Source organism: Atractosteus spatula, chromosome 2 (genome assembly GCF_055471065.1).
Source record: "Atractosteus spatula isolate fAtrSpa1 chromosome 2, fAtrSpa1.hap1, whole genome shotgun sequence".
Lineage (NCBI taxonomy): Eukaryota > Metazoa > Chordata > Actinopteri > Semionotiformes > Lepisosteidae > Atractosteus > Atractosteus spatula.
In genome coordinates, this window is record NC_142707.1 from 78139586 (window position 1) to 78283764 (window position 144179).

Here is a 144179-nt window from a genome sequence, read left to right on the forward strand (position 1 = left end):
TGCATTTGAATGAGTTTCAAGCATGCTTGGGTACTCGTGTGATCTGAGTGACTCAGTTTTGGAATACAACTGTCGCGTGGTGCATCACGACCTCAAGGCACCCCGGAGTTTCTGAAAAAAAATTTTCTGCAATTTTCACGAAACCACGTTTCATCAACTTGAATTGGGCTAAAAACCCATCATTGAAAATAAATATTCTCTGAGTAGTGTGGAAATACTGATCCTTACCCTGCCTGGGTTGTCCACTGAGCATTTCCGCGAGCTCTACCTGAAGTTCTCTGGGCATGGGATTTTGACATGTTCCCCAAACTAAAGGGAATGAGTGGGAAACAATCAAGACAACAGATAGAAGCACTTGCATTTGAATGAGTTTCAAGCATGCTTGGGTACTCGTGTGATCTGAGTGACTCAGTTTTGGAATACAACTGTCGCGTGGTGCACCGCGACCTCCAGGCACCCCGGAGTTTCTGAAAAAAAATTTTCTGCGATTTTCACGAAACCACTTTTCTTCAACTTGAATTGGGCTAAAAATCCATCCCTGAAAATAAAAATTCTCTGAGTAGTGTGTAAATGCTGATCCTTACCCTGCCTGGGTTGTCCACTGAGCATTTCCCCGAACTCTACCTGAAGTTCTCTGGGCATGGTATTTTGACATGTTCCCCAAACCAAAAGGAATGAGTGGGAAACAATCAAGACAACAGATAGAAGCACTTACATTTGAATGAGTTTCAAGCATGCTTGGGTACTCGTGTGATCTGAGAGACTCAGTTTTGGAATACAACTGTCGCGTGGTGCACCGCGACCTCCAGGCACCCCGGAGTTTCTGAAAAAAAAAATTCTGCGATTTTCACGAAACCACTTTTCTTCAACTTGAATTGGGCTAAAAATCCATCCCTGAAAATAAAAATTCTCTGAGTAGTGTGTAAATGCTGATCCTTACCCTGCCTGGGTTGTCCACTGAGCATTTCCCCGAACTCTACCTGAAGTTCTCTGGGCATGGGATTTTGACATGTTCCCCAAGCCAAAAGGAATGAGTGGGAAACAATCAAGAAAAGAGATAGAGGCACTTGCATTTGAATGAGTTTCAAGCATGCTTGGGTACTCATGTGATCTGAGTGACTCAGTTTTGAAATACAACTGTCGCGTGGTGCATCACGACCTCAATTCACCCCGGAGTTTCTGAAAAAAAATTTTCTGCAATTTTCACGAAACCACTTTTCATCAACTTGAATTGGGCTAAAAATCCATCCCTGAAAATAAATATTCTCTGAGTAGTGTGGAAATGCTGATCCTTACCCTACCTGGGGAGTCCACTGAGCATTTCCGCGAACTCTACTTGAAGTTCTCTGGGCATGGGATTTTGACATGTTACCCAAACCAAAAGGAATGAGTGGGAAACAGTCAAGAAAAGAGATAGAGGCACTTGCATTTGAATGAGTTTCAAGCATGCTTGGGTACTCGTGTGATCTGAGTGACTCAGTTTTCGAATACAACTGTCGCGTGGTGCACCACGACCTCCAGGCACCCCGGAGTTTCTGAAAAAAAATCTTCTGCTATTTTCACGAAACCACTTTTCTTCAACTTAAATTGGACTAAAAATCCATCACTGAAAATAAAAATTCTCTGAGTAGTTTGGAAATACTGATCCTTACCCTGCCTGGGTTGTCCACTGAGCATTTCCGCGAGCTCTACCTTAAGTTCTCTGGGCATGGGATTTTGACATGTTCCCCAAACTAAAAGGAATGAGTGGGAAACAATCAAGACAACAGATAGAAGCACTTGCATTTGAATGAGTTTCATGCATGCTTGGGTACTCGTGTGATCTGAGTGACTCAGTTTTGGAATACAACTGTCGCGTGGTGCACCGCGACCTCCAGGCACCCCGGAGTTACTGAAAAAAAATTTTCTGCGATTTTCACGAAACCACTTTTCTTCAACTTGAATTGGGCTAAAAATCCATTTCTGAAAATAAAAATTCTCTGAGTAGTGTGTAAATGCTGATCCTTACCCTGCCTGGGTTGTCCACAGAGCATTTCCCCGAACTCTACCTGAAGTTCTCTGGGCATGGTATTTTGACATGTTCCCCAAACCAAAAGGAATGAGTGGGAAACAATCAAGAAAAGAGATAGAGACACTTGCATTTGAATGAGTTTCAAGCATGCTTGGGTACTCGTGTGATCTGAATGACTCAGTTTTCAAATACAACTGTCGCGTGGTGCATCACGACCTCAAGGCACCCCGGAGTTTCTCAAAAAAAATTTTCTGCAATTTTCACGAAACCACTTTTCATCAACTTGAATTGGGCTAAAAATCCATCACTGAAAATAAAAATTCTCTGAGTAGTGTGGAAATGCTGATCCTTACCCTACCTGGGGTGTCCACTGAGCATTTCCTCGAACTCTACTTGAAGTTCTCTGTGCATGGGATTTTGACATGTTACCCAAACCAAAAGGAATGAGTGGGAAACAATCAAGACAACAGATAGAAGCACTTGCATTTGAATGAGTTTCAAGCATACTTGGGTACTCGTGTGATCTGAGTGACTCAGTTTTGGAATACAACTGTCGCGTGGTGCACCGCGACCTCCAGGCACCCCGGAGTTTCTGAAAAAAAATTTTCTGCAATTTTCACAAAACCACTTTTCATCAACTTGAATTGGGCTAAAAATCCATCCCTGAAAATAAATATTCTCTGAGTAGTGTGGAAATGCTGATCCTTACCCTACCTGGGGTGTCCACTGAGCATTTCCGCGAACTCTACTTGAAGTTCTCTGGGCATGGGATTTTGACATGTTACCCAAACCAAAAGGAATGAGTGGGAAACAATCAAGACAACAGACAGAAGCACTTGCATTTGAATGAGTTTCAAGCATGCTTGAGTAGTCGTGTGATCTGAGTGACTCAGTTTTCGAATACATCTGTCGCGTGATGCACCGCGACCTCCAGGCACCCCGGAGTTTCTGAAAAAAAATTTTCTGCGATTTTCACGAAACCACTTTTCTTCAACTTGAATTGGGCTAAAAATCCATCACTGAAAATAAAAATTCTCTGAGTAGTGTGGAAATAGTGATCCTTACCCTGCCTGGGTTGTCCACTGAGCATTTCCGCGAGCTCTACCTGAAGTTCTCTGGGCATGGGATATTGACATATTCCCCAAACCAAAAGGAATGAGTGGGAAACAATCAAGACAACAGATAGAAGCACTTGCATTTGAATGAGTTTCAAGCATGCTTGGGTACTCGTGTGATCTGAGTGACTCAGTTTTCGAATACAACTGTCGCGTGGTGCATCGCGACCTCCAGACACCCCGGAGTTTCTGAAAAAAAATTTTCTGCGATTTTCACGAAACCACTTTTCTTCAACTTGAATTGGGCTAAAAATCCATCCCTGAAAATAAAAATTCTCTGAGTAGTGTGTAAATGCTGATCCTTACCCTGCCTGGGTTGTCCACTGAGCATTTCCCCGAACTCTACCTGAAGTTCTCTGGGCATGGGATTTTGACATGTTCTCCAAACCAAAAGGAATGAGTGGGAAACAATCAAGACAACAGATAGAAGCACTTGCATTTGAATGAGTTTCAAGCATACTTGGGTACTCGTGTGATCTGAGTGACTCAGTTTTGGAATACAACTGTCGCGTGGTGCACCGCGACCTCCAGGCACCCCGGAGTTTCTGAAAAAAAATTTTCTGCAATTTTCACAAAACCACTTTTCATCAACTTGAATTGGGCTAAAAATCCATCCCTGAAAATAAATATTCTCTGAGTAGTGTGGAAATAGTGATCCTTACCCTGCCTGGGTTGTCCACTGAGCATTTCCGCGAGCTCTACCTGAAGTTCTCTGGGCATGGGATTTTGACATGTTCCCCAAACCAAAAGGAATGAGTGGGAAACAATCAAGACAACAGACAGAAGCACTTGCATTTGAATGAGTTTCAAGCATGCTTGGGTACTCGTGTGATCTGAGTGACTCAGTTTTCGAATACAACTGTCGCGTGGTGCATCGCGACCTCCAGGCACCCCGGAGTTTCTGAAAAAAAATTTTCTGCGATTTTCACGAAACCACTTTTCTTCAACTTGAATTGGGCTAAAAATCCATCCCTGAAAATAAAAATTCTCTGAGTAGTGTGTAAATGCTGATGCTTACCCTGCCTGGGTTGTCCACTGAGCATTTCCCCGAACTCTACCTGAAGTTCTCTGGGCATGGGATTTTGAGACGTTACCCAAACCAAAAGGAATGAGTGGGAAACAATCAAGACAACAGATAGAAGCACTTGCATTTGAATGAGTTTCAAGCATGCTTGGGTACTCGTGTGATCTGAGTGACTCAGTTTTCGAATACAACTGTCGCGTGGTGCACTGCGACCTCCAGGCACCCCGGAGTTTCTGAAAAAAAGTTTTCTGCGATTTTCACGAAACCACTTTTCTTCAACTTGAATTGGGCTAAAAATCCATCCCTGAAAATAAAAATTCTCTGAGTAGTGTGTAAATGCTGATCCTTACCCTGCCTGGGTTGTCCACTGAGCATTTCCCCGAACTCTACCTGAAGTTCTCTGGGCATGGGATTTTGACGTGTTCCCCTAACCAAAAGGAATGAGTGGGAAACAATCAAGACAACAGATAGATGCACTTGCATTTGAATGAGTTTCAAGCATGCTTGGGTACTCGTGTGATCTGAGTGACTCAGTTTTGGAATACAACTGTCGCGTGGTGCACCGCGACCTCCAGGCACCCCGGAGTTTCTGAAAAAAAATTTTCTGCGATTTTCACGAAACCACTTTTCTTCAACTTGAATTGGGCTAAAAATCCATCACTGAAAATAAAAATTCTCTGAGTAGTGTGGAAATACTGATCCTTACCCAGCCTGGGTTGTCCACTGAGCATTTCCCCGAACTCTACCTGAAGTTCTCTGGGCATGGGATTTTGACATGTTCCCCAAACCTAAAGGAATGAGTGGGAAACAATCAAGAAAAGAGATAGAGGCACTTGCATTTGAATGAGTTTCAAGCATGCCTGGGTACTCGTGTGATCTGAGTGACTCAGTTTTGGAATACAACTGTCGCGTGGTGCACCGCGACCTCCAGGCACCCCGGAGTTTCTGAAAAAAAATTTTCTGCAATTTTCACAAAACCACATTTCTTCAACTTGAATTGGGCTAAAAATCCATCACTGAAAATAAAAATTCTCTGAGTAGTGTGGAAATAGTGATCCTAACCCTGCCTGGGTTGTCCAATGAGCATTTCCGCGAGCTCTACCTGAAGTTCTCTGGGCATGGGATTTTGACATGTTCCCCAAACCAAAAGGAATGAGTGGGAAACAATCAAGAAAAGAGATAGAGGCACTTGCATTTGAATGAGTTTCAAGCATGCTTGGGTACTCGTGTGATCTGAGTGACTCAGTTTTGGAATACAACTGTCGCGTGGTGCATCACGACCTCAAGGCACCCCGGAGTTTCTGAAAAAAAATTTTCTGCAATTTTCACGAAACCACGTTTCATCAACTTGAATTGGGCTAAAAACCCATCATTGAAAATAAATATTCTCTGAGTAGTGTGGAAATACTGATCCTTACCCTGCCTGGGTTGTCCACTGAGCATTTCCGCGAGCTCTACCTGAAGTTCTCTGGGCATGGGATTTTGACATGTTCCCCAAACTAAAGGGAATGAGTGGGAAACAATCAAGACAACAGATAGAAGCACTTGCATTTGAATGAGTTTCAAGCATGCTTGGGTACTCGTGTGATCTGAGTGACTCAGTTTTGGAATACAACTGTCGCGTGGTGCACCGCGACCTCCAGGCACCCCGGAGTTTCTGAAAAAAAATTTTCTGCGATTTTCACGAAACCACTTTTCTTCAACTTGAATTGGGCTAAAAATCCATCCCTGAAAATAAAAATTCTCTGAGTAGTGTGTAAATGCTGATCCTTACCCTGCCTGGGTTGTCCACTGAGCATTTCCCCGAACTCTACCTGAAGTTCTCTGGGCATGGTATTTTGACATGTTCCCCAAACCAAAAGGAATGAGTGGGAAACAATCAAGACAACAGATAGAAGCACTTACATTTGAATGAGTTTCAAGCATGCTTGGGTACTCGTGTGATCTGAGAGACTCAGTTTTGGAATACAACTGTCGCGTGGTGCACCGCGACCTCCAGGCACCCCGGAGTTTCTGAAAAAAAAAATTCTGCGATTTTCACGAAACCACTTTTCTTCAACTTGAATTGGGCTAAAAATCCATCCCTGAAAATAAAAATTCTCTGAGTAGTGTGTAAATGCTGATCCTTACCCTGCCTGGGTTGTCCACTGAGCATTTCCCCGAACTCTACCTGAAGTTCTCTGGGCATGGGATTTTGACATGTTCCCCAAGCCAAAAGGAATGAGTGGGAAACAATCAAGAAAAGAGATAGAGGCACTTGCATTTGAATGAGTTTCAAGCATGCTTGGGTACTCATGTGATCTGAGTGACTCAGTTTTGAAATACAACTGTCGCGTGGTGCATCACGACCTCAATTCACCCCGGAGTTTCTGAAAAAAAATTTTCTGCAATTTTCACGAAACCACTTTTCATCAACTTGAATTGGGCTAAAAATCCATCCCTGAAAATAAATATTCTCTGAGTAGTGTGGAAATGCTGATCCTTACCCTACCTGGGGAGTCCACTGAGCATTTCCGCGAACTCTACTTGAAGTTCTCTGGGCATGGGATTTTGACATGTTACCCAAACCAAAAGGAATGAGTGGGAAACAGTCAAGAAAAGAGATAGAGGCACTTGCATTTGAATGAGTTTCAAGCATGCTTGGGTACTCGTGTGATCTGAGTGACTCAGTTTTCGAATACAACTGTCGCGTGGTGCACCACGACCTCCAGGCACCCCGGAGTTTCTGAAAAAAAATCTTCTGCTATTTTCACGAAACCACTTTTCTTCAACTTAAATTGGACTAAAAATCCATCACTGAAAATAAAAATTCTCTGAGTAGTTTGGAAATACTGATCCTTACCCTGCCTGGGTTGTCCACTGAGCATTTCCGCGAGCTCTACCTTAAGTTCTCTGGGCATGGGATTTTGACATGTTCCCCAAACTAAAAGGAATGAGTGGGAAACAATCAAGACAACAGATAGAAGCACTTGCATTTGAATGAGTTTCATGCATGCTTGGGTACTCGTGTGATCTGAGTGACTCAGTTTTGGAATACAACTGTCGCGTGGTGCACCGCGACCTCCAGGCACCCCGGAGTTACTGAAAAAAAATTTTCTGCGATTTTCACGAAACCACTTTTCTTCAACTTGAATTGGGCTAAAAATCCATTTCTGAAAATAAAAATTCTCTGAGTAGTGTGTAAATGCTGATCCTTACCCTGCCTGGGTTGTCCACAGAGCATTTCCCCGAACTCTACCTGAAGTTCTCTGGGCATGGTATTTTGACATGTTCCCCAAACCAAAAGGAATGAGTGGGAAACAATCAAGAAAAGAGATAGAGACACTTGCATTTGAATGAGTTTCAAGCATGCTTGGGTACTCGTGTGATCTGAATGACTCAGTTTTCAAATACAACTGTCGCGTGGTGCATCACGACCTCAAGGCACCCCGGAGTTTCTCAAAAAAAATTTTCTGCAATTTTCACGAAACCACTTTTCATCAACTTGAATTGGGCTAAAAATCCATCACTGAAAATAAAAATTCTCTGAGTAGTGTGGAAATGCTGATCCTTACCCTACCTGGGGTGTCCACTGAGCATTTCCTCGAACTCTACTTGAAGTTCTCTGTGCATGGGATTTTGACATGTTACCCAAACCAAAAGGAATGAGTGGGAAACAATCAAGACAACAGATAGAAGCACTTGCATTTGAATGAGTTTCAAGCATACTTGGGTACTCGTGTGATCTGAGTGACTCAGTTTTGGAATACAACTGTCGCGTGGTGCACCGCGACCTCCAGGCACCCCGGAGTTTCTGAAAAAAAATTTTCTGCAATTTTCACAAAACCACTTTTCATCAACTTGAATTGGGCTAAAAATCCATCCCTGAAAATAAATATTCTCTGAGTAGTGTGGAAATGCTGATCCTTACCCTACCTGGGGTGTCCACTGAGCATTTCCGCGAACTCTACTTGAAGTTCTCTGGGCATGGGATTTTGACATGTTACCCAAACCAAAAGGAATGAGTGGGAAACAATCAAGACAACAGACAGAAGCACTTGCATTTGAATGAGTTTCAAGCATGCTTGAGTAGTCGTGTGATCTGAGTGACTCAGTTTTCGAATACATCTGTCGCGTGATGCACCGCGACCTCCAGGCACCCCGGAGTTTCTGAAAAAAAATTTTCTGCGATTTTCACGAAACCACTTTTCTTCAACTTGAATTGGGCTAAAAATCCATCACTGAAAATAAAAATTCTCTGAGTAGTGTGGAAATAGTGATCCTTACCCTGCCTGGGTTGTCCACTGAGCATTTCCGCGAGCTCTACCTGAAGTTCTCTGGGCATGGGATATTGACATATTCCCCAAACCAAAAGGAATGAGTGGGAAACAATCAAGACAACAGATAGAAGCACTTGCATTTGAATGAGTTTCAAGCATGCTTGGGTACTCGTGTGATCTGAGTGACTCAGTTTTCGAATACAACTGTCGCGTGGTGCATCGCGACCTCCAGACACCCCGGAGTTTCTGAAAAAAAATTTTCTGCGATTTTCACGAAACCACTTTTCTTCAACTTGAATTGGGCTAAAAATCCATCCCTGAAAATAAAAATTCTCTGAGTAGTGTGTAAATGCTGATCCTTACCCTGCCTGGGTTGTCCACTGAGCATTTCCCCGAACTCTACCTGAAGTTCTCTGGGCATGGGATTTTGACATGTTCTCCAAACCAAAAGGAATGAGTGGGAAACAATCAAGACAACAGATAGAAGCACTTGCATTTGAATGAGTTTCAAGCATACTTGGGTACTCGTGTGATCTGAGTGACTCAGTTTTGGAATACAACTGTCGCGTGGTGCACCGCGACCTCCAGGCACCCCGGAGTTTCTGAAAAAAAATTTTCTGCAATTTTCACAAAACCACTTTTCATCAACTTGAATTGGGCTAAAAATCCATCCCTGAAAATAAATATTCTCTGAGTAGTGTGGAAATAGTGATCCTTACCCTGCCTGGGTTGTCCACTGAGCATTTCCGCGAGCTCTACCTGAAGTTCTCTGGGCATGGGATTTTGACATGTTCCCCAAACCAAAAGGAATGAGTGGGAAACAATCAAGACAACAGACAGAAGCACTTGCATTTGAATGAGTTTCAAGCATGCTTGGGTACTCGTGTGATCTGAGTGACTCAGTTTTCGAATACAACTGTCGCGTGGTGCATCGCGACCTCCAGGCACCCCGGAGTTTCTGAAAAAAAATTTTCTGCGATTTTCACGAAACCACTTTTCTTCAACTTGAATTGGGCTAAAAATCCATCCCTGAAAATAAAAATTCTCTGAGTAGTGTGTAAATGCTGATGCTTACCCTGCCTGGGTTGTCCACTGAGCATTTCCCCGAACTCTACCTGAAGTTCTCTGGGCATGGGATTTTGAGACGTTACCCAAACCAAAAGGAATGAGTGGGAAACAATCAAGACAACAGATAGAAGCACTTGCATTTGAATGAGTTTCAAGCATGCTTGGGTACTCGTGTGATCTGAGTGACTCAGTTTTCGAATACAACTGTCGCGTGGTGCACTGCGACCTCCAGGCACCCCGGAGTTTCTGAAAAAAAGTTTTCTGCGATTTTCACGAAACCACTTTTCTTCAACTTGAATTGGGCTAAAAATCCATCCCTGAAAATAAAAATTCTCTGAGTAGTGTGTAAATGCTGATCCTTACCCTGCCTGGGTTGTCCACTGAGCATTTCCCCGAACTCTACCTGAAGTTCTCTGGGCATGGGATTTTGACGTGTTCCCCTAACCAAAAGGAATGAGTGGGAAACAATCAAGACAACAGATAGATGCACTTGCATTTGAATGAGTTTCAAGCATGCTTGGGTACTCGTGTGATCTGAGTGACTCAGTTTTGGAATACAACTGTCGCGTGGTGCACCGCGACCTCCAGGCACCCCGGAGTTTCTGAAAAAAAATTTTCTGCGATTTTCACGAAACCACTTTTCTTCAACTTGAATTGGGCTAAAAATCCATCACTGAAAATAAAAATTCTCTGAGTAGTGTGGAAATACTGATCCTTACCCAGCCTGGGTTGTCCACTGAGCATTTCCCCGAACTCTACCTGAAGTTCTCTGGGCATGGGATTTTGACATGTTCCCCAAACCTAAAGGAATGAGTGGGAAACAATCAAGAAAAGAGATAGAGGCACTTGCATTTGAATGAGTTTCAAGCATGCCTGGGTACTCGTGTGATCTGAGTGACTCAGTTTTGGAATACAACTGTCGCGTGGTGCACCGCGACCTCCAGGCACCCCGGAGTTTCTGAAAAAAAATTTTCTGCAATTTTCACAAAACCACATTTCTTCAACTTGAATTGGGCTAAAAATCCATCACTGAAAATAAAAATTCTCTGAGTAGTGTGGAAATAGTGATCCTAACCCTGCCTGGGTTGTCCAATGAGCATTTCCGCGAGCTCTACCTGAAGTTCTCTGGGCATGGGATTTTGACATGTTCCCCAAACCAAAAGGAATGAGTGGGAAACAATCAAGACAACAGATAGAAGCATTTGCATTTGAATGAGTTTCAAGCATGCTTGGGTACTCGTGTGATCTGAGTGACTCAGTTTTCGAATACAACTGTCGCGTGGTGAATCGCGACCTCCAGGCACCCCGGAGTTTCTGAAAAAAAATTTTCTGCGATTTTCACGAAACCACTTTTCTTCAACTTGAATTGGGCTAAAAATCCATCCCTGAAAATAAAAATTCTCTGAGTAGTGTGTAAATGCTGATCCTTACCCTGCCTGGGTTGTCCACTGAGCATTTCCCCGAACTCTACCTGAAGTTCTCTGGGCATGGGATTTTGAGATGTTACCCAAACCAAAAGGAATGAGTGGGAAACAATCAAGACAACAGATAGAAGCACTTGCATTTGAATGAGTTTCAAGCATGCTTGGGTACTCGTGTGATCTGAGTGACTCAGTTTTCGAATACAACTGTCGCGTGGTGCACCGCGACCTCCAGGCACCCCGGAGTTTCTGAAAAAAAGTTTTCTGCGATTTTCACGAAACCACTTTTCTTCAACTTGAATTGGGCTAAAAATCCATCACTGAAAATAAAAATTCTCTGAGTAGTGTGGAAATACTGATCCTTACCCTGCCTGGGTTGTCCACTGAGCATTTCCGCGATCTCTACCTGAAGTTCTCTGGGCATGGGATTTTGACATGTTACCCAAACCAAAAGGAATGAGTGGGAAACAATCAAGACAACAGATAGAAGCACTTGCATTTGAATGAGTTTCAAGCATGCTTGGGTACTCGTGTGATCTGAGTGACTCAGTTTTCGAATACAACTGTCGCGTGGTGCACCACGACCTCCAGGCACCCCGGAGTTTCTGAAAAAAAATCTTCTGCTATTTTCACGAAACCACTTTTCTTCAACTTAAATTGGACTAAAAATCCATCACTGAAAATAAAAATTCTCTGAGTAGTTTGGAAATACTGATCCTTACCCTGCCTGGGTTGTCCACTGAGCATTTCCGCGAGCTCTACCTTAAGTTCTCTGGGCATGGGATTTTGACATGTTCCCCAAACTAAAAGGAATGAGTGGGAAACAATCAAGACAACAGATAGAAGCACTTGCATTTGAATGAGTTTCATGCATGCTTGGGTACTCGTGTGATCTGAGTGACTCAGTTTTGGAATACAACTGTCGCGTGGTGCACCGCGACCTCCAGGCACCCCGGAGTTACTGAAAAAAAATTTTCTGCGATTTTCACGAAACCACTTTTCTTCAACTTGAATTGGGCTAAAAATCCATTTCTGAAAATAAAAATTCTCTGAGTAGTGTGTAAATGCTGATCCTTACCCTGCCTGGGTTGTCCACAGAGCATTTCCCCGAACTCTACCTGAAGTTCTCTGGGCATGGTATTTTGACATGTTCCCCAAACCAAAAGGAATGAGTGGGAAACAATCAAGAAAAGAGATAGAGACACTTGCATTTGAATGAGTTTCAAGCATGCTTGGGTACTCGTGTGATCTGAATGACTCAGTTTTCAAATACAACTGTCGCGTGGTGCATCACGACCTCAAGGCACCCCGGAGTTTCTCAAAAAAAATTTTCTGCAATTTTCACGAAACCACTTTTCATCAACTTGAATTGGGCTAAAAATCCATCCCTGAAAATAAAAATTCTCTGAGTAGTGTGGAAATGCTGATCCTTACCCTACCTGGGGTGTCCACTGAGCATTTCCTCGAACTCTACTTGAAGTTCTCTGTGCATGGGATTTTGACATGTTACCCAAACCAAAAGGAATGAGTGGGAAACAATCAAGACAACAGATAGAAGCACTTGCATTTGAATGAGTTTCAAGCATACTTGGGTACTCGTGTGATCTGAGTGACTCAGTTTTGGAATACAACTGTCGCGTGGTGCACCGCGACCTCCAGGCACCCCGGAGTTTCTGAAAAAAAATTTTCTGCAATTTTCACAAAACCACTTTTCATCAACTTGAATTGGGCTAAAAATCCATCCCTGAAAATAAATATTCTCTGAGTAGTGTGGAAATGCTGATCCTTACCCTACCTGGGGTGTCCACTGAGCATTTCCGCGAACTCTACTTGAAGTTCTCTGGGCATGGGATTTTGACATGTTACCCAAACCAAAAGGAATGAGTGGGAAACAATCAAGACAACAGACAGAAGCACTTGCATTTGAATGAGTTTCAAGCATGCTTGAGTAGTCGTGTGATCTGAGTGACTCAGTTTTCGAATACATCTGTCGCGTGATGCACCGCGACCTCCAGGCACCCCGGAGTTTCTGAAAAAAAATTTTCTGCGATTTTCACGAAACCACTTTTCTTCAACTTGAATTGGGCTAAAAATCCATCACTGAAAATAAAAATTCTCTGAGTAGTGTGGAAATAGTGATCCTTACCCTGCCTGGGTTGTCCACTGAGCATTTCCGCGAGCTCTACCTGAAGTTCTCTGGGCATGGGATATTGACATATTCCCCAAACCAAAAGGAATGAGTGGGAAACAATCAAGACAACAGATAGAAGCACTTGCATTTGAATGAGTTTCAAGCATGCTTGGGTACTCGTGTGATCTGAGTGACTCAGTTTTCGAATACAACTGTCGCGTGGTGCATCGCGACCTCCAGACACCCCGGAGTTTCTGAAAAAAAATTTTCTGCGATTTTCACGAAACCACTTTTCTTCAACTTGAATTGGGCTAAAAATCCATCCCTGAAAATAAAAATTCTCTGAGTAGTGTGTAAATGCTGATCCTTACCCTGCCTGGGTTGTCCACTGAGCATTTCCCCGAACTCTACCTGAAGTTCTCTGGGCATGGGATTTTGACATGTTCTCCAAACCAAAAGGAATGAGTGGGAAACAATCAAGACAACAGATAGAAGCACTTGCATTTGAATGAGTTTCAAGCATACTTGGGTACTCGTGTGATCTGAGTGACTCAGTTTTGGAATACAACTGTCGCGTGGTGCACCGCGACCTCCAGGCACCCCGGAGTTTCTGAAAAAAAATTTTCTGCAATTTTCACAAAACCACTTTTCATCAACTTGAATTGGGCTAAAAATCCATCCCTGAAAATAAATATTCTCTGAGTAGTGTGGAAATAGTGATCCTTACCCTGCCTGGGTTGTCCACTGAGCATTTCCGCGAGCTCTACCTGAAGTTCTCTGGGCATGGGATTTTGACATGTTCCCCAAACCAAAAGGAATGAGTGGGAAACAATCAAGACAACAGACAGAAGCACTTGCATTTGAATGAGTTTCAAGCATGCTTGGGTACTCGTGTGATCTGAGTGACTCAGTTTTCGAATACAACTGTCGCGTGGTGCATCGCGACCTCCAGGCACCCCGGAGTTTCTGAAAAAAAATTTTCTGCGATTTTCACGAAACCACTTTTCTTCAACTTGAATTGGGCTAAAAATCCATCCCTGAAAATAAAAATTCTCTGAGTAGTGTGTAAATGCTGATGCTTACCCTGCCTGGGTTGTCCACTGAGCATTTCCCCGAACTCTACCTGAAGTTCTCTGGGCATGGGATTTTGAGACGTTACCCAAACCAAAAGGAATGAGTGGGAAACAATCAAGACAACAGATAGAAGCACTTGCATTTGAATGAGTTTCAAGCATGCTTGGGTACTCGTGTGATCTGAGTGACTCAGTTTTCGAATACAACTGTCGCGTGGTGCACTGCGACCTCCAGGCACCCCGGAGTTTCTGAAAAAAAGTTTTCTGCGATTTTCACGAAACCACTTTTCTTCAACTTGAATTGGGCTAAAAATCCATCCCTGAAAATAAAAATTCTCTGAGTAGTGTGTAAATGCTGATCCTTACCCTGCCTGGGTTGTCCACTGAGCATTTCCCCGAACTCTACCTGAAGTTCTCTGGGCATGGGATTTTGACGTGTTCCCCTAACCAAAAGGAATGAGTGGGAAACAATCAAGACAACAGATAGATGCACTTGCATTTGAATGAGTTTCAAGCATGCTTGGGTACTCGTGTGATCTGAGTGACTCAGTTTTGGAATACAACTGTCGCGTGGTGCACCGCGACCTCCAGGCACCCCGGAGTTTCTGAAAAAAAATTTTCTGCGATTTTCACGAAACCACTTTTCTTCAACTTGAATTGGGCTAAAAATCCATCACTGAAAATAAAAATTCTCTGAGTAGTGTGGAAATACTGATCCTTACCCAGCCTGGGTTGTCCACTGAGCATTTCCCCGAACTCTACCTGAAGTTCTCTGGGCATGGGATTTTGACATGTTCCCCAAACCTAAAGGAATGAGTGGGAAACAATCAAGAAAAGAGATAGAGGCACTTGCATTTGAATGAGTTTCAAGCATGCCTGGGTACTCGTGTGATCTGAGTGACTCAGTTTTGGAATACAACTGTCGCGTGGTGCATCACGACCTCAAGGCACCCCGGAGTTTCTCAAAAAAAATTTTCTGCAATTTTCACGAAACCACATTTCATCAACTTGAATTGGGCTAAAAATCCATCCCTGAAAATAAATATTCTGTGAGTAGTGTGGAAATGCTGATCCTTACCCTACCTGGGGTGTCCACTGAGCATTTCCTCGAACTCTACTTGAAGTTCTCTGGGCATGGGATTTTGACATGTGCCCCAAACCAAAAGGAATGAGTGGGAAACAATCAAGACAACAGATAGAAGCACTTGCATTTGAATGAGTTTCAAGCATGCTTGGGTACTCGTGTGATCTGAGTGACTAGGTTTTGGAATACAACTGTCGCGTGGTGCACCGCGACCTCCAGGCACCCCGGAGTTTCTGAAAAAAAATTTTCTGCAATTTTCACAAAACCACTTTTCATCAACTTGAATTGGGCTAAAAATCCATCCCTGAAAATAAATATTCTCTGAGTAGTGTGGAAATGCTGATCCTTACCCTACCTGGGGTGTCCACTGAGCATTTCCGCGAACTCTACTTGAAGTTCTCTGGGCATGGGATTTTGACATGTTACCCAAACCAAAAGGAATGAGTGGGAAACAATCAAGACAACAGATAGAAGCACTTGCATTTGAATGAGTTTCAAGCATGCTTGGGTACTCGTGTGATCTGAGTGACTCAGTTTTCGAATACAACTGTCGCGTGGTGCACCGCGACCTCCAGGCACCCCGGAGTTTCTGAAAAAAAATTTTCTGCGATTTTCACGAAACCACTTTTCATCAACTTGAATTGGGCTAAAAATCCATCACTGAAAATAAAAATTCTCTGAGTAGTGTGGAAATAGTGATCCTTACCCTGCCTGGGTTGTCCACTGAGCATTTCCGCGAGCTCTACCTGAAGTTCTCTGGGCATGGGATTTTGACATGTTCCCCAAACCAAAAGGAATGAGTGGGAAACAATCAAGACAACAGATAGAAGCACTTGCATTTGAATGAGTTTCAAGCATGCTTGGGTACTCGTGTGATCTGAGTGACTCAGTTTTCGAATACAACTGTCGCGTGGTGCACCGCGACCTCCAGGCACCCCGGAGTTTCTGAAAAAAAGTTTTCTGCGATTTTCACGAAACCACTTTTCTTCAACTTGAATTGGGCTAAAAATCCATCCCTGAAAATAAAAATTCTCTGAGTAGTGTGTAAATGCTGATCCTTACCCTGCCTGGGTTGTCCACTGAGCATTTCCCCGAACTCTACCTGAAGTTCTCTGGGCATGGGATTTTGACGTGTTCCCCTAACCAAAAGGAATGAGTGGGAAACAATCAAGACAACAGATAGAAGCATTTGCATTTGAATGAGTTTCAAGCATGCTTGGGTACTCGTGTGATCTCAGTGACTCAGTTTTCGAATACAACTGTCGCGTGGTGCACCGCGACCTCCAGGCACCCCGGAGTTTCTGAAAAAAAATTTTCTGCAATTTTCACAAAACCACATTTCTTCAACTTGAATTGGGCTAAAAATCCATCACTGAAAATAAAAATTCTCTGAGTAGTGTGGAAATAGTGATCCTAACCCTGCCTGGGTTGTCCAATGAGCATTTCCGCGAGCTCTACCTGAAGTTCTCTGGGCATGGGATTTTGACATGTTCCCCAAACCAAAAGGAATGAGTGGGAAACAATCAAGACAACAGATAGAAGCACTTGCATTTGAATGAGTTTCAAGCATGCTTGGGTACTCGTGTGATCTGAGTGACTCAGTTTTCGTATACAACTGTCGCGTGGTGAATCGCGACCTCCAGGCACCCCGGAGTTTCTGAAAAAAAATTTTCTGCGATTTTCACGAAACCACTTTTCTTCAACTTGAATTGGGCTAAAAATCCATCCCTGAAAATAAAAATTCTCTGAGTAGTGTGTAAATGCTGATCCTTACCCTGCCTGGGTTGTCCACTGAGCATTTCCCCGAACTCTACCTGAAGTTCTCTGGGCATGGGATTTTGAGATGTTACCCAAACCAAAAGGAATGAGTGGGAAACAATCAAGACAACAGATAGAAGCACTTGCATTTGAATGAGTTTCAAGCATGCTTGGGTACTCGTGTGATCTGAGTGACTCAGTTTTCGAATACAACTGTCGCGTGGTGCACCGCGACCTCCAGGCACCCCGGAGTTTCTGAAAAAAAGTTTTCTGCGATTTTCACGAAACCACTTTTCTTCAACTTGAATTGGGCTAAAAATCCATCACTGAAAATAAAAATTCTCTGAGTAGTGTGGAAATACTGATCCTTACCCTGCCTGGGTTGTCCACTGAGCATTTCCGCGATCTCTACCTGAAGTTCTCTGGGCATGGGATTTTGACATGTTACCCAAACCAAAAGGAATGAGTGGGAAACAATCAAGACAACAGATAGAAGCACTTGCATTTGAATGAGTTTCAAGCATGCTTGGGTACTCGTGTGATCTGAGTGACTCAGTTTTCGAATACAACTGTCGCGTGGTGCACCACGACCTCCAGGCACCCCGGAGTTTCTGAAAAAAAATCTTCTGCTATTTTCACGAAACCACTTTTCTTCAACTTAAATTGGACTAAAAATCCATCACTGAAAATAAAAATTCTCTGAGTAGTTTGGAAATACTGATCCTTACCCTGCCTGGGTTGTCCACTGAGCATTTCCGCGAGCTCTACCTTAAGTTCTCTGGGCATGGGATTTTGACATGTTCCCCAAACTAAAAGGAATGAGTGGGAAACAATCAAGACAACAGATAGAAGCACTTGCACTTGAATGAGTTTCATGCATGCTTGGGTACTCGTGTGATCTGAGTGACTCAGTTTTGGAATACAACTGTCGCGTGGTGCACCGCGACCTCCAGGCACCCCGGAGTTACTGAAAAAAAATTTTCTGCGATTTTCACGAAACCACTTTTCTTCAACTTGAATTGGGCTAAAAATCCATTTCTGAAAATAAAAATTCTCTGAGTAGTGTGTAAATGCTGATCCTTACCCTGCCTGGGTTGTCCACAGAGCATTTCCCCGAACTCTACCTGAAGTTCTCTGGGCATGGTATTTTGACATGTTCCCCAAACCAAAAGGAATGAGTGGGAAACAATCAAGAAAAGAGATAGAGACACTTGCATTTGAATGAGTTTCAAGCATGCTTGGGTACTCGTGTGATCTGAATGACTCAGTTTTCAAATACAACTGTCGCGTGGTGCATCACGACCTCAAGGCACCCCGGAGTTTCTCAAAAAAAATTTTCTGCAATTTTCACGAAACCACTTTTCATCAACTTGAATTGGGCTAAAAATCCATCCCTGAAAATAAAAATTCTCTGAGTAGTGTGGAAATGCTGATCCTTACCCTACCTGGGGTGTCCACTGAGCATTTCCTCGAACTCTACTTGAAGTTCTCTGTGCATGGGATTTTGACATGTTACCCAAACCAAAAGGAATGAGTGGGAAACAATCAAGACAACAGATAGAAGCACTTGCATTTGAATGAGTTTCAAGCATACTTGGGTACTCGTGTGATCTGAGTGACTCAGTTTTGGAATACAACTGTCGCGTGGTGCACCGCGACCTCCAGGCACCCCGGAGTTTCTGAAAAAAAATTTTCTGCAATTTTCACAAAACCACTTTTCATCAACTTGAATTGGGCTAAAAATCCATCCCTGAAAATAAATATTCTCTGAGTAGTGTGGAAATGCTGATCCTTACCCTACCTGGGGTGTCCACTGAGCATTTCCGCGAACTCTACTTGAAGTTCTCTGGGCATGGGATTTTGACATGTTACCCAAACCAAAAGGAATGAGTGGGAAACAATCAAGACAACAGACAGAAGCACTTGCATTTGAATGAGTTTCAAGCATGCTTGAGTAGTCGTGTGATCTGAGTGACTCAGTTTTCGAATACATCTGTCGCGTGATGCACCGCGACCTCCAGGCACCCCGGAGTTTCTGAAAAAAAATTTTCTGCGATTTTCACGAAACCACTTTTCTTCAACTTGAATTGGGCTAAAAATCCATCACTGAAAATAAAAATTCTCTGAGTAGTGTGGAAATAGTGATCCTTACCCTGCCTGGGTTGTCCACTGAGCATTTCCGCGAGCTCTACCTGAAGTTCTCTGGGCATGGGATATTGACATATTCCCCAAACCAAAAGGAATGAGTGGGAAACAATCAAGACAACAGATAGAAGCACTTGCATTTGAATGAGTTTCAAGCATGCTTGGGTACTCGTGTGATCTGAGTGACTCAGTTTTCGAATACAACTGTCGCGTGGTGCATCGCGACCTCCAGACACCCCGGAGTTTCTGAAAAAAAATTTTCTGCGATTTTCACGAAACCACTTTTCTTCAACTTGAATTGGGCTAAAAATCCATCCCTGAAAATAAAAATTCTCTGAGTAGTGTGTAAATGCTGATCCTTACCCTGCCTGGGTTGTCCACTGAGCATTTCCCCGAACTCTACCTGAAGTTCTCTGGGCATGGGATTTTGACATGTTCTCCAAACCAAAAGGAATGAGTGGGAAACAATCAAGACAACAGATAGAAGCACTTGCATTTGAATGAGTTTCAAGCATACTTGGGTACTCGTGTGATCTGAGTGACTCAGTTTTGGAATACAACTGTTGCGTGGTGCACCGCGACCTCCAGGCACCCCGGAGTTTCTGAAAAAAAATTTTCTGCAATTTTCACAAAACCACTTTTCATCAACTTGAATTGGGCTAAAAATCCATCCCTGAAAATAAATATTCTCTGAGTAGTGTGGAAATAGTGATCCTTACCCTGCCTGGGTTGTCCACTGAGCATTTCCGCGAGCTCTACCTGAAGTTCTCTGGGCATGGGATTTTGACATGTTCCCCAAACCAAAAGGAATGAGTGGGAAACAATCAAGACAACAGACAGAAGCACTTGCATTTGAATGAGTTTCAAGCATGCTTGGGTACTCGTGTGATCTGAGTGACTCAGTTTTCGAATACAACTGTCGCGTGGTGCATCGCGACCTCCAGGCACCCCGGAGTTTCTGAAAAAAAATTTTCTGCGATTTTCACGAAACCACTTTTCTTCAACTTGAATTGGGCTAAAAATCCATCCCTGAAAATAAAAATTCTCTGAGTAGTGTGTAAATGCTGATGCTTACCCTGCCTGGGTTGTCCACTGAGCATTTCCCCGAACTCTACCTGAAGTTCTCTGGGCATGGGATTTTGAGACGTTACCCAAACCAAAAGGAATGAGTGGGAAACAATCAAGACAACAGATAGAAGCACTTGCATTTGAATGAGTTTCAAGCATGCTTGGGTACTCGTGTGATCTGAGTGACTCAGTTTTCGAATACAACTGTCGCGTGGTGCACTGCGACCTCCAGGCACCCCGGAGTTTCTGAAAAAAAGTTTTCTGCGATTTTCACGAAACCACTTTTCTTCAACTTGAATTGGGCTAAAAATCCATCCCTGAAAATAAAAATTCTCTGAGTAGTGTGTAAATGCTGATCCTTACCCTGCCTGGGTTGTCCACTGAGCATTTCCCCGAACTCTACCTGAAGTTCTCTGGGCATGGGATTTTGATGTGTTCCCCTAACCAAAAGGAATGAGTGGGAAACAATCAAGACAACAGATAGATGCACTTGCATTTGAATGAGTTTCAAGCATGCTTGGGTACTCGTGTGATCTGAGTGACTCAGTTTTGGAATACAACTGTCGCGTGGTGCACCGCGACCTCCAGGCACCCCGGAGTTTCTGAAAAAAAATTTTCTGCGATTTTCACGAAACCACTTTTCTTCAACTTGAATTGGGCTAAAAATCCATCACTGAAAATAAAAATTCTCTGAGTAGTGTGGAAATACTGATCCTTACCCAGCCTGGGTTGTCCACTGAGCATTTCCCCGAACTCTACCTGAAGTTCTCTGGGCATGGGATTTTGACATGTTCCCCAAACCTAAAGGAATGAGTGGGAAACAATCAAGAAAAGAGATAGAGGCACTTGCATTTGAATGAGTTTCAAGCATGCCTGGGTACTCGTGTGATCTGAGTGACTCAGTTTTGGAATACAACTGTCGCGTGGTGCATCACGACCTCAAGGCACCCCGGAGTTTCTCAAAAAAAATTTTCTGCAATTTTCACGAAACCACATTTCATCAACTTGAATTGGGCTAAAAATCCATCCCTGAAAATAAATATTCTGTGAGTAGTGTGGAAATGCTGATCCTTACCCTACCTGGGGTGTCCACTGAGCATTTCCTCGAACTCTACTTGAAGTTCTCTGGGCATGGGATTTTGACATGTGCCCCAAACCAAAAGGAATGAGTGGGAAACAATCAAGACAACAGATAGAAGCACTTGCATTTGAATGAGTTTCAAGCATGCTTGGGTACTCGTGTGATCTGAGTGACTAGGTTTTGGAATACAACTGTCGCGTGGTGCACCGCGACCTCCAGGCACCCCGGAGTTTCTGAAAAAAAATTTTCTGCAATTTTCACAAAACCACTTTTCATCAACTTGAATTGGGCTAAAAATCCATCCCTGAAAATAAATATTCTCTGAGTAGTGTGGAAATGCTGATCCTTACCCTACCTGGGGTGTCCACTGAGCATTTCCGCGAACTCTACTTGAAGTTCTCTGGGCATGGGATTTTGACATGTTACCCAAACCAAAAGGAATGAGTGGGAAACAATCAAGACAACAGATAGAAGCACTTGCATTTGAATGAGTTTCAAGCATGCTTGGGTACTCGTGTGATCTGAGTGACTCAGTTTTCGAATACAACTGTCGCGTGGTGCACCGCGACCTCCAGGCACCCCGGAGTTTCTGAAAAAAAATTTTCTGCGATTTTCACGAAACCACTTTTCATCAACTTGAATTGGGCTAAAAATCCATCACTGAAAATAAAAATTCTCTGAGTAGTGTGGAAATAGTGATCCTTACCCTGCCTGGGTTGTCCACTGAGCATTTCCGCGAGCTCTACCTGAAGTTCTCTGGGCATGGGATTTTGACATGTTCCCCAAACCAAAAGGAATGAGTGGGAAACAATCAAGACAACAGATAGAAGCACTTGCATTTGAATGAGTTTCAAGCATGCTTGGGTACTCGTGTGATCTGAGTGACTCAGTTTTCGAATACAACTGTCGCGTGGTGCACCGCGACCTCCAGGCACCCCGGAGTTTCTGAAAAAAAGTTTTCTGCGATTTTCACGAAACCACTTTTCTTCAACTTGAATTGGGCTAAAAATACATCCCTGAAAATAAAAATTCTCTGAGTAGTGTGTAAATGCTGATCCTTACCCTGCCTGGGTTGTCCACTGAGCATTTCCCCGAACTCTACCTGAAGTTCTCTGGGCATGGGATTTTGACGTGTTCCCCTAACCAAAAGGAATGAGTGGGAAACAATCAAGACAACAGATAGAAGCATTTGCATTTGAATGAGTTTCAAGCATGCTTGGGTACTCGTGTGATCTCAGTGACTCAGTTTTCGAATACAACTGTCGCGTGGTGCACCGCGACCTCCAGGCACCCCGGAGTTTCTGAAAAAAAATTTTCTGCAATTTTCACAAAACCACATTTCTTCAACTTGAATTGGGCTAAAAATCCATCACTGAAAATAAAAATTCTCTGAGTAGTGTGGAAATAGTGATCCTAACCCTGCCTGGGTTGTCCAATGAGCATTTCCGCGAGCTCTACCTGAAGTTCTCTGGGCATGGGATTTTGACATGTTCCCCAAACCAAAAGGAATGAGTGGGAAACAATCAAGACAACAGATAGAAGCACTTGCATTTGAATGAGTTTCAAGCATGCTTGGGTACTCGTGTGATCTGAGTGACTCAGTTTTCGAATACAACTGTCGCGTGGTGAATCGCGACCTCCAGGCACCCCGGAGTTTCTGAAAAAAAATTTTCTGCGATTTTCACGAAACCACTTTTCTTCAACTTGAATTGGGCTAAAAATCCATCCCTGAAAATAAAAATTCTCTGAGTAGTGTGTAAATGCTGATCCTTACCCTGCCTGGGTTGTCCACTGAGCATTTCCCCGAACTCTACCTGAAGTTCTCTGGGCATGGGATTTTGAGATGTTACCCAAACCAAAAGGAATGAGTGGGAAACAATCAAGACAACAGATAGAAGCACTTGCATTTGAATGAGTTTCAAGCATGCTTGGGTACTCGTGTGATCTGAGTGACTCAGTTTTCGAATACAACTGTCGCGTGGTGCACCGCGACCTCCAGGCACCCCGGAGTTTCTGAAAAAAAGTTTTCTGCGATTTTCACGAAACCACTTTTCTTCAACTTGAATTGGGCTAAAAATCCATCACTGAAAATAAAAATTCTCTGAGTAGTGTGGAAATACTGATCCTTACCCTGCCTGGGTTGTCCACTGAGCATTTCCGCGATCTCTACCTGAAGTTCTCTGGGCATGGGATTTTGACATGTTACCCAAACCAAAAGGAATGAGTGGGAAACAATCAAGACAACAGATAGAAGCACTTGCATTTGAATGAGTTTCAAGCATGCTTGGGTACTCGTGTGATCTTAGTGACTCAGTTTTGGAATACAACTGTCGCGTGGTGCACCGCGACCTCCAGGCACCTCGGAGTTTCTGAAAAAAAATTTTCTGCAATTTTCACAAAACCACTTTTCATCAACTTGAATTGGGCTAAAAATCCATCCCTGAAAATAAATATTCTCTGAGTAGTGTGGAAATGCTGATCCTTACCCTACCTGCGGTGTCCACTGAGCATTTCCGTGAACTCTACTTGAAGTTCTCTGGGCATGGGATTTTGACATGTTACCCAAACCAAAAGGAATGAGTGGGAAACAATCAAGACAACAGATAGAAGCACTTGCATTTGAATGAGTTTCAAGCATGCTTGGGTACTCGTGTGATCTGAGTGACTCAGTTTTCGAATACAACTGTCGCGTGGTGCACCGCGACCTCCAGGCACCCCGGAGTTTCTGAAAAAAAATTTTCTGCGATTTTCACGAAACCACTTTTCTTCAACTTGAATTGGGCTAAAAATCCATCACTGAAAATAAAAATTCTCTGAGTAGTGTGGAAATACTGATCCTTACCCAGCCTGGGTTGTCCACTGAGCATTTCCCCGAACTCTACCTGAAGTTCTCTGGGCATGGGATTTTGACATGTTCCCCAAACCTAAAGGAATGAGTGGGAAACAATCAAGAAAAGAGATAGAGGCACTTGCATTTGAATGAGTTTCAAGCATGCTTGGGTACTCGTGTGATCTGAGTGACTCAGTTTTGGAATACAACTGTCGCGTGGTGCATCACGACCTCAAGGCACCCCGGAGTTTCTCAAAAAAAATTTTCTGCAATTTTCACGAAACCACTTTTCATCAACTTGAATTGGGCTAAAAATCCATCCCTGAAAATAAATATTCTCTGAGTAGTGTGGAAATGCTGATCCTTACCCTGCCTGGGTTGTCCACTGAGCATTTCCCCGAACTCTACCTGAAGTTCTCTGGGCATGGGATTTTGACATGTTCCCCAAACCAAAAGGAATGAGTGGGAAACAATCAAGAAAAGAGATAGAGGCACTTGCATTTGAATGAGTTTCAAGCATGCTTGGGTACTCGTGTGATCTGAGTGACTCAGTTTTGGAATACAACTGTCGCGTGGTGCACCGCGACCTCCAGGCACCCCGGAGTTTCTGAAAAAAAATTTTCTGTGATTTTCACGAAACCACTTTTCTTCAACTTGAATTGGTCTAAAACTCCATCACTGAAAATAAAAATTCTCTGAGTAGTGTGTAAATGCTGATTCTTACCCTACCTGGGGTGTCCACTGAGCATTTCCGCGAGCTCTACCTGAAGTTCTCTGGGCATGGGATTTTGACATGTTCCCCAAACCAAAAGGAATAAGTGGGAAACAATCAAGACAACAGATAGAAGCACTTGCATTTGAATGAGTTTCAAGCATGCTTGGGTAATCGTGTAATCTGAGTGATTCAGTTTTCGAATACAACTGTCGCGTGGTGCACCGCGACCTCCAGGCACCCCGGAGTTTCTGAAAAAAAATTTTCTGCGATTTTCACAAAACCACTTTTCTTCAACTTGAATTGGTCTAAAAATTCATCACTGAAAATAAAAATTCTTTGAGTAGTGTGGAAATACTGATCCTTACCCTGCCTGGGTTGTCCACTGAGCATTTCCGCGAGCTCTACCTGAAGTTCTCTGGGCATGGGATTTTGACATGTTCCCCAAACCAAAAGGAATGAGTGGGAAACAATCAAGAAAAGAGATAGAGGCACTTGCATTTGAATGAGTTTCAAGCATGCTTGGGTACTCGTGTGATCTGAGTAACTCAGTTTTGGAATACAACTGTCGCGTGGTGCATCGCGACCTCAAGGCACCCCGGAGTTTCTGAAAAAAAATTTTCTGCGATTTTCACGAAACCACTTTTCTTCAACTTGAATTGGGCTAAAAATCCATCACTGAAAATAAAAATTCTCTGAGTAGTGTGGAAATACTGTTTCTTACAATTCCTGGGTTGTCCACTGAGCATTTCCGAGAGCTCTACCTGAAGTTCCTGGGCATGGGATTTTGACATGTTCCCCAAAGCAAAAGGAATGAGTGGGAAACAATCAAAAAAAGAGATAGAGGCGCTTGCATTTGAATTAGTTTCAAGCATGCTTGGGTACTCGTGTGATCTGAGTGACTCAGTTTTGGAATACAACTGTAGCTTGTTGCACCGCGACCTCCAGGCACCCCGGAGTTTCTGAAAAAAAATTTTCTGCAATTTTCACGAAACCACTTTTCATCAACTTGAATTGGGCTAAAAATCCATCCCAGAAAAAAAATATTCTATGAGTAGTGTGGAAATGCTGATCCTTACCCTACCTGGGGTGTCCACTGAGTATTTCCGCGAACTCTACTTGAAGTTCTCTGGGCATGGGATTTTGACATGTTACCCAAACCAAAAGGAATGAGTGGGAAACAATCAAGACAACAGATAGAAGCACTTGCATTTGAATGAGTTTCAAGCATGCTTGGGTACTCGTATGATCTGAATGACTCAGTTTTCGCATACTACTGTCGCGTGGTGCACCGCGACCTCCAGGCACCCCGGAGTTTCTGAAAAAAAATTTTCTGCGATTTTCACGAAACCACTTTTCTTCAACTTGAATTGGGCTAAAAATCCATCCCTGAAAATAAAAATTCTCTGAATAGTGTGGAAATGCTGATCCTTACCCTACCTGGGGTGTCCACTGAGCATTTCCGCGAACTCTATTTGAAGTTCTCTGGGCATGGGATTTTGACATGTTACCCAAACCAAAAGGAATGAGTGGGAAACAATCAAGAAAAGAGATAAAGGCACTTGTATTTGAATGAGTTTCAAGCATGCTTGGGTACTCGTGTGATCTGAGTGACTCAGTTTTGGAATACAACTGTCGCGTGGTGCACCGCGACCTCCAGGCACCCCGGAGTTTCTGAAAAAAAATTTTCTGCGATTTTCACGAAACCACTTTTCTTCAACTTGAATTGGGCTAAAAATCCATCCCTGAAAATAAAAATTCTCTGAGTAGTGTGGAAATACTGATCCTTACCCTACCTGGGGTGTCCACTGAGCATTTCCGCGAACTCTACTTGAAGTTCTCTGGGCATGGGATTTTGACATGTTACCCAAACCAAAAGGAATGATTGGGAAACAATCAAGACAACAGATAGTAGCACTTGCATTTGAATGAGTTTCAAGCATGCTTGGGTACTCGTGTGATCTGAGTGACTCAGTTTTCGAATACAACTGTCGCGTGGTGCACCGCGACCTCCAGGCACCCCGGAGTTTCTGAAAAAAAATTTTCTGCGATTTTCACGAAACCACTTTTCTTCAACTTGAATTGGGCTAAAAATCCATCCCTGAAAATAAAAATTCTCTGAGTAGTGTGTAAATGCTGATCCTTACTCTGCCTGGGTTGTCCACTGAGCATTTCCGCGAGCTCTACCTGAAGTTCTCTGGGCATGGGATTTTGACATGTTCCCCAAACCAAAAGGAATGAGTGGGAAACAATCAAGAAAAGAGATAGAGGCACTTGCATTTGAATGAGTTTCAAGCATGCTTGGGTACTCGTGTGATCTGAGTGACTCAGTTTTGGAATACAACTGTCGCGTGGTGCACCGCGACCTCCAGGCACCCCGGAGTATCTGAAAAAAAATTTTCTGCGATTTTCACAAAACCACTTTTCTTCAACTTGAATTGGGCTAAAAATCCATCACTGAAAATAAAAATTCTCTGAGTAGTGTGGAAATACTGATCCTTACCCTGCCTGGGTTGTCCACTGAGCAATTCCGCGAGCTCTACCTGAAGTTCTCTGGGCATGGGATTTTGACATGTTCCCCAAACCAAAAGGAATGAGTGGGAAACAATCAAGACAACAGATAGAAGCACTTGCATTTGAATGAGTATCAAGCATGCTTGGGTACTCGTGTGATCTGAGTGACTCAGTTTTCGAATACAACTGTCACGTGGTGCACCGCGACCTCCAGGCACCCCGGAGTTTCTGAAAAAAAATTTTCTGCGATATTCACGAAACCACTTTTCTTCAACTTGAATTGGGCTAAAAATCCATCACTGAAAATAAAAATTCTCTAAGTAGTGTGGAAATACTGATCCTTACCCTGCCTGGGTTGTCCACTGAGCATTTCCGCGAGCTCTACCTGAAGTTCTCTGGGCATGGGATTTTGACATGTTCCCCAAACCAAAAGGAATGAGTGGGAAACAATCAAGACAACAGATAGAAGCACTTGCATTTGAATGAGTTTCAAGCATGCTTGGGTACTCGTGTGATCTGAGTGACTCAGTTTTGGAATACAACTCTCGCGCGGTGCACCGCGACCTCCAGGCACCCCGGAGTTTCTGAAAACAAATTTTCTGCGATTTTCACGAAACCACTTTTCTTCAACTTGAATTGGGCTAAAAATCCATCACTGAAAATAAAAATTCTCTGAGTAGTGTGTAAATGCTGATCCTTACCCTGCCTGGGTTGTCCACTGAGCATTTCCCCGAACTCCACCTGAAGTTCTCTGGGCATGGGATTTTGACATGTTCCCCAAACCAAAAGGAATGAGTGGGAAACAATCAAGATAACAGATAGAAGCACTTGCATTTGAATGAGTTTCAAGCATACTTGGGTACTCGTGTGATCTGAGTGACTCAGTTTTCGAATACAACTGTCGCGTGGTGCACCGCGACCTCCAGTCACCCCGGAGTTTCTGAAAAAAAATTTTCTGCGATTTTCACGAAACCACTTTTCTTCAACTTGAATTGGGCTAAAAATCCATCACTGAAAATAAAAATTCTCTGAGTAGTGTGGAAATACTGATCCTTACCCTGCCTGGGTTGTCCACTGAGCATTTCCGCGAGCTCTACCTGAAGTTCTCTGGGCATGGGATTTTGACATGTTCCCCAAACCAAAAGGAATGAGTGGGAAACAATCAAGAAAAGAGATAGAGGCACTTGCATTTGAATGAGTTTCAAGCATGCTTGGGTACTCGTGTGATCTGAGTGACTCAGTTTTGGAATACAAATGTCGCGTGGTGCATCGCGAATACATGGCACCCCGGAGTTTCTGAAAAAAAAATTTCTGCAATTTTCACGAACCCACTTTTCATCAACTTGAATTGGGCTAAAAATCCATCCCTGAAAATAAATATTCTCTGAGTAGTGTGGAAATGCTGATCCTTACCCTACCTGGGGTGTCCACTGAGCATTTCCGCGAACTCTACTTGAAGTTCTCTGGGCATGGGATTTTGACATGTTACCCAAACCAAAAGGAATGAGTGGGAAACAATCAAGAAAAGAGATAGAGGCACTTGCATTTGAATGAGTTTCAAGCATGCTTGGGTACTCGTGTGATCTGAGTGACTCAGTTTTGGAATACAACTGTCGCGTGGTGCACCGCGACCTCCAGGCACCCCGGAGTTTCTGAAAAAAAATTTTCTGCGATTTTCACGAAACCACTTTTCTTTAACTTGAATTGGGCTAAAAATCCATCCCTGAAAATAAATATTCTCTGAGTAGTGTGGAAATGCTGATCCTTACCCTACCTGGGGTGTCCAATGAGCATTTCCGCGAACTCTACCTGATGTTCTCTGGGCATGGGATTTTGACATGTTCCCCAAACCAAAAGGAATGAGTGGGAAACAATCAAGACAACAGATAGAAGCACTTGCATTTGAATGAGTTTCAAGCATGCTTGGGTACTCGTGTGATCTGAGTGACTCAGTTTTGGAATACAACTGTCGCTTGTTGCACCGCGACCTCCAGGCACCCCGGAGTTTGTGAAAAAAAATTTTCTGCAATTTTCACGAAACCACTTTTCATCAAGTTGAATTGGGCTAAAAATCCATCCCAGTTAATAAATATTCTATGAGTAGTGTGGAAATGCTGATCCTTACCCTACCTGGGGTGTCCACTGAGTATTTCCGCGAACTCTACTTGAAGTTCTCTGGGCATGGCATTTTGACATGTTCCCCAATCCAAAAGGAATGAGTGGGAAACAATCAAGAAAAGAGATAGAGGCACTTGCATTTGAATGAGTTTCAAGCATGCTTGGGTACTCGTGTGATCTGAGTGACTCAGTTTTCGAATACAACTGTCGCGTGGTGCACCGCGACCTCCAGGCACCCCGGAGTTTCTGAAAAAAAATTTTCTGCGATTTTCACGAAACCACTTTTCTTCAACTTGAATTGGGCTAAAAATCCATCACTGAAAATAAAAATTCTCTGAGTAGTGTGGAAATACTGTTCCTTACAATGCCTGGGTTGTCCACTGAGCATTTCCGCGAGCTCTACCTGAAGTTCTCTGGGCATGGGATTTTGACATGTTCCCCAAACCAAAAGGAATGAGTGGGAAACAATCAAGAAAAGAGATAGAGGTACTTGCATTTGAATAAGTTTCAAGCATGCTTGGGTACTCGTGTGATCTGAGTGACTCAGTTTTGGAATACAACTGTCGCGTGGTGCACCGCGACCTCCAGGCACCCCGGAGTTTCTGAAAAAAAATTTTCTGCGATTTTCACAAAACCACTTTTCTTCAACTTGAATTGGTCTAAAAATTCATCACTGAAAATAAAAATTCTTTGAGTAGTGTGGAAATGCTGATCCTTACCCTACCTGGGGTGTCCACTGAGCATTTCCGCGAACTCTACCTGAAGTTCTCTTGGCATGGGATTTTGACATGTTCCCCAAACCAAAAGGAATGCGTGGGAAACAATCAAGACAACAGATAGAAGCACTTGCATTTGAATGAGTTTCAAGCATGCTTGGGTACTCTTGTGATCTGAGTGACTCAGTTTTGGAATACAACTGTCGCGTGGTGCACCGCGACCTCCAGGCACCCCGGAGTTTCTGAAAAAAATTTTTGTGCGATTTTCACGAAACCACTTTTCTTCAACTTGAATTGAGCTAAAAATCCATCCCTGAAAATAAAAATTCTCTGAGTAGTGTGTAAATGCTGATCCTTACCCTGCCTGGGTTGTCCACTGAGCATTTCCCCGAACTCTACCTGAAGTTCTCTGGGCATGGGATTTTCACATGTTCCCCAAACCAAAAGGAATGAGTGGGAAACAATCAAGAAAAGAGATAGAGGCACTTGCATTTGAATGAGTTTCAAGCATACTTGGGTACTCGTGTGATCTGACTGACTCAGTTTTAAAATACAACTGTCGCATGGTGCATCGCGACCTCAAGGCACCCCGGAGTTTCTGAAAAAAAATTTTCTGCAATTTTCACGAAACCACTTTTCATCAACTTGAATTTGGCTAAAAATCCATCACTGAAAAGATATATTCTCTGAGTAGTGTGGAAATGCTGATCCTTACCCTACCTGGGGTGTCCACTGAGCATTTCCGCGAACTCTACCTGAAGTTCTCTTGGCATGGGATTTTGACATGTTCCCCAAACCAAAAGGAATGAGTGGGAAACAATCAAGAAAAGAGATAGAGGCACTTGCATTTGAATGAGTTTCAAGCATGCTTGGGTACTCGTGTGATCTGAGTGACTCAGTTTTCGAATACAACTGTCGCGTGGTGCACCGCGACCTCCAGGCACCCCGGAGTTTCTGAAAAAAAATTTTCTGCGATTTTCACGAAACCACTTTTCTTCAACTTGAATTGGGCTAAAAATCCATCACTGAAAATAAAAATTCTCTGAGTAGTGTGGAAATACTGTTCCTTACAATGCCTGGGTTGTCCACTGAGCATTTCCGCGAGCTCTACCTGAAGTTCTCTGGGCATGGGATTTTGACATGTTCCCCAAACCAAAAGGAATGAGTGGGAAACAATCAAGAAAAGAGATAGAGGGACTTGCATTTGAATGAGTTTCAAGCATGCTTGGGTACTCGTGTGATCTGAGTGACTCAGTTTTGGAATACAACTGTCGCGTGGTGCACCGCGACCTCCAGGCACCCCGGAGTTTCTGAAAAAAAATTTTCTGTGATTTTCACGAAACCACTTTTCTTCAACTTGAATTGGTCTAAAAATCCATCACTGAAAATAAAAATTCTCTGAGTAGTGTGTAAATGCTGATTCTTACCCTACCTGGGGTGTCCACTGAGCATTTCCGCGAACTCTACTTGAAGTTCTCTGGGCATGGGATTTTGACATGTTACCCAAACCAAAAGGAATGATTGGGAAACAATCAAGACAACAGATAGAAGCACTTGCATTTGAATGAGTTTCAAGCATGCTCGGGTACTCGTGTGATCTGAGTGACTCAGTTTTCGAATACAACTGTCGCGTGGTGCACCGCGACCTCCAGGCACCCCGGAGTTTCTGAAAAAAAATTTCCTGCGATTTTCACGAAACCACTTTTCTTCAACTTGAATTGGTCTAAAAATCCATCACTGAAAATAAAAATTCTCTGAGTAGTGTGGAAATACTGTTTCTTACAATTCCTGGGTTGTCCACTGAGCATTTCCGAGAGCTCTACCTGAAGTTCCTGGGCATGGGATTTTGACATGTTCCCCAAACCAAAAGGAATGAGTGGGAAACAATCAAGAAAAGAGATAGAGGCGCTTGCATTTGAATTAGTTTCAAGCATGCTTGGGTACTCGTGTGATCTGAGTGACTCAGTTTTGGAATACAAATGTCGCGTGGTGCACCGCGACCTCCAGGCACCCCGGAGTTTCTGAAAAAAAATTTTCTGTGATTTTCACGAAACCACTTTTCTTCAACTTGAATTGGTCTAAAACTCCATCACTGAAAATAAAAATTCTCTGAGTAGTGTGTAAATGCTGATTCTTACCCTACCTGGGGTGTCCACTGAGCATTTCCGCGAGCTCTACCTGAAGTTCTCTGGGCATGGGATTTTGACATGTTCCCCAAACCAAAAGGAATGCGTGGGAAACAATCAAGACAACAGATAGAAGCACTTGCATTTGAATGAGTTTCAAGCATGCTTGGGTACTCGTGTGATCTGAGTGACTCAGTTTTGGAATACAAATGTCGCGTGGTGCATCGCGACCTCAAGGCAACCCGGAGTTTCTGAAAAAAAAATTTCTGCAATTTTCACGAAGCCACTTTTCATCAACTTGAATTGGGCTAAAAATCCATCCCTGAAAATAAATTTTCTCTGAGTAGTGTGGAAATGCTGATCCTTACCCTACCTGGGGTGTCCACTGAGCATTTCCGCGAACTCTACTTGAAGTTCTCTGGGCATGGGATTTTGACATGTTACCCAAACCAAAAGAAATGAGTGGGAAACAATCAAGACAACAGATAGAAGCACTTGCATTTGAATGAGTTTCAAGCATGCTTGGGTACTCGTGTGATCTGAGTGACTCAGTTTTCGAATACAACTGTCGCGTGGTGCACCGCGACCTCCAGGCACCCCGGAGTTTCTGAAAAAAAATTTTCTGCGATTTTCACGAAACCACTTTTCTTCAACTTGAATTGGTCTAAAAATTCATCACTGAAAATAAAAATTCTTTGAGTAGTGTGGAAATGCTGATCCTTACCCTACCTGGGGTGTCCACTGAGCATTTCCGCGAACTCTACCTGAAGTTCTCTTGGCATGGGATTTTGACATGTTCCCCAAACCAAAAGGAATGCGTGGGAAACAATCAAGACAACAGATAGAAGCACTTGCATTTGAATGAGTTTCAAGCATGCTTGGGTACTCTTGTGATCTGAGTGACTCAGTTTTGGAATACAACTGTCGCGTGGTGCACCGCGACCTCCAGGCACCCCGGAGTTTCTGAAAAAAAATTTTGTGCGATTTTCACGAAACCACTTTTCTTCAACTTGAATTGAGCTAAAAATCCATCCCTGAAAATAAAAATTCTCTGAGTAGTGTGTAAATGCTGATCCTTACCCTGCCTGGGTTGTCCACTGAGCATTTCCCCGAACTCTACCTGAAGTTCTCTGGGCATGGGATTTTCACATGTTCCCCAAACCAAAAGGAATGAGTGGGAAACAATCAAGAAAAGAGATAGAGGCACTTGCATTTGAATGAGTTTCAAGCATACTTGGGTACTCGTGTGATCTGACTGACTCAGTTTTAAAATACAACTGTCGCATGGTGCATCGCGACCTCAAGGCACCCCGGAGTTTCTGAAAAAAAATTTTCTGCAATTTTCACGAAACCACTTTTCATCAACTTGAATTTGGCTAAAAATCCATCACTGAAAAGATATATTCTCTGAGTAGTGTGGAAATGCTGATCCTTACCCTACCTGGGGTGTCCACTGAGCATTTCCGCGAACTCTACCTGAAGTTCTCTTGGCATGGGATTTTGACATGTTCCCCAAACCAAAAGGAATGAGTGGGAAACAATCAAGAAAAGAGATAGAGGCACTTGCATTTGAATGAGTTTCAAGCATGCTTGGGTACTCGTGTGATCTGAGTGACTCAGTTTTCGAATACAACTGTCGCGTGGTGCACCGCGACCTCCAGGCACCCCGGAGTTTCTGAAAAAAAATTTTCTGCGATTTTCACGAAACCACTTTTCTTCAACTTGAATTGGGCTAAAAATCCATCACTGAAAATAAAAATTCTCTGAGTAGTGTGGAAATACTGTTCCTTACAATGCCTGGGTTGTCCACTGAGCATTTCCGCGAGCTCTACCTGAAGTTCTCTGGGCATGGGATTTTGACATGTTCCCCAAACCAAAAGGAATGAGTGGGAAACAATCAAGAAAAGAGATAGAGGGACTTGCATTTGAATGAGTTTCAAGCATGCTTGGGTACTCGTGTGATCTGAGTGACTCAGTTTTGGAATACAACTGTCGCGTGGTGCACCGCGACCTCCAGGCACCCCGGAGTTTCTGAAAAAAAATTTTCTGTGATTTTCACGAAACCACTTTTCTTCAACTTGAATTGGTCTAAAAATCCATCACTGAAAATAAAAATTCTCTGAGTAGTGTGTAAATGCTGATTCTTACCCTACCTGGGGTGTCCACTGAGCATTTCCGCGAACTCTACTTGAAGTTCTCTGGGCATGGGATTTTGACATGTTACCCAAACCAAAAGGAATGATTGGGAAACAATCAAGACAACAGATAGAAGCACTTGCATTTGAATGAGTTTCAAGCATGCTCGGGTACTCGTGTGATCTGAGTGACTCAGTTTTCGAATACAACTGTCGCGTGGTGCACCGCGACCTCCAGGCACCCCGGAGTTTCTGAAAAAAAATTTCCTGCGATTTTCACGAAACCACTTTTCTTCAACTTGAATTGGTCTAAAAATCCATCACTGAAAATAAAAATTCTCTGAGTAGTGTGGAAATACTGTTTCTTACAATTCCTGGGTTGTCCACTGAGCATTTCCGAGAGCTCTACCTGAAGTTCCTGGGCATGGGATTTTGACATGTTCCCCAAACCAAAAGGAATGAGTGGGAAACAATCAAGAAAAGAGATAGAGGCGCTTGCATTTGAATTAGTTTCAAGCATGCTTGGGTACTCGTGTGATCTGAGTGACTCAGTTTTGGAATACAAATGTCGCGTGGTGCACCGCGACCTCCAGGCACCCCGGAGTTTCTGAAAAAAAATTTTCTGTGATTTTCACGAAACCACTTTTCTTCAACTTGAATTGGTCTAAAACTCCATCACTGAAAATAAAAATTCTCTGAGTAGTGTGTAAATGCTGATTCTTACCCTACCTGGGGTGTCCACTGAGCATTTCCGCGAGCTCTACCTGAAGTTCTCTGGGCATGGGATTTTGACATGTTCCCCAAACCAAAAGGAATGCGTGGGAAACAATCAAGACAACAGATAGAAGCACTTGCATTTGAATGAGTTTCAAGCATGCTTGGGTACTCGTGTGATCTGAGTGACTCAGTTTTGGAATACAACTGTCGCGTGGTGCACCGCGACCTCCAGGCACCCCGGAGTTTCTGAAAAAAAATTTTGTGCGATTTTCACGAAACCACTTTTCTTCAACTTGAATTGAGCTAAAAATCCATCCCTGAAAATAAAAATTCTCTGAGTAGTGTGTAAATGCTGATCCTTACCCTGCCTGGGTTGTCCACTGAGCATTTCCCCGAACTCTACCTGAAGTTCTCTGGGCATGGGATTTTCACATGTTCCCCAAACGAAAAGGAATGAGTGGGAAACAATCAAGAAAAGAGATAGAGGCACTTGCATTTGAATGAGTTTCAAGCATACTTGGGTACTCGTGTGATCTGACTGACTCAGTTTTAAAATACAACTGTCGCATGGTGCATCGCGACCTCAAGGCACCCCGGAGTTTCTGAAAAAAAATTTTCTGCAATTTTCACGAAACCACTTTTCATCAACTTGAATTTGGCTAAAAATCCATCACTGAAAATATATATTCTCTGAGTAGTGTGGAAATGCTGATCCTTACCCTACCTGGGGTGTCCACTGAGCATTTCCGCGAACTCTACCTGAAGTTCTCTGGGCATGGGATTTTGACATGTTCCCCAAACCAAAAGGAATGAGTGGGAAACAATCAAGAAAAGAGATAGAGGCACTTGCATTTGAATGAGTTTCAAGCATGCTTGGGTACTCGTGTGATCTGAGTGACTCAGTTTTGGAATACAACTGTCGCGTGGTGCACCGCGACCTCCAGGCACCCCGGAGTTTCTGAAAAAAAATTTTCTGCGATTTTCACGAAACCACTTTTCTTCAACTTGAATTGGGCTAAAAATCCATCACTGAAAATAAAAATTCTCTGAGTAGTGTGTAAATGCTGATCCTTACCCTGCCTGGGTTGTCCACTAAGCATTTCCCCGAACTCTACCTGAAGTTCTCTGGGCATGGGATTTTGACATGTTCCCCAAACCAAAAGGAATGAGTGGGAAACAATCAAGAAAAGAGATAGAGTCACTTGCATTTGAATGAGTTTCAAGCATGCTTGGGTACTCGTGTGATCTGAGTGACTCAGTTTTTGAATACAACTGTCGCGTGGTGCACCGCGACCTCCAGGAACCCCGGAGTTTCTGAAAAAAAATTTTCTGTGATTTTCACGAAACCACTTTTCTTCAACTTGAATTGGGCTAAAAATCCATCCCTGAAAATAAAAATTCTCTGAGTAGTTTGTAAATGCTGATCCTTACCCTACCTGGGTTGTCCACTGAGCATTTCCCCGAACTCTACTTGAAGTTCTCTGGGCATGGGATTTTTACATGTTACCCAAACCAAAAGAAATGAGTGGGAAACAATCAAGACAACAGATAGAAGCACTTGCATTTGAATGAGTTTCAAGCATGCTTGGGTACTCGTGTAATCTGAGTGACTCAGTTTTCGAATACAACTGTCGCGTGGTGCACCGCGACCTCCAGGCACCCCGGAGTTTCTGAAAAAAAATTTTCTGCGATTTTCACGAAACCACTTTTCTTCAACTTGAATTGGGCTAAAAATCCATCACTGAAAATAAAAATTCTCTGAGTAGTGTGGAAATACTGTTCCTTACAATGCCTGGGTTGTCCACTGAGCATTTCCGCGAGCTCTACCTGAAGTTCTCTGGGCATGGGATTTTGACATGTTCCCCAAACCAAAAGGAATGAGTGGGAAACAATCAAGAAAAGAGATAGAGGCACTTGCATTTGAATGAGTTTCAAGCATGCTTGGGTACTCGTGTGATCTGAGTGACTCAGTTTTGGAATACAACTGTCGCGTGGTGCACCGCGACCTCCAGGCACCCCGGAGTTTCTGAAAAAAAATTTCCTGCGATTTTCACGAAACCACTTTTCTTCAACTTGAATTGGTCTAAAAATCCATCACTGAAAATAAAAATTCTCTGAGTAGTGTGGAAATACTGATCCTTACCCTGCCTGGGTTGTCCACTGAGCATTTCCGCGAGCTCTACCTGAAGTTCTCTGGGCATGGGATTTTGACATGTTCCCCAAACCAAAAGGAATGAGTGGGAAACAATCAAGAAAAGAGATAGAGGCACTTGCATTTGAATGAGTTTCAAGCATGCTTGGGTACTCGTGTGATCTGAGTGACTCAGTTTTGGAATACAAATGTCGCGTGGTGCATCGCGAATACATGGCACCCCGGAGTTTCTGAAAAAAAAATTTCTGCAATTTTCACGAACCCACTTTTCATCAACTTGAATTGGGCTAAAAATCCATCCCTGAAAATAAATATTCTCTGAGTAGTGTGGAAATGCTGATCCTTACCCTACCTGGGGTGTCCACTGAGCATTTCCGCGAACTCTACTTGAAGTTCTCTGGGCATGGGATTTTGACATGTTACCCAAACCAAAAGGAATGAGTGGGAAACAATCAAGAAAAGAGATAGAGGCACTTGCATTTGAATGAGTTTCAAGCATGCTTGGGTACTCGTGTGATCTGAGTGACTCAGTTTTGGAATACAACTGTCGCGTGGTGCACCGCGACCTCCAGGCACCCCGGAGTTTCTGAAAAAAAATTTTCTGCGATTTTCACGAAACCACTTTTCTTTAACTTGAATTGGGCTAAAAATCCATCCCTGAAAATAAATATTCTCTGAGTAGTGTGGAAATGCTGATCCTTACCCTACCTGGGGTGTCCAATGAGCATTTCCGCGAACTCTACCTGATGTTCTCTGGGCATGGGATTTTGACATGTTCCCCAAACCAAAAGGAATGAGTGGGAAACAATCAAGACAACAGATAGAAGCACTTGCATTTGAATGAGTTTCAAGCATGCTTGGGTACTCGTGTGATCTGAGTGACTCAGTTTTGGAATACAACTGTCGCTTGTTGCACCGCGACCTCCAGGCACCCCGGAGTTTGTGAAAAAAAATTTTCTGCAATTTTCACGAAACCACTTTTCATCAAGTTGAATTGGGCTAAAAATCCATCCCAGTTAATAAATATTCTATGAGTAGTGTGGAAATGCTGATCCTTACCCTACCTGGGGTGTCCACTGAGCATTTCCGCGAACTCTACTTGAAGTTCTCTGGGCATGGGATTTTGACATGTTACCCAAACCAAAAGAAATGAGTGGGAAACAATCAAGACAACAGATAGAAGCACTTGCATTTGAATGAGTTTCAAGCATGCTTGGGTACTCGTGTGATCTGAGTGACTCAGTTTTCGAATACAACTGTCGCGTGGTGCACCGCGACCTCCAGGCACCCCGGAGTTTCTGAAAAAAAATTTTCTGCGATTTTCACGAAACCACTTTTCTTCAACTTGAATTGGGCTAAAAATCCATCACTGAAAATAAAAATTCTCTGAGTAGTGTGGAAATACTGTTCCTTACAATGCCTGGGTTGTCCACTGAGCATTTCCGCGAGCTCTACCTGAAGTTCTCTGGGCATGGGATTTTGACATGTTCCCCAAACCAAAAGGAATGAGTGGGAAACAATCAAGAAAAGAGATAGAGGTACTTGCATTTGAATAAGTTTCAAGCATGCTTGGGTACTCGTGTGATCTGAGTGACTCAGTTTTGGAATACAACTGTCGCGTGGTGCACCGCGACCTCCAGGCACCCCGGAGTTTCTGAAAAAAAATTTTCTGCGATTTTCACAAAACCACTTTTCTTCAACTTGAATTGGTCTAAAAATTCATCACTGAAAATAAAAATTCTTTGAGTAGTGTGGAAATGCTGATCCTTACCCTACCTGGGGTGTCCACTGAGCATTTCCGCGAACTCTACCTGAAGTTCTCTTGGCATGGGATTTTGACATGTTCCCCAAACCAAAAGGAATGCGTGGGAAACAATCAAGACAACAGATAGAAGCACTTGCATTTGAATGAGTTTCAAGCATGCTTGGGTACTCTTGTGATCTGAGTGACTCAGTTTTGGAATACAACTGTCGCGTGGTGCACCGCGACCTCCAGGCACCCCGGAGTTTCTGAAAAAAAATTTTGTGCGATTTTCACGAAACCACTTTTCTTCAACTTGAATTGAGCTAAAAATCCATCCCTGAAAATAAAAATTCTCTGAGTAGTGTGTAAATGCTGATCCTTACCCTGCCTGGGTTGTCCACTGAGCATTTCCCCGAACTCTACCTGAAGTTCTCTGGGCATGGGATTTTCACATGTTCCCCAAACCAAAAGGAATGAGTGGGAAACAATCAAGAAAAGAGATAGAGGCACTTGCATTTGAATGAGTTTCAAGCATACTTGGGTACTCGTGTGATCTGACTGACTCAGTTTTAAAATACAACTGTCGCATGGTGCATCGCGACCTCAAGGCACCCCGGAGTTTCTGAAAAAAAATTTTCTGCAATTTTCACGAAACCACTTTTCATCAACTTGAATTTGGCTAAAAATCCATCACTGAAAATATATATTCTCTGAGTAGTGTGGAAATGCTGATCCTTACCCTACCTGGGGTGTCCACTGAGCATTTCCGCGAACTCTACCTGAAGTTCTCTGGGCATGGGATTTTGACATGTTCCCCAAACCAAAAGGAATGAGTGGGAAACAATCAAGAAAAGAGATAGAGGCACTTGCATTTGAATGAGTTTCAAGCATGCTTGGGTACTCGTGTGATCTGAGTGACTCAGTTTTGGAATACAACTGTCGCGTGGTGCACCGCGACCTCCAGGCACCCCGGAGTTTCTGAAAAAAAATTTTCTGCGATTTTCACGAAACCACTTTTCTTCAACTTGAATTGGGCTAAAAATCCATCACTGAAAATAAAAATTCTCTGAGTAGTGTGTAAATGCTGATCCTTACCCTGCCTGGGTTGTCCACTAAGCATTTCCCCGAACTCTACCTGAAGTTCTCTGGGCATGGGATTTTGACATGTTCCCCAAACCAAAAGGAATGAGTGGGAAACAATCAAGAAAAGAGATAGAGTCACTTGCATTTGAATGAGTTTCAAGCATGCTTGGGTACTCGTGTGATCTGAGTGACTCAGTTTTTGAATACAACTGTCGCGTGGTGCACCGCGACCTCCAGGAACCCCGGAGTTTCTGAAAAAAAATTTTCTGTGATTTTCACGAAACCACTTTTCTTCAACTTGAATTGGGCTAAAAATCCATCCCTGAAAATAAAAATTCTCTGAGTAGTTTGTAAATGCTGATCCTTACCCTACCTGGGTTGTCCACTGAGCATTTCCCCGAACTCTACTTGAAGTTCTCTGGGCATGGGATTTTTACATGTTACCCAAACCAAAAGAAATGAGTGGGAAACAATCAAGACAACAGATAGAAGCACTTGCATTTGAATGAGTTTCAAGCATGCTTGGGTACTCGTGTAATCTGAGTGACTCAGTTTTCGAATACAACTGTCGCGTGGTGCACCGCGACCTCCAGGCACCCCGGAGTTTCTGAAAAAAAATTTTCTGCGATTTTCACGAAACCACTTTTCTTCAACTTGAATTGGGCTAAAAATCCATCACTGAAAATAAAAATTCTCTGAGTAGTGTGGAAATACTGTTCCTTACAATGCCTGGGTTGTCCACTGAGCATTTCCGCGAGCTCTACCTGAAGTTCTCTGGGCATGGGATTTTGACATGTTCCCCAAACCAAAAGGAATGAGTGGGAAACAATCAAGAAAAGAGATAGAGGCACTTGCATTTGAATGAGTTTCAAGCATGCTTGGGTACTCGTGTGATCTGAGTGACTCAGTTTTGGAATACAACTGTCGCGTGGTGCACCGCGACCTCCAGGCACCCCGGAGTTTCTGAAAAAAAATTTCCTGCGATTTTCACGAAACCACTTTTCTTCAACTTGAATTGGTCTAAAAATCCATCACTGAAAATAAAAATTCTCTGAGTAGTGTGTAAATGCTGATTCTTACCCTGCCTGGGTTGTCCACTGAGCATTTCCGCGAGCTCTACCTGAAGTTCTCTGGGCATGGGATTTTGACATGTTCCCCAAACCAAAAGGAATGAGTGGGAAACAATCAAGACAACAGATAGAAGCACTTGCATTTGAATGAGTTTCAAGCATGCTTGGGTACTCATGTGATCTGAGTGACTCAGTTTTCGAATACAACTGTCGCGTGGTGCACCGCGACCTCCAGGCACCCCGGAGTTTCTAAAAAAAAATTTTCTGCGATTTTCACGAAACCACTTTTCTTCAACTTGAATTGGGCTAAAAATCCATCACTGAAAATAAAAATTCTCTGAGTAGTGTGGAAATACTGTTTCTTACAATTCCTGGGTTGTCCACTGAGCATTTCCGAGAGCTCTACCTGAAGTTCCTGGGCATGGGATTTTGACATGTTCCCCAAACCAAAAGGAATGAGTGGGAAACAATCAAAAAAAGAGATAGAGGCGCTTGCATTTGAATTAGTTTCAAGCATGCTTGGGTACTCGTGTGATCTGAGTGACTCAGTTTTGGAATACAAATGTCGCGTGGTGCACCGCGACCTCCAGGCACCCCGGAGTTTCTGAAAAAAAATTTTCTGTGATTTTCACGAAACCACTTTTCTTCAACTTGAATTGGCCTAAAACTCCATCACTGAAAATAAAAATTCTCTGAGTAGTGTGTAAATGCTGATTCTTACCCTACCTGGGGTGTCCACTGAGCATTTCCGCGAGCTCTACCTGAAGTTCTCTGGGCATGGGATTTTGACATGTTCCCCAAACCAAAAGGAATAAGTGGGAAACAATCAAGACAACAGATAGAAGCACTTGCATTTGAATGAGTTTCAAGCATGCTTGGGTAATCGTGTAATCTGAGTGATTCAGTTTTCGAATACAACTGTCGCGTGGTGCACCGCGACCTCCAGGCACCCCGGAGTTTCTGAAAAAAAATTTTCTGCGATTTTCACAAAACCACTTTTCTTCAACTTGAATTGGTCTAAAAATTCATCACTGAAAATAAAAATTCTTTGAGTAGTGTGGAAATACTGATCCTTACCCTGCCTGGGTTGTCCACTGAGCATTTCCGCAAGCTCTACCTGAAGTTCTCTGGGCATGGGATTTTGACATGTTCCCCAAACCAAAAGGAATGAGTGGGAAACAATCAAGAAAAGAGATAGAGGCACTTGCATTTGAATGAGTTTCAAGCATGCTTGGGTACTCGTGTGATCTGAGTAACTCAGTTTTGGAATACAACTGTCGCGTGGTGCATCGCGACCTCAAGGCACCCCGGAGTTTCTGAAAAAAAATTTTCTCCGATTTTCACGAAACCACTTTTCTTCAACTTGAATTGGACTAAAAATCCATCCCTGAAAAGAAATATTCTCTGAGTAGTGTGGAAATGCTGATCCTTACCCTACCTGGGGTGTCCACTGAGCATTTCCGCGAGCTCTACCTGAAGTTCTCTGGGCATGGGATTTTGACATGTTCCCCAAACCAAAAGGAATAAGTGGGAAACAATCAAGACAACAGATAGAAGCACTTGCATTTGAATGAGTTTCAAGCATGCTTGGGTAATCGTGTAATCTGAGTGATTCAGTTTTCGAATACAACTGTCGCGTGGTGCACCGCGACCTCCAGGCACCCCGGAGTTTCTGAAAAAAAATTTTCTGCGATTTTCACAAAACCACTTTTCTTCAACTTGAATTGGTCTAAAAATTCATCACTGAAAATAAAAATTCTTTGAGTAGTGTGGAAATACTGATCCTTACCCTGCCTGGGTTGTCCACTGAGCATTTCCGCAAGCTCTACCTGAAGTTCTCTGGGCATGGGATTTTGACATGTTCCCCAAACCAAAAGGAATGAGTGGGAAACAATCAAGAAAAGAGATAGAGGCACTTGCATTTGAATGAGTTTCAAGCATGCTTGGGTACTCGTGTGATCTGAGTAACTCAGTTTTGGAATACAACTGTCGCGTGGTGCATCGCGACCTCAAGGCACCCCGGAGTTTCTGAAAAAAAATTTTCTCCGATTTTCACGAAACCACTTTTCTTCAACTTGAATTGGACTAAAAATCCATCCCTGAAAAGAAATATTCTCTGAGTAGTGTGGAAATGCTGATCCTTACCCTACCTGGGGTGTCCACTGAGCATTTCCGCGAACTCTACCTGAAGTTCTCTGGGCATGGGATTTTGACATGTTCCCCAAACCAAAAGGAATGAGTGGGAAACAATCAAGACAACAGATAGAAGCACATGCATTTGAATGAGTTTTAAGCATGCTTGGGTACTCGTGTGATCTGAGTGACTCAGTTTTGGAATACAACTGTCGCGTGGTGCACCGCGACCTCCAGGTACCCCGGAGTTTCTGAAAAAAAATTTTCTGCGATTTTCACAAAACCACTTTTCTTCAACTTGAATTGGGCTAAAAATCCATCACTGAAAATAAAAATTCTATGAGTAGTGTGGAAATACTGATCCTTACCCTGCCTGGGTTGTCCACTGAGCAATTCCGCGAGCTCTACCTGAAGTTCTCTGGGCATGGGATTTTGACATGTTCCCCAAACCAAAAGGAATGAGTGGGAAACAATCAAGACAACAGATAGAAGCACCTGCATTTGAATGAGTATCAAGCATGCTTGGGTACTCGTGTGATCTGAGTGACTCAGTTTTCGAATACAACTGTCACGTGGTGCACCGCGACCTCCAGGCACCCCGGAGTTTCTGAAAAAAAATTTTCTGCGATATTCACGAAACCACTTTTCTTCAACTTGAATTGGGCTAAAAATCCATCACTGAAAATAAAAATTCTCTGAGTAGTGTGGAAATACTGATCCTTACCCTGCCTGGGTTGTCCACTGAGCATTTCCGCGAGCTCTACCTGAAGTTCTCTGGGCATGGGATTTTGACATGTTCCCCAAACCAAAAGGAATGAGTGGGAAACAATCAAGACAACAGATAGAAGCACTTGCATTTGAATGAGTTTCAAGCATGCTTGGGTACTCGTGTGATCTGAGTGACTCAGTTTTGGAATACAACTCTCGCGCGGTGCACCGCGACCTCCAGGCACCCCGGAGTTTCTGAAAACAAATTTTCTGCGATTTTCACGAAACCACTTTTCTTCAACTTGAATTGGGCTAAAAATCCATCACTGAAAATAAAAATTCTCTGAGTAGTGTGTAAATGCTGATTCTTACCCTACCTGGGGTGTCCACTGAGCATTTCCGCGAACTCTACTTGAAGTTCTCTGGGCATGGGATTTTGACATGTTACCCAAACCAAAAGGAATGATTGGGAAACAATCAAGACAACAGATAGAAGCACTTGCATTTGAATGAGTTTCAAGCATGCTCGGGTACTCGTGTGATCTGAGTGACTCAGTTTTCGAATACAACTGTCGCGTGGTGCACCGCGACCTCCAGGCACCCCGGAGTTTCTGAAAAAAAATTTCCTGCGATTTTCACGAAACCACTTTTCTTCAACTTGAATTGGTCTAAAAATCCATCACTGAAAATAAAAATTCTCTGAGTAGTGTGTAAATGCTGATTCTTACCCTGCCTGGGTTGTCCACTGAGCATTTCCGCGAGCTCTACCTGAAGTTCTCTGGGCATGGGATTTTGACATGTTCCCCAAACCAAAAGGAATGAGTGGGAAACAATCAAGACAACAGATAGAAGCACTTGCATTTGAATGAGTTTCAAGCATGCTTGGGTACTCATGTGATCTGAGTGACTCAGTTTTCGAATACAACTGTCGCGTGGTGCACCGCGACCTCCAGGCACCCCGGAGTTTCTAAAAAAAAATTTTCTGCGATTTTCACGAAACCACTTTTCTTCAACTTGAATTGGGCTAAAAATCCATCACTGAAAATAAAGATTCTCTGAGTCGTGTGGAAATACTGTTTCTTACAATTCCTGGGTTGTCCACTGAGCATTTCCGAGAGCTCTACCTGAAGTTCCTGGGCATGGGATTTTGACATGTTCCCCAAACCAAAAGGAATGAGTGGGAAACAATCAAGAAAAGAGATAGAGGCGCTTGCATTTGAATTAGTTTCAAGCATGCTTGGGTACTCGTGTGATCTGAGTGACTCAGTTTTGGAATACAAATGTCGCGTGGTGCACCGCGACCTCCAGGCACCCCGGAGTTTCTGAAAAAAAATTTTCTGTGATTTTCACGAAACCACTTTTCTTCAACTTGAATTGGTCTAAAACTCCATCACTGAAAATAAAAATTCTCTGAGTAGTGTGTAAATGCTGATTCTTACCCTACCTGGGGTGTCCACTGAGCATTTCCGCGAGCTCTACCTGAAGTTCTCTGGGCATGGGATTTTGACATGTTCCCCAAACCAAAAGGAATAAGTGGGAAACAATCAAGACAACAGATAGAAGCACTTGCATTTGAATGAGTTTCAAGCATGCTTGGGTAATCGTGTAATCTGAGTGATTCAGTTTTCGAATACAACTGTCGCGTGGTGCACCGCGACCTCCAGGCACCCCGGAGTTTCTGAAAAAAAATTTTCTGCGATTTTCACAAAACCACTTTTCTTCAACTTGAATTGGTCTAAAAATTCATCACTGAAAATAAAAATTCTTTGAGTAGTGTGGAAATACTGATCCTTACCCTGCCTGGGTTGTCCACTGAGCATTTCCGCAAGCTCTACCTGAAGTTCTCTGGGCATGGGATTTTGACATGTTCCCCAAACCAAAAGGAATGAGTGGGAAACAATCAAGAAAAGAGATAGAGGCACTTGCATTTGAATGAGTTTCAAGCATGCTTAGGTACTCGTGTGATCTGAGTAACTCAGTTTTGGAATACAACTGTCGCGTGGTGCATCGCGACCTCAAGGCACCCCGGAGTTTCTGAAAAAAAATTTTCTCCGATTTTCACGAAACCACTTTTCTTCAACTTGAATTGGACTAAAAATCCATCCCTGAAAATAAATATTCTCTGAGTAGTGTGGAAATGCTGATCCTTACCCTACCTGGGGTGTCCACTGAGCATTTCAGCGAACTCTACCTGAAGTTCTCTGGGCATGGGATTTTGACATGTTCCCCAAACCAAAAGGAATGAGTGGGAAACAATCAAGACAACAGATAGAAGCACATGCATTTGAATGAGTATCAAGCATGCTTGGGTACTCGTGTGATCTGAGTGACTCAGTTTTCGAATACAACTGTCACGTGGTGCACCGCGACCTCCAGGCACCCCGGAGTTTCTGAAAAAAAATTTTCTGCGATATTCACGAAACCACTTTTCTTCAACTTGAATTGGGCTAAAAATCCATCACTGAAAATAAAAATTCTCTGAGTAGTGTGGAAATACTGATCCTTACCCTGCCTGGGTTGTCCACTGAGCATTTCCGCGAGCTCTACCTGAAGTTCTCTGGGCATGGGATTTTGACATGTTCCCCAAACCAAAAGGAATGAGTGGGAAACAATCAAGAAAAGAGATAGAGGCACTTGCATTTGAATGAGTTTCAAGCATGCTTGGGTACTCGTGTGATCTGAGTGACTCAGTTTTGGAATACAAATGTCGCGTGGTGCATCGCGAATACATGGCACCCCGGAGTTTCTGAAAAAAAAATTTCTGCAATTTTCTCGAACCCACTTTTCATCAACTTGAATTGGGCTAAAAATCCATCCCTGAAAATAAATATTCTCTGAGTAGTGTGGAAATGCTGATCCTTACCCTACCTGGGGTGTCCACTGAGCATTTCCGCGAACTCTACTTGAAGTTCTCTGGGCATGGGATTTTGACATGTTACCCAAACCAAAAGGAATGAGTGGGAAACAATCAAGAAAAGAGATAGAGGCACTTGCATTTGAATGAGTTTCAAGCATGCTTGGGTACTCGTGTGATCTGAGTGACTCAGTTTTGGAATACAACTGTCGCGTGGTGCACCGCGACCTCCAGGCACCCCGGAGTTTCTGAAAAAAAATTTTCTGCGATTTTCACGAAACCACTTTTCTTTAACTTGAATTGGGCTAAAAATCCATCCCTGAAAATAAATATTCTCTGAGTAGTGTGGAAATGCTGATCCTTACCCTACCTGGGGTGTCCAATGAGCATTTCCGCGAACTCTACTTGATGTTCTCTGGGCATGGGATTTTGACATGTTCCCCAAACCAAAAGGAATGAGTGGGAAACAATCAAGACAACAGATAGAAGCACTTGCATTTGAATGAGTTTCAAGCATGCTTGGGTACTCGTGTGATCTGAGTGACTCAGTTTTGGAATACAACTGTCGCTTGTTGCACCGCGACCTCCAGGCACCCCGGAGTTTGTGAAAAAAAATTTTCTGCAATTTTCACGAAACCACTTTTCATCAAGTTGAATTGGGCTAAAAATCCATCCCAGTTAATAAATATTCTATGAGTAGTGTGGAAATGCTGATCCTTACCCTACCTGGGGTGTCCACTGAGTATTTCCGCGAACTCTACTTGAAGTTCTCTGGGCATGGGATTTTGACATGTTACCCAAACCAAAAGGAATGAGTGGCAAACAATCAAGACAACAGATAGAAGCACCTGCATTTGAATGAGTTTCAAGTATGCTTGGGTACTCGTATGATCTGAATGACTCAGTTTTCGCATACAACTGTCGCGTGGTGCACCGCGACCTCCAGGCACTCCGGAGTTTCTGAAAAAAAATTTTCTGCGATTTTCACGAAACCACTTTTCTTCAACTTGAATTGGGCTAAAAATCCATCCCTGAAAATAAAAATTCTCTGAGTAGTGTGTAAATGCTGATCCTTACCCTGCCTGGGTTGTCCACTGAGCATTTCCGCGAACTCTACTTGATGTTCTCTGGGCATGGGATTTTGACATGTTCCCCAAACCAAAAGGAATGAGTGGGAAACAATCAAGACAACAGATAGAAGCACTTGCATTTGAATGAGTTTCAAGCATGCTTGGGTACTCGTGTGATCTGAGTGACTCAGTTTTCGAATACAACTGTCGCGTGGTGCACCGCGACCTCCAGGCACCCCGGAGTTTCTGAAAAAAAAATTTCTGCGATTTTCACGAAACCACTTTTCTTCAACTTGAATTGGGCTAAAAATCCATCCCTGAAAATAAAAATTCTCTGAGTAGTGTGTAAATGCTGATCCTTACCCTGCCTGGGTTGTCCACTGAGCATTTCCCCGAACTCTACCTGAAGTTCTCTGGGCATGGGATTTTGACATGTTCCCCAAACCAAAAGGAATGAGTGGGAAACAATCAAGAAAAGAGATAGAGACACTTGCATTTGAATAAGTTTCAAGCATGCTTGGGTACTCGTGTAATCTGAGTGACTCAGTTTTGGAATACAACTGTAGCTTGTTGCACCGCGACCTCCAGGCACCCCGGAGTTTCTGAAAAAAAATTTTCTGCAATTTTCACGAAACCACTTTTCATCAACTTGAATTGGGCTAAAAATCCATCTCAGAAAAAAAATATTCTATGAGTAGTGTGGAAATGCTGATCCTTACCCTACCTGGGGTGTCCACTGAGTATTTCCGCGAACTCTACTTGAAGTTCTCTGGGCATGGGATTTTGACATGTTACCCAAACCAAAAGGAATGAGTGGGAAACAATCAAGACAACAGATAGAAGCACTTGCATTTGAATGAGTTTCAAGCATGCTTGGGTACTCGTATGATCTGAATGACTCAGTTTTCGCATACAACTGTCGCGTGGTGCACCGCGACCTCCAGGCACTCCGGAGTTTCTGAAAAAAAATTTTCTGCGATTTTCACGAAACCACTTTTCTTCAACTTGAATTGGGCTAAAAATCCATCCCTGAAAATAAAAATTCTCTGAGTAGTGTGTAAATGCTGATCCTTACCCTGCCTGGGTTGTCCACTGAGCATTTCCGCGAACTCTACTTGATGTTCTCTGGGCATGGGATTTTGACATGTTCCCCAAACCAAAAGGAATGAGTGGGAAACAATCAAGACAACAGATAGAAGCACTTGCATTTGAATGAGTTTCAAGCATGCTTGGGTACTCGTGTGATCTGAGTGACTCAGTTTTCAAATACAACTGTCGCGTGGTGCACCGCGACCTCCAGGCACCCCGGAGTTTCTGAAAAAAAATTTTCTGCGATTTTCACGAAACCACTTTTCTTTAACTTGAATTGGGCTAAAAATCCATCCCTGAAAATAAATATTCTCTGAGTAGTGTGGAAATGCTGATCCTTACCCTACCTGGGGTGTCCAATGAGCATTTCCACGAACTCTACTTGATGTTCTCTGGGCATGGGATTTTGACATGTTCCCCAAACCAAAAGGAATGAGTGGGAAACAATCAAGACAACAGATAGAAGCACTTGCATTTGAATGAGTTTCAAGCATGCATGGGTACTCGTATGATCTGAATGACTCAGTTTTCGCATACAACTGTCGCGTGGTGCACCGCGACCTCCAGGCACCCCGGAGTTTCTGAAAAAAAGTTTTCTGCGATTTTCACGAAACCACTTTTCTTCAACTTGAATTGGGCTAAAAATCCATCCCTGAAAATAAAAATTCTCTGAGTAGTGTGTAAATGCTGATCCTTACCCTGCCTGGGTTGTCCACTGAGCATTTCCGCGAGCTCTACCTGAAGTTCTCAGGGCATGGGATATTGACATGTTCCCCAAACCAAAAGGAATGAGTGGGAAACAATCAAGAAAAGAGATAGAGGCACTTGCATTTGAATGAGTTTCAAGCATGCTTGGGTACTCGTGTGATCTGAGTGACTCAGTTTTGGAATACAACTGTCGCGTGGTGCACCGCGACCTCCAGGCACCCCGGAGTTTCTGAAAAAAAATTTTCTGCGATTTTCACAAAACCACTTTTCTTCAACTTGAATTGGGCTAAAAATCCATCACTGAAAATAAAAATTCTATGAGTAGTGTGGAAATACTGATCCTTACCCTGCCTGGGTTGTCCACTGAGCAATTTCGCGAGCTCTACCTGAAGTTCTCTGGGCATGGGATTTTGACATGTTCCCCAAACCAAAAGGAATGAGTGGGAAACAATCAAGACAACAGATAGAAGCACTTGCATTTGAATGAGTTTCAAGCATGCTTGGGTACTCGTGTGATCTGAGTGACTCAGTTTTCGAATACAACTGTCACGTGGTGCACCGCGACCTCCAGGCACCCCGGAGTTTCTGAAAAAAAATTTTCTGCGATATTCACGAAACCACTTTTCTTCAACTTGAATTGGGCTAAAAATCCATCACTGAAAATAAAAATTCTCTGAGTAGTGTGGAAATACTGATCCTTACCCTGCCTGGGTTGTCCACTGAGCATTTCCGCGAGCTCTACCTGAAGTTCTCTGGGCATGGGATTTTGACATGTTCCCCAAACCAAAAGGAATGAGTGGGAAACAATCAAGACAACAGATAGAAGCACTTGCATTTGAATGAGTTTCAAGCATGCTTGGGTACTCGTGTGATCTGAGTGACTCAGTTTTGGAATACAACTCTCGCGCGGTGCACCGCGACCTCCAGGCACCCCGGAGTTTCTGAAAACAAATTTTCTGCGATTTTCACGAAACCACTTTTCTTCAACTTGAATTGGGCTAAAAATCCATCACTGAAAATAAAAATTCTCTGAGTAGTGTGTAAATGCTGATCCTTACCCTGCCTGGGTTGTCCACTGAGCATTTCCCCGAACTCCACCTGAAGTTCTCTGGGCATGGGATTTTGACATGTTCCCCAAACCAAAAGGAATGAGTGGGAAACAATCAAGATAACAGATAGAAGCACTTGCATTTGAATGAGTTTCAAGCATACTTGGGTACTCGTGTGATCTGAGTGACTCAGTTTTCGAATACAACTGTCGCGTGGTGCACCGCGACCTCCAGTCACCCCGGAGTTTCTGAAAAAAAATTTTCTGCGATTTTCACGAAACCACTTTTCTTCAACTTGAATTGGGCTAAAAATCCATCACTGAAAATAAAAATTCTCTGAGTAGTGTGGAAATACTGATCCTTACCCTGCCTGGGTTGTCCACTGAGCATTTCCGCGAGCTCTACCTGAAGTTCTCTGGGCATGGGATTTTGACATGTTCCCCAAACCAAAAGGAATGAGTGGGAAACAATCAAGAAAAGAGATAGAGGCACTTGCATTTGAATGAGTTTCAAGCATGCTTGGGTACTCGTGTGATCTGAGTGACTCAGTTTTGGAATACAAATGTCGCGTGGTGCATCGCGAATACATGGCACCCCGGAGTTTCTGAAAAAAAAATTTCTGCAATTTTCACGAACCCACTTTTCATCAACTTGAATTGGGCTAAAAATCCATCCCTGAAAATAAATATTCTCTGAGTAGTGTGGAAATGCTGATCCTTACCCTACCTGGGGTGTCCACTGAGCATTTCCGCGAACTCTACTTGAAGTTCTCTGGGCATGGGATTTTGACTTGTTACCCAAACCAAAAGGAATGAGTGGGAAACAATCAAGAAAAGAGATAGAGGCACTTGCATTTGAATGAGTTTCAAGCATGCTTGGGTACTCGTGTGATCTGAGTGACTCAGTTTTGTAATACAACTGTCGCGTGGTGCACCGCGACCTCCAGGCACCCCGGAGTTTCTGAAAAAAAAATTTCTGCGATTTTCACGAAACCACTTTTCTTTAACTTGAATTGGGCTAAAAATCCATCCCTGAAAATAAATATTCTCTGAGTAGTGTGGAAATGCTGATCCTTACCCTACCTGGGGTGTCCAATGAGCATTTCCGCGAACTCTACTTGATGTTCTCTGGGCATGGGATTTTGACATGTTCCCCAAACCAAAAGGAATGAGTGGGAAACAATCAAGACAACAGATAGAAGCACTTGCATTTGAATGAGTTTCAAGCATGCTTGGGTACTCGTGTGATATGAGTGACTCAGTTTTGGAATACAACTGTCGCTTGTTGCACCGCGACCTCCAGGCACCCCGGAGTTTGTGAAAAAAAATTTTCTGCAATTTTCACGAAACCACTTTTCATCAAGTTGAATTGGGCTAAAAATCCATCCCAGTTAATAAATATTCTATGAGTAGTGTGGAAGTGCTGATCCTTACCCTACCTGGGGTGTCCACTGAGTATTTCCGCGAACTCTACTTGAAGTTCTCTGGGCATGGGATTTTGACATGTTACCCAAACCAAAAGGAATGAGTGGGAAACAATCAAGACAACAGATAGAAGCACTTGCATTTGAATGAGTTTCAAGCATGCTTGGGTACTCGTATGATCTGAATGACTCAGTTTTCGCATACAACTGTCGCGTGGTGCACCGCGACCTCCAGGCACTCCGGAGTTTCTGAAAAAAAATTTTCTGCGATTTTCACGAAACCACTTTTCTTCAACTTGAATTGGGCTAAAAATCCATCCCTGAAAATAAAAATTCTCTGAGTAGTGTGTAAATGCTGATCCTTACCCTGCCTGGGTTGTCCACTGAGCATTTCCGCGAACTCTACTTGATGTTCTCTGGGCATGGGATTTTGACATGTTCCCCAAACCAAAAGGAATGAGTGGGAAACAATCAAGACAACAGATAGAAGCACTTGCATTTGAATGAGTTTCAAGCATGCTTGGGTACTCGTGTGATCTGAGTGACTCAGTTTTCAAATACAACTGTCGCGTGGTGCACCGCGACCTCCAGGCACCCCGGAGTTTCTGAAAAAAAATTTTCTGCGATTTTCACGAAACCACTTTTCTTCAACTTGAATTGGGCTAAAAATCCATCACTGAAAATAAAAATTCTCTGAGTAGTGTGGAAATGCTGATCCTTACCCTACCTGGGGTGTCCACTGAGCATTTCCGCGAACTCTATTTGAAGTTCTCTGGGCATGGGATTTTGACATATTACCCAAACCAAAAGGAATGAGTGGGAAACAATCAAGAAAAGAGATAGAGGCACTTGCATTTGAATGATTTTCAAGCATGCTTGGGTACTCGTGTGATCTGAGTGACTCAGTTTTGGAATACAACTGTCGCGTGGTGCACCGCGACCTCCAGGCACCCCGGAGTTTCTGAAAAAAAATTTTCTGCGATTTTCACGAAACCACTTTTCTTCAACTTGAATTGGGCTAAAAATCCATCCCTGAAAATAAAAATTCTCTGAGTAGTGTGGAAATACTGATCCTTACCCTACCTGGGGTGTCCACTGAGCATTTCCGCGAACTCTACTTGAAGTTCTCTGGGCATGGGATTTTGACATGTTACCCAAACCAAAAGGAATGATTGGGAAACAATCAAGACAACAGATAGTAGCACTTGCATTTGAATGAGTTTCAAGCATGCTTGGGTACTCGTGTGATCTGAGTGACTCAGTTTTGGAATACAACTGTCGCGTGGTGCACCGCGACCTCCAGGCACCCCGGAGTTTCTGAAAAAAAATTTTCTGCGATTTTCACGAAACCACTTTTCTTTAACTTGAATTGGGCTAAAAATCCATCCCTGAAAATAAATATTCTCTGAGTAGTGTGGAAATGCTGATCCTTACCCTACCTGGGGTGTCCAATGAGCATTTCCGCGAACTGTACTTGATGTTCTCTGGGCATGGGATTTTGACATGTTCCCCAAACCAAAAGGAATGAGTGGGAAACAATCAAGACAACAGATAGAAGCACTTGCATTTGAATGAGTTTCAAGCATGCATGGGTACTCGTGTGATCTGAGTGACTCAGTTATCAAATACAACTGTCGCGTGGTGCACCGCAACCTCCAGGTACCCCGGAGTTTCTGAAAAAAAATTTTCTGCGATTTTCACGAAACCACTTTTCTTCAACTTGAATTGGGCTAAAAATCCATCCCTGAAAATAAAAATTCTCTGAGTTGTGTGTAAATGCTGATCCTTACCCTGCCTGGGTTGTCCACTGAGCATTTCCCCGAACTCTACCTGAAGTTCTCTGGGCATGGGATTTTGACATGTTCCCCAAACCAAAAGGAATGAGTGGGAAACAATCAAGAAAAGAGATAGAGGCACTTGCATTTGAATGAGTTTCAAGCATGCTTGGGTACTCGTGTGATCTGAGTGACTCAGTTTTGGAATACAACTGTCGCGTGGTGCATCACGACCTCAAGGCACCCCGGAGTTTCTCAAAAAAAATTTTCTGCGATTTTCACGAAACCACTTTTCATCAACTTGAATTGGGCTAAAAATCCATCACTGAAAATAAAAATTCTCTGAGTAGTGTGGAAATACTGATCCTTACCCTGCCTGGGTTGTCCACTGAGCATTTCCGCGAGCTCTACCTGAAGTTCTCTGGGCATGGGATTTTGACATGATCCCCAAACCAAAAGGAATGAGTGGGAAACAATCAAGACAACAGATAGAAGCACTTGCATTTGAATGAGTTTCAAGAATGCTTGGGTACTCGTGTGATCTGAGTGACTCAGTTTTCAAATACAACTGTCGCGTGATGCACCGCGAACTCCAGGCACCCCGGAGTTTCTGAAAAAAAATTTTCTGCGATTTTCACGAAACCACTTTTCTTCAACTTGAATTGGGCTAAAAATCCATCACTGAAAATAAAAATTCTCTGAGTAGTGTGGAAATAGTGATCCTTACCCTGCCTGGGTTGTCCACTGAGCATTTCCGCGAGCTCTACCTGAAGTTCTCTGGGCATGGGATTTTGACATGTTACCCAAACCAAAAGGAATGAGTGGGAAACAATCAAGACAACAGATAGAAGCACTTGCATTTGAATGAGTTTCAAGCATGCTTGGGTACTCGTGTGATCTGAGTGACTCAGTTTTCGAATACAACTGTCGCGTGGTGCATCGCGACCTCCAGGCACCCCGGAGTTTCTGAAAAAAAATGTTCTGCGATTTTCACGAAACCACTTTTCTTCAACTTGAATTGGGCTAAAAATCCATCCCTGAAAATAAAAATTCTCTGAGTAGTGTGTAAATGCTGATCCTTACCCTGCCTGGGTTGTCCACTGAGCATTTCCGCGAACTCTACTTGATGTTCTCTGGGCATGGGATTTTGACATGTTCCCCAAACCAAAAGGAATGAGTGGGAAACAATCAAGACAACAGATAGAAGCACTTGCATTTGAATGAGTTTCAAGCATGCTTGGGTACTCGTGTGATCTGAGTGACTCAGTTTTCAAATACAACTGTCGCGTGGTGCACCGCGACCTCCAGGCACCCCGGAGTTTCTGAAAAAAAATGTTCTGCGATTTTCACGAAACCACTTTTCTTCAACTTGAATTGGGCTAAAAATCCATCCCTGAAAATAAAAATTCTCTGAGTAGTGTGGAAATACTGATCCTTACCCTACCTGGGGTGTCCACTGAGCATTTCCGCGAACTCTACTTGAAGTTCTCTGGGCATGGGATTTTGACATGTTACCCAAACCAAAAGGAATGATTGGGAAACAATCAAGACAACAGATAGTAGCACTTGCATTTGAATGAGTTTCAAGCATGCTTGGGTACTCGTGTGATCTGAGTGACTCAGTTTTGGAATACAACTGTCGCGTGGTGCACCGCGACCTCCAGGCACCCCGGAGTTTCTGAAAAAAAATTTTCTGCGATTTTCACGAAACCACTTTTCTTTAACTTGAATTGGGCTAAAAATCCATCCCTGAAAATAAATATTCTCTGAGTAGTGTGGAAATGCTGATCCTTACCCTACCTGGGGTGTCCAATGAGCATTTCCGCGAACTGTACTTGATGTTCTCTGGGCATGGGATTTTGACATGTTCCCCAAACCAAAAGGAATGAGTGGGAAACAATCAAGACAACAGATAGAAGCACTTGCATTTGAATGAGTTTCAAGCATGCATGGGTACTCGTGTGATCTGAGTGACTCAGTTATCAAATACAACTGTCGCGTGGTGCATCGCGACCTCCAGGCACCCCGGAGTTTCTGAAAAAAAATGTTCTGCGATTTTCACGAAACCACTTCTCTTCAACTTGAATTGGGCTAAAAATCCATCCCTGAAAATAAAAATTCTCTGAGTAGTGTGTAAATGCTGATCCTTACCCTGCCTGGGTTGTCCACTGTGCATTTCCCCGAACTCTACCTGAAGTTCTCTGGGCATGGGATTTTGAGATGTTACCCAAACCAAAAGGAATGAGTGGGAAACAATCAAGACAACAGATAGAAGCACTTGCATTTGAATGAGTTTCAAGCATGCTTGGGTACTCGTGTGATCTGAGTGACTAAGTTTTGGAATACAACTGTCGCGTGGTGCACCGCGACCTCCAGGCACCCCGGAGTTTCTGAAAAAAAATTTTCTGCGATTTTCACGTAACCACTTTTCTTCAACTTGAATTGGGCTAAAAATCCATCACTGAAAATAAAAATTCTCTGAGTAGTGTGGAAATTCTGATCCATACCCTGCCTGGGTTGTCCACTGAGCATTTCCGCGAGCTCTACCTGAAGTTCTCTGGGCATGGGATTTTGACAAGTTCCCCAAACCAAAAGGAATGAGTGGGAAACAATCAAGAAAAGAGATAGAGGGACTTGCATTTGAATGAGTTTCAAGCATGCTTGGGTACTCGTGTGATCTTAGTGACTCAGTTTTAAAATACAACTGTCGCGTGGTGCATAGCGACCTCAAGGCACCCTGCAGTTTCTGAAAAAAAATTTTCTGCGATTTTCACGAAACCACTTTTCTTCAACTTGAATTGGGCTAAAAATCCATCCCTGAAAATAAAAATTCTCTGAGTTGTGTGTAAATGCTGATCCTTCCCCTGCCTGGGTTGTCCACTGAGCATTTCCCCGAACTCTACCTGAAGTTCTCTGGGCATGGGGTTTTGACATGTTCCCCAAACCAAAACGAATGAGTGGGAAACAATCAAGACAACAGATAGAAGCACTTGCATTTGAATGAGTTTCAAGCATGCTTGGGTACTCGTGTGATCTGAGTGACTCAGTTTTCGAATACAACTGTCGCGTGGTGCACCACGACCTCCAGGTACCCCGGAGTTTCTGAAAAAAAAATTTCTGCGATTTTCACGAAACCACTTTTCTTCAACTTGAATTGGGCTAAAAATCCATCACTGAAAATAAAAATTCTCTGAGTAGTGTGGAAATACTGATCCTTACCCTGCCTGGGTTGTCCACTGAGCATTTCCGCGATCTCTACCTGAAGTTCTCTGGGCATGGGATTTTGACATGTTCCCCAAACCAAAAGGAATGAGTGGGAAACAATCAAGACAACAGATAGGAGCACTTGCATTTGAATGAGTTTCAAGCATGCTTGGGTACTCGTGTGATCTGAGTGACTCAGTTTTGGAATACAACTTTCGCGTGGTGCATTGCGACCTCTAGGCACCCCGGAGTTTCTGAAAAAAAATTTTCTGCGATTTTCACGAAACCACTTTTCTTCAACTTGAATTGGGCTAAAAATCCATCACTGAAAATAAAAATTCTCTGAGTAGTGTGGAAATACTGATCCTTACCCTGCCTGGGTTGTCCACTGAGCATTTCCGCGAGCTCTACCTGAAGTTCTCTGGGCATGGGATTTTGAGATGTTACCCAAACCAAAAGGAATGAGTGGGAAACAATCAAGACAACAGTTAGAAGCACTTGCATTTGAATGAGTTTCAAGCATGCTTGGGTACTCGTGTGATCTGAGTGACTCAGTTTTCGAATACAACTGTAGCGTGGTGCACCACGACCTCCAGGCACCCCGGAGTTTCTGAAAAAAAATTTTCTGCGATTTTCACGAAACCACTTTTCTTCAACTTGAATTGGGCTAAAAATCCATCACTGAAAATTAAAATTCTCTGAGTAGTGTGGAAATACTGATGCTTACCCTGCCTGGTTTGTCCACTGAGCATTTCCGCGATCTCTACCTGAAGTTCTCTGGGCATGGGATTTTGACATGTTCCCCAAACCAAAAGGAATGAGTGGGAAACAATCAAGACAACAGATAGAAGCACTTGCATTTGAATGAGTTTCAAGCATGCTTGGGTACTCGTGTGATCTGAGTGACTAAGTTTTGGAATACAACTGTCGCGTGGTGCACGGCGACCTCCAGGCACCCCGGAGTTTCTGAAAAAAAATTTTCTGCGATTTTCACGTAACCACTTTTCTTCAACTTGAATTGGGCTAAAAATCCATCACTTAAAATCAAAATTCTCTGAGTAGTGTGGAAATACTGATCCATACCCTGCCTGGGTTGTCCACCGAGCATTTCCGCGAGCTCTACCTGAAGTTCTCTGGGCATGGGATTTTGACATGTTCCCCAAACCAAAAGGAATGAGTGGGAAACAATCAAGACAACAGATAGAGGCACTTGCATTTGAATGAGTTTCAAGCATGCTTGGGTACTCGTGTGATCTGAGTGACTCAGTTTTGGAATACAACTGTCGCGTGGTGCACCGCGACCTCAAGGCACCCCGGAGTTTCTGAAAAAAAATTTTGTGCGATTTTCACGAAACCACTTTTCTTCAACTTGAATTGAGCTAAAAATCCATCCCTGAAAATAAAAATTCTCTGAGTAGTGTGTAAATGCTGATCCTTACCCTGCCTGGGTTGTCCACTGAGCATTTCCCCGAACTCTACCTGAAGTTCTCTGGGCATGGGATTTTGAGATGTTACCCAAACCAAAAGGAATGAGTGGGAAACAATCAAGACAACAAATAGAAGCACTTGCATTTGAATGAGTTTCAAGCATGCTTGGGTACTCGTGTGATCTGAGTGACTAAGTTTTGGAATACAACTGTCGCGTGGTGCACCGCGACCTCCAGGCACCCTGGAGTTTCTGAAAAAAAATTTTCTGCGACTTTCACGTAACCACTTTTCTTCAACTTGAATTGGGCTAAAAATTCATCACTGAAAATAAAAATTCTCTGAGTAGTGTGGAAATACTGATCCATACCCTGCCTGGGTTGTCCACTGAGCATTTCCGCGAGCTCTACCTGAAGTTCTCTGGGCATGGGATTTTGACATATTCCCCAAACCAAAAGGAATGAGTGGGAAACAATCAAGAAAAGAGATAGAGGGACTTGCATTTGAATGAGTTTCAATCATGCTTGGGTACTCGTGTGATCTTAGTGACTCAGTTTTAAAATACAACTGTCGCGTGGTGCATAGCGACCTCAAGGCACCCTGGAGTTTCTGAAAAAAAATTTTCTGCGATTTTCACGAAACCACTTTTCTTCAACTTGAATTGGGCTAAAAATCCATCCCTGAAAATAAAAATTCTCTGAGTTGTGTGTAAATGCTGATCCTTACCCTGCCTGGGTTGTCCACTGAGCATTTCCCCGAACTCTACCTGAAGTTCTCTGGGCATGGGATTTTGACATGTTCCCCAAACCAAAAGGAATGAGTGGGAAACAATCAAGACAACAGATAGAAGCACTTGCATTTGAATGAGTTTCAAGCATGCTTGGGTACTCGTGTGATCTGAGTGACTCAGTTTTAAAATACAACTGTCGGGTGGTGCATCACGACCTCAAGGCACCCCGGAGTTTCTCAAAAAAAATTTTCTGCGATTTTCACGAAACCACTTTTCATCAACTTGAATTGGGCTAAAAATCCATCACTGAAAATAAAAATTCTCTGAGTAGTGTGGAAATACTGATCCTTACCCTGCCTGGGTTGTCCACTGAGCATTTCCGCGAGCTCTACCTGAAGTTCTCTGGGCATGGGATTTTGACATGTTCCCCAAACCAAAAGGAATGAGTGGGAAACAATCAAGACAACAGATAGAAGCACTTGCATTTGAATGAGTTTCAAGAATGCTTGGGTACTCGTGTGATCTGAATGACTCAGTTTTCAAATACAACTGTCGCGTGATGCACCGCGACCTCCAGGCACCCCGGAGTTTCTGAAAAAAAATGTTCTGCGATTTTCACGAAACCACTTTTCTTCAACTTGAATTGGGCTAAAAATCCATCCCTGAAAATAAAAATTCTCTGAGTAGTGTGTAAATGCTGATCCTTACCCTGCCTGGGTTGTCCACTGTGCATTTCCCCGAACTCTACCTGAAGTTCTCTGGGCATGGGATTTTGAGATGTTACCCAAACCAAAAGGAATGAGTGGGAAACAATCAAGACAACAGATAGAAGCACTTGCATTTGAATGAGTTTCAAGCATGCTTGGGTACTCGTGTGATCTGAGTGACTAAGTTTTGGAATACAACTGTCGCGTGGTGCACCGCGACCTCCAGGCACCCCGGAGTTTCTGAAAAAAAATTTTCTGCGATTTTCACGTAACCACTTTTCTTCAACTTGAATTGGGCTAAAAATCCATCACTGAAAATAAAAATTCTCTGAGTAGTGTGGAAATACTGATCCATACCCTGCCTGGGTTGTCCACTGAGCATTTCCGCGAGCTCTACCTGAAGTTCTCTGGGCATGGGATTTTGACATGTTCCCCAAACCAAAAGGAATGAGTGGGAAACAATCAAGAAAAGAGATAGAGGGACTTGCATTTGAATGAGTTTCAAGCATGCTTTTGTACTCGTGTGATCTTAGTGACTCAGTTTTAAAATACAACTGTCGCGTGGTGCATAGCGACCTCAAGGCACCCTGGAGTTTCTGAAAAAAAATTTTCTGCGATTTTCACGAAACCACTTTTCATCAACTTGAATTGGGCTAAAAATCCATCCCTGAAAATAAATATTCTCTTAGTAGTGTGGAAATGCTGATCCTTACCCTACCTGGGGTGTCCACTGAGCATTTCCTCGAACTCTACCTGAAGTTCTCTGGGCATGGGATTTTGACATGTTACCCAAACCAAAAGGAATGAGTGGGAAACAATCAAGACAACAGATAGAAGCACTTGCATTTGAATGAGTTTCAAGCATGCTTGGGTACTCGTGTGATCTGAGTGACTCAGTTTTCGAATACAACTGTCGCGTGGTGCATCGCGACCTCCAGGCACCCCGGAGTTTCTGAAAAAAAAATTTCTGCGATTTTCACGAAACCACTTTTCTTCAACTTGAATTGGGCTAAAAATCCATCCCTGAAAATAAAAATTCTCTGAGTAGTGTGTAAATGCTGATCTTTACCCTGCCTGGGTTGTCCACTGAGCATTTCCCCGAGCTCTATCTGAAGTTCTCTGGGCATGGGATTTTGACATGTTCCCCAAACCAAAAGGAATGAGTGGGAAACAATCAAGAAAAGAGATAGAGGGACTTGCATTTGAATGAGTTTCAAGCATGCTTGGGTACTCGTGTGATCTTAGTGACTCAGTTTTAAAATACAACTGTCGCGTGGTGCATAGCGACCTCAAGGCACCCTGGAGTTTCTGAAAAAAAATTTTCTGCGATTTTCACGAAACCACTTTTCTTCAACTTGAATAGGGCTAAAAATCCATCCCTGAAAATAAAAATTCTCTGAGTTGTGTGTAAATGCTGATCCTTACCCTGCCTGGGTTGTCCACTGAGCATTTCCCCGAACTCTACCTGAAGTTCTCTGGGCATGGGATTTTGACATGTTCCCCAAACCAAAAGGAATGAGTGGGAAACAATCAAGACAACAGATAGAAGCACTTGCATTTGAATGAGTTTCAAGCATGCTTGGGTACTCGTGTGATCTGAGTGACTCAGTTTTCGAATACAACTGTCGCGTGGTGCACCGCGACCTCCAGGTACCCCGGAGTTTCTGAAAAAAAATTTTCTGCGATTTTCACGAAACCACTTTTCTTCAACTTGAATTGGGCTAAAAATCCATCCCTGAAAATAAAAATTCTCTGAGTTGTGTGTAAATGCTGATCCTTACCCTGCCTGGGTTGTCCACTGAGCATTTCCGCGAGCTCTACCTGAAGTTCTCTGGGCATGGGATTTTGACATGTTACCCAAACCAAAAGGAATGAGTGGGAAACAATCAAGACAACAGATAGAAGCACTTGCATTTGAATGAGTTTCAAGCATGCTTGGGTACTCGTGTGATCTGAGTGACTCAGTTTTCGAATACAACTGTCGCGTGGTGCATCGCGACCTCCAGGCACCCCGGAGTTTCTGAAAAAAAATGTTCTGCGATTTTCACGAAACCACTTTTCTTCAACTTGAATTGGGCTAAAAATCCATCACTGAAAATAAAAATTCTCTGAGTAGTGTGGAAATACTGATCCATACCCTGCCTGGGTTGTCCACTGAGCATTTCCGCGAGCTCTACCTGAAGTTCTCTGGGCATGGGATTTTGACATGTTCCCCAAACCAAAAGGAATGAGTGGGAAACAATCAAGAAAAGAGATAGAGGGACTTGCATTTGAATGAGTTTCAAGCATGCTTGGGTACTCGTGTGATCTTAGTGACTCAGTTTTAAAATACAACTGTCGCGTGGTGCATAGCGACCTCAAGGCACCCTGGAGTTTCTGAAAAAAAATTTTCTGCGATTTTCACGAAACCACTTTTCTTCAACTTGAATTGGGCTAAAAATCCATCCCTGAAAATAAAAATTCTCTGAGTTGTGTGTAAATGCTGATCCTTACCCTGCCTGGGTTGTCCACTGAGCATTTCCCCGAACTCTACCTGAAGTTCTCTGGGCATGGGATTTTGACATGTTCCCCAAACCAAAAGGAATGAGTGGGAAACAATCAAGACAAGAGATAGAAGCACTTGCATTTGAATGAGTTTCAAGCATGCTTGGGTACTCGTGTGATCTGAGTGACTCAGTTTTGGAATACAACTTTCGCGTGGTGCATTGCGACCTCTAGGCACCCCGGAGTTTCTGAAAAAAATTTTCTGCGATTTTCACGAAACCACTTTTCTTCAACTTGAATTGGGCTAAAAATCCATCACTGAAAATAAAAGTTCTCTGAGTAGTGTGGAAATGCTGATCCTTACCCTGCCTGGGATGTCCACTGAGCATTTCCGCGAGCTCTACCTGAAGTTCTCTGGGCATGGGATTTTGACATGTTCCCCAAACCAAAAGGAATGAGTGGGAAACAATCAAGACAACAGATAGAAGCACTTGCATTTGAATGAGTTTCAAGCATGCTTGGGTACTCGTGTGATCTGAGTGACTCAGATTTCGAATACAACTGTCGCGTGGTGCACCGCGACCTCCAGGCACCCCGGAGTTTCTGAAAAAAAATTTTCTGCGATTTTCACGAAACCACTTTTCTTCAACTTGAATTGGGCTAAAAATCCATCACTGAAAATAAAAATTCTCTGAGTAGTGTGGAAATACTGATCCTTACCCTGCCTGGGTTGTCCACTGAGCATTTCCGCGAGCTCTACCTGAAGTTCTCTGGGCATGGGATTTTGACATGTTCCCCAAACCAAAAGGAATGAGTGGGAAACAATCAAGACAACAGATAGAAGCACTTGCAATTGAATAAGTTTCAAGCATGCTTGGGTACTCGTGTGATCTGAGTGACTCAGTTTTAAAATACAACTGTCGGGTGGTGCATCACGACCTCAAGGCACCCCGGAGTTTCTCAAAAAAAATTTTCTGCAATTTTCACGAAACCACTTTTCATCAACTTGAATTGGGCTAAAAATCCATCCCTGAAAATAAATATTCTCTTAGTAGTGTGGAAATGCTGATCCTTACCCTACCTGGGGTGTCCACTGAGCATTTCCTCGAACTCTACCTGAAGTTCTCTGGGCATGGGATTTTGACATGTTACCCAAACCAAAAGGAATGAGTGGGAAACAATCAAGACAACAGATAGAAGCACTTGCATTTGAATGAGTTTCAAGGATGCTTGGGTACTCGTGTGATCTGAGTGACTCAGTTTTCGAATACAACTGTCGCGTGGTGCATCGCGACCTCCAGGCACCCCGGAGTTTCTGAAAAAAAAATTTCTGCGATTTTCACGAAACCACTTTTCTTCAACTTGAATTGGGCTAAAAATCCATCCCTGAAAATAAAAATTCTCTGAGTAGTTTGGAAATGCTGATCCTTACCCTGCCTGGGTTGTCCACTGAGCATTTCCCCGAACTCTACCTGAAGTTCTCTGGGCATGGGATTTTGACATGTTACCCAAACCAAAAGGAATGAGTGGGAAACAATCAAGACAACAGATAGAAGCACTTGCATTTGAATGAGTTTCAAGCATGCTTGGGTACTCGTGTGATCTGAGTGACTCAGATTTCGAATACAACTGTCGCGTGGTGCACCGCGACCTCCAGGCACCCCGGAGTTTCTGAAAAAAAATTTTCTGCGATTTTCACGAAACCACTTTTCTTCAACTTGAATTGGGCTAAAAATCCATCACTGAAAATAAAAATTCTCTGAGTAGTGTGGAAATACTGATCCTTACCCTGCCTGGGTTGTCCACTGAGCATTTCCGCGAGCTCTACCTGAAGTTCTCTGGGCATGGGATTTTGACATGTTCCCCAAACCAAAAGGAATGAGTGGGAAACAATCAAGACAAGAGATAGAAGCACTTGCAATTGAATAAGTTTCAAGCATGCTTGGGTACTCGTGTGATCTGAGTGACTCAGTTTTAAAATACAACTGTCGGGTGGTGCATCACGACCTCAAGGCACCCCGGAGTTTCTCAATAAAAAAATTTTCTGCAATTTTCACGAAACCACTTTTCATCAACTTGAATTGGGCTAAAAATCCATCCCTGAAAATAAATATTCTCTTAGTAGTGTGGAAATGCTGATCCTTACCCTACCTGGGGTGTCCACTGAGCATTTCCTCGAACTCTACCTGAAGTTCTCTGGGCATGGGATTTTGACATGTTACCCAAACCAAAAGGAATGAGTGGGAAACAATCAAGACAACAGATAGAAGCACTTGCATTTGAATGAGTTTCAAGCATGCTTGGGTACTCGTGTGATCTGAGTGACTCAGTTTTCGAATACAACTGTCGCGTGGTGCATCGCGACCTCCAGGCACCCCGGAGTTTCTGAAAAAAAAATTTCTGCGATTTTCACGAAACCACTTTTCTTCAACTTGAATTGGGCTAAAAATCCATCCCTGAAAATAAAAATTCTCTGAGTAGTATGTAAATGCTGATCCTTACCCTGCCTCGGTTGTCCACTGAGCATTTCCCCGAACTCTATCTGAAGTTCTCTGGGCATGGGATTTTGACATGTTCCCCAAACCAAAAGGAATGAGTGGGAAACAATCAAGAAAAGAGATAGAGGGACTTGCATTTGAATGAGTTTCAAGCATGCTTGGGTACTCGTGTGATCTGAGTGACTCAGTTTTCGAATACAACTGTCGCGTGGTGCACCGCGACCTCAAGGCACCCTGGAGTTTCTGAAAAAAAATTTTCTGCGATTTTCACGAAACCACTTTTCTTCAATTTGAATTGGGCTAAAAATCCATCCCTGAAAATAAAAATTCTCTGAGTTGTGTGTAAATGCTGATCCTTACCCTGCCTAAGTTGTCCACTGAGCATTTCCCCGAACTCTACCTGAAGTTCTCTGGGCATGGGATTTTGACATGTTCCCCAAACCAAAAGGAATGAGTGGGAAACTATCAAGACAACAGATAGAAGCACTTGCATTTGAATGAGTTTCAAGCATGCTTGGGTACTCGTGTGATCTGAGTGACTCAGTTTTGGAATACAACTTTCGCGTGGTGCATTGCGACCTCTAGGCACCCCGGAGTTTCTGAAAAAAAATTTTCTGCGATTTTCACGAAACCACTTTTCTTCAACTTGAATTGGGCTAAAAATCCATCACTGAAAATAAAAATTCTCTGAGTAGTGTGGAAATACTGATCCTTACCCTGCCTGGGATGTCCACTGAGCATTTCCGCGAGCTCTACCTGAAGTTCTCTGGGCATGGGATTTTGACATGTTCCCCAAACCAAAAGGAATGAGTGGGAAACAATCAAGACAACAGATAGAAGCACTTGCATTTGAATGAGTTTCAAGCATGCTTGGGTACTCGTGTGATCTGAGTGACTCAGATTTCGAATACAACTGTCGCGTGGTGCACCGCGACCTCCAGGCACCCCGGAGTTTCTGAAAAAAAATTTTCTGCGATTTTCACGAAACCACTTTTCTTCAACTTGAATTGGGCTAAAAATCCATCACTGAAAATAAAAATTCTCTGAGTAGTGTGGAAATACTGATCCTTACCCTGCCTGGTTTGTCCACTGAGCATTTCCGCGAGCTCTACCTGAAGTTCTCTGGGCATGGGATTTTGACATGTTCCCCAAACCAAAAGGAATGAGTGGGAAACAATCAAGACAACAGATAGAAGCACTTGCAATTGAATAAGTTTCAAGCATGCTTGGGTACTCGTGTGATCTGAGTGACTCAGTTTTCGAATACAACTGTCGCGTGGTGCATCGCGACCTCCAGGCACCCCGGAGTTTCTGAAAAAAAATTTTCTGCGATTTTCACGAAACCACTTTTCTTCAACTTGAATTGGGCTAAAAATCCATCCCTGAAAATAAAAATTCTCTGAGTAGTGTGTAAATGCTGATCCTTACCCTGCCTGGGTTGTCCACTGAGCATTTCCCCGAACTCTACCTGAAGTTCTCTGGGCATGGGATTTTGACATGTTACCCAAACCAAAAGGAATGAGTGGGAAACAATCAAGACAACAGATAGAAGCACTTGCATTTGAATGAGTTTCAAGCATGCTTGGGTACTCGTGTGATCTGAGTGACTCAGTTTTCGAATACAACTGTCGCGTGGTGCATAGCGACATCCAGGTACCCCGGAGTTTCTGAAAAAAAAATTTCTGCGATTTTCACGAAACCACTTTTCTTCAACTTGAATTGGGCTAAAAATCCATCACTGAAAATAAAAATTCTCTGAGTAGTGTGGAAATACTGATCCTTACCCTGCCTGGGTTGTCCACTGAGCATTTCCGCGAGCTCTACCTGAAGTTCTCTGGGCATGGGATTTTGACATGTTCCCCAAACCAAAAGGAATGAGTGGGAAACAATCAAGACAACAGATAGAAGCACTTGCATTTGAATGAGTTTCAAGCATGCTTGGGTACTCGTGTGATCTGAGTGACTCAGTTTTGGAATACAACTGTCGCGTGTATTTTTATTTTTATTTTCAGTGATGGATTTTTAGCCCAATTCAAGTTAAAGAAAAGTGGTTTCGTGAAAATCGCAGAAATTTTTTTTTCAGAAACTCCGGGGTGCCTGGAGGTCGCGGTGCACCACGCGACAGTTGTATTCCAAAACTGAGTCACTCAGATCACACGAGTACCCAAGCATGCTTGAAACTCATTCAAATGCAACTGCTTCTATCTGTTGTCTTGATTGTTTCCCACTCATTCCTTTTGGTTTGGGGAACATGTCAAAATCCCATGCCCAGAGAACTTCAGGTAGAGATCGCGGAAATGCTCAGTGGACAACCCAGGCAGGGTAAGGATCAGCATTTACACACAACTCAGAGAATTTTTATTTTCAGGGATGGATTTTTAGCCCAATTCAAGTTGAAGAAAAGTGGTTTCATGAAAATCGCAGAAAATTTTTTTTCAGAAACTCCGGGAGGTCGCGGTGCACCACGCGACAGTTGTATTCGAAAACTGAGTCACTCAGATCACACGAGTACTCAAGCATGCTTGAAACTAATTCAAATGCAAGTGCTTCTATCTGTTGTCTTGATTGTTTCCCACTCATTCCTTTTGGTTTGGGTAACATGTCAAAATCCCATGCCCAGAGAACTTCAAGTAGAGTTCGAAGAAATGCTCAGTGGACACCCCAGGTAGGGTAAGGATCAGCATTTCCACACTACTCAGAGAATATTTATTTTCAGGGATGGATTTTTAGCCCAATTCAAGTTGATGAAAAGTGGTTTCGTGAAAATTGCAGAAAAATTTTTTTGAGAAACTCCGGGGTGCCTTGTGGTCGTGATGCACCACACGACAGTTGTATTCCAAAACTGAGTCACTCAGATCACACGAGTACCCAAGCATGTTTGAAACTCATTCAAATGCAAGTGCTTCTATCTGTTGTCTTGATTGTTTCCCACTCATTCCTTTTGGTTTGGGGAACATGTCAAAATCCCATGCCCAGAGAACTTCAGGTAGAGTTCGGGGAAATGCTCAGTGGACAACCCAGGCAGGGTAAGATCAGCTTTTACACACTACTCAGATAATTTTTATTTTCAGGGATGGATTTTTAGCCCAATTCAAGTTGAAGAAAAGTGGTTTCGTGAAAATCGCAGACATTTTTTTTTCAGAAACTCCGGGGTGCCTGGAGGTCGCGATGCACCACGCGACAGTTGAATTCGAAAACTGAGTCACTCACATCACACGAGTACCCAAGCATGCTTGAAACTCATTCAAATGCAAGTGCTTCTATCTGTTGTCTTGATTGTTTCCCACTCATTCCTTTTGGTTTGGGGAACATGTCAAAATCCCATGCCCAGAGAACTTCAGGTAGAGCTCGCGGAAATGCTCAGTGGACAACCCAGGCAGGGTAAGGATCACTATTTCCACACTACTCAGAGAATTTTTATTTTCAGTGATGGATTTTTAGCCTAATTCAAGTTGAAGAAAAGTGGTTTCGTGAAAATCGCAGAAAATTTTTTTTCAGAAACTCCGGGGTGCCTGGAAGTCGCGGTGCACCACGCGACAGTTGTATTCGAAAACTGAGTCACTCAGATCACACGAGTACCCAAGCATGCTTGAAACTCATTCAAATGCAAATGCTTCTATCTGTTGTCTTGATGGTTTCCCACTCATTCCTTTTGGTTTGGGGAACATGTCAAAATCCCATGCCCAGAGATCTTCAAGTAGAGTTCGCGGAAATGCTCAGTGGACACCCCAGGCAGGGTAAGGATCAGCATTTCCACACTACTCAGAGATTATTTATTTTCAGGGATGGATTTTTAGCCCAATTCAAGTTGATGAAAAGTGGTTTCGTGAAAATCGCAGAAAATTTTTTTTCAGAAACTCCGGGGTGCCTGGAGGTCGCGGTGCACCACGTGACAGTTGTTTTCGAAAACTGAGTCACTCAGATCACACGAGTACCCAAGCATGCTTGAAACTCATTCAAATGCAAGTGCTTCTATCTGTTGTCTTGATTGTTTCCCACTCATTCCTTTTGGTTTGGGTAACATGTCAAAATCCCATGCCCAGAGAACTTCAAGTAGAGTTCGAGGAAATGCTCAGTGGACAACCCAGGCAGGGTAAGGATCAGCATTTACACACAACTCAGAGAATTTTTATTTTCAGGGATGGATTTTTAGCCCAATTCAAGTTGAAGAAAAGTGGTTTCGTGAAAATCGCAGAAAATTTTTTTTCAGAAACTCCGGGGTGCCTTGAGGTCGTGATGCACCACGCGACAGTTGTATTCCAAAACTGAGTCACTCAGATCACACGAGTACCCAAGCATGCTTGAAACTCATTCAAATGCAAGTGCCTCTATCTCTTTTCTTGATTGTTTCCCACTCATTCCTTTTGGTTTGGGGAACATGTCAAAATCCCATGCCCAGAGAACTTCAGGTAGAGTTCGGGGAAATGCTCAGTGGACAACCCAGGCAGGGTAAGGATCAGCATTAACACACAACTCAGAGAATTTTTATTTTCAGGGATGGATTTTTAGCCCAATTCAAGTTGAAGAAAAGTGGTTTCGTGAAAATCGCAGAAAATTTTTTTTCAGAAACTCCGGGGTGTCTTGAGGTCGCTATGCACCACGCAACAGTTGTATTTTAAAACTGAGTCACTCAGATCACACGAGTACCCAAGCATGCTTGAAACTCATTCAAATGCAAGTGCCTCTATCTCTTTTCTTGATTGTTTCCCACTCATTCCTTTTGGATTGGGGAACATGTCAAAATCCCATGCCCAGAGAACTTCAGGTAGAATTCGGGGAAATGCTCAGTGGACAACCCAGGCAGGGTAAGGATCAGCATTTACACACAACTCAGAGAATTTTTATTTTCAGTGATGGATTTTTAGCCCAATTCAAGTTGAAGAAAAGTGGTTTCGTGAAAATCGCAGAACATTTTTTTTTAGAAACTCCGGGGTGCCTGGAGGTCGCGGTGCACCACGCGACAGTTGTATTCGAAAACTGAGTCACTCAGATCACACGAGTACCCAAGCATGCTTGAAACTCATTCAAATGCAAGTGCTTCTATCTGTTGTCTTGATTGTTTCCCACTCATTCCTTTTGGTTTGGGGAACATGTCAAAATCCCATGCCCAGAGAACTTCAGGTAGAGCTCGCGGAAATGCTCAGTGGACACCCCAGGTAGGGTAAGGATCAGCTTTTCCACACTATTCAGAGAATATTTATTTTCAGGGATGGATTTTTAGCCCAATTCAAGTTGATGAAAAGTGGTCTCGTGAAAATTGCAGAAAATTTTTTTTCGGACACTCCGGGGTGCCTTGAGGTCGTGATGCACCACGCGACAGTTGTATTCGAAAACTGAGTCACTCAGATCACATGAGTACCCAAGCATGCTTGAAACTCATTCAAATGCAAGTGCTTCTATCTGTTGTCTTGATTGTTTCCCACTCATTCCTTTTGGTTTGGGTAACATGTCAAAATCCCATGCCCAGAGAACTTCAAGTAGAGTTCGAGGAAATGCTCAGTGGACACCCCAGGTTGGGTAAGGATCAGCATTTCCACACTACTCAGAGAATATTTATTTTCAGTGATGGATTTTTAGCCCAATTCAAGTTGATGAAAAGTGGTTTCGTGAAAATTGCAGAAAATTTTTTTTGAGAAACTACGGGGTGCCTTGTGGTCGTGATGCACCACGCGACAGTTGTATTCCAAAACTGAGTCACTCAGATCACACGAGTACCCAAGCATGCTTGAAACTCATTCAAATGCAAGAGCTTCTATCTGTTGTCTTGATTGTTTCCCACTCATTCCTTTTGGTTTGGGGAACATGTCAAAATCCCATGCCCAGAGAACTTCAGGTAGAGTTCGGGGAAATGCTCAGTGGACAACCCAGGCAGGGTAAGATCAGCTTTTACACACTACTCAGATAATTTTTATTTTCAGGGATGGATTTTTAGCCCAATTCAAGTTGAAGAAAAGTGGTTTCGTGAAAATCGCAGACATTTTTTTTTCAGAAACTCCGGGGTGCCTGGAGGTCGCGATGCACCACGCGACAGTTGAATTCGAAAACTGAGTCACTCACATCACACGAGTACCCAAGCATGCTTGAAACTCATTCAAATGCAAGTGCTTCTATCTGTTGTCTTGATTGTTTCCCACTCATTCCTTTTGGTTTGGGGAACATGTCAAAATCCCATGCCCAGAGAACTTCAGGTAGAGCTCGCGGAAATGCTCAGTGGACAACCCAGGCAGGGTAAGGATCACTATTTCCACACTACTCAGAGAATTTTTATTTTCAGTGATGGATTTTTAGCCTAATTCAAGTTGAAGAAAAGTGGTTTCGTGAAAATCGCAGAAAATTTTTTTTCAGAAACTCCGGGGTGCCTGGAAGTCGCGGTGCACCACGCGACAGTTGTATTCGAAAACTGAGTCACTCAGATCACACGAGTACCCAAGCATGCTTGAAACTCATTCAAATGCAAATGCTTCTATCTGTTGTCTTGATGGTTTCCCACTCATTCCTTTTGGTTTGGGGAACATGTCAAAATCCCATGCCCAGAGATCTTCAAGTAGAGTTCGCGGAAATGCTCAGTGGACACCCCAGGCAGGGTAAGGATCAGCATTTCCACACTACTCAGAGATTATTTATTTTCAGGGATGGATTTTTAGCCCAATTCAAGTTGATGAAAAGTGGTTTCGTGAAAATCGCAGAAAATTTTTTTTCAGAAACTCCGGGGTGCCTGGAGGTCGCGGTGCACCACGTGACAGTTGTTTTCGAAAACTGAGTCACTCAGATCACACGAGTACCCAAGCATGCTTGAAACTCATTCAAATGCAAGTGCTTCTATCTGTTGTCTTGATTGTTTCCCACTCATTCCTTTTGGTTTGGGTAACATGTCAAAATCCCATGCCCAGAGAACTTCAAGTAGAGTTCGAGGAAATGCTCAGTGGACAACCCAGGCAGGGTAAGGATCAGCATTTACACACAACTCAGAGAATTTTTATTTTCAGGGATGGATTTTTAGCCCAATTCAAGTTGAAGAAAAGTGGTTTCGTGAAAATCGCAGAAAATTTTTTTTCAGAAACTCCGGGGTGCCTTGAGGTCGTGATGCACCACGCGACAGTTGTATTCCAAAACTGAGTCACTCAGATCACACGAGTACCCAAGCATGCTTGAAACTCATTCAAATGCAAGTGCCTCTATCTCTTTTCTTGATTGTTTCCCACTCATTCCTTTTGGTTTGGGGAACATGTCAAAATCCCATGCCCAGAGAACTTCAGGTAGAGTTCGGGGAAATGCTCAGTGGACAACCCAGGCAGGGTAAGGATCAGCATTTACACACAACTCAGAGAATTTTTATTTTCAGGGATGGATTTTTAGCCCAATTCAAGTTGAAGAAAAGTGGTTTCGTGAAAATCGCAGAAAATTTTTTTTCAGAAACTCCGGGGTGCCTTGAGGTCGCTATGCACCACGCAACAGTTGTATTTTAAAACTGAGTCACTCAGATCACACGAGTACCCAAGCATGCTTGAAACTCATTCAAATGCAAGTGCCTCTATCTCTTTTCTTGATTGTTTCCCACTCATTCCTTTTGGATTGGGGAACATGTCAAAATCCCATGCCCAGAGAACTTCAGGTAGAGTTCGGGGAAATGCTCAGTGGACAACCCAGGCAGGGTAAGGATCAGCATTTACACACAACTCAGAGAATTTTTATTTTCAGTGATGGATTTTTAGCCCAATTCAAGTTGAAGAAAAGTGGTTTCGTGAAAATCGCAGAAAATTTTTTTTCAGAAACTCCGGGGTGCCTGGAGGTCGCGGTGCACCACGTGACAGTTGTATTCGAAAACTGAGTTACTCAGATCACACGAGTACCCAAGCATGCTTGAAACTCATTCAAATGCAAGTGCCTCTATCTCTTTTCTTGATTGTTTCCCACTCATTCCTTTTGGATTGGGGAACATGTCAAAATCCCATGCCCAGAGAACTTCAGGTAGAGTTCGGGGAAATGCTCAGTGGACAACCCAGGCAGGGTAAGGATCAGCATTTACACACAACTCAGAGAATTTTTATTTTCAGGGATGGATTTTTAGCCCAATTCAAGTTGAAGAAACGTGGTTTCGTGAAAATCGTAGAAAATTTTTTTTCAGAAACTCCGGGGTGCCTTGAGGTCCCTATGCACCACGCGACAGTTGTATTTTAAAACTGAGTCACTCAGATCACACGAGTACCCAAGCATGCTTGAAACTCATTCAAATGCAAGTGCTTCTATCTGTTGTCTTGATTGTTTCCCACTCATTCCTTTTGGTTTGGGTAACATGTCAAAATCCCATGCCCAGAGAACTTCAAGTAGAGTTCGAGGAAATGCTCAGTGGACACCCCAGGTAGGGTAAGGATCAGCATTTCCACACTACTCAGAGAATATTTATTTTCAGGGATGGATTTTTAGGCCAATTCAAGTTGATGAAAAGTGGTTTCGTGAAAATTGCAGAAAATTTTTTTTGAGAAACTCCGGGGTGCCTTGAGGTCGTGATGCACCACGCGACAGTTGTATTCCAAAACTGAGTCACTCAGATCACACGAGTACCCAAGCATGCTTGAAACTCATTCAAATGCAAGTGCCTCTATCTCTTTTCTTGATTGTTTCCCACTCATTCCTTTTGGTTTGGGGAACATGTCAAAATCCCATGCCCAGAGAACTTCAGGTAGAGTTCGGGGAAATGCTCAGTGGACAACCCAGGCAGGGTAAGGATCAGCATTTACACACAACTCAAAGAATTTTTATTTTCAGTGACGGATTTTTAGCCCAATTCAAGTTGAAGAAAAGTGGTTTCGTGAAAATCGCAGAAGATTTTTTTTCAGAAACTCCGGGGTGCCTGGAGGTCGCGGTGCACCACGCGACAGTTGTATTCGAAAACTGAGTCACTCAGATCACACGAGTACCCAAGCATGCTTGAAACTCATTCAAATGCAAGTGCTTCTATCTGTTGTCTTGATTGTTTCCCACTCATTCCTTTTGGTTTGGGTAACATGTCAAAATCCCATGCCCAGAGAACTTCAAGTAGAGTTCGAGGAAATGCTCAGTGGACACCCCAGGTAGGGTAAGGATCAGCATTTCCACACTACTCAGAGAATATTTATTTTCAGGGATGGATTTTTAGCCCAATTCAAGTTGATAAAAAGTGGTTTCGTGAAAATTGCAGAAAATTTTTTTTCAGAAACTCCGGGGTGCCTTGAGGTCGTGATGCACCACGCGACAGTTGTATTCCAAAACTGAGTCACTCAGATCACACGAGTACCCAAGCATGCTTGAAACTCATTCAAATGCAAGTGCCTCTATATCTTTTCTTGATTGTTTCCCACTCATTCCTTTTGGTTTGGGGAACATGTCAAAATCCCATGCCCAGAGAACTTCAGGTAGAGTTCGGGGAAATGCTCAGTGGACAACCCAGGCAGGGTAAGGATCAGCATTTACACACAATTCAGAGAATTTTTATTTTCAGGGATGGATTTTTAGCCCAATTCAAGTTGAAGAAAAGTGGTTTCGTGAAAATCGCAGAAAATTTTTTTTCAGAAACTCCGGGGTGCCTTGAGGTCGCTATGCACCACGCAACAGTTGTATTTTAAAACTGAGTCACTCAGATCACACGAGTACCCAAGCATGATTGAAACTCATTCAAATGCAAGTGCCTCTATCTCTTTTCTTGATTGTTTCCCACTCATTCCTTTTGGATTGGGGAACATGTCAAAATCCCATGCCCAGAGAACTTCAGGTAGAGTTCGGGGAAATGCTCAGTGGACAACCCAGGCAGGGTAAGGATCAGCATTTACACACAACTCAGAGAATTTTTATTTTCAGTGATGGATTTTTAGCCCAATTCAAGTTGAAGAAAAGTGGTTTCGTGAAAATCGCAGAAAATTTTTTTTCAGAAACTCCGGGGTGCCTGGAGGTCGCGGTGCACCACGTGACAGTTGTATTCGAAATCTGAGTTACTCAGATCACACGAGTACCCAAGCATGCTTGAAACTCATTCAAATGCAAGTGCCTCTATCTCTTTTCTTGATTGTTTCCCACTCATTCCTTTTGGATTGGGGAACATGTCAAAATCCCATGCCCAGAGAACTTCAAGTAGAGTTCGAGGAAATGCTCAGTGGACACCCCAGGTAGGGTAAGGATCAGCATTTCCACACTACTCAGAGAATATTTATTTTCAGGGATGGATTTTTAGGCCAATTCAAGTTGATGAAAAGTGGTTTCGTGAAAATTGCAGAAAATTTTTTTTGAGAAACTCCGGGGTGCCTTGAGGTCGTGATGCACCACGCGACAGTTGTATTCCAAAACTGAGTCACTCAGATCACACGAGTACCCAAGCATGCTTGAAACTCATTCAAATGCAAGTGCCTCTATCTCTTTTCTTGATTGTTTCCCACTCATTCCTTTTGGTTTGGGGAACATGTCAAAATCCCATGCCCAGAGAACTTCAGGTAGAGTTCGGGGAAATGCTCAGTGGACAACCCAGGCAGGGTAAGGATCAGCATTTACACACAACTCAGAGAATTTTTATTTTCAGTGACGGATTTTTAGCCCAATTCAAGTTGAAGAAAAGTGGTTTCGTGAAAATCGCAGAAGATTTTTTTTCAGAAACTCCGGGGTGCCTGGAGGTCGCGGTGCACCACGCGACAGTTGTATTCGAAAACTGAGTCACTCAGATCACACGAGTACCCAAGCATGCTTGAAACTCATTCAAATGCAAGTGCTTCTATCTGTTGTCTTGATTGTTTCCCACTCATTCCTTTTGGTTTGGGTAACATGTCAAAATCCCATGCCCAGAGAACTTCAAGTAGAGTTCGAGGAAATGCTCAGTGGACACCCCAGGTAGGGTAAGGATCAGCATTTCCACACTACTCAGAGAATATTTATTTTCAGGGATGGATTTTTAGCCCAATTCAAGTTGATGAAAAGTGGTTTCGTGAAAATTGCAGAAAATTTTTTTTCAGAAACTCCGGGGTGCCCTGAGGTCGTGATGCACCACGCGACAGTTGTATTCCAAAACTGAGTCACTCAGATCACACGAGTACCCAAGCATGCTTGAAACTCATTCAAATGCAAGTGCCTCTATATCTTTTCTTGATTGTTTCCCACTCATTCCTTTTGGTTTGGGGAACATGTCAAAATCCCATGCCCAGAGAACTTCAGGTAGAGTTCGGGGAAATGCTCAGTGGACAACCCAGGCAGGGTAAAGATCAGCATTTACACACAACTCAGAGAATTTTTATTTTCAGTGATGGATTTTTAGCCCAATTCAAGTTGAAGAAAAGTGGTTTCGTGAAAATCGCAGAAAATTTTTTTTCAGAAACTCCGGGGTGCCTGGAGGTCGCGGTGCACCACGTGACAGTTGTATTCGAAATCTGAGTTACTCAGATCACACGAGTACCCAAGCATGCTTGAAACTCATTCAAATGCAAGTGCCTCTATCTCTTTTCTTGATTGTTTCCCACTCATTCCTTTTGGATTGGGGAACATGTCAAAATCCCATGCCCAGAGAACTTCAAGTAGAGTTCAAGGAAATGCTCAGTGGACACCCCAGGTAGGGTAAGGATCAGCATTTCCACACTACTCAGAGAATATTTATTTTCAGGGATGGATTTTTAGGCCAATTCAAGTTGATGAAAAGTGGTTTCGTGAAAATTGCAGAAAATTTTTTTTGAGAAACTCCGGGGTGCCTTGAGGTCGTGATGCACCACGCGACAGTTGTATTCCAAAACTGAGTCACTCAGATCACACGAGTACCCAAGCATGCTTGAAACTCATTCAAATGCAAGTGCCTCTATCTCTTTTCTTGATTGTGTCCCACTCATTCCTTTTGGTTTGGGGAACATGTCAAAATCCCATGCCCAGAGAACTTCAGGTAGAGTTCGGGGAAATGCTCAGTGGACAACCCAGGCAGGGTAAGGATCAGCATTTACACACTACTCAGAGAATTTTTATTTTCAGTGATGGATTTTTAGCCCAATTCAAGTTGAAGAAAAGTGGTTTCGTGAAAATCGCAGAAAATTTTTTTTCAGAAACTCCGGGGTGCCTGGAGGTCGCGGTGCACCACGTGACAGTTGTATTCGAAAACTGAGTCACTCAGATCACACGAGTACCCAAGCATGCTTGAAACTCATTCAAATGCAAGTGCTTCTATCTGTTGTCTTGATTGTTTCCCACTCATTCCTTTTGGTTTGGGTAACATGTCAAAATCCCATGCCCAGAGAACTTCAGGTAGAGTTCGGGGAAATGCTCAGTGGACAACCCAGGCAGGGTAAGGATCAGCATTTACACACAACTCTGAGAATTTTTATTTTCAGGGATGGATTTTTAGCCCAATTCAAGTTGAAGAAACGTGGTTTCGTGAAAATCGTAGAAAATTTTTTTTCAGAAACTCCGGGGTGCCTTGAGGTCCCTATGCACCACGCGACAGTTGTATTTTAAAACTGAGTCACTCAGATCACACGAGTACCCAAGCATGCTTGAAACTCATTCAAATGCAAGTGCTTCTATCTGTTGTCTTGATTGTTTCCCACTCATTCCTTTTGGTTTGGGTAACATGTCAAAATCCCATGCCCAGAGAACTTCAAGTAGAGTTCGAGGAAATGCTCAGTGGACACCCCAGGTAGGGTAAGGATCAGCATTTCCACACTACTCAGAGAATATTTATTTTCAGGGATGGATTTTTAGGCCAATTCAAGTTGATGAAAAGTGGTTTCGTGAAAATTGCAGAAAATTTTTTTTGAGAAACTCCGGGGTGCCTTGAGGTCGTGATGCACCACGCGACAGTTGTATTCCAAAACTGAGTCACTCAGATCACACGAGTACCCAAGCATGCTTGAAACTCATTCAAATGCAAGTGCCTCTATCTCTTTTCTTGATTGTTTCCCACTCATTCCTTTTGGTTTGGGGAACATGTCAAAATCCCATGCCCAGAGAACTTCAGGTAGAGTTCGGGGAAATGCTCAGTGGACAACCCAGGCAGGGTAAGGATCAGCATTTACACACAACTCAAAGAATTTTTATTTTCAGTGACGGATTTTTAGCCCAATTCAAGTTGAAGAAAAGTGGTTTCGTGAAAATCGCAGAAGATTTTTTTTCAGAAACTCCGGGGTGCCTGGAGGTCGCGGTGCACCACGCGACAGTTGTATTCGAAAACTGAGTCACTCAGATCACACGAGTACCCAAGCATGCTTGAAACTCATTCAAATGCAAGTGCTTCTATCTGTTGTCTTGATTGTTTCCCACTCATTCCTTTTGGTTTGGGTAACATGTCAAAATCCCATGCCCAGAGAACTTCAAGTAGAGTTCGAGGAAATGCTCAGTGGACACCCCAGGTAGGGTAAGGATCAGCATTTCCACACTACTCAGAGAATATTTATTTTCAGGGATGGATTTTTAGCCCAATTCAAGTTGATGAAAAGTGGTTTCGTGAAAATTGCAGAAAATTTTTTTTCAGAAACTCCGGGGTGCCTTGAGGTCGTGATGCACCACGCGACAGTTGTATTCCAAAACTGAGTCACTCAGATCACACGAGTACCCAAGCATGCTTGAAACTCATTCAAATGCAAGTGCCTCTATATCTTTTCTTGATTGTTTCCCACTCATTCCTTTTGGTTTGGGGAACATGTCAAAATCCCATGCCCAGAGAACTTCAGGTAGAGTTCGGGGAAATGCTCAGTGGACAACCCAGGCAGGGTAAGGATCAGCATTTACACACAACTCAGAGAATTTTTATTTTCAGGGATGGATTTTTAGCCCAATTCAAGTTGAAGAAAAGTGGTTTCGTGAAAATCGCAGAAAATTTTTTTTCAGAAACTCCGGGGTGCCTTGAGGTCGCTATGCACCACGCAACAGTTGTATTTTAAAACTGAGTCACTCAGATCACACGAGTACCCAAGCATGATTGAAACTCATTCAAATGCAAGTGCCTCTATCTCTTTTCTTGATTGTTTCCCACTCATTCCTTTTGGATTGGGGAACATGTCAAAATCCCATGCCCAGAGAACTTCAGGTAGAGTTCGGGGAAATGCTCAGTGGACAACCCAGGCAGGGTAAGGATCAGCATTTACACACAACTCAGAGAATTTTTATTTTCAGTGATGGATTTTTAGCCCAATTCAAGTTGAAGAAAAGTGGTTTCGTGAAAATCGCAGAAAATTTTTTTTCAGAAACTCCGGGGTGCCTGGAGGTCGCGGTGCACCACGTGACAGTTGTATTCGAAATCTGAGTTACTCAGATCACACGAGTACCCAAGCATGCTTGAAACTCATTCAAATGCAAGTGCCTCTATCTCTTTTCTTGATTGTTTCCCACTCATTCCTTTTGGATTGGGGAACATGTCAAAATCCCATGCCCAGAGAACTTCAAGTAGAGTTCGAGGAAATGCTCAGTGGACACCCCAGGTAGGGTAAGGATCAGCATTTCCACACTACTCAGAGAATATTTATTTTCAGGGATGGATTTTTAGGCCAATTCAAGTTGATGAAAAGTGGTTTCGTGAAAATTGCAGAAAATTTTTTTTGAGAAACTCCGGGGTGCCTTGAGGTCGTGATGCACCACGCGACAGTTGTATTCCAAAACTGAGTCACTCAGATCACACGAGTACCCAAGCATGCGTGAAACTCATTCAAATGCAAGTGCCTCTATCTCTTTTCTTGATTGTTTCCCACTCATTCCTTTTGGTTTGGGGAACATGTCAAAATCCCATGCCCAGAGAACTTCAGGTAGAGTTCGGGGAAATGCTCAGTGGACAACCCAGGCAGGGTAAGGATCAGCATTTACACACAACTCAGAGAATTTTTATTTTCAGGGATGGATTTTTAGCCCAATTCAAGTTGAAGAAACGTGGTTTCGTGAAAATCGTAGAAAATTTTTTTTCAGAAACTCCGGGGTGCCTTGAGGTCCCTATGCACCACGCGACAGTTGTATTTTAAAACTGAGTCACTCAGATCACACGAGTACCCAAGCATGCTTGAAACTCATTCAAATGCAAGTGCTTCTATCTGTTGTCTTGATTGTTTCCCACTCATTCCTTTTGGTTTGGGTAACATGTCAAAATCCCATGCCCAGAGAACTTCAAGTAGAGTTCGAGGAAATGCTCAGTGGACACCCCAGGTAGGGTAAGGATCAGCATTTCCACACTACTCAGAGAATATTTATTTTCAGGGATGGATTTTTAGGCCAATTCAAGTTGATGAAAAGTGGTTTCGTGAAAATTGCAGAAAATTTTTTTTGAGAAACTCCGGGGTGCCTTGAGGTCGTGATGCACCACGCGACAGTTGTATTCCAAAACTGAGTCACTCAGATCACACGAGTACCCAAGCATGCTTGAAACTCATTCAAATGCAAGTGCCTCTATCTCTTTTCTTGATTGTTTCCCACTCATTCCTTTTGGTTTGGGGAACATGTCAAAATCCCATGCCCAGAGAACTTCAGGTAGAGTTCGGGGAAATGCTCAGTGGACAACCCAGGCAGGGTAAGGATCAGCATTTACACACAACTCAAAGAATTTTTATTTTCAGTGACGGATTTTTAGCCCAATTCAAGTTGAAGAAAAGTGGTTTCGTGAAAATCGCAGAAGATTTTTTTTCAGAAACTCCGGGGTGCCTGGAGGTCGCGGTGCACCACGCGACAGTTGTATTCGAAAACTGAGTCACTCAGATCACACGAGTACCCAATCATGCTTGAAACTCATTCAAATGCAAGTGCTTCTATCTGTTGTCTTGATTGTTTCCCACTCATTCCTTTTGGTTTGGGTAACATGTCAAAATCCCATGCCCAGAGAACTTCAAGTAGAGTTCGAGGAAATGCTCAGTGGACACCCCAGGTAGGGTAAGGATCAGCATTTCCACACTACTCAGAGAATATTTATTTTCAGGGATGGATTTTTAGCCCAATTCAAGTTGATGAAAAGTGGTTTCGTGAAAATTGCAGAAAATTTTTTTTCAGAAACTCCGGGGTGCCTTGAGGTCGTGATGCACCACGCGACAGTTGTATTCCAAAACTGAGTCACTCAGATCACACGAGTACCCAAGCATGCTTGAAACTCATTCAAATGCAAGTGCCTCTATATCTTTTCTTGATTGTTTCCCACTCATTCCTTTTGGTTTGGGGAACATGTCAAAATCCCATGCCCAGAGAACTTCAGGTAGAGTTCGGGGAAATGCTCAGTGGACAACCCAGGCAGGGTAAAGATCAGCATTTACACACAACTCAGAGAATTTTTATTTTCAGTGATGGATTTTTAGCCCAATTCAAGTTGAAGAAAAGTGGTTTCGTGAAAATCGCAGAAAATTTTTTTTCAGAAACTCCGGGGTGCCTGGAGGTCGCGGTGCACCACGTGACAGTTGTATTCGAAATCTGAGTTACTCAGATCACACGAGTACCCAAGCATGCTTGAAACTCATTTAAATGCAAGTGCCTCTATCTCTTTTCTTGATTGTTTCCCACTCATTCCTTTTGGATTGGGGAACATGTCAAAATCCCATGCCCAGAGAACTTCAGGTAGAGTTCGGGGAAATGCTCAGTGGACAACCCAGGCAGGGTAAGGATCAGCATTTACACACTACTCAGAGAATTTTTATTTTCAGTGATGGATTTTTAGCCCAATTCAAGTTGAAGAAAAGTGGTTTCGTGAAAATCGCAGAAAATTTTTTTTCAGAAACTCCGGGGTGCCTGGAGGTCGCGGTGCAATACGTGACAGTTGTATTCGAAAACTGAGTCACTCAGATCACACGAGTACCCAAGCATGCTTGAAACTCATTCAAATGCAAGTGCTTCTATCTGTTGTCTTGATTGTTTCCCACTCATTCCTTTTGGTTTGGGTAACATGTCAAAATCCCATGCCCAGAGAACTTCAGGTAGAGTTCGGGGAAATGCTCAGTGGACAACCCAGGCAGGGTAAGGATCAGCATTTACACACAACTCAGAGAATTTTTATTTTCAGGGATGGATTTTTAGCCCAATTCAAGTTGAAGAAACGTGGTTTCGTGAAAATCGCAGAAAATTTTTTTTCAGAAACTCCGGGGTGCCTTGAGGTCCCTATGCACCACGAGACAGTTGTATTTTAAAACTGAGTCACTCAGATCACACGAGTACCCAAGCATGCTTGAAACTCATTCAAATGCAAGTGCTTCTATCTGTTGTCTTGACTGTTTCCCACTCATTCCTTTTGGTTTGGGTAACATGTCAAAATCCCATGCCCAGAGAACTTCAAGTAGAGTTCGAGATAATGCTCAGTGGACAACCCAGGCAGCGTAAGGATCAGCATTTACACACAACTCAGAGAATTTTTATTTTCAGTGACGGATTTGTAGCCCAATTCAAGTTGAAGAAAAGTGGTTTCGTGAAAATCGCAGAAGATTTTTTTTCAGAAACTCCGGGGTGCCTGGAGGTCGCGGTGCACCACGCGACAGTTGTATTCGAAAACTGAGTCACTCAGATCACACGAGTACCCAAGCATGCTTGAAACTCATTCAAATGCAAGTGCTTCTATCTGTTGTCTTGATTGTTTCCCACTCATTCCTTTTGGTTTGGGTAACATGTCAAAATCCCATGCCCAGAGAATTTCAAGTAGAGTTCGAGATAATGCTCAGTGGACAACCCAGGCAGGGTAAGGATCAGCATTTACACACAACTCAGAGAATTTTTATTTTCAGGGATGGATTTTTAGCCCAATTCAAGTTGAAGAAAAGTGGTTTCGTGAAAATCGCAGAAAATTTTTTTTCAGAAACTCCGGGGTTCCTTGAGGTCGCTATGCACCACGCGACAGTTGTATTTTAAAACTGAGTCACTCAGATCACACGAGTACCCAAGCATGCTTGAAACTCATTCAAATGCAAGTGCTTCTATCTGTTGTCTTGATTGTTTCCCACTCATTCCTTTTGGTCTGGGTAACATGTCAAAATCCCAAGCCCAGAGAACTTCAAGTAGAGTTCGTGCAAATCCTCAGTGGACACCCCAGGTAGGGTAAGGATCAGCATTTACACACAACTCAAAGAATTTTTATTTTCAGATATGGATTTTTAGCCCAATTCAAGTTGAAGAAAAGTGGTTTCGTGAAAATCGCAGAAAATTTTTTTTCAGAAACTCCGGGGTTCCTTGAGGTCGCTATGCACCACGCGACAGTTGTATTTTAAAACTGAGTCACTCAGATCACACGAGTACCCAAGCATGCTTGAAACTCATTCAAATGCAAGTGCTTCTAACTGTTGTCTTGATTGTTTCCCACTCATTCCTTTTGGTCTGGGTAACATGTCAAAATCCCAAGCCCAGAGAACTTCAAGTAGAGTTCGTGCAAATCCTCAGTGGACACCCCAGGTAGGGTAAGGATCAGCATTTACACACTACTCAGAGAATATTTATTTTCAGGGATGGATTTTTCGGCCAATTCAAGTTGATGAAAAGTGGTTTCGTGAAAATTGCAGAAAATTTTTTTTGAGAAACTCCGGGGTGCCTTGAGGTCGTGATGCACCACGCGACAGTTGTATTCCAAAACTGAGTCACTCAGATCACACGAGTACCCAAGCATGCGTGAAACTCATTCAAATGCAAGTGCCTCTATCTCTTTTCTTGATTGTTTCCCACTCATTCCTTTTGGTTTGGGGAACATGTCAAAATCCCATGCCCAGAGAACTTCAGGTAGAGTTCGGGGAAATGCTCAGTGGACAACCCAGGCAGGGTAAGGATCAGCATTTACACACAACTCAGAGAATTTTTATTTTCAGGGATGGATTTTTAGCCCAATTCAAGTTGAAGAAACGTGGTTTCGTGAAAATCGTAGAAATTTTTTTTTCAGAAACTCCGGGGTGCCTTGAGGTCCCTATGCACCACGCGACAGTTGTATTTTAAAACTGAGTCACTCAGATCACACGAGTACCCAAGCATGCTTGAAACTCATTCAAATGCAAGTGCTTCTATCTGTTGTCTTGATTGTTTCCCACTCATTCCTTTTGGTTTGGGTAACATGTCAAAATCCCATGCCCAGAGAACTTCAAGTAGAGTTCGAGGAAATGCTCAGTGGACACCCCAGGTAGGGTAAGGATCAGCATTTCCACACTACTCAGAGAATATTTATTTTCAGGGATGGATTTTTAGGCCAATTCAAGTTGATGAAAAGTGGTTTCGTGAAAATTGCAGAAAATTTTTTTTGAGAAACTCCGGGGTGCCTTGAGGTCGTGATGCACCACGCGACAGTTGTATTCCAAAACTGAGTCACTCAGATCACACGAGTACCCAAGCATGCTTGAAACTCATTCAAATGCAAGTGCCTCTATCTCTTTTCTTGATTGTTTCCCACTCATTCCTTTTGGTTTGGGGAACATGTCAAAATCCCATGCCCAGAGAACTTCAGGTAGAGTTCGGGGAAATGCTCAGTGGACAACCCAGGCAGGGTAAGGATCAGCATTTACACACAACTCAAAGAATTTTTATTTTCAGTGACGGATTTTTAGCCCAATTCAAGTTGAAGAAAAGTGGTTTCGTGAAAATCGCAGAAGATTTTTTTTCAGAAACTCCGGGGTGCCTGGAGGTCGCGGTGCACCACGCGACAGTTGTATTTGAAAACTGAGTCACTCAGATCACACGAGTACCCAATCATGCTTGAAACTCATTCAAATGCAAGTGCTTCTATCTGTTGTCTTGATTGTTTCCCACTCATTCCTTTTGGTTTGGGTAACATGTCAAAATCCCATGCCCAGAGAACTTCAAGTAGAGTTCGAGGAAATGCTCAGTGGACACCCCAGGTAGGGTAAGGATCAGCATTTCCACACTACTCAGAGAATATTTATTTTCAGGGATGGATTTTTAGCCCAATTCAAGTTGATGAAAAGTGGTTTCGTGAAAATTGCAGAAAAATTTTTTTCAGAAACTCCGGGGTGCCTTGAGGTCGTGATGCACCACGCGACAGTTGTATTCCAAAACTGAGTCACTCAGATCACACGAGTACCCAAGCATGCTTGAAACTCATTCAAATGCAAGTGCCTCTATATCTTTTCTTGATTGTTTCCCACTCATTCCTTTTGGTTTGGGGAACATGTCAAAATCCCATGCCCAGAGAACTTCAGGTAGAGTTCGGGGAAATGCTCAGTGGACAACCCAGGCAGGGTAAAGATCAGCATTTACACACAACTCAGAGAATTTTTATTTTCAGTGATGGATTTTTAGCCCAATTCAAGTTGAAGAAAAGTGGTTTCGTGAAAATCGCAGAAAATTTTTTTTCAGAAACTCCGGGGTGCCTGGAGGTCGCGGTGCACCACGTGACAGTTGTATTCGAAATCTGAGTTACTCAGATCACACGAGTACCCAAGCATGCTTGAAACTCATTTAAATGCAAGTGCCTCTATCTCTTTTCTTGATTGTTTCCCACTCATTCCTTTTGGATTGGGGAACATGTCAAAATCCCATGCCCAGAGAACTTCAGGTAGAGTTCGGGGAAATGCTCAGTGGACAACCCAGGCAGGGTAAGGATCAGCATTTACACACTACTCAGAGAATTTTTATTTTCAGGGATGGATTTTTAGCCCAATTCAAGTTGAAGAAAAGTGGTTTCGTGAAAATCGCAGAAAATTTTTTTTCAGAAACTCCGGGGTGCCTGGAGGTCGCGGTGCAATACGTGACAGTTGTATTCGAAAACTGAGTCACTCAGATCACACGAGTACCCAAGCATGCTTGAAACTCATTCAAATGCAAGTGCTTCTATCTGTTGTCTTGATTGTTTCCCACTCATTCCTTTTGGTTTGGGTAACATGTCAAAATCCCATGCCCAGAGAACTTCAGGTAGAGTTCGGGGAAATGCTCAGTGGACAACCCAGGCAGGGTAAGGATCAGCATTTACACACAACTCAGAGAATTTTTATTTTCAGGGATGGATTTTTAGCCCAATTCAAGTTGAAGAAACGTGGTTTCGTGAAAATCGCAGAAAATTTTTTTTCAGAAACTCCGGGGTGCCTTGAGGTCCCTATGCACCACGAGACAGTTGTATTTTAAAACTGAGTCACTCAGATCACACGAGTACCCAAGCATGCTTGAAACTCATTCAAATGCAAGTGCTTCTATCTGTTGTCTTGACTGTTTCCCACTCATTCCTTTTGGTTTGGGTAACATGTCAAAATCCCATGCCCAGAGAACTTCAAGTAGAGTTCGAGATAATGCTCAGTGGACAACCCAGGCAGCGTAAGGATCAGCATTTACACACAACTCAGAGAATTTTTATTTTCAGTGACGGATTTTTAGCCCAATTCAAGTTGAAGAAAAGTGGTTTCGTGAAAATCGCAGAAGATTTTTTTTCAGAAACTCCGGGGTGCCTGGAGGTCGCGGTGCACCACGCGACAGTTGTATTCGAAAACTGAGTCACTCAGATCACACGAGTACCCAAGCATGCTTGAAACTCATTCAAATGCAAGTGCTTCTATCTGTTGTCTTGATTGTTTCCCACTCATTCCTTTTGGTTTGGGTAACATGTCAAAATCCCATGCCCAGAGAATTTCAAGTAGAGTTCGAGATAATGCTCAGTGGACAACCCAGGCAGGGTAAGGATCAGCATTTACACACAACTCAGAGAATTTTTATTTTCAGGGATGGATTTTTAGCCCAATTCAAGTTGAAGAAAAGTGGTTTCGTGAAAATCGCAGAAAATTTTTTTTCAGAAACTCCGGGGTTCCTTGAGGTCGCTATGCACCACGCGACAGTTGTATTTTAAAACTGAGTCACTCAGATCACACGAGTACCCAAGCATGCTTGAAACTCATTCAAATGCAAGTGCTTCTATCTGTTGTCTTGATTGTTTCCCACTCATTCCTTTTGGTGTGGGTAACATGTCAAAATCCCAAGCCCAGAGAACTTCAAGTAGAGTTCGTGCAAATCCTCAGTGGACACCCCAGGTAGGGTAAGGATCAGCATTTACACACAACTCAAAGAATTTTTATTTTCAGATATGGATTTTTAGCCCAATTCAAGTTGAAGAAAAGTGGTTTCGTGAAAATCGCAGAAAATTTTTTTTCAGAAACTCCGGGGTTCCTTGAGGTCGCTATGCACCACGCGACAGTTGTATTTTAAAACTGAGTCACTCAGATCACACGAGTACCCAAGCATGCTTGAAACTCATTCAAATGCAAGTGCTTCTAACTGTTGTCTTGATTGTTTCCCACTCATTCCTTTTGGTCTGGGTAACATGTCAAAATCCCAAGCCCAGAGAACTTCAAGTAGAGTTCGTGCAAATCCTCAGTGGACACCCCAGGTAGGGTAAGGATCAGCATTTACACACAACTCAAAGAATTTTTATTTTCAGATATGGATTTTTAGCCCAATTCAAGTTGAAGAAAAGTGGTTTCGTGAAAATCGCAGAAAATTTTTTTTCAGAAACTCCGGGGTGCCTGGAGGTCGCGGTGCACTACGTGACAGTTGTATTCGAAAACTGAGTCACTCAGATCACACGAGTACCCAAGCATGCTTGAAACTCATTCAAATGCAAGTGCTTCTATCTGTTGTCTTGATTGTTTCCCACTCATTCCTTTTGGTTTGGGTAACATGTCAAAATCCCATGCCCAGAGAACTTCAAGTAGAGTTCGAGGAAATGCTCAGTGGACACCCCAGGCAGGGTAAGGATCAGCATTTCCACACTACTCAGAGAATATTTATTTTCAGGGATGGATTTTTAGCCCAATTCAAGTTGATGAAAAGTGGTTTCGTGAAAATTGCAGAAAATTTTTTTTCAGAAACTCCGGGGTGCCTTGAGGTCGTGATGCACCACGCGACAGTTGTATTCCAAAACTGAGTCACTCAGATCACACGAGTACCCAAGCATGCTTGAAACTCATTCAAATGCAAGTGCCTCTATCTCTTTTCTTGATTGTTTCCCACTCATTCCTTTTGGTTTGGGGAACATGTCAAAATCCCATGCCCAGAGAACTTCAGGTAGAGTTCGGGGAAATGCTCAGTGGACAACCCAGGCAGGGTAAGGATCAGCATTTACACACAACTCAGAGAATTTTTATTTTCAGGGATGGATTTTTACCCCAATTCAAGTTGAAGAAAAGTGGTTTCGTGAAAATCGCAGAAAATTTTTTTCAGAAACTCCGGGGTGCCTTGAGGTCGCTATGCACCACGCAACAGTTGTATTTTAAAACTGAGTCACTCAGATCACACGAGTACCCAAGCATGCTTGAAACTCATTCAAATGCAAGTGCCTCTATCTCTTTTCTTGATTGTTTCCCACTCATTCCTTTTGGATTGGGGAATATGTCAAAATCCCATGCCCAGAGAACTTCAGGTAGAGTTCGGGGAAATGCTCAGTGGACAACCCAGGCAGGGTAAGGATCAGCATTTACACACAACTCAGTGAATTTTTATTTTCAGGGATGGATTTTTAGCCCAATTCAAGTTGAAGAAAAGTGGTTTCGTGAAAATCGCAGAAAATTTTTTTTCAGAAACTCCGGGGTTTCTGGAGGTCGCGGTGCACCACGTGACAGTTGTATTCGAAAACTGAGTTACTCAGATCACACGAGTACCCAAGCATGCTTGAAACTCATTCAAATGCAAGTGCCTCTATCTCTTTTCTTGATTGTTTCCCACTCATTCCTTTTGGTTTGGGGAACATGTCAAAATCCCATGCCCAGAGAACTTCAGGTAGAATTCGGGGAAATGCTCAGAGGACAACCCAGGCAGGGTAAGGATCAGCATTTACACACAACTCAGAGAATTTTTATTTTCAGGGATGGATTTTTAGCTCAATTCAAGTTGAAGAAAAGTGGTTTCGTGAAAATCGCAGAAAATTTTTTTTCAGAAACTCCGGGGTGCCTTGAGGTCGCTATGCACCACGCGACAGTTGTATTTTAAAACTGAGTCACTCAGATCACACGAGTACCCAAGCATGCTTGAAACTCATTCAAATGCAAGTGCTTCTATCTGTTGTCTTGATTGTTTCCCACTCATTCCTTTTGGTTTGGGTAACATGTCAAAATCCCATGCCCAGAGAACTTCAGGTAGAGTTCGGGGAAATGCTCAGTGGACAACCCAGGCAGGGTAAGGATCACTATTTCCACACTACTCAGAGAATTTTTATTTTCAGTGATGGATTTTTAGCCCAATTCAAGTTGAAGAAAAGTGGTTTCGTGAAAATCGCAGAAAATTTTTTTTCAGAAACTCCGGGGTGCCTGGAGGTCGCGGTGCACCACGCGACAGTTGTATTCGAAAACTGAGTCACTCAGATCACACGAGTACCCAAGCATGCTTGAAACTCATTCAAATGCAAGTGCTTCTATCTGTTGTCTTGATTGTTTCCCACTCATTCCTTTCAGTTTGGGGAACATGTCAAAATCCCATGCCCAGAGAACTTCAAGTAGAGTTCGAGGAAATGCTCAGTGGACACCCCAGGTAGGGTAAGGATCAGCATTTCCACACTACTCAGAGAATATTTATTTTCAGGGATGGATTTTTAGCCCAATTCAAGTTGATGAAAAGTGGTTTCGTGAAAATTGCAGAAAATTTTTTTTCAGAAACTCCGGGGTGCCTTGAGGTCGTGATGCACCACGCGACAGTTGTATTCCAAAACTGAGTCACTCAGATCACACGAGTACCCAAGCATGCTTGAAACTCATTCAAATGCAAGTGCCTCTATCTCTTTTCTTGATTGTTTCCCACTCATTCCTTTTGGTTTGGGGAACATGTCAAAATCCCATGCCCAGAGAACTTCAGGTAGAGTTCGGGGAAATGCTCAGTGGACAACCCAGGCAGGGTAAGGATCAGCATTTACACACTACTCAGAGAATTTTAATTTTCAGTGATGGATTTTTAGCCCAATTCAAGTTGAAGAAAAGTGGTTTCGTGAAAATCGCAGAAAATTTTTTTTCAGAAACTCCGGGGTGCCTGGAGGTCGCGGTGCACCACGTGACAGTTGTATTCGAAAACTGAGTCACTCAGATCACACGAGTACCCAAGCATGCTTGAAACTCATTCAAATGCAAGTGCTTCTATCTGTTGTCTTGATTGTTTCCCACTCATTCCTTTTGGTTTGGGTAACATGTCAAAATCCCATGCCCAGAGAACTTCAAGTAGAGTTCGAGGAAATGCTCAGTGGACACCCCAGGCAGGGTAAGGATCAGCATTTCCACACTACTCAGAGAATATTTATTTTCAGGGATGGATTTTTAGCCCAATTCAAGTTGATGAAAAGTGGTTTCGTGAAAATTGCAGAAAATTTTTTTTCAGAAACTCCGGGGTGCCTTGAGGTCGTGATGCACCACGCGACAGTTGTATTCCAAAACTGAGTCACTCAGATCACACGAGTACCCAAGCATGCTTGAAACTCATTCAAATGCAAGTGCCTCTATCTCTTTTCTTGATTGTTTCCCACTCATTCCTTTTGGTTTGGGGAACATGTCAAAATCCCATGCCCAGAGAACTTCAGGTAGAGTTCGGGGAAATGCTCAGTGGACAACCCAGGCAGGGTAAGGATCAGCATTTACACACAACTCAGAGAATTTTTATTTTCAGGGATGGATTTTTACCCCAATTCAAGTTGAAGAAAAGTGGTTTCGTGAAAATCGCAGAAAATTTTTTTCAGAAACTCCGGGGTGCCTTGAGGTCGCTATGCACCACGCAACAGTTGTATTTTAAAACTGAGTCACTCAGATCACACGAGTACCCAAGCATGCTTGAAACTCATTCAAATGCAAGTGCCTCTATCTCTTTTCTTGATTGTTTCCCACTCATTCCTTTTGGATTGGGGAATATGTCAAAATCCCATGCCCAGAGAACTTCAGGTAGAGTTCGGGGAAATGCTCAGTGGACAACCCAGGCAGGGTAAGGATCAGCATTTACACACAACTCAGTGAATTTTTATTTTCAGGGATGGATTTTTAGCCCAATTCAAGTTGAAGAAAAGTGGTTTCGTGAAAATCGCAGAAAATTTTTTTTCAGAAACTCCGGGGTTTCTGGAGGTCGCGGTGCACCACGTGACAGTTGTATTCGAAAACTGAGTTACTCAGATCACACGAGTACCCAAGCATGCTTGAAACTCATTCAAATGCAAGTGCCTCTATCTCTTTTCTTGATTGTTTCCCACTCATTCCTTTTGGTTTGGGGAACATGTCAAAATCCCATGCCCAGAGAACTTCAGGTAGAATTCGGGGAAATGCTCAGAGGACAACCCAGGCAGGGTAAGGATCAGCATTTACACACAACTCAGAGAATTTTTATTTTCAGGGATGGATTTTTAGCTCAATTCAAGTTGAAGAAAAGTGGTTTCGTGAAAATCGCAGAAAATTTTTTTTCAGAAACTCCGGGGTGCCTTGAGGTCGCTATGCACCACGCGACAGTTGTATTTTAAAACTGAGTCACTCAGATCACACGAGTACCCAAGCATGCTTGAAACTCATTCAAATGCAAGTGCTTCTATCTGTTGTCTTGATTGTTTCCCACTCATTCCTTTTGGTTTGGGTAACATGTCAAAATCCCATGCCCAGAGAACTTCAGGTAGAGTTCGGGGAAATGCTCAGTGGACAACCCAGGCAGGGTAAGGATCACTATTTCCACACTACTCAGAGAATTTTTATTTTCAGTGATGGATTTTTAGCCCAATTCAAGTTGAAGAAAAGTGGTTTCGTGAAAATCGCAGAAAATTTTTTTTCAGAAACTCCGGGGTGCCTGGAGGTCGCGGTGCACCACGCGACAGTTGTATTCGAAAACTGAGTCACTCAGATCACACGAGTACCCAAGCATGCTTGAAACTCATTCAAATGCAAGTGCTTCTATCTGTTGTCTTGATTGTTTCCCACTCATTCCTTTCAGTTTGGGGAACATGTCAAAATCCCATGCCCAGAGAACTTCAAGTAGAGTTCGAGGAAATGCTCAGTGGACACCCCAGGTAGGGTAAGGATCAGCATTTCCACACTACTCAGAGAATATTTATTTTCAGGGATGGATTTTTAGCCCAATTCAAGTTGATGAAAAGTGGTTTCGTGAAAATTGCAGAAAATTTTTTTTCAGAAACTCCGGGGTGCCTTGAGGTCGTGATGCACCACGCGACAGTTGTATTCCAAAACTGAGTCACTCAGATCACACGAGTACCCAAGCATGCTTGAAACTCATTCAAATGCAAGTGCCTCTATCTCTTTTCTTGATTGTTTCCCACTCATTCCTTTTGGTTTGGGGAACATGTCAAAATCCCATGCCCAGAGAACTTCAGGTAGAGTTCGGGGAAATGCTCAGTGGACAACCCAGGCAGGGTAAGGATCAGCATTTACACACTACTCAGAGAATTTTAATTTTCAGTGATGGATTTTTAGCCCAATTCAAGTTGAAGAAAAGTGGTTTCGTGAAAATCGCAGAAAATTTTTTTTCAGAAACTCCGGGGTGCCTGGAGGTCGCGGTGCACCACGTGACAGTTGTATTCGAAAACTGAGTCACTCAGATCACACGAGTACCCAAGCATGCTTGAAACTCATTCAAATGCAAGTGCTTCTATCTGTTGTCTTGATTGTTTCCCACTCATTCCTTTTGGTTTGGGTAACATGTCAAAATCCCATGCCCAGAGAACTTCAAGTAGAGTTCGAGGAAATGCTCAGTGGACACCCCAGGTAGGGTAAGGATCAGCATTTCCACACTACTCAGAGAATATTTATTTTCAGGGATGGATTTTTAGCCCAATTCAAGTTGATGAAAAGTGGTTTCGTGAAAATTGCAGAAAATTTTTTTTGAGAAACTCCGGGGTGCCTTGAGGTCGTGATGCACCACGCGACAGTTGTATTCCAAAACTGAGTCACTCAGATCACACGAGTACCCAAGCATGCTTGAAACTCATTCAAATGCAAGTGCCTCTATCTCTTTTCTTGATTGTTTCCCACTCATTCCTTTTGGTTTGGGGAACATGTCAAAATCCCATGCCCAGAGAACTTCAGGTAGAGTTCGGGGAAATGCTCAGTGGACAACCCAGGCAGGGTAAGGTTCAGCATTTACACACTACTCAGAGAATTTTATTTTCAGTGATGGATTTTTAGCCCAATTCAAGTTGAAGAAAAGTGGTTTCGTGAAAATCGCAGAAAATTTTTTTTCAGAAACTCCGGGGTGCCTGGAGGTCGCGGTGCACCACGTGACAGTTGTATTCGAAAACTGAGTCACTCAGATCACACGAGTACCCAAGCATGCTTGAAACTCATTCAAATGCAAGTGCTTCTATCTGTTGTCTTGATTGTTTCCCACTCATTCCTTTTGGTTTGGGGAACATGTCAAAATCCCATGCCCAGAGAACTTCAAGTAGAGTTCGAGGAAATGCTCAGTGGACACCCCAGGTAGGGTAAGGATCAGCATTTCCACACTACTCAGAGAATATTTATTTTCAGGGATGGATTTTTAGCCCAATTCAAGTTGATGAAAAGTGGTTTCGTGAAAATTGCAGAAAATTTTTTTTGAGAAACTCCGGGGTGCCTTAAGGTCGTGATGCACCACGCGACAGTTGTATTCCAAAACTGAGTCACTCAGATCACACGAGTACCCAAGCATGCTTGAAACTCATTCAAATGCAAGTGCCTCTATATCTTTTCTTGATTGTTTCCCACTCATTCCTTTTGGTTTGGGGAACATGTCAAAATCCCATGCCCAGAGAACTTCAGGTAGAGTTCGGGGAAATGCTCAGTGGACAACCCAGGCAGGGTAAGGATCAGCATTTACACACAACTCAGAGAATTTTTATTTTCAGGGATGGATTTTTACCCCAATTCAAGTTGAAGAAAAGTGGTTTCGTGAAAATCGCAGAAAATTTTTTTCAGAAACTCCGGGGTGCCTTGAGGTCGCTATGCACCACGCAACAGTTGTATTTTAAAACTGAGTCACTCAGATCACACGAGTACCCAAGCATGCTTGAAACTCATTCAAATGCAAGTGTCTCTATCTCTTTTCTTGATTGTTTCCCACTCATTCCTTTTGGATTGGGGAATATGTCAAAATCCCATGCCCAGAGAACTTCAGGTAGAGTTCGGGGAAATGCTCAGTGGACAACCCAGGCAGGGTAAGGATCAGCATTTACACACAACTCAGTGAATTTTTATTTTCAGGGATGGATTTTTAGCCCAATTCAAGTTGAAGAAAAGTGGTTTCGTGAAAATCGCAGAAAATTTTTTTTCAGAAACTCCGGGGTTTCTGGAGGTCGCGGTGCACCACGTGACAGTTGTATTCGAAAACTGAGTTACTCAGATCACACGAGTACCCAAGCATGCTTGAAACTCATTCAAATGCAAGTGCCTCTATCTCTTTTCTTGATTGTTTCCCACTCATTCCTTTTGGATTGGGGAACATGTCAAAATCCCATGCCCAGAGAACTTCAGGTAGAATTCGGGGAAATGCTCAGAGGACAACCCAGGCAGGGTAAGGATCAGCATTTACACACAACTCAGAGAATTTTTATTTTCAGGGATGGATTTTTAGCTCAATTCAAGTTGAAGAAAAGTGGTTTCGTGAAAATCGCAGAAAATTTTTTTTCAGAAACTCCGGGGTGCCTTGAGGTCGCTATGCACCACGCGACAGTTGTATTTTAAAACTGAGTCACTCAGATCACACGAGTACCCAAGCATGCTTGAAACTCATTCAAATGCAAGTGCTTCTATCTGTTGTCTTGATTGTTTCCCACTCATTCCTTTTGGTTTGGGTAACATGTCAAAATCCCATGCCCAGAGAACTTCAAGTAGAGTTCGAGGAAATGCTCAGTGGACACCCCAGGTAGGGTAAGGATCAGCATTTCCACACTACTCAGAGAATATTTATTTTCAGGGATGGATTTTTAGCCCAATTCAAGTTGATGAAAAGTGGTTTCGTGAAAATTGCAGAAAATTTTTTTTGAGAAACTCCGGGGTGCCTTGAGGTCGTGATGCACCACGCGACAGTTGTATTCCAAAACTGAGTCACTCAGATCACACGAGTACCCAAGCATGCTTGAAACTCATTCAAATGCAAGTGCCTCTATCTCTTTTCTTGATTGTTTCCCACTCATTCCTTTTGGTTTGGGGAACATGTCAAAATCCCATGCCCAGAGAACTTCAGGTAGAGTTCGGGGAAATGCTCAGTGGACAACCCAGGCAGGGTAAGGATCAGCATTTACACACTACTCAGAGAATTTTATTTTCAGTGATGGATTTTTAGCCCAATTCAAGTTGAAGAAAAGTGGTTTCGTGAAAATCGCAGAAAATTTTTTTTCAGAAACTCCGGGGTGCCTGGAGGTCGCGGTGCACCACGTGACAGTTGTATTCGAAATCTGAGTTACTCAGATCACACGAGTACCCAAGCATGCTTGAAACTCATTTAAATGCAAGTGCCTCTATCTCTTTTCTTGATTGTTTCCCACTCATTCCTTTTGGATTGGGGAACATGTCAAAATCCCATGCCCAGAGAACTTCAGGTAGAGTTCGGGGAAATGCTCAGTGGACAACCCAGGCAGGGTAAGGATCAGCATTTACACACTACTCAGAGAATTTTTATTTTCAGTGATGGATTTTTAGCCCAATTCAAGTTGAAGAAAAGTGGTTTCGTGAAAATCGCAGAAAATTTTTTTTCAGAAACTCCGGGGTGCCTGGAGGTCGCGGTGCAATACGTGACAGTTGTATTCGAAAACTGAGTCACTCAGATCACACGAGTACCCAAGCATGCTTGAAACTCATTCAAATGCAAGTGCTTCTATCTGTTGTCTTGACTGTTTCCCACTCATTCCTTTTGGTTTGGGTAACATGTCAAAATCCCATGCCCAGAGAACTTCAAGTAGAGTTCGAGATAATGCTCAGTGGACAACCCAGGCAGCGTAAGGATCAGCATTTACACACAACTCAGAGAATTTTTATTTTCAGTGACGGATTTTTAGCCCAATTCAAGTTGAAGAAAAGTGGTTTCGTGAAAATCGCAGAAGATTTTTTTTCAGAAACTCCGGGGTGCCTGGAGGTCGCGGTGCACCACGCGACAGTTGTATTCGAAAACTGAGTCACTCAGATCACACGAGTACCCAAGCATGCTTGAAACTCATTCAAATGCAAGTGCTTCTATCTGTTGTCTTGATTGTTTCCCACTCATTCCTTTTGGTTTGGGTAACATGTCAAAATCCCATGCCCAGAGAATTTCAAGTAGAGTTCGAGATAATGCTCAGTGGACAACCCAGGCAGGGTAAGGATCAGCATTTACACACAACTCAGAGAATTTTTATTTTCAGGGATGGATTTTTAGCCCAATTCAAGTTGAAGAAAAGTGGTTTCGTGAAAATCGCAGAAAATTTTTTTTCAGAAACTCCGGGGTTCCTTGAGGTCGCTATGCACCACGCGACAGTTGTATTTTAAAACTGAGTCACTCAGATCACACGAGTACCCAAGCATGCTTGAAACTCATTCAAATGCAAGTGCTTCTATCTGTTGTCTTGATTGTTTCCCACTCATTCCTTTTGGTCTGGGTAACATGTCAAAATCCCAAGCCCAGAGAACTTCAAGTAGAGTTCGTGCAAATCCTCAGTGGACACCCCAGGTAGGGTAAGGATCAGCATTTACACACAACTCAAAGAATTTTTATTTTCAGATATGGATTTTTAGCCCAATTCAAGTTGAAGAAAAGTGGTTTCGTGAAAATCGCAGAAAATTTTTTTTCAGAAACTCCGGGGTTCCTTGAGGTCGCTATGCACCACGCGACAGTTGTATTTTAAAACTGAGTCACTCAGATCACACGAGTACCCAAGCATGCTTGAAACTCATTCAAATGCAAGTGCTTCTAACTGTTGTCTTGATTGTTTCCCACTCATTCCTTTTGGTCTGGGTAACATGTCAAAATCCCAAGCCCAGAGAACTTCAAGTAGAGTTCGTGCAAATCCTCAGTGGACACCCCAGGTAGGGTAAGGATCAGCATTTACACACAACTCAAAGAATTTTTATTTTCAGATATGGATTTTTAGCCCAATTCAAGTTGAAGAAAAGTGGTTTCGTGAAAATCGCAGAAAATTTTTTTTCAGAAACTCCGGGGTGCCTGGAGGTCGCGGTGCACTACGTGACAGTTGTATTCGAAAACTGAGTCACTCAGATCACACGAGTACCCAAGCATGCTTGAAACTCATTCAAATGCAAGTGCTTCTATCTGTTGTCTTGATTGTTTCCCACTCATTCCTTTTGGTTTGGGTAACATGTCAAAATCCCATGCCCAGAGAACTTCAAGTAGAGTTCGAGGAAATGCTCAGTGGACACCCCAGGCAGGGTAAGGATCAGCATTTCCACACTACTCAGAGAATATTTATTTTCAGGGATGGATTTTTAGCCCAATTCAAGTTGATGAAAAGTGGTTTCGTGAAAATTGCAGAAAATTTTTTTTCAGAAACTCCGGGGTGCCTTGAGGTCGTGATGCACCACGCGACAGTTGTATTCCAAAACTGAGTCACTCAGATCACACGAGTACCCAAGCATGCTTGAAACTCATTCAAATGCAAGTGCCTCTATCTCTTTTCTTGATTGTTTCCCACTCATTCCTTTTGGTTTGGGGAACATGTCAAAATCCCATGCCCAGAGAACTTCAGGTAGAGTTCGGGGAAATGCTCAGTGGACAACCCAGGCAGGGTAAGGATCAGCATTTACACACAACTCAGTGAATTTTTATTTTCAGGGATGGATTTTTAGCCCAATTCAAGTTGAAGAAAAGTGGTTTCGTGAAAATCGCAGAAAATTTTTTTTCAGAAACTCCGGGGTTTCTGGAGGTCGCGGTGCACCACGTGACAGTTGTATTCGAAAACTGAGTTACTCAGATCACACGAGTACCCAAGCATGCTTGAAACTCATTCAAATGCAAGTGCCTCTATCTCTTTTCTTGATTGTTTCCCACTCATTCCTTTTGGTTTGGGGAACATGTCAAAATCCCATGCCCAGAGAACTTCAGGTAGAGTTCGGGGAAATGCTCAGTGGACAACCCAGGCAGGGTAAGGATCAGCATTTACACACTACTCAGAGAATTTTATTTTCAGGGATGGATTTTTAGCCCAATTCAAGTTGAAGAAAAGTGGTTTCGTGAATATCGCAGAAAATTTTTTTTCAGAAACTCCGGGGTGCCTGGAGGTCGCGGTGCACCACGTGACAGTTGTATTCGAAAACTGAGTCACTCAGATCACACGAGTACCCAAGCATGCTTGAAACTCATTCAAATGCAAGTGCTTCTATCTGTTGTCTTGATTGTTTCCCACTCATTCCTTTTGGTTTGGGGAACATGTCAAAATCCCATGCCCAGAGAACTTCAAGTAGAGTTCGAGGAAATGCTCAGTGGACACCCCAGGTAGGGTAAGGATCAGCATTTCCACACTACTCAGAGAATATTTATTTTCAGGGATGGATGTTTAGCCCAATTCAAGTTGATGAAAAGTGGTTTCGTGAAAATTGCAGAAAATTTTTTTTGAGAAACTCCGGGGTGCCTTAAGGTCGTGATGCACCACGCGACAGTTGTATTCCAAAACTGAGTCACTCAGATCACACGAGTACCCAAGCATGCTTGAAACTCATTCAAATGCAAGTGCCTCTATATCTTTTCTTGATTGTTTCCCACTCATTCCTTTTGGTTTGGGGAACATGTCAAAATCCCATGCCCAGAGAACTTCAGGTAGAGTTCGGGGAAATGCTCAGTGGACAACCCAGGCAGGGTAAGGATCAGCATTTACACACAACTCAGAGAATTTTTATTTTCAGGGATGGATTTTTAGCCCAATTCAAGTTGAAGAAAAGTGGTTTCGTGAAAATCGCAAAAAATTTTTTTTCAGAAACTCCGGGGTGCCTGGAGGTCGCTATGCACCACGCAACAGTTGTATTTTAAAACTGAGTCACTCAGATCACACGAGTACCCAAGCATGATTGAAACTCATTCAAATGCAAGTGCCTCTATCTCTTTTCTTGATTGTTTCCCACTCATTCCTTTTGGATTGGGGAACATGTCAAAATCCCATGCCCAGAGAACTTCAGGTAGAGTTCGGGGAAATGCTCAGTGGACAACCCAGGCAGGGTAAGGATCAGCATTTACACACAACTCAGAGAATTTTTATTTTCAGTGATGGATTTTTAGCCCAATTCAAGTTGAAGAAAAGTGGTTTCGTGAAAATCGCAGAAAATTTTTTTTCAGAAACTCCGGGGTGCCTGGAGGTCGCGGTGCACCACGTGACAGTTGTATTCGAAATCTGAGTTACTCAGATCACACGAGTACCCAAGCATGCTTGAAACTCATTCAAATGCAAGTGCCTCTACCTCTTTTCTTGATTGTTTCCCACTCATTCCTTTTGGATTGGGGAACATGTCAAAATCCCATGCCCAGAGAACTTCAAGTAGAGTTCGAGGAAATGCTCAGTGGACACCCCAGCTAGGGTAAGGATCAGCATTTCCACACTACTCAGAGAATATTTATTTTCAGGGATGGATTTTTAGGCCAATTCAAGTTGATGAAAAGTGGTTTCGTGAAAATTGCAGAAAATTTTTTTTGAGAAACTCCGGGGTGCCTTGAGGTCGTGATGCACCACGCGACAGTTGTATTCCAAATCTGAGTCACTCAGATCACACGAGTACCCAAGCATGCTTGAAACTCATTCAAATGCAAGTGCCTCTATCTCTTTTCTTGATTGTTTCCCACTCATTCCTTTTGGTTTGGGGAACATGTCAAAATCCCATGCCCAGAGAACTTCAGGTAGAGTTCGGGGAAATGCTCAGTGGACAACCCAGGCAGGGTAAGGATCAGCATTTACACACAACTCAGAGAATTTTTATTTTCAGGGATGGATTTTTAGCCCAATTCAAGTTGAAGAAACGTGGTTTCGTGAAAATCGCAGAAAATTTTTTTTCAGAAACTCCGGGGTGCCTTGAGGTCCCTATGCACCACGCGACAGTTGTATTTTAAAACTGAGTCACTCAGATCACACGAGTACCCAAGCATGCTTGAAACTCATTCAAATGCAAGTGCTTCTATCTGTTGTCTTGACTGTTTCCCACTCATTCCTTTTGGTTTGGGTAACATGTCAAAATCCCATGCCCAGAGAACTTCAAGTAGAGTTCGAGGAAATGCTCAGTGGACACCCCAGGTAGGGTAAGGATCAGCATTTCCACACTACTCAGAGAATATTTATTTTCAGGGATGGATTTTTAGCCCAATTCAAGTTGATGAAAAGTGGTTTCGTGAAAATTGCAGAAAATTTTTTTTGAGAAACTCCGGGGTGCCTTGAGGTCGTGATGCACCACGCGACAGTTGTATTCCAAAACTGAGTCACTCAGATCACACGAGTACCCAAGCATGCTTGAAACTCATTCAAATGCAAGTGCCTCTATCTCTTTTCTTGATTGTTTCCCACTCATTCCTTTTGGTTTGGGGAACATGTCAAAATCCCATGCCCAGAGAACTTCAGGTAGAGTTCGGGGAAATGCTCAGTGGACAACCCAGGCAGGGTAAGGATCAGCATTTACACACAACTCAAAGAATTTTTATTTTCAGTGACGGATTTTTAGCCCAATTCAAGTTGAAGAAAAGTGGTTTCGTGAAAATCGCAGAAGATTTTTTTTCAGAAACTCCGGGGTGCCTGGAGGTCGCGGTGCACCACGCGACAGTTGTATTCGAAAACTGAGTCACTCAGATCACACGAGTACCCAAGCATGCTTGAAACTCATTCAAATGCAAGTGCTTCTATCTGTTGTCTTGATTGTTTCCCACTCATTCCTTTTGGTTTGGGGAACATGTCAAAATCCCATGCCCAGTGAACTTCACGTAGAGCTCGCGGAAAAGCTCAGTGGACAACCCAGGCAGGGTAAGGATCACTATTTCCACACTACTCAGAGAATTTTTATTTTCAGTGATGGATTTTTAGCCCAATTCAAGTTGAAGAAAAGTGGTTTCGTGAAAATCGCAGAAAATTTTTTTTCAGAAACTCCGGGGTGCCTGGAGGTCGCGGTGCACCACGCGACAGTTGTATTCGAAAACTGAGTCACTCAGATCACACGAGTACCCAAGCATGCTTGAAACTCATTCAAATGCAAGTGCTTCTATCTGTTGTCTTGATTGTTTCCCACTCATTCCTTTCAGTTTGGGGAACATGTCAAAATCCCATGCCCAGAGAACTTCAAGTAGAGTTCGAGGAAATGCTCAGTGGACACCCCAGGTAGGGTAAGGATCAGCATTTCCACACTACTCAGAGAATATTTATTTTCAGGGATGGATTTTTAGCCCAATTCAAGTTGATGAAAAGTGGTTTCGTGAAAATTGCAGAAAATTTTTTTTCAGAAACTCCGGGGTGCCTTGAGGTCGTGATGCACCACGCGACAGTTGTATTCCAAAACTGAGTCACTCAGATCACACGAGTACCCAAGCATGCTTGAAACTCATTCAAATGCAAGTGCCTCTATCTCTTTTCTTGATTGTTTCCCACTCATTCCTTTTGGTTTGGGGAACATGTCAAAATCCCATGCCCAGAGAACTTCAGGTAGAGTTCGGGGAAATGCTCAGTGGACAACCCAGGCAGGGTAAGGATCAGCATTTACACACTACTCAGAGAATTTTTATTTTCAGTGATGGATTTTTTGCCCAATTCAAGTTGAAGAAAAGTGGTTTCGTGAAAATCGCAGAAAATTTTTTTTCAGAAACTCCGGGGTGCCTGGAGGTCGCGGTGCACCACGTGACAGTTGTATTCGAAAACTGAGTCACTCAGATCACACGAGTACCCAAGCATGCTTGAAACTCATTCAAATGCAAGTGCTTCTATCTGTTGTCTTGATTGTTTCCCACTCATTCCTTTTGGTTTGGGTAACATGTCAAAATCCCATGCCCAGAGAACTTCAAGTAGAGTTCGAGGAAATGCTCAGTGGACACCCCAGGTAGGGTAAGGATCAGCATTTCCACACTACTCAGAGAATATTTATTTTCAGGGATGGATTTTTAGCCCAATTCAAGTTGATGAAAAGTGGTTTCGTGAAAATTGCAGAAAATTTTTTTTGAGAAACTCCGGGGTGCCTTGAGGTCGTGATGCACCACGCGACAGTTGTATTCCAAAACTGAGTCACTCAGATCACACGAGTACCCAAGCATGCTTGAAACTCATTCAAATGCAAGTGCCTCTATCTCTTTTCTTGATTGTTTCCCACTCATTCCTTTTGGTTTGGGGAACATGTCAAAATCCCATGCCCAGAGAACTTCAGGTAGAGTTCGGGGAAATGCTCAGTGGACAACCCAGGCAGGGTAAGGATCAGCATTTACACACTACTCAGAGAATTTTATTTTCAGTGATGGATTTTTAGCCCAATTCAAGTTGAAGAAAAGTGGTTTCGTGAATATCGCAGAAAATTTTTTTTCAGAAACTCCGGGGTGCCTGGAGGTCGCGGTGCACCACGTGACAGTTGTATTCGAAAACTGAGTCACTCAGATCACACGAGTACCCAAGCATGCTTGAAACTCATTCAAATGCAAGTGCTTCTATCTGTTGTCTTGATTGTTTCCCACTCATTCCTTTTGGTTTGGGGAACATGTCAAAATCCCATGCCCAGAGAACTTCAAGTAGAGTTCGAGGAAATGCTCAGTGGACACCCCAGGTAGGGTAAGGATCAGCATTTCCACACTACTCAGAGAATATTTATTTTCAGGGATGGATTTTTAGCCCAATTCAAGTTGATGAAAAGTGGTTTCGTGAAAATTGCAGAAAATTTTTTTTGAGAAACTCCGGGGTGCCTTAAGGTCGTGATGCACCACGCGACAGTTGTATTCCAAAACTGAGTCACTCAGATCACACGAGTACCCAAGCATGCTTGAAACTCATTCAAATGCAAGTGCCTCTATATCTTTTCTTGATTGTTTCCCACTCATTCCTTTTGGTTTGGGGAACATGTCAAAATCCCATGCCCAGAGAACTTCAGGTAGAGTTCGGGGAAATGCTCAGTGGACAACCCAGGCAGGGTAAGGATCAGCATTTACACACAACTCAGAGAATTTTTATTTTCAGGGATGGATTTTTACCCCAATTCAAGTTGAAGAAAAGTGGTTTCGTGAAAATCGCAGAAAATTTTTTTCAGAAACTCCGGGGTGCCTTGAGGTCGCTATGCACCACGCAACAGTTGTATTTTAAAACTGAGTCACTCAGATCACACGAGTACCCAAGCATGCTTGAAACTCATTCAAATGCAAGTGCCTCTATCTCTTTTCTTGATTGTTTCCCACTCATTCCTTTTGGATTGGGGAATATGTCAAAATCCCATGCCCAGAGAACTTCAAGTAGAGTTCGGGGAAATGCTCAGTGGACAACCCAGGCAGGGTAAGGATCAGCATTTACACACAACTCAGTGAATTTTTATTTTCAGGGATGGATTTTTAGCCCAATTCAAGTTGAAGAAAAGTGGTTTCGTGAAAATCGCAGAAAATTTTTTTTCAGAAACTCCGGGGTTTCTGGAGGTCGCGGTGCACCACGTGACAGTTGTATTCGAAAACTGAGTTACTCAGATCACACGAGTACCCAAGCATGCTTGAAACTCATTCAAATGCAAGTGCCTCTATCTCTTTTCTTGATTGTTTCCCACTCATTCCTTTTGGATTGGGGAACATGTCAAAATCCCATGCCCAGAGAACTTCAGGTAGAATTCGGGGAAATGCTCAGAGGACAACCCAGGCAGGGTAAGGATCAGCATTTACACACAACTCAGAGAATTTTTATTTTCAGGGATGGATTTTTAGCTCAATTCAAGTTGAAGAAAAGTGGTTTCGTGAAAATCGCAGAAAATTTTTTTTCAGAAACTCCGGGGTGCCTTGAGGTCGCTATGCACCACGCGACAGTTGTATTTTAAAACTGAGTCACTCAGATCACACGAGTACCCAAGCATGCTTGAAACTCATTCAAATGCAAGTGCTTCTATCTGTTGTCTTGATTGTTTCCCACTCATTCCTTTTGGTTTGGGTAACATGTCAAAATCCCATGCCCAGAGAACTTCAAGTAGAGTTCGAGGAAATGCTCAGTGGACACCCCAGGTAGGGTAAGGATCAGCATTTCCACACTACTCAGAGAATATTTATTTTCAGGGATGGATTTTTAGCCCAATTCAAGTTGATGAAAAGTGGTTTCGTGAAAATTGCAGAAAATTTTTTTTGAGAAACTCCGGGGTGCCTTGAGGTCGTGATGCACCACGCGACAGTTGTATTCCAAAACTGAGTCACTCAGATCACACGAGTACCCAAGCATGCTTGAAACTCATTCAAATGCAAGTGCCTCTATCTCTTTTCTTGATTGTTTCCCACTCATTCCTTTTGGTTTGGGGAACATGTCAAAATCCCATGCCCAGAGAACTTCAGGTAGAGTTCGGGGAAATGCTCAGTGGACAACCCAGGCAGGGTAAGGATCAGCATTTACACACTACTCAGAGAATTTTATTTTCAGTGATGGATTTTTAGCCCAATTCAAGTTGAAGAAAAGTGGTTTCGTGAATATCGCAGAAAATTTTTTTTCAGAAACTCCGGGGTGCCTGGAGGTCGCGGTGCACCACGTGACAGTTGTATTCGAAAACTGAGTCACTCAGATCACACGAGTACCCAAGCATGCTTGAAACTCATTCAAATGCAAGTGCCTCTATATCTTTTCTTGATTGTTTCCCACTCATTCCTTTTGGTTTGGGGAACATGTCAAAATCCCATGTCCAGAGAACTTCAGGTAGAGTTCGGGGAAATGCTCAGTGGACAACCCAGGCAGGGTAAGGATCAGCATTTACACACAACTCAGAGAATTTTTATTTTCAGGGATGGATTTTTAGCCCAATTCAAGTTGAAGAAAAGTGGTTTCGTGAAAATCGCAAAAAAATTTTTTTCAGAAACTCCGGGGTGCCTGGAGGTCGCTATGCACCACGCAACAGTTGTATTTTAAAACTGAGTCACTCAGATCACACGAGTACCCAAGCATGATTGAAACTCATTCAAATGCAAGTGCCTCTATCTCTTTTCTTGATTGTTTCCCACTCATTCCTTTTGGATTGGGGAACATGTCAAAATCCCATGCCCAGAGAACTTCAGGTAGAGTTCGGAGAAATGCTCAGTGGACAACCCAGGCAGGGTAAGGATCAGCATTTACACACAACTCAGAGAATTTTTATTTTCAGTGATGGATTTTTAGCCCAATTCAAGTTGAAGAAAAGTGGTTTCGTGAAAATCGCAGAAAATTTTTTTTCAGAAACTCCGGGGTGCCTGGAGGTCGCGGTGCACCACATGACAGTTGTATTCGAAATCTGAGTTACTCAGATCACACGAGTACCCAAGCATGCTTGAAACTCATTCAAATGCAAGTGCCTCTACCTCTTTTCTTTATTGTTTCCCACTCATTCCTTTTGGATTGGGGAACATGTCAAAATCCCATGCCCAGAGAACTTCAAGTAGAGTTCGAGGAAATGCTCAGTGGACACCCCAGGTAGGGTAAGGATCAGCATTTCCACACTACTCAGAGAATATTTATTTTCAGGGATGGATTTTTAGGCCAATTCAAGTTGATGAAAAGTGGTTTCGTGAAAATTGCAGAAAATTTTTTTTGAGAAACTCCGGGGTGCCTTGAGGTCGTGATGCACCACGCGACAGTTGTATTCCAAAACTGAGTCACTCAGATCACACGAGTACCCAAGCATGCTTGAAACTCATTCAAATGCAAGTGCCTCTATCTCTTTTCTTGATTGTTTCCCACTCATTCCTTTTGGTTTGGGGAACATGTCAAAATCCCATGCCCAGAGAACTTCAGGTAGAGTTCGGGGAAATGCTCAGTGGACAACCCAGGCAGGGTAAGGATCAGCATTTACACACAACTCAGAGAATTTTTATTTTCAGGGATGGATTTTTAGCCCAATTCAAGTTGAAGAAACGTGGTTTCGTGAAAATCGCAGAAAATTTTTTTTCAGAAACTCCGGGGTGCCTTGAGGTCCCTATGCACCACGCGACAGTTGTATTTTAAAACTGAGTCACTCAGATCACACGAGTACCCAAGCATGCTTGAAACTCATTCAAATGCAAGTGCTTCTATCTGTTGTCTTGACTGTTTCCCACTCATTCCTTTTGGTTTGGGTAACATGTCAAAATCCCATGCCCAGAGAACTTCAAGTAGAGTTCGAGGAAATGCTCAGTGGACACCCCAGGTAGGGTAAGGATCAGCATTTCCACACTACTCAGAGAATATTTATTTTCAGGGATGGATTTTTAGCCCAATTCAAGTTGATGAAAAGTGGTTTCGTGAAAATTGCAGAAAATTTTTTTTGAGAAACTCCGGGGTGCCTTGAGGTCGTGATGCACCACGCGACAGTTGTATTCCAAAACTGAGTCACTCAGATCACACGAGTACCCAAGCATGCTTGAAACTCATTCAAATGCAAGTGCCTCTATCTCTTTTCTTGATTGTTTCCCACTCATTCCTTTTGGTTTGGGGAACATGTCAAAATCCCATGCCCAGAGAACTTCAGGTAGAGTTCGGGGAAATGCTCAGTGGACAACCCAGGCAGGGTAAGGATCAGCATTTACACACAACTCAAAGAATTTTTATTTTCAGTGACGGATTTTTAGCCCAATTCAAGTTGAAGAAAAGTGGTTTCGTGAAAATCGCAGAAGATTTTTTTTCAGAAACTCCGGGGTGCCTGGAGGTCGCGGTGCACCACGCGACAGTTGTATTCGAAAACTGAGTCACTCAGATCACACGAGTACCCAAGCATGCTTGAAACTCATTCAAATGCAAGTGCTTCTATCTGTTGTCTTGATTGTTTCCCACTCATTCCTTTTGGTTTGGGGAACATGTCAAAATCCCATGCCCAGTGAACTTCACGTAGAGCTCGCGGAAAAGCTCAGTGGACAACCCAGGCAGGGTAAGGATCACTATTTCCACACTACTCAGAGAATTTTTATTTTCAGTGATGGATTTTTAGCCCAATTCAAGTTGAAGAAAAGTGGTTTCGTGAAAATCGCAGAAAATTTTTTTTCAGAAACTCCGGGGTGCCTGGAGGTCGCGGTGCACCACGCGACAGTTGTATTCGAAAACTGAGTCACTCAGATCACACGAGTACCCAAGCATGCTTGAAACTCATTCAAATGCAAGTGCTTCTATCTGTTGTCTTGATTGTTTCCCACTCATTCCTTTCAGTTTGGGGAACATGTCAAAATCCCATGCCCAGAGAACTTCAAGTAGAGTTCGAGGAAATGCTCAGTGGACACCCCAGGTAGGGTAAGGATCAGCATTTCCACACTACTCAGAGAATATTTATTTTCAGGGATGGATTTTTAGCCCAATTCAAGTTGATGAAAAGTGGTTTCGTGAAAATTGCAGAAAATTTTTTTTCAGAAACTCCGGGGTGCCTTGAGGTCGTGATGCACCACGCGACAGTTGTATTCCAAAACTGAGTCACTCAGATCACACGAGTACCCAAGCATGCTTGAAACTCATTCAAATGCAAGTGCCTCTATCTCTTTTCTTGATTGTTTCCCACTCATTCCTTTTGGTTTGGGGAACATGTCAAAATCCCATGCACAGAGAACTTCAGGTAGAGTTCGGGGAAATGCTCAGTGGACAACCCAGGCAGGGTAAGGATCAGCATTTACACACTACTCAGAGAATTTTAATTTTCAGTGATGGATTTTTAGCCCAATTCAAGTTGAAGAAAAGTGGTTTCGTGAAAATCGCAGAAAATTTTTTTTCAGAAACTCCGGGGTGCCTGGAGGTCGCGGTGCACCACGTGACAGTTGTATTCGAAAACTGAGTCACTCAGATCACACGAGTACCCAAGCATGCTTGAAACTCATTCAAATGCAAGTGCTTCTATCTGTTGTCTTGATTGTTTCCCACTCATTCCTTTTGATTTGGGTAACATGTCAAAATCCCATGCCCAGAGAATTTCAAGTAGAGTTCGAGATAATGCTCAGTGGACAACCCAGGCAGGGTAAGGATCAGCATTTACACACAACTCAGAGAATTTTTATTTTCAGGGATGGATTTTTAGCCCAATTCAAGTTGAAGAAAAGTGGTTTCGTGAAAATCGCAGAAAATTTTTTTTCAGAAACTCCGGGGTTCCTTGAGGTCGCTATGCACCACGCGACAGTTGTATTTTAAAACTGAGTCACTCAGATCACACGAGTACCCAAGCATGCTTGAAACTCATTCAAATGCAAGTGCTTCTATCTGTTGTCTTGATTGTTTCCCACTCATTCCTTTTGGTCTGGGTAACATGTCAAAATCCCAAGCCCAGAGAACTTCAAGTAGAGTTCGTGCAAATCCTCAGTGGACACCCCAGGTAGGGTAAGGATCAGCATTTACACACAACTCAAAGAATTTTTATTTTCAGATATGGATTTTTAGCCCAATTCAAGTTGAAGAAAAGTGGTTTCGTGAAAATCGCAGAAAATTTTTTTTCAGAAACTCCGGGGTTCCTTGAGGTCGCTATGCACCACGCGACAGTTGTATTTTAAAACTGAGTCACTCAGATCACACGAGTACCCAAGCATGCTTGAAACTCATTCAAATGCAAGTGCTTCTAACTGTTGTCTTGATTGTTTCCCACTCATTCCTTTTGGTCTGGGTAACATGTCAAAATCCCAAGCCCAGAGAACTTCAAGTAGAGTTCGTGCAAATCCTCAGTGGACACCCCAGGTAGGGTAAGGATCAGCATTTACACACAACTCAAAGAATTTTTATTTTCAGATATGGATTTTTAGCCCAATTCAAGTTGAAGAAGAGTGGTTTCGTGAAAATCGCAGAAATTTTTTTTTCAGAAACTCCGGGGTGCCTGGAGGTCGCGGTGCACCACGCGACAGTTGTATTCGAAAACTGAGTCACTCAGATCACACGAGTACCCAAGCATGCTTGAAACTCATTCAAATGCAAGTGCCTCTATCTCTTTTCTTGATTGTTTCCCACTCATTCCTTTTGGTTTGGGGAACATGTCAAAATCCCATGCCCATAGAACTTCAGGTAGAGTTCGGGGAAATGCTCAGTGGACAACCCAGGCAGGGTAAGGATCACTATTTCCACACTAGTCAGAGAATTTTTATTTTCAGTGACGGATTTTTAGCCCAATTCAAGTTGAAGAAAAGTGGTTTCGTGAAAATCGCAGAAGATTTTTTTTCAGAAACTCCGGGGTGCCTGGAGGTCGCGGTGCACCACGCGACAGTTGTATTCGAAAACTGAGTCACTCAGATCACACGAGTACCCAAGCATGCTTGAAACTCATTCAAATGCAAGTGCCTCTATCTCTTTTCTTGATTGTTTCCCACTCATTCCTTTTGGTTTGGGGAACATGTCAAAATCCCATGCCCAGAGAACTTCAAGTAGAGTTCGAGGAAATGCTCAGTGGACACCCCAGGTAGGGTAAGGATCAGCATTTCCACACTACTCAGAGAATATTTATTTTCAGGGATGGATTTTTAGCCCAATTCAAGTTGATGAAAAGTGGTTTCGTGAAAATTGCAGAAAATTTTTTTTGAGAAACTCCGGGGTGCCTTGAGGTCGCGATGCACCACGCGACAGTTGTATTCCAAAACTGAGTCACTCAGATCACACGAGTACCCAAGCATGCTTGAAACTCATTCAAATGCAAGTGCCTCTATATCTTTTCTTGATTGTTTCCCACTCATTCCTTTTGGTTTGGGGAACATGTCAAAATCCCATGCCCAGAGAACTTCAGGTAGAGTTCGGGGAAATGCTCAGTGGACAACCCAGGCAGGGTAAGGATCAGCATTTACACACAACTCAGTGAATTTTTATTTTCAGGGATGGATTTTTAGCCCAATTCAAGTTGAAGAAAAGTGGTTTCGTGAAAATCGCAGAAAATTTTTTTTCAGAAACTCCGGGGTGCCTGGAGGTCGCGGTGCACCACGTGACAGTTGTATTCGAAAACTGAGTCACTCAGATCACACGAGTACCCAAGCATGCTTGAAACTCATTCAAATGCAAGTGCTTCTATCTCTTGTCTTGATTGTTTCCCACTCATTCCTTTTGGTTTGGGGAACATGTCAAAATCCCATGCCCAGAGAACTTCAAGTAGAGTTCGAGGAAATGCTCAGTGGACACCCCAGGTAGGGTAAGGATCAGCATTTCCACACTACTCAGAGAATATTTATTTTCAGGGATGGATTTTTAGCCCAATTCAAGTTGATGAAAAGTGGTTTCGTGAAAATTGCAGAAAATTTTTTTTGAGAAACTCCGGGGTGCCTTGAGGTCGCTATGCACCACGCGACAGTTGTATTCCAAAACTGAGTCACTCAGATCACACGAGTACCCAAGCATGCTTGAAACTCATTCAAATGCAAGTGCCTCTATCTCTTTTCTTGATTGTTTCCCACTCATTCCTTTTGGTTTGGGGAACATGTCAAAATCCCATGCCCAGAGAACTTCAGGTAGAGTTCGGGGAAATGCTCAGTGGACAACCCAGGCAGGGTAAGGATCAGCATTTACACACAACTCAAAGAATTTTTATTTTCAGTGACGGATTTTTAGCCCAATTCAAGTTGAAGAAAAGTGGTTTCGTGAAAATCGCAGAAGATTTTTTTTCAGAAACTCCGGGGTGCCTGGAGGTCGCGGTGCACCTCGCGACAGTTGTATTCGAAAACTGAGTCACTCAGATCACACGAGTACCCAAGCATGCTTGAAACTCATTCAAATGCAAGTGCTTCTATCTGTTGTCTTGATTGTTTCCCACTCATTCCTTTTGGTTTGGGGAACATGTCAAAATCCCATGCCCAGAGAACTTCACGTAGAGCTCGCGGAAATGCTCAGTGGACAACCCAGGCAGGGTAAGGATCACTATTTCCACACTACTCAGAGAATTTTTATTTTCAGTGATGGATTTTTAGCCCAATTCAAGTTGAAGAAAAGTGGTTTCGTGAAAATCGCAGAAAATTTTTTTTCAGAAACTCCGGGGTGCCTGGAGGTCGCGGTGCACCACGCGACAGTTGTATTCGAAAACTGAGTCACTCAGATCACACGAGTACCCAAGCATGCTTGAAACTCATTCAAATGCAAGTGCTTCTATCTGTTGTCTTGATTGTTTCCCACTCATTCCTTTTAGTTTGGGGAACATGTCAAAATCCCATGCCCAGAGAACTTCAAGTAGAGTTCGAGGAAATGCTCAGTGGACACCCCAGGTAGGGTAAGGATCAGCATTTCCACACTACTCAGAGAATATTTATTTTCAGGGATGGATTTTTAGCCCAATTCAAGTTGATGAAAAGTGGTTTCGTGAAAATTGCAGAAAATTTTTTTTCAGAAACTCCGGGGTGCCTTGAGGTCGTGATGCACCATGCGACAGTTGTATTCCAAAACTGAGTCACTCAGATCACACGAGTACCCAAGCATGCTGGAAACTCATTCAAATGCAAGTGCCTCTATCTCTTTTCTTGATTGTTTCCCACTCATTCCTTTTGGTTTGGGGAACATGTCAAAATCCCATGCACAGAGAACTTCAGGTAGAGTTCGGGGAAATGCTCAGTGGACAACCCAGGCAGGGTAAGGATCAGCATTTACACACTACTCAGAGAATTTTAATTTTCAGTGATGGATTTTTAGCCCAATTCAAGTTGAAGAAAAGTGGTTTCGTGAAAATCGCAGAAAATTTTTTTTCAGAAACTCCGGGGTGCCTGGAGGTCGCGGTGCACCACGTGACAGTTGTATTCGAAAACTGAGTCACTCAGATCACACGAGTACCCAAGCATGCTTGAAACTCATTCAAATGCAAGTGCTTCTATCTGTTGTCTTGATTGTTTCCCACTCATTCCTTTTGGTTTGGGTAACATGTCAAAATCCCATGCCCAGAGAATTTCAAGTAGAGTTCGAGATAATGCTCAGTGGACAACCCAGGCAGGGTAAGGATCAGCATTTACACCCAACTCAGAGAATTTTTATTTTCAGGGATGGATTTTTAGCCCAATTCAAGTTGAAGAAAAGTGGTTTCGTGAAAATCGCAGAAAATTTTTTTTCAGAAACTCCGGGGAGCCTTGAGGTCGCTATGCACCACGCGACAGTTGTATTTTAAAACTGAGTCACTCAGATCACACGAGTACCCAAGCATGCTTGAAACTCATTCAAATGCAAGTGCTTCTATCTGTTGTCTTGATTGTTTCCCACTCATTCCTTTTGGTTTGGGTAACATGTCAAAATCCCATGCCCAGAGAACTTCAAGTAGAGTTCGAGGAAATGCTCAGTGGACACCCCAGGTAGGGTAAGGATCAGCATTTCCACACTACTCAGAGAATATTTATTTTCAGGGATGGATTTTTAGCCCAATTCAACTTGATGAAAAGTGGTTTCGTGAAAATTGCAGAAAATTTTTTTTGAGAAACTCCGGAGTGCCTTGAGGTCGTGATGCACCACGCGACAGTTGTATTCCAAAACTGAGTCACTCAGATCACACGAGTACCCAAGCATGCTTGAAACTCATTCAAATGCAAGTGCCTCTATCTCTTTTCTTGATTGTTTCCCACTCATTCCTTTTGGTTTGGGGAACATGTCAAAATCCCATGCCCAGAGAACTTCAGGTAGAGTTCGGGGAAATGCTCAGTGGACAACCCAGGCAGGGTAAGGATCAGCATTTACACACTACTCAGAGAATTTTTATTTTCAGTGATGGATTTTTAGCCCAATTCAAGTTGAAGAAAAGTGGTTTCGTGAAAATCGCAGAAAATTTTTTTTCAGAAACTCCGGGGTGCCTGGAGGTCGCGGTGCACCACGTGACAGTTGTATTCGAAAACTGAGTCACTCAGATCACACGAGTACCCAAGCATGCTTGAAACTCATTCAAATGCAAGTGCTTCTAACTGTTGTCTTGATTGTTTCCCACTCATTCCTTTTGGTTTGGGTAACATGTCAAAATCCCATGCCCAGAGAACTTCAAGTAGAATTCGAGATAATGCTCAGTGGACAACCCAGGCAGGGTAAGGATCAGCATTTACACACAACTCAGAGAATTTTTATTTTCAGGGATGGATTTTTAGCCCAATTCAAGTTGAAGAAAAGTGGTTTCGTGAAAATCGCAGAAAATTTTTTTTCAGAAACTCCGGGGTGCCTGGAGGTCGCGGTGCACCACGTGACAGTTGTATTCGAAAACTGAGTCACTCAGATCACACGAGTACCCAAGCATGCTTGAAACTCATTCAAATGCAAGTGCCTCTATCTCTTTTCTTGATTGTTTCCCACTCATTCCTTTTGGTTTGGGGAACATGTCAAAATCCCATGCCCAGAGAACTTCAAGTAGAGTTCGAGGAAATGCTCAGTGGACACCCCAGGTAGGGTAAGGATCAGCATTTCCACACTACTCAGAGAATATTTATTGTCAGGGATGGATTTTTAGCCCAATTCAAGTTGATGAAAAGTGGTTTCGTGAAAATTGCAGAAAATTTTTTTTGAGAAACTCCGGGGTGCCTTGAGGTCGCGATGCACCACGCGACAGTTGTATTCCAAAACTGAGTCACTCAGATCACACGAGTACCCAAGCATGCTTGAAACTCATTCAAATGCAAGTGCCTCTATATCTTTTCTTGATTGTTTCCCACTCATTCCTTTTGGTTTGGGGAACATGTCAAAATCCCATGCCCAGAGAACTTCAGGTAGAGTTCGGGGAAATGCTCAGTGGACAACCCAGGCAGGGTAAGGATCAGCATTTACACACAACTCAGTGAATTTTTATTTTCAGGGATGGATTTTTAGCCCAATTCAAGTTGAAGAAAAGTGGTTTCGTGAAAATCGCAGAAAATTTTTTTTCAGAAACTCCGGGGTGCCTGGAGGTCGCGGTGCACCACGTGACAGTTGTATTCGAAAACTGAGTCACTCAGATCACACGAGTACCCAAGCATGCTTGAAACTCATTCAAATGCAAGTGCTTCTATCTCTTGTCTTGATTGTTTCCCACTCATTCCTTTTGGTTTGGGGAACATGTCAAAATCCCATGCCCAGAGAACTTCAAGTAGAGTTCGAGGAAATGCTCAGTGGACACCCCAGGTAGGGTAAGGATCAGCATTTCCACACTACTCAGAGAATATTTATTTTCAGGGATGGATTTTTAGCCCAATTCAAGTTGATGAAAAGTGGTTTCGTGAAAATTGCAGAAAATTTTTTTTGAGAAACTCCGGGGTGCCTTGAGGTCGCTATGCACCACGCGACAGTTGTATTCGAAAACTGAGTCACTCAGATCACACGAGTACCCAAGCATGCTTGAAACTCATTCAAATGCAAGTGCCTCTATCTCTTTTCTTGATTGTTTCCCACTCATTCCTTTTGGTTTGGGGAACATGTCAAAATCCCATGCCCATAGAACTTCAGGTAGAGTTCGGGGAAATGCTCAGTGGACAACCCAGGCAGGGTAAGGATCACTATTTCCACACTACTCAGAGAATTTTTATTTTCAGTGACGGATTTTTAGCCCAATTCAAGTTGAAGAAAAGTGGTTTCGTGAAAATCGCAGAAGATTTTTTTTCAGAAACTCCGGGGTGCCTGGAGGTCGCGGTGCACCACGCGACAGTTGTATTCGAAAACTGAGTCACTCAGATCACACGAGTACCCAAGCATGCTTGAAACTCATTCAAATGCAAGTGCCTCTATCTCTTTTCTTGATTGTTTCCCACTCATTCCTTTTGGTTTGGGGAACATGTCAAAATCCCATGCCCAGAGAACTTCAAGTAGAGTTCGAGGAAATGCTCAGTGGACACCCCAGGTAGGGTAAGGATCAGCATTTCCACACTACTCAGAGAATATTTATTTTCAGGGATGGATTTTTAGCCCAATTCAAGTTGATGAAAAGTGGTTTCGTGAAAATTGCAGAAAATTTTTTTTGAGAAACTCCGGGGTGCCTTGAGGTCGCGATGCACCACGCGACAGTTGTATTCCAAAACTGAGTCACTCAGATCACACGAGTACCCAAGCATGCTTGAAACTCATTCAAATGCAAGTGCCTCTATATCTTTTCTTGATTGTTTCCCACTCATTCCTTTTGGTTTGGGGAACATGTCAAAATCCCATGCCCAGAGAACTTCAGGTAGAGTTCGGGGAAATGCTCAGTGGACAACCCAGGCAGGGTAAGGATCAGCATTTACACACAACTCAGTGAATTTTTATTTTCAGGGATGGATTTTTAGCCCAATTCAAGTTGAAGAAAAGTGGTTTCGTGAAAATCGCAGAAAATTTTTTTTCAGAAACTCCGGGGTGCCTGGAGGTCGCGGTGCACCACGTGACAGTTGTATTCGAAAACTGAGTCACTCAGATCACACGAGTACCCAAGCATGCTTGAAACTCATTCAAATGCAAGTGCTTCTATCTCTTGTCTTGATTGTTTCCCACTCATTCCTTTTGGTTTGGGGAACATGTCAAAATCCCATGCCCAGAGAACTTCAAGTAGAGTTCGAGGAAATGCTCAGTGGACACCCCAGGTAGGGTAAGGATCAGCATTTCCACACTACTCAGAGAATATTTATTTTCAGGGATGGATTTTTAGCCCAATTCAAGTTGATGAAAAGTGGTTTCGTGAAAATTGCAGAAAATTTTTTTTGAGAAACTCCGGGGTGCCTTGAGGTCGCTATGCACCACGCGACAGTTGTATTCCAAAACTGAGTCACTCAGATCACACGAGTACCCAAGCATGCTTGAAACTCATTCAAATGCAAGTGCCTCTATCTCTTTTCTTGATTGTTTCCCACTCATTCCTTTTGGTTTGGGGAACATGTCAAAATCCCATGCCCAGAGAACTTCAGGTAGAGTTCGGGGAAATGCTCAGTGGACAACCCAGGCAGGGTAAGGATCAGCATTTACACACAACTCAAAGAATTTTTATTTTCAGTGACGGATTTTTAGCCCAATTCAAGTTGAAGAAAAGTGGTTTCGTGAAAATCGCAGAAGATTTTTTTTCAGAAACTCCGGGGTGCCTGGAGGTCGCGGTGCACCTCGCGACAGTTGTATTCGAAAACTGAGTCACTCAGATCACACGAGTACCCAAGCATGCTTGAAACTCATTCAAATGCAAGTGCTTCTATCTGTTGTCTTGATTGTTTCCCACTCATTCCTTTTGGTTTGGGGAACATGTCAAAATCCCATGCCCAGAGAACTTCACGTAGAGCTCGCGGAAATGCTCAGTGGACAACCCAGGCAGGGTAAGGATCACTATTTCCACACTACTCAGAGAATTTTTATTTTCAGTGATGGATTTTTAGCCCAATTCAAGTTGAAGAAAAGTGGTTTCGTGAAAATCGCAGAAAATTTTTTTTCAGAAACTCCGGGGTGCCTGGAGGTCGCGGTGCACCACGCGACAGTTGTATTCGAAAACTGAGTCACTCAGATCACACGAGTACCCAAGCATGCTTGAAACTCATTCAAATGCAAGTGCTTCTATCTGTTGTCTTGATTGTTTCCCACTCATTCCTTTTAGTTTGGGGAACATGTCAAAATCCCATGCCCAGAGAACTTCAAGTAGAGTTCGAGGAAATGCTCAGTGGACACCCCAGGTAGGGTAAGGATCAGCATTTCCACACTACTCAGAGAATATTTATTTTCAGGGATGGATTTTTAGCCCAATTCAAGTTGATGAAAAGTGGTTTCGTGAAAATTGCAGAAAATTTTTTTTCAGAAACTCCGGGGTGCCTTGAGGTCGTGATGCACCATGCGACAGTTGTATTCCAAAACTGAGTCACTCAGATCACACGAGTACCCAAGCATGCTGGAAACTCATTCAAATGCAAGTGCCTCTATCTCTTTTCTTGATTGTTTCCCACTCATTCCTTTTGGTTTGGGGAACATGTCAAAATCCCATGCACAGAGAACTTCAGGTAGAGTTCGGGGAAATGCTCAGTGGACAACCCAGGCAGGGTAAGGATCAGCATTTACACACTACTCAGAGAATTTTAATTTTCAGTGATGGATTTTTAGCCCAATTCAAGTTGAAGAAAAGTGGTTTCGTGAAAATCGCAGAAAATTTTTTTTCAGAAACTCCGGGGTGCCTGGAGGTCGCGGTGCACCACGTGACAGTTGTATTCGAAAACTGAGTCACTCAGATCACACGAGTACCCAAGCATGCTTGAAACTCATTCAAATGCAAGTGCTTCTATCTGTTGTCTTGATTGTTTCCCACTCATTCCTTTTGGTTTGGGTAACATGTCAAAATCCCATGCCCAGAGAATTTCAAGTAGAGTTCGAGATAATGCTCAGTGGACAACCCAGGCAGGGTAAGGATCAGCATTTACACCCAACTCAGAGAATTTTTATTTTCAGGGATGGATTTTTAGCCCAATTCAAGTTGAAGAAAAGTGGTTTCGTGAAAATCGCAGAAAATTTTTTTTCAGAAACTCCGGGGAGCCTTGAGGTCGCTATGCACCACGCGACAGTTGTATTTTAAAACTGAGTCACTCAGATCACACGAGTACCCAAGCATGCTTGAAACTCATTCAAATGCAAGTGCTTCTATCTGTTGTCTTGATTGTTTCCCACTCATTCCTTTTGGTTTGGGTAACATGTCAAAATCCCATGCCCAGAGAACTTCAAGTAGAGTTCGAGGAAATGCTCAGTGGACACCCCAGGTAGGGTAAGGATCAGCATTTCCACACTACTCAGAGAATATTTATTTTCAGGGATGGATTTTTAGCCCAATTCAACTTGATGAAAAGTGGTTTCGTGAAAATTGCAGAAAATTTTTTTTGAGAAACTCCGGAGTGCCTTGAGGTCGTGATGCACCACGCGACAGTTGTATTCCAAAACTGAGTCACTCAGATCACACGAGTACCCAAGCATGCTTGAAACTCATTCAAATGCAAGTGCCTCTATCTCTTTTCTTGATTGTTTCCCACTCATTCCTTTTGGTTTGGGGAACATGTCAAAATCCCATGCCCAGAGAACTTCAGGTAGAGTTCGGGGAAATGCTCAGTGGACAACCCAGGCAGGGTAAGGATCAGCATTTACACACTACTCAGAGAATTTTTATTTTCAGTGATGGATTTTTAGCCCAATTCAAGTTGAAGAAAAGTGGTTTCGTGAAAATCGCAGAAAATTTTTTTTCAGAAACTCCGGGGTGCCTGGAGGTCGCGGTGCACCACGTGACAGTTGTATTCGAAAACTGAGTCACTCAGATCATACGAGTACCCAAGCATGCTTGAAACTCATTCAAATGCAAGTGCTTCTAACTGTTGTCTTGATTGTTTCCCACTCATTCCTTTTGGTTTGGGTAACATGTCAAAATCCCATGCCCAGAGAACTTCAAGTAGAATTCGAGATAATGCTCAGTGGACAACCCAGGCAGGGTAAGGATCAGCATTTACACACAACTCAGAGAATTTTTATTTTCAGGGATGGATTTTTAGCCCAATTCAAGTTGAAGAAAAGTGGTTTCGTGAAAATCGCAGAAAATTTTTTTTCAGAAACTCCGGGGTGCCTGGAGGTCGCGGTGCACCACGTGACAGTTGTATTCGAAAACTGAGTCACTCAGATCACACGAGTACCCAAGCATGCTTGAAACTCATTCAAATGCAAGTGCCTCTATCTCTTTTCTTGATTGTTTCCCACTCATTCCTTTTGGTTTGGGGAACATGTCAAAATCCCATGCCCAGAGAACTTCAAGTAGAGTTCGAGGAAATGCTCAGTGGACACCCCAGGTAGGGTAAGGATCAGCATTTCCACACTACTCAGAGAATATTTATTGTCAGGGATGGATTTTTAGCCCAATTCAAGTTGATGAAAAGTGGTTTCGTGAAAATTGCAGAAAATTTTTTTTGAGAAACTCCGGGGTGCCTTGAGGTCGCGATGCACCACGCGACAGTTGTATTCCAAAACTGAGTCACTCAGATCACACGAGTACCCAAGCATGCTTGAAACTCATTCAAATGCAAGTGCCTCTATATCTTTTCTTGATTGTTTCCCACTCATTCCTTTTGGTTTGGGGAACATGTCAAAATCCCATGCCCAGAGAACTTCAGGTAGAGTTCGGGGAAATGCTCAGTGGACAACCCAGGCAGGGTAAGGATCAGCATTTACACACAACTCAGTGAATTTTTATTTTCAGGGATGGATTTTTAGCCCAATTCAAGTTGAAGAAAAGTGGTTTCGTGAAAATCGCAGAAAATTTTTTTTCAGAAACTCCGGGGTGCCTGGAGGTCGCGGTGCACCACGTGACAGTTGTATTCGAAAACTGAGTCACTCAGATCACACGAGTACCCAAGCATGCTTGAAACTCATTCAAATGCAAGTGCTTCTATCTCTTGTCTTGATTGTTTCCCACTCATTCCTTTTGGTTTGGGGAACATGTCAAAATCCCATGCCCAGAGAACTTCAAGTAGAGTTCGAGGAAATGCTCAGTGGACACCCCAGGTAGGGTAAGGATCAGCATTTCCACACTACTCAGAGAATATTTATTTTCAGGGATGGATTTTTAGCCCAATTCAAGTTGATGAAAAGTGGTTTCGTGAAAATTGCAGAAAATTTTTTTTGAGAAACTCCGGGGTGCCTTGAGGTCGCTATGCACCACGCGACAGTTGTATTCCAAAACTGAGTCACTCAGATCACACGAGTACCCAAGCATGCTTGAAACTCATTCAAATGCAAGTGCCTCTATCTCTTTTCTTGATTGTTTCCCACTCATTCCTTTTGGTTTGGGGAACATGTCAAAATCCCATGCCCAGAGAACTTCAGGTAGAGTTCGGGGAAATGCTCAGTGGACAACCCAGGCAGGGTAAGGATCAGCATTTACACACAACTCAAAGAATTTTTATTTTCAGTGACGGATTTTTAGCCCAATTCAAGTTGAAGAAAAGTGGTTTCGTGAAAATCGCAGAAGATTTTTTTTCAGAAACTCCGGGGTGCCTGGAGGTCGCGGTGCACCTCGCGACAGTTGTATTCGAAAACTGAGTCACTCAGATCACACGAGTACCCAAGCATGCTTGAAACTCATTCAAATGCAAGTGCTTCTATCTGTTGTCTTGATTGTTTCCCACTCATTCCTTTTGGTTTGGGGAACATGTCAAAATCCCATGCCCAGAGAACTTCACGTAGAGCTCGCGGAAATGCTCAGTGGACAACCCAGGCAGGGTAAGGATCACTATTTCCACACTACTCAGAGAATTTTTATTTTCAGTGATGGATTTTTAGCCCAATTCAAGTTGAAGAAAAGTGGTTTCGTGAAAATCGCAGAAAATTTTTTTTCAGAAACTCCGGGGTGCCTGGAGGTCGCGGTGCACCACGCGACAGTTGTATTCGAAAACTGAGTCACTCAGATCACACGAGTACCCAAGCATGCTTGAAACTCATTCAAATGCAAGTGCTTCTATCTGTTGTCTTGATTGTTTCCCACTCATTCCTTTTAGTTTGGGGAACATGTCAAAATCCCATGCCCAGAGAACTTCAAGTAGAGTTCGAGGAAATGCTCAGTGGACACCCCAGGTAGGGTAAGGATCAGCATTTCCACACTACTCAGAGAATATTTATTTTCAGGGATGGATTTTTAGCCCAATTCAAGTTGATGAAAAGTGGTTTCGTGAAAATTGCAGAAAATTTTTTTTCAGAAACTCCGGGGTGCCTTGAGGTCGTGATGCACCACGCGACAGTTGTATTCCAAAACTGAGTCACTCAGATCACACGAGTACCCAAGCATGCTGGAAACTCATTCAAATGCAAGTGCCTCTATCTCTTTTCTTGATTGTTTCCCACTCATTCCTTTTGGTTTGGGGAACATGTCAAAATCCCATGCACAGAGAACTTCAGGTAGAGTTCGGGGAAATGCTCAGTGGACAACCCAGGCAGGGTAAGGATCAGCATTTACACACTACTCAGAGAATTTTAATTTTCAGTGATGGATTTTTAGCCCAATTCAAGTTGAAGAAAAGTGGTTTCGTGAAAATCGCAGAAAATTTTTTTTCAGAAACTCCGGGGTGCCTGGAGGTCGCGGTGCACCACGTGACAGTTGTATTCGAAAACTGAGTCACTCAGATCACACGAGTACCCAAGCATGCTTGAAACTCATTCAAATGCAAGTGCTTCTATCTGTTGTCTTGATTGTTTCCCACTCATTCCTTTTGGTTTGGGTAACATGTCAAAATCCCATGCCCAGAGAATTTCAAGTAGAGTTCGAGATAATGCTCAGTGGACAACCCAGGCAGGGTAAGGATCAGCATTTACACACAACTCAGAGAATTTTTATTTTCAGGGATGGATTTTTAGCCCAATTCAAGTTGAAGAAAAGTGGTTTCGTGAAAATCGCAGAAAATTTTTTTTCAGAAACTCCGGGGAGCCTTGAGGTCGCTATGCACCACGCGACAGTTGTATTTTAAAACTGAGTCACTCAGATCACACGAGTACCCAAGCATGCTTGAAACTCATTCAAATGCAAGTGCTTCTATCTGTTGTCTTGATTGTTTCCCACTCATTCCTTTTGGTTTGGGTAACATGTCAAAATCCCATGCCCAGAGAACTTCAAGTAGAATTCGAGATAATGCTCAGTGGACAACCCAGGCAGGGTAAGGATCAGCATTTACACACAACTCAGAGAATTTTTATTTTCAGGGATGGATTTTTAGCCCAATTCAAGTTGAAGAAAAGTGGTTTCGTGAAAATCGCAGAAAATTTTTTTTCAGAAACTCCGGGGTGCCTGGAGGTCGCGGTGCACCACGTGACAGTTGTATTCGAAAACTGAGTCACTCAGATCACACGAGTACCCAAGCATGCTTGAAACTCATTCAAATGCAAGTGCCTCTATCTCTTTTCTTGATTGTTTCCCACTCATTCCTTTTGGTTTGGGGAACATGTCAAAATCCCATGCCCAGAGAACTTCAAGTAGAGTTCGAGGAAATGCTCAGTGGACACCCCAGGTAGGGTAAGGATCAGCATTTCCACACTACTCAGAGAATATTTATTGTCAGGGATGGATTTTTAGCCCAATTCAAGTTGATGAAAAGTGGTTTCGTGAAAATTGCAGAAAATTTTTTTTGAGAAACTCCGGGGTGCCTTGAGGTCGCGATGCACCACGCGACAGTTGTATTCCAAAACTGAGCCACTCAGATCACACGAGTACCCAAGCATGCTTGAAACTCATTCAAATGCAAGTGCCTCTATATCTTTTCTTGATTGTTTCCCACTCATTCCTTTTGGTTTGGGGAACATGTCAAAATCCCATGCCCAGAGAACTTCAGGTAGAGTTCGGGGAAATGCTCAGTGGACAACCCAGGCAGGGTAAGGATCAGCATTTACACACAACTCAGTGAATTTTTATTTTCAGGGATGGATTTTTAGCCCAATTCAAGTTGAAGAAAAGTGGTTTCGTGAAAATCGCAGAAAATTTTTTTTCAGAAACTCCGGGGTGCCTGGAGGTCGCGGTGCACCACGTGACAGTTGTATTCGAAAACTGAGTCACTCAGATCACACGAGTACCCAAGCATGCTTGAAACTCATTCAAATGCAAGTGCTTCTATCTCTTGTCTTGATTGTTTCCCACTCATTCCTTTTGGTTTGGGGAACATGTCAAAATCCCATGCCCAGAGAACTTCAAGTAGAGTTCGAGGAAATGCTCAGTGGACACCCCAGGTAGGGTAAGGATCAGCATTTCCACACTACTCAGAGAATATTTATTTTCAGGGATGGATTTTTAGCCCAATTCAAGTTGATGAAAAGTGGTTTCGTGAAAATTGCAGAAAATTTTTTTTGAGAAACTCCGGGGTGCCTTGAGGTCGCTATGCACCACGCGACAGTTGTATTCCAAAACTGAGTCACTCAGATCACACGAGTACCCAAGCATGCTTGAAACTCATTCAAATGCAAGTGCCTCTATCTCTTTTCTTGATTGTTTCCCACTCATTCCTTTTGGTTTGGGGAACATGTCAAAATCCCATGCCCAGAGAACTTCAGGTAGAGTTCGGGGAAATGCTCAGTGGACAACCCAGGCAGGGTAAGGATCAGCATTTACACACAACTCAAAGAATTTTTATTTTCAGTGACGGATTTTTAGCCCAATTCAAGTTGAAGAAAAGTGGTTTCGTGAAAATCGCAGAAGATTTTTTTTCAGAAACTCCGGGGTGCCTGGAGGTCGCGGTGCACCTCGCGACAGTTGTATTCGAAAACTGAGTCACTCAGATCACACGAGTACCCAAGCATGCTTGAAACTCATTCAAATGCAAGTGCTTCTATCTGTTGTCTTGATTGTTTCCCACTCATTCCTTTTGGTTTGGGGAACATGTCAAAATCCCATGCCCAGAGAACTTCACGTAGAGCTCGCGGAAATGCTCAGTGGACAACCCAGGCAGGGTAAGGATCACTATTTCCACACTACTCAGAGAATTTTTATTTTCAGTGATGGATTTTTAGCCCAATTCAAGTTGAAGAAAAGTGGTTTCGTGAAAATCGCAGAAAATTTTTTTTCAGAAACTCCGGGGTGCCTGGAGGTCGCGGTGCACCACGCGACAGTTGTATTCGAAAACTGAGTCACTCAGATCACACGAGTACCCAAGCATGCTTGAAACTCATTCAAATGCAAGTGCTTCTATCTGTTGTCTTGATTGTTTCCCACTCATTCCTTTTAGTTTGGGGAACATGTCAAAATCCCATGCCCAGAGAACTTCAAGTAGAGTTCGAGGAAATGCTCAGTGGACACCCCAGGTAGGGTAAGGATCAGCATTTCCACACTACTCAGAGAATATTTATTTTCAGGGATGGATTTTTAGCCCAATTCAAGTTGATGAAAAGTGGTTTCGTGAAAATTGCAGAAAATTTTTTTTCAGAAACTCCGGGGTGCCTTGAGGTCGTGATGCACCACGCGACAGTTGTATTCCAAAACTGAGTCACTCAGATCACACGAGTACCCAAGCATGCTGGAAACTCATTCAAATGCAAGTGCCTCTATCTCTTTTCTTGATTGTTTCCCACTCATTCCTTTTGGTTTGGGGAACATGTCAAAATCCCATTCACAGAGAACTTCTGGTAGAGTTCGGGGAAATGCTCAGTGGACAACCCAGGCAGGGTAAGGATCAGCATTTACACACTACTCAGAGAATTTTAATTTTCAGTGATGGATTTTTAGCCCAATTCAAGTTGAAGAAAAGTGGTTTCGTGAAAATCGCAGAAAATTTTTTTTCAGAAACTCCGGGGTGCCTGGAGGTCGCGGTGCACCACGTGACAGTTGTATTCGAAAACTGAGTCACTCAGATCACACGAGTACCCAAGCATGCTTGAAACTCATTCAAATGCAAGTGCTTCTATCTGTTGTCTTGATTGTTTCCCACTCATTCCTTTTGGTTTGGGTAACATGTCAAAATCCCATGCCCAGAGAATTTCAAGTAGAGTTCGAGATAATGCTCAGTGGACAACCCAGGCAGGGTAAGGATCAGCATTTACACACAACTCAGAGAATTTTTATTTTCAGGGATGGATTTTTAGCCCAATTCAAGTTGAAGAAAAGTGGTTTCGTGAAAATCGCAGAAAATTTTTTTTCAGAAACTCCGGGGAGCCTTGAGGTCGCTATGCACCACGCGACAGTTGTATTTTAAAACTGAGTCACTCAGATCACACGAGTACCCAAGCATGCTTGAAACTCATTCAAATGCAAGTGCTTCTATCTGTTGTCTTGATTGTTTCCCACTCATTCCTTTTGGTTTGGGTAACATGTCAAAATCCCATGCCCAGAGAACTTCAAGTAGAGTTCGAGGAAATGCTCAGTGGACACCCCAGGTAGGGTAAGGATCAGCATTTCCACACTACTCAGAGAATATTTATTTTCAGGGATGGATTTTTAGCCCAATTCAACTTGATGAAAAGTGGTTTCGTGAAAATTGCAGAAAATTTTTTTTGAGAAACTCCGGAGTGCCTTGAGGTCGTGATGCACCACGCGACAGTTGTATTCCAAAACTGAGTCACTCAGATCACACGAGTACCCAAGCATGCTTGAAACTCATTCAAATGCAAGTGCCTCTATCTCTTTTCTTGATTGTTTCCCACTCATTCCTTTTGGTTTGGGGAACATGTCAAAATCCCATGCCCAGAGAACTTCAGGTAGAGTTCGGGGAAATGCTCAGTGGACAACCCAGGCAGGGTAAGGATCAGCATTTACACACTACTCAGAGAATTTTTATTTTCAGTGATGGATTTTTAGCCCAATTCAAGTTGAAGAAAAGTTTTTTCGTGAAAATCGCAGAAAATTTTTTTTCAGAAACTCCGGGGTGCCTGGAGGTCGCGGTGCACCACGTGACAGTTGTATTCGAAAACTGAGTCACTCAGATCACACGAGTACCCAAGCATGCTTGAAACTCATTCAAATGCAAGTGCTTCTAACTGTTGTCTTGATTGTTTCCCACTCATTCCTTTTGGTTTGGGTAACATGTCAAAATCCCATGCCCAGAGAACTTCAAGTAGAATTCGAGATAATGCTCAGTGGACAACCCAGGCAGGGTAAGGATCAGCATTTACACACAACTCAGAGAATTTTTATTTTCAGGGATGGATTTTTAGCCCAATTCAAGTTGAAGAAAAGTGGTTTCGTGAAAATCGCAGAAAATTTTTTTTCAGAAACTCCGGGGTGCCTGGAGGTCGCGGTGCACCACGTGACAGTTGTATTCGAAAACTGAGTCACTCAGATCACACGAGTACCCAAGCATGCTTGAAACTCATTCAAATGCAAGTGCTTCTATCTGTTGTCTTGATTGTTTCCCACTCATTCCTTTTGGTTTGGGGAACATGTCAAAATCCCATGCCCAGAGAACTTCAAGTAGATGTCGAGGAAATGCTCAGTGGACACCCCAGGTAGGGTAAGGATCAGCATTTCCACACTACTCAGAGAATATTTATTTTCAGGGATGGATTTTTAGCCCAATTCAAGTTGATGAAAAGTGGTTTCGTGAAAATCGCAGAAAATGTTTTTTGAGAAACTCCGGGGTGCCTTGAGGTCGTGATGCACCACGCGACAGTTGTATTCCAAAACTGAGTCACTCAGATCACACGAGTACCCAAGCATGCTTGAAACTCATTCAAATGCAAGTGCTTCTATCTGTTGTCTTGATTGTTTCCCACTCATTCCTTTTGGTCTGGGTAACATGTCAAAATCCCAAGCCCAGAGAACTTCAAGTAGAGTTCGTGGAAATCCTCAGTGGACACCACAGTTAGGGTAAGGATCAGCATTTACACACAACTCAAAGAATTTTTATTTTCAGGGATGGATTTTTAGCTCAATTCAAGTTGAAGAAAAGTGGTTTCGTGAAAATCGCAGAAAATTTTTTTTCAAAAACTCCGGGGTGCCTGGAGGTCGCGGTGCACCACGCGACAGTTGTATTCGAAAACTGAGTCACTCAGATCACACGAGTACCCAAGCATGCTTGAAACTCATTCAAATGCAAATGCTTCTATCTGTTGTCTTGATTGTTTCCCACTCATTCCTTTTGGTTTGGGTAACATGTCAAAATCCCATGCCCAGAGAACTTCAAGTAGAGTTCGAGGAAATGCTCAGTGGACACCCCAGGTAGGGTAAGGATCAGCATTTCCACACTACTCAGAGAATATTTATTTTCAGGGATGGATTTTTAGCCCAATTCAAGTTGATGAAAAGTGGTTTCGTGAAAATTGCAGAAAATTTTTTTTGAGAAACTCCGGGGTGCCTTGAGGTCGCTATGCACCACGCGACAGTTGTATTTTAAAACTGAGTCACTCAGATCACACGAGTACCCAAGCATGCTTGAAACTCATTCAAATGCAAGTGCTTCTATCTGTTGTCTTGATTGTTTCCCACTCATTCCTTTTGGTCTGGGTAACATGTCAAAATCCCAAGCCCAGAGAACTTCAGGTAGAGTTCGGGGAAATGCTCAGTGGACAACCCAAGCAGGGTAAGGATCAGCATTTACACACTACTCAGAGAATTTTTATTTTCAGGGATGGATTTTTAGCTCAATTCAAGTTGAAGAAAAGTGGTTTCGTGAAAATCGCACAAAATTTTTTTTCAGAAACTCCGGGGTGCCTGGAGGTCGCGGTGTACCACGCGACAGTTGTATTCCAAAACTGAGTCACTCAGATCACACGAGTACCCAAGCATGCTTGAAACTCATTCAAATGCAAGTGCTTCTATCTGTTGTCTTGATTGTTTCCCACTCATTCCTTTTGGTTTGGGGAACATGTCAAAATCCCATGCCCAGAGAACTTCAGGTAGAGCTCGCGGAAATGCTCAGTGGACAACCCAGGCAGGGTAAGGATCAGTATTTCCACACTACTCAGAGAATTTTTATTTTCAGTGATGGATTTTTAGCCCAATTCAAGTTAAAGAAAAGTGGTTTCGTGAAAATCGCAGAAAAGTTTTTTTCAGAAACTCCGGGGTGTCTGGAGGTCGCGGTGCACCACGCGACAGTTGTATTCGAAAACTGAGTCACTCAGATCACACGAGTACCCAAGCATGCTTGAAACTCATTCAAATGCAAGTGCTTCTATCTGTTGTCTTGATTGTTTCCCACTCATTCCTTTTGGTTTGGGTAACATGTCAAAATCCCATGCCCAGAGAACTTCAAGTAGAGTTCGAGGAAATGCTCAGTGGACACCCCAGGTAGGGTAAGGATCAGCATTTCCACACTACTCAGAGAATATTTATTTTCAGGGATGGATTTTTAGCCCAATTCAAGTTGATGAAAAGTGGTTTCGTGAAAATTGCAGAAAATTTTTTTTCAGAAACTCCGGGGTGCCTTGAGGTCGTGATGCACCACGCGACAGTTGTATTCCAAAACTGAGTCACTCAGATCACACGAGTACCCAAGCATGCTTGAAACTCATTCAAATGCAAGTGCCTCTATCTCTTTTCTTGATTGTTTCCCACTCATTCCTTTTGGATTGGGGAACATGTCAAAATCCCATGCCCAGAGAACTTCAGGTAGAGTTCGGGGAAATGCTCAGTGGACAACCCAGGCAGGGTAAGGATCAGCATTTACACACAACTCAGTGAATTTTTATTTTCAGGGATGGATTTTTAGCCCAATTCAAGTTGAAGAAAAGTGGTTTCGTGAAAATCGCAGAAAATTTTTTTTCAGAAACTCCGGGGTGCCTGGAGGTCGCGGTGCACCACGTGACAGTTGTATTCGAAAACTGAGTCACTCAGATCACACGAGTACCCAAGCATGCTTGAAACTCATTCAAATGCAAGTGCTTCTATCTCTTGTCTTGATTGTTTCCCACTCATTCCTTTTGGTTTGGGGAACATGTCAAAATCCCATGCCCAGAGAACTTCAAGTAGAGTTCGAGGAAATGCTCAGTGGACACCCCAGGTAGGGTAAGGATCAGCATTTCCACACTACTCAGAGAATATTTATTTTCAGGGATGGTTTTTTAGCCCAATTCAAGTTGATGAAAAGTGGTTTCGTGAAAATTGCAGAAAATTTTTTTTGAGAAACTCCGGGGTGCCTTGAGGTCGCTATGCACCACGCGACAGTTGTATTTTAAAACTGAGTCACTCAGATCACACGAGTACCCAAGCATGCTTGAAACTCATTCAAATGCAAGTGCTTCTATCTGTTGTCTTGATTGTTTCCCACTCATTCCTTTTGGTCTGGGTAACATGTCAAAATCCCAAGCCCAGAGAACTTCAGGTAGAGTTCGGGGAAATGCTCAGTGGACAACCCAAGCAGGGTAAGGATCAGCATTTACACACTACTCAGAGAATTTTTATTTTCAGGGATGGATTTTTAGCTCAATTCAAGTTGAAGAAAAGTGGTTTCGTGAAAATCGCACAAAATTTTTTTTCAGAAACTCCGGGGTGCCTGGAGGTCGCGGTGCACCACGCGACAGTTGTATTCCAAAACTGAGTCACTCAGATCACACGAGTACCCAAGCATGCTTGAAACTCATTCAAATGCAAGTGCTTCTATCTGTTGTCTTGATTGTTTCCCACTCATTCCTTTTGGTTTGGGGAACATGTCAAAATCCCATGCCCAGAGAACTTCAGGTAGAGCTCGCGGAAATGCTCAGTGGACAACCCAGTCAGGGTAAGGATCAGTATTTCCACACTACTCAGAGAATTTTTATTTTCAGTGATGGATTTTTAGCCCAATTCAAGTTAAAGAAAAGTGGTTTCGTGAAAATCGCAGAAAAGTTTTTTTCAGAAACTCCGGGGTGCCTGGAGGTCGCGGTGCACCACGCGACAGTTGTATTCGAAAACTGAGTCACTCAGATCACACGAGTACCCAAGCATGCTTGAAACTCATTCAAATGCAAGTGCTTCTATCTGTTGTCTTGATTGTTTCCCACTCATTCCTTTTGGTTTGGGTAACATGTCAAAATCCCATGCCCAGAGAACTTCAAGTAGAGTTCGAGGAAATGCTCAGTGGACACCCCAGGTAGGGTAAGGATCAGCATTTCCACACTACTCAGAGAATATTTATTTTCAGGGATGGATTTTTAGCCCAATTCAAGTTGATGAAAAGTGGTTTCGTGAAAATTGCAGAAAATTTTTTTTGAGAAACTCCGGGGTGCCTTGAGGTCGTGTTGCACCACGCGACAGTTGTATTCCAAAACTGAGTCACTCAGATCACACGAGTACCCAAGCATGCTTGAAACTCATTCAAATGCAAGTGCTTCTATCTCTTGTCTTGATTGTTTCCCACTCATTCCTTTTGGTTTGGGGAACATGTCAAAATCCCATGCCCAGAGAACTTCAAGTAGAGTTCGAGGAAATGCTCAGTGGACACCCCAGGTAGGGTAAGTATCAGCATTTCCACACTACTCAGAGAATATTTATTTTCAGGGATGGATTTTTAGCCCAATTCAAGTTGATGAAAAGTGGTTTCGTGAAAATTGCAGAAAATTTTTTTTGAGAAACTCCGGGGTGCCTTGAGGTCGCTATGCACCACGCGACAGTTGTATTTTAAAACTGAGTCACTCAGATCACACGAGTACCCAAGCATGCTTGAAACTCATTCAAATGCAAGTGCTTCTATCTGTTGTCTTGATTGTTTCCCACTCATTCCTTTTGGTCTGGGTAACATGTCAAAATCCCAAGCCCAGAGATCTTCAGGTAGAGTTCGGGGAAATGCTCAGTGGACAACCCAAGCAGGGTAAGGATCAGCATTTACACACTACTCAGAGAATTTTTATTTTCAGGGTTGGATTTTTAGCTCAATTCAAGTTGAAGAAAAGTGGTTTCGTGAAAATCGCACAAAATTTTTTTTCAGAAACTCCGGGGTGCCTGGAGGTCGCGGTGCACCACGCGACAGTTGTATTCCAAAACTGAGTCACTCAGATCACACGACTACCCAAGCATGCTTGAAACTCATTCAAATGCAAGTGCTTCTATCTCTTGTCTTGATTGTTTCCCACTCATTCCTTTTGGTTTGGGGAACATGTCAAAATCCCATGCCCAGAGAACTTCAGGTAGAGCTCGCGGAAATGCTCAGTGGACAACCCAGGCAGGGTAAGGATCACTATTTCCACACTACACAGAGAATTTTTATTTTCAGTGATGGATTTTTAGCCCAATTCAAGTTGAAGAAAAGTGGTTTCGTGAAAATCGCAGAAAATTTTTTTTCAGAAACTCCGGGATGCCTGGAGGTCGCGGTGCACCACGCGACAGTTGTATTCGAAAACTGAATCACTCAGATCACACGATTACCCAAGCATGCTTGAAACTCATTCAAATGCAAGTGCTTCTATCTGTTGTCTTGATTGTTTCCCACTCATTCCTTTTGGTTTGGGGAACATGTCAAAATCCCATGCCCTGAGAACTTAAGGTAGAGCTCGCGGAAATGCTCAGTGGACAACCCAGGCAGGGTAAGGATCAGTATTTCCACACTACTCAGAGAATTTTTATTTTCAGTGATGCATTTTTAGCCCAATTCAAGTTGAAGAAAAGTGGTTTCGTGAAAATCGCAGAAAATTTTTTTTCAGAAACTCCGGGGTGCCTGGAGGTCGCGGTGCACCACGCGACAGTTGTATTTCGAAAACTGAGTCACTCAGATCACACGAGTACCCAAGCATGCTTGAAACTCATTCAAATGCAAGTGCTTCTATCTGTTGTCTTGATGGTTTCCCACTCATTCCTTTTGGTTTGGGGAACATGTCAAAATCCCATGCCCAGAGATCTTCAAGTAGAGTTCGCGGAAATGCTCAGTGGACACCCCAGGCAGGGTAAGGATCAGCATTTCCACACTACTCAGAGATTATTTATTTTCAGGGATGGATTTTTAGCCCAATTCAAGTTGATGAAAAGTGGTTTCGTGAAAATTGCAGAAAATTTTTTTTCAGAAACTCCGGGGTGCCTTGAGGTCACGATGCACCACGCGACAGTTGTATTCCAAAACTGAGTCGCTCAGATCACACGAGTACCCAAGCATGCTTGAAATTCATTCAAATGCAAGTGCCTCTATCTCTTTTCTTGATTGTTTCCCACTCATTCCTTTTGGTTTGGGGAACATGTCAAAATCCCATGCCCAGAGAACTTCAGGTAGAGTTCGGGGAAATGCTCAGTGTTCAACCCAGGCAGAGTAAGGATCAGTATTTCCACACTACTCAGAGAATTTTTATTTTCAGTGATGGATTTTTAGCCCAATTCAAGTTGAAGAAAAGTGGTTTCGTGAAAATCGCAGAAAATTTTTTTTCAGAAACTCCGGGGTGCCTGGAGGTCGCGGTGCACCACGCGACAGTTGTATTCGAAAACTGAGTCACTCAGATCACACGAGTACCTAAGCATGCTTGAAACTCATTTAAATGCAAGTGCTTCTGTCTGTTGTCTTGATTGTTTCCCACTCATTCCTTTTGGTTTGCGGAACATGTCAAAATCCCATGCCCAGAGAACTTCAGGTAGAGCTCGCGGAAATGCTCAGTGGACAACCCAGGCAGGGTAATGATTAGTATTTCCACACTACTCAGAGAATTTTTATTTTCAGTGATGCATTTTTAGCCCAATTCAAGTTGAAGAAAAGTGGTTTCGTGAAAATCGCAGAAAATTTTTTTTCAGAAACTCCGGGGTGCCTGGAGGTCGCGGTGCACCACGCGACAGTTGTATTCGAAAACTGAGTCACTCAGATCACACGAGTACCCAAGCATGCTTGAAACTCATTCAAATGCAAGTGCTTCTATCTGTTGTCTTGATGGTTTCCCACTCATTCCTTTTGGTTTGGGGAACATGTCAAAATCCCATGCCCAGAGATCTTCAAGTAGAGTTCGCGGAAATGCTCAGTGGACACCCCAGGCAGGGTAAGGATCAGCATTCCCACACTACTCAGAGATTATTTATTTTCAGGGATGGATTTTTAGCCCAATTCAAGTTGATGAAAAGTGGTTTCGTGAAAATTGCAGAAAATTTTTTTTCAGAAACTCCGGGGTGCCTTGAGGTCGCGATGCACCACGCGACAGTTGTATTCCAAAACTGAGTCGCTCAGATCACACGAGTACCCAAGCATGCTTGAAATTCATTCAAATGCAAGTGCCTCTATCTCTTTTCTTGATTGTTTCCCACTCATTCCTTTTGGTTTGGGGAACATGTCAAAATCCCATGCCCAGAGAACTTCAGGTAGAGTTCGGGGAAATACTCAGTGTTCAACCCAGGCAGAGTAAGGATCAGTATTTCCACACTACTCAGAGAATTTTTATTTTCAGTGATGGATTTTTAGCCCAATTCAAGTTGAAGAAAAGTGGTTTCGTGAAAATCGCAGAAAATTTTTTTTCAGAAACTCCGGGGTGCCTGGAGGTCGCGGTGCACCACGCGACAGTTGTATTCGAAAACTGAGTCACTCAGATCACACGAGTACCTAAGCATGCTTGAAACTCATTTAAATGCAAGTGCTTCTATCTGTTGTCTTGATTGTTTCCCACTCATTCCTTTTGGTTTGCGGAACATGTCAAAATCCCATGCCCAGAGAACTTCAGGTAGAGCTCGCGGAAATGCTCAGTGGACAACCCAGGCAGGGTAATGATTAGTATTTCCACACTACTCAGAGAATTTTTATTTTCAGTGATGCATTTCTAGCCCAATTCAAGTTGAAGAAAAGTGGTTTCGTGAAAATCGCAGAAAATTTTTTTTCAGAAACTCCGGGGTGCCTGGAGGTCGCGGTGCACCACGCGACAGTTGTATTCGAAAACTGAGTCACTCAGATCACACGAGTACCCAAGCATGCTTGAAACTCATTCAAATGCAAGTGATTCTATCTGTTGTCTTGATGGTTTCCCACTCATTCCTTTTGGTTTGGGGAACATGTCAAAATCCCATGCCCAGAGATCTTCAAGTAGAGTTCGGGGAAATGCTCAGTGGACACCCCAGGCAGAGTAAGGATCAGTATTTCCACACTACTCAGAGAATTTTTATTTTCAGTGATGGATTTTTAGCCCAATTCAAGTTGAAGAAAAGTGGTTTCGTGAAAATCGCAGAAACTTTTTTTTCAGAAACTCCGGGGTGCCTTGAGGTCGTGGTGCACCACGCGACAGTTGTATTCCAAAACTGAGTCACTCAGATCACACGAGTACCCAAGCGTGCTTGAAACTCATTCAAATGCAAGTGCTTCTATCTGTTGTCTTGATTGTTCCCCACTCATTCCTTTTGGTTTGGGTAACATGTCAAAATCCCATGCCCAGAGAACTTCAAGTAGAGTTCGAGGAAATGCTCAGTGGACACCCCAGGTAGGGTAAGGATCAGCATTTCTACATTACTCAGAGAATATTTATTTTCAGGGATGGATTTTTAGCCCAATTCAAGTTGATGAAAACTGGTTTCGTGAAAATTGCAGAAAATTTTTTTTGAGAAACTCCGGGGTGCCTTAAGGTCGTGATGCACCACGCGACAGTTGTATTCCAAAACTGAGTCACTCAGATCACACGAGTACCCAAGCATGCTTGAAACTCATTCAAATGCAAGTGCTTCTATCTCTTGTCTTGATTGTTTCCCACTCATTCCTTTTGGTTTGGGGAACATGTCAAAATCCCATGCCCAGAGAACTTCAAGTAGAGTTCGAGGAAATGCTCAGTGGACACCCCAGGTAGGGTAAGTATCAGCATTTCCACACTACTCAGAGAATATTTATTTTCAGGGATGGATTTTTAGCCCAATTCAAGTTGATGAAAAGTGGTTTCGTGAAAATTGCAGAAAATTTTTTTTGAGAAACTCCGGGGTGCCTTGAGGTCGCTATGCACCACGCGACAGTTGTATTTTAAAACTGAGTCACTCAGATCACACGAGTACCCAAGCATGCTTGAAACTCATTCAAATGCAAGTGCTTCTATCTGTTGTCTTGATTGTTTCCCACTCATTCCTTTTGGTCTGGGTAACATGTCAAAATCCCAAGCCCAGAGAACTTCAGGTAGAGTTCGGGGAAATGCTCAGTGGACAACCCAAGCAGGGTAAGGATCAGCATTTACACACTACTCAGAGAATTTTTATTTTCAGGGTTGGATTTTTAGCTCAATTCAAGTTGAAGAAAAGTGGTTTCGTGAAAATCGCACAAAATTTTTTTTCAGAAACTCCGGGGTGCCTGAGGTCGCGGTGCACCACGCGACAGTTGTATTCCAAAACTGAGTCACTCAGATCACACGAGTACCCAAGCATGCTTGAAACTCATTCAAATGCAAGTGCTTCTATCTGTTGTCTTGATTGTTTCCCACTCATTCCTTTTGGTTTGGGGAACATGTCAAAATCCCATGCCCAGAGAACTTCAGGTAGAGCTCGCGGAAATGCTCAGTGGACAACCCAGGCAGGGTAAGGATCAGTATTTCCACACTACTCAGAGAATTTTTATTTTCAGTGATGGATTTTTAGCCCAATTCAAGTTAAAGAAAAGTGGTTTCGTGAAAATCGCAGAAAATTTTTTTTCAGAAACTCCGGGGTGCCTGGAGGTCGCGGTGCACCACGCGACAGTTGTATTCGAAAACTGAGTCATTCAGATCACACGAGTACCCAAGCATGCTTGAAACTCATTCAAATGCAAGTGCTTCTATCTGTTGTCTTGATTGTTTCCCACTCATTCCTTTTGGTTTGGGGAACATGTCAAAATCCCATGCCCAGAGAACTTCAGGTAGAGTTCGGGGAAATGCTCAGTGGACAACCCAGGCAGGGTAAGGATCAGCATTTACACACAACTCAAAGAATTTTTATTTTCAGTGATGGATTTTTAGCCCAATTCAAGTTGAAGAAAAGTGGTTTCGTGAAAATCGCAGAAAATTTTTTTTCAGAAACTCCGGGGTGCCTGGAGGTCGCGGTGCACCACGCGACAGTTGTATTCGAAAACTGAGTCGCTCAGATCACACGAGTACCCAAGCATGCTTGAAACTCATTCAAATGCAAGTGCTGCTATCTCTTGTCTTGATTGTTTCCCACTCATTCCTTTTGGTTTGGGGAACATGTCAAAATCCCATGCCCAGAGAACTTCAGGTAGAGCTCGCGGAAATGCTCAGTGGACAACCCAGGCAGGGTAAGGATCACTATTTCCACACTACACAGAGAATTTTTATTTTCAGTGATGGATTTTTAGCCCAATTCAAGTTGAAGAAAAGTGGTTTCGTGAAAATCGCAGAAAATTTTTTTTCAGAAACTCCGGGATGCCTGGAGGTCGTGGTGCACCACGCGACAGTTGTATTCGAAAACTGAATCACTCAGATCACACGATTACCCAAGCATGCTTGAAACTCATTCAAATGCAAGTGCTTCTATCTGTTGTCTTGATTGTTTCCCACTCATTCCTTTTGGTTTGGGGAACATGTCAAAATCCCATGCCCTGAGAACTTAAGGTAGAGCTCGCGGAAATGCTCAGTGGACACCCCAGGTAGGGTAAGGATCAGCATTTCCACACTACTCAGAGAATATTTATTTTCAGGGATGGATTTTTAGCCCAATTCAACTTGATGAAAAGTGGTTTCGTGAAAATTGCAGAAAATTTTTTTTGAGAAACTCCGGAGTGCCTTGAGGTCGTGATGCACCACGCGACAGTTGTATTCCAAAACTGAGTCACTCAGATCACACGAGTACCCAAGCATGCTTGAAACTCATTCAAATGCAAGTGCCTCTATCTCTTTTCTTGATTGTTTCCCACTCATTCCTTTTGGTTTGGGGAACATGTCAAAATCCCATGCCCAGAGAACTTCAGGTAGAGTTCGGGGAAATGCTCAGTGGACAACCCAGGCAGGGTAAGGATCAGCATTTACACACTACTCAGAGAATTTTTATTTTCAGTGATGGATTTTTAGCCCAATTCAAGTTGAAGAAAAGTGGTTTCGTGAAAATCGCAGAAAATTTTTTTTCAGAAACTCCGGGGTGCCTGGAGGTCGCGGTGCACCACGTGACAGTTGTATTCGAAAACTGAGTCACTCAGATCACACGAGTACCCAAGCATGCTTGAAACTCATTCAAATGCAAGTGCTTCTAACTGTTGTCTTGATTGTTTCCCACTCATTCCTTTTGGTTTGGGTAACATGTCAAAATCCCATGCCCAGAGAACTTCAAGTAGAATTCGAGATAATGCTCAGTGGACAACCCAGGCAGGGTAAGGATCAGCATTTACACACAACTCAGAGAATTTTTATTTTCAGGGATGGATTTTTAGCCCAATTCAAGTTGAAGAAAAGTGGTTTCGTGAAAATCGCAGAAAATTTTTTTTCAGAAACTCCGGGGTGCCTGGAGGTCGCGGTGCACCACGTGACAGTTGTATTCGAAAACTGAGTCACTCAGATCACACGAGTACCCAAGCATGCTTGAAACTCATTCAAATGCAAGTGCTTCTATCTGTTGTCTTGATTGTTTCCCACTCATTCCTTTTGGTTTGGGGAACATGTCAAAATCCCATGCCCAGAGAACTTCAAGTAGATGTCGAGGAAATACTCAGTGGACACCCCAGGTAGGGTAAGGATCAGCATTTCCACACTACTCAGAGAATATTTATTTTCAGGGATGGATTTTTAGCCCAATTCAAGTTGATGAAAAGTGGTTTCGTGAAAATCGCAGAAAATGTTTTTTGAGAAACTCCGGGGTGCCTTGAGGTCGTGATGCACCACGCGACAGTTGTATTCCAAAACTGAGTCACTCAGATCACACGAGTACCCAAGAATGCTTGAAACTCATTCAAATGCAAGTGCTTCTATCTGTTGTCTTGATTGTTTCCCACTCATTCCTTTTGGTCTGGGTAACATGTCAAAATCCCAAGCCCAGAGAACTTCAATTAGAGTTCGTGGAAATCCTCAGTGGACACCACAGTTAGGGTAAGGATCAGCATTTACACACAACTCAAAGAATTTTTATTTTCAGGGATGGATTTTTAGCTCAATTCAAGTTGAAGAAAAGTGGTTTCGTGAAAATCGCAGAAAATTTTTTTTCAGAAACTCCGGGGTGCCTGGAGGTCGCGGTGCACCACGCGACAGTTGTATTCGAAAACTGAGTCACTCAGATCACACGAGTACCCAAGCATGCTTGAAACTCATTCAAATGCAAATGCTTCTATCTGTTGTCTTGATTGTTTCCCACTCATTCCTTTTGGTTTGGGTAACATGTCAAAATCCCATGCCCAGAGAACTTCAAGTAGAGTTCGAGGAAATGCTCAGTGGACACCCCAGGTAGGGTAAGGATCAGCATTTCCACACTACTCAGAGAATATTTATTTTCAGGGATGGATTTTTAGCCCAATTCAAGTTGATGAAAAGTGGTTTCGTGAAAATTGCAGAAAATTTTTTTTGAGAAACTCCGGGGTGCCTTGAGGTCGCTATGCACCACGCGACAGTTGTATTTTAAAACTGAGTCACTCAGATCACACGAGTACCCAAGCATGCTTGAAACTCATGCAAATGCAAGTGCTTCTATCTGTTGTCTTGATTGTTTCCCACTCATTCCTTTTGGTCTGGGTAACATTTCAAAATCCCAAGCCCAGAGAACTTCAGGTAGAGTTCGGGGAAATGCTCAGTGGACAACCCAAGCAGGGTAAGGATCAGCATTTACACACTACTCAGAGAATTTTTATTTTCAGGGATGGATTTTTAGCTCAATTCAAGTTGAAGAAAAGTGGTTTCGTGAAAATCGCACAAAATTTTTTTTCAGAAACTCCGGGGTGCCTGGAGGTCGCGGTGCACCACGCGACAGTTGTATTCCAAAACTGAGTCACTCAGATCACACGAGTACCCAAGCATGCTTGAAACTCATTCAAATGCAAGTGCTTCTATCTGTTGTCTTGATTGTTTCCCACTCATTCCTTTTGGTTTGGGGAACATGTCAAAATCCCATGCCCAGAGAACTTCAGGTAGAGCTCGCGGAAATGCTCAGTGGACAACCCAGGCAGGGTAAGGATCAGTATTTCCACACTACTCAGAGAATTTTTATTTTCAGTGATGGATTTTTAGCCCAATTCAAGTTAAAGAAAAGTGGTTTCGTGAAAATCGCAGAAAATTTTTTTTCAGAAACTCCGGGGTGCCTGGAGGTCGCGGTGCACCACGCGACAGTTGTATTCGAAAACTGAGTCATTCAGATCACACGAGTACCCAAGCATGCTTGAAACTCATTCAAATGCAAGTGCTTCTATCTGTTGTCTTGATTGTTTCCCACTCATTCCTTTTGGTTTGGGGAACATGTCAAAATCCCATGCCCAGAGAACTTCAGGTAGAGTTCGGGGAAATGCTCAGTGGACAACCCAGGCAGGGTAAGGATCAGCATTTACACACAACTCAAAGAATTTTTATTTTCAGTGATGGATTTTTAGCCCAATTCAAGTTGAAGAAAAGTGGTTTCGTGAAAATCGCAGAAAATTTTTTTTCAGAAACTCCGGGGTGCCTGGAGGTCGCGGTGCACCACGCGACAGTTGTATTCGAAAACTGAGTCGCTCAGATCACACGAGTACCCAAGCATGCTTGAAACTCATTCAAATGCAAGTGCTGCTATCTCTTGTCTTGATTGTTTCCCACTCATTCCTTTTGGTTTGGGGAACATGTCAAAATCCCATGCCCAGAGAACTTCAGGTAGAGCTCGCGGAAATGCTCAGTGGACAACCCAGGCAGGGTAAGGATCACTATTTCCACACTACACAGAGAATTTTTATTTTCAGTGATGGATTTTTAGCCCAATTCAAGTTGAAGAAAAGTGGTTTCGTGAAAATCGCAGAAAATTTTTTTTCAGAAACTCCGGGATGCCTGGAGGTCGTGGTGCACCACGCGACAGTTGTATTCGAAAACTGAATCACTCAGATCACACGATTACCCAAGCATGCTTGAAACTCATTCAAATGCAAGTGCTTCTATCTGTTGTCTTGATTGTTTCCCACTCATTCCTTTTGGTTTGGGGAACATGTCAAAATCCCATGCCCTGAGAACTTAAGGTAGAGCTCGCGGAAATGCTCAGTGGACACCCCAGGTAGGGTAAGGATCAGCATTTCCACACTACTCAGAGAATATTTATTTTCAGGGATGGATTTTTAGCCCAATTCAACTTGATGAAAAGTGGTTTCGTGAAAATTGCAGAAAATTTTTTTTGAGAAACTCCGGAGTGCCTTGAGGTCGTGATGCACCACGCGACAGTTGTATTCCAAAACTGAGTCACTCAGATCACACGAGTACCCAAGCATGCTTGAAACTCATTCAAATGCAAGTGCCTCTATCTCTTTTCTTGATTGTTTCCCACTCATTCCTTTTGGTTTGGGGAACATGTCAAAATCCCATGCCCAGAGAACTTCAGGTAGAGTTCGGGGAAATGCTCAGTGGACAACCCAGGCAGGGTAAGGATCAGCATTTACACACTACTCAGAGAATTTTTATTTTCAGTGATGGATTTTTAGCCCAATTCAAGTTGAAGAAAAGTGGTTTCGTGAAAATCGCAGAAAATTTTTTTTCAGAAACTCCGGGGTGCCTGGAGGTCGCGGTGCACCACGTGACAGTTGTATTCGAAAACTGAGTCACTCAGATCACACGAGTACCCAAGCATGCTTGAAACTCATTCAAATGCAAGTGCTTCTAACTGTTGTCTTGATTGTTTCCCACTCATTCCTTTTGGTTTGGGTAACATGTCAAAATCCCATGCCCAGAGAACTTCAAGTAGAATTCGAGATAATGCTCAGTGGACAACCCAGGCAGGGTAAGGATCAGCATTTACACACAACTCAGAGAATTTTTATTTTCAGGGATGGATTTTTAGCCCAATTCAAGTTGAAGAAAAGTGGTTTCGTGAAAATCGCAGAAAATTTTTTTTCAGAAACTCCGGGGTGCCTGGAGGTCGCGGTGCACCACGTGACAGTTGTATTCGAAAACTGAGTCACTCAGATCACACGAGTACCCAAGCATGCTTGAAACTCATTCAAATGCAAGTGCTTCTATCTGTTGTCTTGATTGTTTCCCACTCATTCCTTTTGGTTTGGGGAACATGTCAAAATCCCATGCCCAGAGAACTTCAAGTAGATGTCGAGGAAATGCTCAGTGGACACCCCAGGTAGGGTAAGGATCAGCATTTCCACACTACTCAGAGAATATTTATTTTCAGGGATGGATTTTTAGCCCAATTCAAGTTGATGAAAAGTGGTTTCGTGAAAATCGCAGAAAATGTTTTTTGAGAAACTCCGGGGTGCCTTGAGGTCGTGATGCACCACGCGACAGTTGTATTCCAAAACTGAGTCACTCAGATCACACGAGTACCCAAGAATGCTTGAAACTCATTCAAATGCAAGTGCTTCTATCTGTTGTCTTGATTGTTTCCCACTCATTCCTTTTGGTCTGGGTAACATGTCAAAATCCCAAGCCCAGAGAACTTCAATTAGAGTTCGTGGAAATCCTCAGTGGACACCACAGTTAGGGTAAGGATCAGCATTTACACACAACTCAAAGAATTTTTATTTTCAGGGATGGATTTTTAGCTCAATTCAAGTTGAAGAAAAGTGGTTTCGTGAAAATCGCAGAAAATTTTTTTTCAGAAACTCCGGGGTGCCTGGAGGTCGCGGTGCACCACGCGACAGTTGTATTCGAAAACTGAGTCACTCAGATCACACGAGTACCCAAGCATGCTTGAAACTCATTCAAATGCAAATGCTTCTATCTGTTGTCTTGATTGTTTCCCACTCATTCCTTTTGGTTTGGGTAACATGTCAAAATCCCATGCCCAGAGAACTTCAAGTAGAGTTCGAGGAAATGCTCAGTGGACACCCCAGGTAGGGTAAGGATCAGCATTTCCACACTACTCAGAGAATATTTATTTTCAGGGATGGATTTTTAGCCCAATTCAAGTTGATGAAAAGTGGTTTCGTGAAAATTGCAGAAAATTTTTTTTGAGAAACTCCGGGGTGCCTTGAGGTCGCTATGCACCACGCGACAGTTGTATTTTAAAACTGAGTCACTCAGATCACACGAGTACCCAAGCATGCTTGAAACTCATGCAAATGCAAGTGCTTCTATCTGTTGTCTTGATTGTTTCCCACTCATTCCTTTTGGTCTGGGTAACATTTCAAAATCCCAAGCCCAGAGAACTTCAGGTAGAGTTCGGGGAAATGCTCAGTGGACAACCCAAGCAGGGTAAGGATCAGCATTTACACACTACTCAGAGAATTTTTATTTTCAGGGATGGATTTTTAGCTCAATTCAAGTTGAAGAAAAGTGGTTTCGTGAAAATCGCACAAAATTTTTTTTCAGAAACTCCGGGGTGCCTGGAGGTCGCGGTGCACCACGCGACAGTTGTATTCCAAAACTGAGTCACTCAGATCACACGAGTACCCAAGCATGCTTGAAACTCATTCAAATGCAAGTGCTTCTATCTGTTGTCTTGATTGTTTCCCACTCATTCCTTTTGGTTTGGGGAACATGTCAAAATCCCATGCCCAGAGAACTTCAGGTAGAGCTCGCGGAAATGCTCAGTGGACAACCCAGGCAGGGTAAGGATCAGTATTTCCACACTACTCAGAGAATTTTTATTTTCAGTGATGGATTTTTAGCCCAATTCAAGTTAAAGAAAAGTGGTTTCGTGAAAATCGCAGAAAAGTTTTTTTCAGAAACTCCGGGGTGTCTGGAGGTCGCGGTGCACCACGCGACAGTTGTATTCGAAAACTGAGTCACTCAGATCACACGAGTACCCAAGCATGCTTGAAACTCATTCAAATGCAAGTGCTTCTATCTGTTGTCTTGATTGTTTCCCACTCATTCCTTTTGGTTTGGGTAACATGTCAAAATCCCATGCCCAGAGAACTTCAAGTAGAGTTCGAGGAAATGCTCAGTGGACACCCCAGGTAGGGTAAGGATCAGCATTTCCACACTACTCAGAGAATATTTATTTTCAGGGATGGATTTTTAGCCCAATTCAAGTTGATGAAAAGTGGTTTCGTGAAAATTGCAGAAAATTTTTTTTCAGAAACTCCGGGGTGCCTTGAGGTCGTGATGCACCACGCGACAGTTGTATTCCAAAACTGAGTCATTCAGATCACACGAGTACCCAAGCATGCTTGAAACTCATTCAAATGCAAGTGCCTCTATCTCTTTTCTTGATTGTTTCCCACTCATTCCTTTTGGATTGGGGAACATGTCAAAATCCCATGCCCAGAGAACTTCAGGTAGAGTTCGGGGAAATGCTCAGTGGACAACCCAGGCAGGGTAAGGATCAGCATTTATACACAACTCAGTGAATTTTTATTTTCAGGGATGGATTTTTAGCCCAATTCAAGTTGAAGAAAAGTGGTTTCGTGAAAATCGCAGAAAATTTTTTTTCAGAAACTCCGGGGTGCCTGGAGGTCGCGGTGCACCACGTGACAGTTGTATTCGAAAACTGAGTCACTCAGATCACACGAGTACCCAAGCATGCTTGAAACTCATTCAAATGCAAGTGCTTCTATCTCTTGTCTTGATTGTTTCCCACTCATTCCTTTTGGTTTGGGGAACATGTCAAAATCCCATGCCCAGAGAACTTCAAGTAGAGTTCGAGGAAATGCTCAGTGGACACCCCAGGTAGGGTAAGGATCAGCATTTCCACACTACTCAGAGAATATTTATTTTCAGGGATGGATTTTTAGCCCAATTCAAGTTGATGAAAAGTGGTTTCGTGAAAATTGCAGAAAATTTTTTTTGAGAAACTCCGGGGTGCCTTGAGGTCGCTATGCACCACGCGACAGTTGTATTTTAAAACTGAGTCACTCAGATCACACGAGTACCCAAGCATGCTTGAAACTCATTCAAATGCAAGTGCTTCTATCTGTTGTCTTGATTGTTTCCCACTCATTCCTTTTGGTCTGGGTAACATGTCAAAATCCCAAGCCCAGAGAACTTCAGGTAGAGTTCGGGGAAATGCTCAGTGGACAACCCAAGCAGGGTAAGGATCAGCATTTACACACTACTCAGAGAATTTTTATTTTCAGGGATGGATTTTTAGCTCAATTCAAGTTGAAGAAAAGTGGTTTCGTGAAAATCGCACAAAATTTTTTTTCAGAAACTCCGGGGTGCCTGGAGGTCGCGGTGCACCACGCGACAGTTGTATTCCAAAACTGAGTCACTCAGATCACACGAGTACCCAAGCATGCTTGAAACTCATTCAAATGCAAGTGCTTCTATCTGTTGTCTTGATTGTTTCCCACTCATTCCTTTTGGTTTGGGGAACATGTCAAAATCCCATGCCCAGAGAACTTCAGGTAGAGCTCGGGGAAATGCTCAGTGGACAACCCAGGCAGGGTAAGGATCAGCATTTACACACAACTCAAAGAATTTTTATTTTCAGTGATGGATTTTTAGCCCAATTCAAGTTGAAGAAAAGTGGTTTCGTGAAAATCGCAGAAATTTTTTTTTCAGAAACTCCGGGGTGCCTGGAGGTCGCGGTGCACCACGCGACAGTTGTATTCGAAAACTGAGTCGCTCAGATCACACGAGTACCCAAGCATGCTTGAAACTCATTCAAATGCAAGTGCTTCTATCTCTTGTCTTGATTGTTTCCCACTCATTCCTTTTGGTTTGGGGAACATGTCAAAATCCCATGCCCAGAGAACTTCAGGTAGAGCTCGCGGAAATGCTCAGTGGACAACCCAGGCAGGGTAAGGATCAGTATTTCCACACTACTCAGAGAATTTTTATTTTCAGTGATGCATTTTTAGCCCAATTCAAGTTGAAGAAAAGTGGTTTCGTGAAAATCGCAGAAAATTTTTTTTCAGAAACTCCGGGGTGCCTGGAGGTCGCGGTGCACCACGCGACAGTTGTATTCGAAAACTGAGTCACTCAGATCACACGAGTACCCAAGCATGCTTGAAACTCATTCAAATGCAAGTGCTTCTATCTGTTGTCTTGATGGTTTCCCACTCATTCCTTTTGGTTTGGGGAACATGTCAAAATCCCATGCCCAGAGATCTTCAAGTAGAGTT